The following is a 106284-nucleotide window of genomic DNA, read 5'->3' as shown; positions in this document are numbered from 1 at the left end:
AAATCCGATATGAAGTGCCATGGTGAACATAGGTTTAGTGTCCATGACTATTATGTTCAAAACGTTTTAAGCCAGCGATTCATGTGATGTTCCATGTGTCTTGAAGGCTTGTATATGCACTACTACACATGCCCCACACATTTACCACACTCATTTAACAGAAGGAACTTGCAACTGACCTCAATGTACATTGCAGATACAAAAATGTAGGCCTGAGTTCACAGACTATCAATATCCTGGACTCACGTGAATCAAGAGGGATGGAATGCAGTTCAAAAAACTAAAAGTGGTGGGAGATATTGTAAAAAAACACTCTATGCAGTAATATCCTCATTTTACCTGCGGCGGCCGTCATGGTCTTGGCTGCTCGACCCAGACACCCATGGTGTCGTCGGTGATGATCGTGTTGAGTAATCCGGCGCAATCCAATGGTCAGCGTAAAACGCAGAGATGTACTTTTTAGATTATACTGGGATCTTCTCTTGTCCGCACACCCCTGCAAACTATTAAATCTCCCTCTTCCAAACCATCCCGATGAAAACCCAACGACTCTACAAACCACGGCTCAAAAATTTCATTAATAAGACACCTTGAAGTGGAGAATTTGCATTTCTAGACCGAACGAGTCATCCCGTTAAGTGGGTTGCAGATCTCGGCAGAAAAAATATGCTTCAGGAGAAAGAGCATCAGCTGCATGGCAAGGTCATAAGATTACATGAAGTACTCTACCAAGTTACAAAAATACTAGTACGGTTCTTGGGGAGATGGTAGTGATCTCTGTCACGAGGAGTAGCGATGATTCACTAAAAGACAAGGCCTAGGTGTAAACACGAAAGATGCTGAGACACGAACGTTTCCGCGGCAGAAATAGTGCATATTCTGCGATTCCCTGGGCGAAGGGGGCTGTTAAGGGTTTTTGGGGGTGTGAAAGAAATCCCCTTTATTCTGATGATGACCACGAGGCAAAACGAAGAATCAGATGATAGTATCTCCCTTACACACACACACTCGAATGTAGGTCATAAAGAAGGTAAATCTTTCATAATTGCTGCGACTTACCGACATTCGGACGATTTCGAATCCGACTAGAATGGCGTAATGTATGACGCAGAATCCCAAAATGCCGCACAGAAACACAGACCACGAGTATCGCGTAAATAACCCTCATGCAACCATGTCATAGCTTACAAATACACTCCTACGTGCAGAGCCACTTGGTAAATCTTGAAGGAGAGTTTGAAACCGTCCGCCCTAAACCGACCTCTAAAATCTTGAAATCTCCAAAGAACTTGTGCTTATCAAGTGGGGGGTTTTTTTTGTCAAATCCAGCTCAAGTATCCATCCACGAAAATGAACCTTCGAAAAATGAAGAAACCATGGCATTACTGCTGTAGAGAACAAATCGAAGAACTTCTCATTCATTGTGCCTCTTCTCATGACATTCGTCCTGAGTGTCACATATACCTCTAAACCCCGATGCGTCTGATTCATCTTCAACCTCTAATTCTACCGCACGTATAGCACCAGACCTAAATGCTCTGACCACATGTTGCTTGCCCTGGCCAAAACTGCCAAGACGTCCACACTAGAGCAAAATTCAGAGGGGAACATTAAGAATTCTATGCGGCCCCTAAAATCTCAAAACCAATATGAGATCCTCTTATTTCAAGAAGTGTTTCTTCATAAGCGAGAAGAAAGAAATTTATCAGTGGCCTTCCTCTTCGATGTACTGCTTGTAACTCTCAGCAGTCAGCAACGACTGAACCTCAGCGGGATCCTTGAGCTTGAGTTTCATCATCCAACCTTCCTCAAACGGACCCTTGTTCACCAATCCAGGCGACTCCGTGAGCTCACTGTTGACCTCCACAACCTCCCCGGACACAGGGGAATACACATCGCTCACGGCCTTGACACTCTCCACGCTCCCGAACGAGTCCCCCTGCGAGATCGCCTTCCCGACCTCCGGCAGATCCACGAACACCACATCGCCTAACGCCTCCTGCGCGTGGTGCGTGATCCCCACCACGGCGGTGTCGCCTTCCAGCCTCGTCCACTCATGCGACTTCGAGTATCGGAGGTTGTCCACCACTGTGGCCGTGGAGAAGCGTTGGAAGAAGGGAGCCATCGTCTGCCGAAATGCAGACGCCGATCGCACTGCCCAGGGACGAAGCAGCTGTTGCGCCATAACTCCCCCACTGCTCCCTCCTCCTCCTCAAATAACAACTACTACTACAACGTCTCCCTCTCTCTCTCTCTCACTCCAATCACAACAACAACCACAACAACAACACACTCACACACACAAAAGGGAGCCAGGCAGAGGCGCAGACACAGACAAAACAAACAAATAACCAAAGAGAATGAGAGACCACAATGACGGAGGAAGCAAGCACAGACAGAGAATGAAAGGAAAGAATGAGAGAATGGATGGATGGATTAATGAATGATCGGGAGGGAGGGAGGAGGAAGAAGAATATTTGAAATATATTTAAAATAGATATGTTGTACAAAAACAACGACTTTGATTCTCAAATGTTATTATACAATAGCTTAGCAACTTAAGTAAAAATTCACTGCATTTGGGTTTTTTAAGGGTAATAACTTTGATTGAGGATAAGATGGCAATTTGGTAAAATAAATGCATGGAAGAGTGATAAAAGTGTGATTGAATGTAAAGCATGTTTTTATTTTTATTTATTTTATTTTGAAAAAAATGAATGAAAAAATAATATTAAAATATTTTAACCATGTCATATAGACAATGTATACAAGGCACAGGCACAAATCAATTTTAGAGTGGTTTTGGGTGCAACGGTTATACAAAGATTCTAACAAATTGCAAAGGCAAATTCCATTTGGTGGAAGTTTTTTTTTATAGCTACATTACAAAAATTAGTGGCCCTTATCTAATTTTTTCTTAACTTAGTAAAAGTTTCTTGAAAGTTTTTTCAAGAAGTGTAGTAGTTTTTCTCTTTAGAACAGATTATAAGGTTAATATTTTTGACAAGGAGGTAGTACAAAAAAAAAATAGAATGCTTAATTAGTTATGTTAATATTGCATGTTTTGTAGAAAAATAACTTCTTTTATTTTATTTATATTTGCATTTTCAATGGCTACTTCAATTAGATAAAAAAATATTTTGATGCATAACGTTTTATTGAGATTTTATATAAAAAATAATACTTCTATCTAAAATATAAATATAGATATAGGTTTTATACAAAACTTAAATAAGATTAGATACATTCCAATCATAAAATATAAAATTTAATACAAAAGTGACAAAGAATCAAAAATTAATAAAATAGCTCAATCACTTAAAATTCTAACATGGATTATCCTCAAAGATTTACCAATTTTTTTTTGAAAGTGTTTGTACAAGTAATAGCCCAGAGGGATCAAATTTTGGAAGAGAGTCAACATAATGACAATTCAATAAAACCAAGACTTTGTATTATTCTTCTATTTCTATTAGATATATATATATATATATATATTGAGGATTATATAATATGATGCAAAGATATATATATATATATATAGATGCATATTTCTATTAAATAAATGATAGAAAATAGAAATAGAGATTATTAATCTAATAACTAACAAAAAGAATTATGGTATAGATTGACTATTTTAATCTATTAATTAGACCCAAATCTTGCTTAAATATATTTTCTTAAATTAAAAGGTACTTAAAAGAATTACTAAAAATATTAGTAAGACAAGGATGTGCATTAGGGAAGAAGTGTTTACTATATAAATCTCACAACAAAAATCCTAACTTAATACAATATTATAAGCTTAAAAATAAATAAATAAATAAATAAATAAATAAAAATTACTTACAGCACAATGTGGATAATGACAGATTTATCAAAACACACTAATATATTTTGACAACATGCTTAGGCACAAGTCTAGACATAATCAATGACTATAAAACTTTGGTGTAAGAGTATGATAGTATAATTTAATTCTTGCATAAAAGTAGATAAAAATATAAAATAAAATAAAAAGCGCCTAAATATAAAAGAATTAAAATTTCAAAGAGTGAAAAATTATCATTTTAATAAAAAGATTAGTGAAGGTTTTAAATCTAATATTGTAGAAAGACAAAGCATTAAATCCTACATCAGTCTTTACATTTCAGCACCAAACCAAATTTTCTCAAAATAACGAAGACAGAATTCAATATCTACCAGTCAATAAACAATATAACCAATATTGATACATTTAACCACATAATTCAATTTTAGTATTTTTTCTACTACTCTAATTGAGGGAGAAAAAATAATTAATAATACAAATATAATTGATAAATAAATATAATTCATTGTAATTACAAAGAGCAACATGAGTCCATTATGTAAAAAGTATCCAACTAGCTTTAATAAATACAATTTTGTAAAACCACTAGAAAAATTTAAATTGAATTGGCTACTTTATCTTTTAATTGAAACAAATAAATATAACAAAATATCCATTTTGTAAGCCTTCTATACTATTACACACTCTATAATTAGATTCAAACAAGTTAATAAATGTAATTCAAACTAGATAAATACATCAAATATTACAATTACTCTCACAATCTTGGATCAAAGAAATATGTCAAGATGTCGTGGAGAATCCAATCAAACTAAAAAAAACATGAAGCTTTGAATATAATTTAATAAAATAATAAACCAATATTCTAAAGCAACCACAAAATTAGAATAGATAATTTTTAAAGGCAATCTCAATAAGATATGTCAATTTGCATTGATATTAATATAATGATTATAAATCCAAAAGAAATAAGCGAGGAGTGTCTATTTGTTTGTTACTTCTTTATAGTGGTATTAGAAGTTTTTAATATGCCTCTATAAACTACAATTTAAGAAGAATTTTTTTGAAATATTTAATCATCAAATAAAACTATCAAGAAATTATAAGAAAATATGCACACAAATCTGTTCTAACCATAAACAACATCTATATATATATATATATATGTATATATATCAAAAAAATTTGATATTTTTAAATAATTTAGTCTCAAATATGGACTAGAAATTAAAAATGATAAAATAGGTACAAATTAGCAAGATAGAAAGAATCCTTTGGTTTGTTTTGGTCAGGCATTGATAAACAAACAACATGTGAATCAAAATTTAGACATAACTTTAGTATGTTTTTTTTTTTTTTTTTTTTTATTTTTTAATTCTAAATCTCAACCAATTTTTAATTAGTTATAGATAATATAGTCTTAATGTGGCTAGACCATATATATACAACTATCTATAATCATATAAAATTTAGACATAATTTTAGTTTTTAGTTTTTTTTTTTTTTTTTTTTTTTCTTGCCACATTAAGTCTTAAGTATAAGTAATACTATTAAATAAAGAGGCTTGTAATCTTTACTTGGTTTTTAAGTAAGATAAATTTTTTATGGCTAAATTGGAAAATAAATCATTTGCATGATCAATATCTTATAATACTAATATATACATATATATATATATATATATATATATATATATAGTAAGGAGTAATGTAAAGTTTTAGGATAGTACAAAGACAAATCTAAATAGATAAATAGTTGCAATCTAGGAGTCACATATGCTTCACAACTTGTGGCAAAAATATTCCTAACATAATAAAAGTTATTTGTGTTAGCATTAGAATAATGAAAAAAATACAAAAAAAAAAAAAAAAAATACAAAATACAAAAACAAAAACAAATTTTAAATTTCTTTTTGGACCAACTTACAATCTTTAATCTTATTCTAATTCTTAAAAGTCATCTTTAGGAGCTCCTATAATATTAAATTACATTAAAATAGAAAAAAAAACTATTATAATCCATCTAAGAGCACAATATTTAACTTTGTTTACATAGAAAGATACATTTGATTTTAGATAATCCTTCAAATATCAAGAAATGTGCATTAAACAATATGCAAAGAGAGGAGAAACTTAAAATTAGACAGTTTCGTACCAAGATATTGAAATTAATGCATGGAGAGAAAAAATATATAAAAATATCATGCCAAACTATAATTTGTGTATAACCTTATTACTTGATTTAGTTTATGAAAATTTTAGAACTTCTTACAAATTAAGACTCATGTAGCACAAGACCATAAAACTTATAAATAAACTTGTAACAAAAAATTATTCATATATATATATATATATATATATATATTTTTTTTTTTCTAAGATTCAATATTTAAACAAATTTAGTTATTGTTGAGAGAATTTTTTTATTGAAAATTTGAATACAATAGTATGTCAATAGTATAATAATATTACAATAGTATAATAATTATATATATATATATATATATATATATATATATATATTAAAAAATAAACACTAACTAATTAACTAACCAAAAAAAACCAAAAGATTTTAAATGATCTAAATGAATTTGGAATTATTTTTGGAAATATATTAAAATAAGATAATATTTTTTTTTCTCGTAGAAAATAAAAAAACATTTAGAAGACAAAAAAAAGTAATAAAAAACTAAAAAAAATTTACTATTGAAAATAACACAATTGGATCAATTGTTTACACCACAAATGAAGAAAGTAGTATCAAGTAATAGAAATAGAATTACGTTTATATATGTATATATATACATTCATAACAAGACTATAGTAAAAATACTTCATCAATTGCCTATTATAAGTAATTTTTGAAAATTTAAATACTAAATGTACTCCAACTCAATCATCATTGCAACAAATATCCCATATGTGTCAACAAGAAAACGAAAACAACAACTTCCAATGCACCGAGATTTTAAAAAGTGAAAAGTTGCCAAAGCAAGTGGCACTTAATGCTAGCATTTGCTGCGACCCTCCACGTGTAATCTACTTTAAAGGCGACTAAAGCAGGCTCAAAAGCAAAAGGTTCGCACTGGAACGCTGCAAAGCATCGTCGTCGTCTCCTACGAGTTGCATACAACTGCCGAAGCTCTCTCTGGACTGACGCTCTTGGACACCTTTTCTCCAGAGAGAGACAGAGAGAGATTTCACCTTTTCTTCTTCTTCTTCGAGCCGAAGAATTGAGGATTTTTTTCGAGATCACATTGCTCCAAATTATATATATATATTTTTTAAAAAAGAAAAAGTTGGGGTGGCGGTCGGGTCACAAATGCGACGTCTGTTTCAGTCTCTTTGGCAGAGTTTTGGGGAAGAGACGCGATTCCGATGGAAATGGAGTTTGGAGCGATCCGTGAGGTGCACAGCTTTGAAATGAAGGAGGATGAGGAATATGTATTGTGATAAAGATTTGATATGGTGGAGCGTCTTCCGTTAGTAGGCCCCTCGTGGAATCTTTGTGTTCCAGTTGGAGCTATTGAGAAGTAAGACTAATGTTCGTGTGAATTGGACGCTTGTTCGATGTTGAGGAGGTTTTATGAGCGCTCTAAATGTAAATTAATAGTAGGAGCATTCTAGCTGCGAGTTGCTCTGCCGTTGCTGTGGGTGATCTTCACATTCTCTCCTGTAGGATTACGAGTGGAGAATGATTGTGAGCTAGACTGTTTTCCAAATATACAGCATGAGAAAGGTCGGGGCTCGAGTGTGCTCCGATATCACTGGAAAGTAAACTTCATAATCCATTGGTTGGATTTTGAGATCTACGTTATCGCTCCCGCCATTCAATATCTTAGATCTTAGCGTAGCGAGGACATTACTGTGCGAAGCACGGTCATGTGTGATACTTGCTGCCAAAATGCAGTTGATTTGTTTGGATTATTGGGAGGGATGTCGGAGTTCAGTCTCGGCAGTGGTGTTAACAGATTATAAATCTAATTTATGATGCAGCTTTAGGACACGCTGAATGAAAGCCGTAGTGACCGATTCATGAGCACGGAGATTAAACGTTCTAAGAAAAATTTCGGTCCGTTCCGTTGTGTTTGAGTTTCTAAATACCAAGTACAAGCTGGTAGAAAGATTTGACAATAGTCTTGGTATTCAGCATCTCAGCTTGGAGCGTCGTGTAAATTGTCATCCCAGTACCGGTAGTACGCTCCGATGTCTGAACATGATTTTATGTTACTTGTAGGTCATTACCTTCTCTTGTGTTTAGCAATCATGTGCAACTCACCGCGGAACTTTGTCTCTTGGATTTAATTGACATATGAACGTAAATTCTGAGGTCGAATTGGTATACATGGAGCTTTAGCATGTTCCGTGAAGCCTCAGCCCAGGATGTGAAGTCGGGGATACTTGTGAAGTTTTTGTTGCGTGAAACTCTACGCAGTATCGGTTCCTCAAAAACTTCGGGCGTAACTTATTTAAACCTGGCATCAAAACTATTAATTGTGACTTTGCGGGGATGGACGAGTAATCCAGCTAGTTATAATGAAATGCAAATACCTCTCAAGTATAAACAGTGTCGCTTGGTTGGAATTTGTAAATACAATGTCGTTTCTCTGCAGAAGTCTCCCCGTGAAAATTATGGCAGGGAAGTAGTGGAGTTCAGCCGTCAAATCAAATTTCAGGCATCTTGAAACTTTTGACTGCAGTTGAGTATGTTAGGCTTCTGACACGATGCAACGCGTCTGGGTGAGTGAGGGGATTTCTGAAATCTGAATTAAACCTCTGACATTGACGAAGGGTCAACGATAATTCTGTTGACCAGGGAGGGGAAAGAAGCACATTGAAGCAGTTGAGAAACTCGTTAATCTTGGACCGCACATGGTTCCATGAAGAGTATCTTAGTCCTAACTGAGAGCTCAGATTCTCCCTGATGGAAGGTTTGAGTTGAAACCATGCATGAGAACGTAGATTTAATTATCTAAACTAAGCACTACGACTAAGTGTTTTCTGTTTTTGTGTGGCAGACCTCAATTTCAGAATGACTTCTCAACTCTTTGTTGGTAGCGCTTGTAACGTAAGTGGAATGTTAAGCAGAGAAACAAAACTGACTTACAATTGCTTGATCATTAGATGAGAAGGACTCAGATTGGTTGAGTGAGCACTTGTGGAACAGGAACAGCGAAGGCATGAGGCTGACCATGAGTAAGAGTTGGACATAGGCTGGCGTTGAAACGTCGTCGCAAATCGCACCGCACCGCACCACATTTGCTTGGTTGGGGGGGGATGTGGGGGGGTTAGGTTGCTCACATCATCCTCTTCCTGAACTTACCACAATTCTCATGAAGTGTCGTTTAGCAGTCAAGGAAATTATTAGCATCGAATCGCCCGCACGAAGCCATGTAGCAGGGACAACACAGAACCTGCACTCAGATTGTGAAGGATGAATATCATTCATCTACAGCAGCTGGGTCCTACCCCCCTGCCCACCCCTTCCCATTTCCCTGCCCGGGACTTGGAACAAATAGTTTTATAAACTTATTTTAATAATAAATAAATTTAAATTCAATTAATAGAAATTTGGGGTTACTTATCCGTAAAATCATGTGTCCTTTTCATGTGCAATATTGAACTCGAATTATCGTTATTTATTAAAATGATCATGGTATCAATAATTGCACAAAAAAATTGACACTTAGAGCTACTTAATATATCTTCTAAAGTTTTTTTAAAAATACATTATTCCTTCTAATAATGATAATAAAAATAGTAACTACTTCGAAAAAGATTACTTGTAAAAGATTGAGTGATTATAAATAACCAAATTTATAGGTCCCAATACACATTTACCACATTTTATATTATCAAAAGCCCTTATAGCACACAGTTATTTCAATTAAAAAAATTCAAAAAAAATTCAAAATTTAAAGGTTATATAATTTATTACCTTTATATATATATATATATATATATATATATATATATATCATGGTAGGGTAGAAATACATTGATTGTGGTTCTTGTTTAGAAATTTTAGAGATTGAAGAATATAATCAAAAAGTTTACTTCCTTAATTGTTTTCTAATTTATATTTGTGAACTATTCATTTGAGAAGGTTTGCAAAATTTTCTGTTTATATATATATATATATATATTTTTTTTTTTCTTAAATCTTTGTCCACATGTTACTACATATTAGAATAAAAATAAAAATAAAACCTAAACTGGTATTGCTTATAAGATTGTCAACTATTTTTTTTATATCTCTTTTTGTTTTATTGTTAAGTGAGCTATTTTGGTATCTTGATATGGTTTGTTAGTTCAACAGAATTCATTTATATTTACCTTTTTAATTCTGTTTGGAACCAGTGTTTTGTTTTTATAGTTCTGTTGAAATATCAAGTTATAATTCTTGATTAGTTGTTGTACATTATTCACTGACTTCTACATTTTATGCCTACAATACTGAAGGAGGCAACAAACGAAGTAATTCACCGCAAAGCTTACCAAATTTTCGCTGTCAAATTAATTGGTTGCGTGGTGAAAACATTTGTAATAACAAAAGCCATGAAAAATAAAAATTAAACTAAATGAAGCTGATGAACACAGTGAAAGATTAGAAGAATCCGAAAGAAAACAAAGGGAAAAAAAGGAAAAAATTAATATGCATTGCACTTCATACAATAATAATAAAAAATAAAAAAATGATTGTGCTGTATTTTAATCATAAATGATTAGCAAATTAAATGAATGAATTTTTCTTCCATTTGTTTGTGTTTATATGTATATGGGGGTGTTTCTATTGTCACCATAATCTCTCATCCATCACATGTCACCAAATGTTTTGCTACTACCACCACAATCTGCCATCCACTCAACATATTCTTTTGGTAGTTTTTTTCTTTTCACTAAAAAATTTAATTAGTATTTTTAATAATAATATTTTTTATATGAAAATTAAATTCAACTTTAATAATAAAATAATTAAAAAATTATTAGATAAGTTGTAGTGGCAATAACATAAATTATGGTGGCATTAGCAACTCCCTATATATATATATATATATATATATATATATATTTTACATTGTTAGATTATAATACAAGGTTTATATTCAATGTTCAAGTTTTTTTTTATTTCTATATTATAGTTTTTTTTTGAGAAGACTTTGATTCATGTATGATTTAGATGTAATATTGTAATTTAAAGTTTTTATTTTTTTTGTTCATTTAGATTTTTCTTACCTATTCTTCTTATTAAACTTATTTTGACAATAAATAATGTTATGATCAACATTTAATGTGCCATACATGCATTATAGAGCCCATTTGGGAGCATAATAATATTTTATTCACTAATTTAGTTGTATAATGGTTGTTGCTTCATGCTCTAGGAATTATGCTTTTTGTGGAAGTTTTTGTATAATTTACAACTAGGACTTATGGAAAATAAATATAAGTAATTTAAGTATTTAGTTTGTATTTAACTATATCTAATTTAAAGTATCTAATTGGCACCAATATTCAATATGTACATTTGTAGTAGGTTCACCTAAAGGTATAATTATTTACAAAATATTATGTCAAAAATTGCTCAAAATAACCATTAATAGAATCAAGATATGAGTTAACATATTTAGACTTGTCAAAAGAATTGTTTATTATATAGAAACTTCTCATTTAAAACTTTTTTTAAAATCAAGATTTTCAAAAGAGAATTTGACTTCACCGAACAAGAACTTTTGTCAGACTTTTGCACAAGAAATTTTCAAAATTAAATTTCTACAGTAAATAACGGAATTAAGATTAAAAAATAAAAAATGAAAAAAATGAAAAACTTGCGAATTTTGAAGAATATTATTATTATCAACCAAACCCACGGTCGCAGGGCCGCTTGGGGCACTCTAGCCACGGGCAGCGCAACGACGGGCAGCGCGGACAACATCAGTTGTCTGGATTCATCCGACAGCTGGATGGATGGATGAACAGATAGATGAATGAATGTTTAGATGGATGGGTAGATGAACGCCACAGTGGAGTGAAGCGCTTCTGATTGTCCGAAGCTGCTTTTGTAATAAAAAGGCGAGATCATTGAAGCTTAGTTGCTGACTTGCACTGGTTAACGACTACTCCCCCCTCGTGGCTTCTTTGTCGAGCTCTGCTTGACCCACTGAACTAGAGGAGCTTCAAGGTTCAGCTTTCAATTTGGAGGGCTTGAATACTTGAAGGGAGAGAGAGAGAGAGAGATAGTTCTGGTGGGTGGGAGGGAGGGGAGCATGGATTTGTCGAAGGGTGCGGAGGTGTGTGTCACGGGAGGCACTGGGTACATTGCGTCGTGCTTAATTCAAGCTCTACTTCAGCGAGGTTACAAAGTCCGCACCACAGCCAGAAACCCCGGTTGGTTGTGATGCACTTGTTTTTTTCTTTTTTCGTTATTTTATGTTTTATGTTTTTTGCTCTATTAACAATAACTAACAGGTTTCTGCAAACCGAAGTGACACATGAGGCGTAGTGTGTAGACCGTTCCTTGGATTGTCTGAGGAATGTGTCGGCTGTTTTTTCCAAGGTTCGATTGATGCATTGTGTGTGTGATTCGTGAAACTGTGTCGTGAAATTGGGCAGATGATAGGGCCAAGACTGGGTTCTTGTGGGAGTTGCCAGGTGCTACAGAGCGGCTTGAAATCGTCGGGGCAGAGTTGCTGGAGGAGGGCACCTTCGATGAGGCTGTTCATGGAGTGCACACAGTGTTTCACACTGCGTGCCCTGTGGTATATGACCCCAACGGTGATCCAGAGGTACTCGACGTCTTTCTCTTGTTTCTCCTTGCTCTCTGTGTTTTTTTTCACTTACTGCGTTTCGCAAGGAATCCCAAATGTATTGTTCGCGCAAGCACTCTGTTAGGTGAAATGGATGAGACCTCCTGCAACCGGTAGAATTGAATAATTATGCAGAATTTGTTGGAAGAACATTCTGCTTCCTTGTGTATACGGTGTTTGACAAAGAAGTGCAACAAATGTTTAGGCACCAGAATTCATCTAAATCGTATTTATTTACCAACAAATGACACCGTATAGGTGTCAATGCTGAATCCTGCTCTGAAAGGAAACTTAAACGTTCTACGGGCTTGCACCAAGTCGCATTCCATACAGCGTGTGGTGATGACCAGTTCCTGTTCAGCCATCCGATATGACCACAATCGGAGGCCAGAGGATCCCCCTCTTTCTGAATCGGTGTGGAGCAGTCCAGAGTATTGTCGAGACCACAAGGTGCTGTTGTGAAATGCCCATTTCAATTCACATGCTAGTTTGTCATGTGATGGGATTCATGCTCTTGGGATACAGTTTCCTCATTTACCGACACTTTCCAGTTGTAACTCTTTGTGTTTATTCCTTTTTGAGTAAGTTGAAATTTGGTTTACTCCTGTGTATTTGCAGATGTGGTATGCGTTAGCGAAGACGCTGGCTGAGAAGGAAGCATTTGAGTTCGCTGCAAGAGAGGGGCTTAATTTGGTGGTTATATGTCCTTCCTTCGTTATTGGTCCTTCTCTCACACCCATTCCAACGAGCACCGTCTTCCTGATCCTTGATCTTCTGAGAGGTACGTTCCGAATCTTGCATTGGGGATGTCTGAAGAGGCACCTCGAGATGTTTCTGCAATTGTTGGCGCTTCAGCTTTTACCTGCCACCTAGTGGTCGTTCATGATGTTCACCTATGGTGACCCACTACTTTGTATCTAGACTTATTTGTTGTTTTAGGTTGTAACAACACAGAGTGAGCGATTGGAAAGAAGTCGGGAAATTTTTCAAGTGAAAAATGGTTATATAGCTCACAAACTTTGTAGGTGTAGGAAATGTTATTCAGTTTCTCGTAGTTAGTTCACAGGCATAAGTCAGACGCTTAAAAGATGGAGCAGGATTGGACGAACTGGGCTAAATGTTGCATGGATGTGGAGGCAATTAGCAGGAAGGGCACAAGAGTACCCAAATAAAAGGATCGGATTTGTGCACATTGATGACGTTGTCACGGCGCATGTGCTCGCAATGGAGGTACCTGAAGCACATGGTCGATACATATGTTCATCAGATGTTGCACATTTTGGGGACATTATGAGCATGCTTAAAACCAAGTATCCAAAACTGCAGACTCCTACCAGGTGACTTGGCACCTTCCTGACTCTCCCCATGCTTGCAGGAACTCAACAAAACTTGTCACATGCTCTGCATTGAACGAGGAGCTTTCATGTGTAGTCTGGTGGAAAAATAAATGGGTAACATTGTAGTGGAGGAATGTGAATGCTAAACAGTGGAATTGGGATTCTGCTGCAGGTGCTCGGACATGCCGCCGGGAGACGACATTCACCACAAAATGGACACCACAAAAATCAAAAAACTTGGACTAACTGAATTCAAAAGTATAGAGCAGATGTTTGATGACATGCTTAGGAGCCTTCACGAAAAACATCTGGAAAGCTTGTAGAAACAGAATCAGTGACAAAGTGGCATCTAAGGAAGTAAAACATTGGTCGCTTCTCCATTTTATTGGAGGCAACAATTTTGCTAGTTAATAGGTGTACATCAATTTCCATGAAGTTACTATCTCTTTGCCTAAATAAAAGTGACGCCCTTGTTGTCTTCTTGTATCAACTTGGTTTTAACTTGTGTTAACTTGGAATTTACTTGAAATAAAATCTTTTTAAACCTTTTACCGTAAGGCATGTCAATCGGATGATTTGTTCTAATACCCCTCCTTGCGCCTTATGCTGTCATGGTCTCATTGCAACATCTATTTTCATGATGGTTGATTTGACAAAATTTCAAGATGGTGGCCAGAGTGTGATCCTCTTTTTTTTTTTTTTTTTTTTTTTTTTTTTATCATGTCAACCGACTCTGCTTTATGAGTTATCAGTTTAGAAGGGATAGTTTGATTCCCTGTGCTTTTTCTTCAAGAAGGCAATCATCTCATTTACATCCAACGTCTTATAAATTGTTGATATGGTTGGTGTATTGTGCAGATTGAGGCGTTCCTTTTGTTGATGTGGCTTTCTTGTGCCTTCTTGAATCATTGCTGCAATGTAGTTCATCACTGGTTTAAAGACAAATGCAGTGATGTATTTGTGACTCATTCGGAGGAGGCAAGCGACATTGGCCAGGTGGTAGTGCCTCTTTCGAAAGTGGTCTTGGGTATTTTAATCCCGGCCCTTCTTGATCATCTTGTGCTGCGACACATATGGTCTCATTTGAAAATGTTCAAGAATCTTTTTCTTTTCTTTTGCTTGTAGCAAGTCTCTAGCACATGGGGCTTTATTGTTGAGAAGTCATTGGAATGGTAGGTCATTATCTTCTTTGAACTCAATTACAAAGGCTACTGTTGTAGTTGCAAGCTTTTTTTGATTTGTCCTCTTCTTTTAGTTTCTCAGTTTAGAGTAGAAATAGACAAGTCAGGTTCCTCTTGCATAAACATGTGAATCTACATGGGTATGATACTTCTTTATTTGATATTGGTATGCATAGAAAGAAAATATTTAGAAATAAGAGGAAGAATAGGGAGGAGATGACAAATTGTTGGTTGAGTATTACTATAGATTTTCTTGAAGAGAGTACTTACTGGTTGAATGTTTACTTTGAGAGCTCATTGAAATTGTGAACTCCCATATTGTATTGCATCTACTAAAAGAATACCCTTTCTAAGGATTTTGTGAAAATGTTTGCTTGTTATTCATTGGTATGAATGTATGATATATATATATATATATATGTAAGGATTTTGTGAAATATTTGCTTGTTATTCATTGGTGTGAATGTATGATATATATATATATATATATATATATATATTTCTTCCATTTATTTGTAAATGTAGTGGTATTGTAATTTTATATGCTTAATTTCCATACATAGCACTAGATTATTAACCAATTTAATAGAACTCTAATTCTCACTGTATAAAGTTGTTGCCTCTTTGATCTCATATCTCAATTTATTCATCTCTATTTTAGTCCACATTATTTCTTGTGCACCATTTGATAGCACTTGGTATTTTGCTTTAGTAGTGGAAAATGCAGCTATAGGTTACAATTTGCTACTCCAATGTATGATGTCATAAAGGTATCTCTCCCATTTTGAAAATCATTTATGCTATTGATTTCTTTTTATTTAAATTTCTATTCTAGTTTGAATTTATATAAGTTATAAATTTGTTGCTTGAATTTTTGGAAAAGTAAATACTACAACAAATTGTGCCTTTGATGTAACAAAGGACTTTCTTTGCTTCTTTAAGGTGTGGATATTGTGATGCAAATATGAATTTGCTCAAGCAGCTAACTATGTACAAAATATCATATCTCATATACATAAGATAAATGAAGCTTTCTACAAGGCTCTAACAGTTTGTTGCATCAACATATTTTGCATCCATGTTTAAGTTTAATTTGGTACCTTCTTCTATTCATATTATGATTACTATGCTATCCAACATACTAAATATTTTTATTAAGTTGTATGAATATCCTTCTTGAATAAATAATTTTCTTATTGTGATGCATATATATTTGATTCCTATATAAAATGTCAATATTTCAAGTTTTGACATTTCAAAATATTTTTCTAATTCTTGTTCTAATAAATCTACTTTGAGAGGGTAGTTTCTTATGAATGGTAAGTCATTGACATATATCAAAATTACTAATATTAATTTTTTTTATATAGAGATAAAGATTATAGTCAAATTTGCTCCTAATCATGCCGAAGTATATAAAAAATAAGTATATCTTAATGTATTATGCCTTACTTACTTTTTTTAATCCATATATTTTTCTTTTTCAAGAAACATACTTTGTTTTGATTTTTCTTTGGTATTACTAATCCTTGAGGTAGCACCATGTGAACAATTTCTTTGGAATCACTATTAAAAAATATAATTTTAATATCAAGATGCTTGATACTTTATCCTTTTTTAATTGCAATTGCTACTACAAAATTAATTATTGGCTATTTGACGATTGGAGCAAAAGTCGCCTTATAATTTGTTCCTTCTTTTTGCTTAAAACTTCTCACAATAAGTCAGGCTTTGAATTTTTTTATACAACCGTCAATAGTCATCTTGGTTTTGAAAATTTATTTTGAGGTTATCAAGATTCTTTCTTGTAGTAAGCTTATCAATTCTCATGTTCCATTTTTTTGTATTGAATCTAATTTATCATTAATTACCTTTGTCCATCATGTGTATTGTATGGCTTCTTAAAATGTTGTCAAATCTTTGGGCTCAATTGTATATATATAATCTTCTAATTAAGATATTACTTTTTGTATGTAAGGTGATCATTTGACTACTAATGTTTTTCTATTCTATTTTGTAGTTGTAGAATTAATATGTCTAACAAAGGTATGATAAACATTGGGGCCATTGAGTAAGTCCCGTAAGAAGCTATCATGTTCTATTGCATAGACATTAAAAATATTTGAAGATTGGAATGAGTTCTCTATGGTAGAATCGCCCCTTGAAGCCATATCGGAGGTACTCAAAGATATGACTTCTTTTCATGTTTTTATTTGTGTGAAGGAATCTAATTTTTGTAGTTTCATGATGTTTTTAGTCCTAATATTTTTTCATTGAATACCACATCATTTGAAATGATTATTTGTCTTTTCTAAGAATTAAATAATCTATATATTTTGATTACTAAATCATAATCTAAGAATAAATATCTAATCAATGTAGATTATAACTTATTTAGTTCATATTTGAAAATATGTATATGTGGTAAGCAACCAAAAATTTACAAGTGATCTATTATAGGTTTGATTCTAATGTAGACCTCTTTAGAGATTAATCTTTTATTTTTGCTAGTTAGATACCTCTTTATTATGTAAGTAGTTGTGTTAATGACTTCACTCCATAAATACATTGGAGCACTACATACTATTGACATATTATAAGCTTTGGTAAATAGTATTCTATTGATTTTTTCTACTATTCCATTCTGATAGGAAATATGTGCTTGAGTCTTATGATCTACTATGCCTTTGTCTATTAGAAAATTCTCAAAATCTCATGAAATATACTCACCTCCTCATTTAGATATAAAGGTTTTGATTTTTTCTCTTATTTCAATGTCGACTAAGGCTTTAAAACTTCTAAAAGTTTCAAAGGCTTATGACTTGTACTTAAGAAATAAGGTTTATATTTTCCATAAGAAATTATCTACAAATGTCATAAAGTATATAGATCCTTATAAAGATGCTAAAAGCAAAGTTCTTCAAAGGTCTAAGTGGACTCCTTCATTTCTTAATGTGACACTTGAATAACTAATCTTAAGAATATTTGCTTTTGTTTGCTTTCTTCAATACAATGTTCACATGGTTCATCCTATATTTTGAAGTAAGCTAATTCTTTGACATTGTGAAGCATGTTGTATAGTATTTGATAATTAAAATATCCTAATTAACCATGCCAAACATCAACTTGGAAGATTTTATCTATCTCATAGATTTCTATAGTTGTTGTAGTGGTTTACAATTTACATCGTCTATTGGTGGATTCTATTATTTCTTTTGCTATAATCATAGTGATATTTCATGAGCTAATGCTTTGACAAGTTTGCAATCCAAATAAAATAATGTAACTTTAATCAATTATATTTTTTTATTGAGAATAAAATTTTAGTGATTTCCAATATATAGAGAATATTATTGATTTTTTATTTTTATTTTTATTTTTATTTTTTTCCACTATATTTTAATAATATTTTTTCCTTACTTTTAATAAAATAATTTTTTCTACTAATAAAACATATGTTGTGATTTCAAACATATTCAATAAATCTCCAATAATATGTTTGGTTGCTCTTGAATCTAGATATCAATTAGGATCTTGGATTTGAATATTTAATGACATCATAGCAACTTCAAACACTTTTAATGCATTTATTGCTTGCTCTAATATCAGCTCATCATAAACTATGTTGATGTATGGTTTGTATTCTTGTCTTTTAAAACCTTGATGGTTGGATTTTTCTAAGAAGAGATAATAACATCCTTGAGAGAAGTGGCCTTATTCTCTACAGTTGTTATAATTGCCTCTTTACATTTTTTTTTATTCATTTTGGTATCCTCATATAATGATTTAATAGCAAGCCTCTTTATAAAATATCAAACTTTAGAAATGTAGTACTCAACATTCTTAAAGTTTTTAGAATGTGTTGTGATGTCTCTTGTGTTTGGTCATTGATAGTGCTTCATATTGGGTGTAATCGTCTTTCTTTTGAGATTCTTCAAAAAACAACTTATTATACAAGCATTCAAAACTATGAAGTTAGACTTAACACATCATAGCTTAGGTAAAAAGATCATAGCTCTTTTGCAATACTCTAAACATAATTTTTACTACTTTGGCATTTGATACTGGATCTCCTACTCTTGAAAGTTGAGTAATCAATTCCTCTATCTTTTTGATAAAATTTTCTATCATTTTTCTCTCTTTTTAATTAGTTCAAAACTTCTATAATCTTTTTTGTTTTACACATCTCTTTAAGATACATGTAATACCATAACATTCCCTCTCTTAAAATTGTTTTAATCTTAATCTTTGACATTCCATCTCATTTTGATGTTGATTAGCTTATTATTAACGTCATTCAAAAATCTATTGTTGCATCTTCTATTATGGCTATCAAGACACCTGCTTGTATAATACCATGGATGCATTTTCAAAGGAGTGTACAAATCATCCTTTAGCTTTATCTAGTTGTTTCTTTAGTAATTGGAATATCTAGTTGTCTAGTTATTTTGTTCTTGGTCTCAAACATTGTACTCTATGTCAAACTCATTTTGATACTATATAGAAATAAAATCAATGATAAATTGACATCTAAAGAAATAGAATATTTTATTATATTATACTATTCACTTTGCAATGTATTTATACATTCTAATATTGATCATTTATCTATTTTATTGGAAGCAATAATTTTGCAAGTTAATAGATATAGAACAATTTCTACTAAGTTACTATCTCTTTACATAAATAAAAGTGATGTCTTCATGGCTTTCTTATATCAACTTGGTTTTAACTTATGTCAATTTGGCATTTAATAAAAATAAAATTTCTTTTAACCTTTTATGATAAGATGTATCAGTTAGGTGATTTGTTCTAACAAAGCTACTTCTAGAACCGTGAAATGGCTACAATAATTATGGAAGAATTTACTACTATGCAAATGTCATAATTTCTAGAGCCTTAATTTGTCAACCAAAGTCCCATCTTTGAAGAAGTTTTACAAGCTTCATGTCTTCTAAGTAGAATTTATTATCTTCTCGCTATACTTTGTAAATCTAATAATGAGATCAGGAATTATAACACCTCAATGCCTTTTGAACAAGATGACAAAGTGCTTCTATACCTTTGAAAATGCTTCTACATGTTTTTTATTTGATTGATTGTTTATTTGTTTTTTTTGTTTTTTTTTTTTTTTTTCAATATATTTTGTTTCAATTATTTTTTAGAAAAGAAAAAGTAAGTCTCTAAAATTAATGTGAAGACATGAATAAATTAGTTTGTAGAAAAAATTAAGGCAATCCAATTGCAAATTGGTATAGCTATCTAAGATTAGTTAATAAATCAGGTTATTTTTTTCTTAAAAAATATAATAAATTTTTTGATACTTTAAAGATTTTTTTTTAATGTATATTATTTTTGAGATCTTTTTGCAAATAAATGAGCTTATGCCAATAGAAAAGATCACTTTCAAATAATGTATATATGTATATATTTATTTATGTTGAATAAGGATAGAAAAATTCTTTTTATACTTTGTACAATGATACCAAACATAAGTTCTAATCAAATAAAAGAAAAAGTTACTTAAGTTCAAATTTTATGTCATAAACCATATAAGATAAAACATACACATACATACAAAAAATCACATCTAGATTACTCAATTATAAATAATATTTTAAATTATTGATATGTATTTTACTTTGTTGATTTGAATTAGTGTAATCTCATTATATCCTAAGTAAATAAACATAGAATTAAGAACTAATGCTTTAATCAATAACTTGAGCATAATAAAGGTTGTAAAAAAACTAACATTTTAGAGCTATGACATTAGTGTATCAATTTATATTTACTAAGTTAGTTAGTCAATTAGTAGAATAATCCAAAAACAAATGATATTTTTTAGAGGTTCTTTTTGTTTCAAGAAAAAGTTGCACATTACTATAAAATCAAAAAGACAATAATGTCTTTAATAGTAACCACAATAGTTTTTTGCATTAAATAAAAAAATGTTACTTTTCTAGTAGTATATAATTTTATAGTTACCAAAAGTTAGTTACTATAAAATTATATACTAAAATTTCTTCAAAAAACATCTGATAAACAACGCGAGGATGACCCAAGCCCGTGCGCGCTTTTGGGTGTCCACATTTATGGTCCGCAGTTTTGGGTAACCGTGGAATCAGCAACAGAAAGATAAGCTCCAAGCAGAGGCAAGGTAATATTCCACTCGCCGAAGGGACCCGGTACCCGCGCATGGAACATTCCCTGCGCGGGTACGGGCCCCTCCGGTGGTACCGTGCGCCACTTGACACAGACTGGAAATATTCTCGTTCACACAGTGCTAGGGCTTCAGGGTGTGAGCCGTGGCGCATCTTGTGGACTTGCCGTGGCGAGCTACCTCCACGCTCCCGCTTCCGCAATTTTGTTGCAGTGCTTTGGATTCTCGTGGTTGCTCGTCTCAGGTGGTTCACTTCTTAACTTGCTTCGTTACGCGCCGCCTTCTCCTGCATTGTCTCTTCATATATATGTATATATTTTTTTTTCTTTTCACTTTTGTTGAGCTCGGTGAGGGTATCTAGTTTTGGTGAATAAATGTGCAGAGTGTAGAATTTGCTGTGGGTTATGGGCACAGTGCCTGTGATGCGGTTGTTGTTGTTGTTGTTGGAGAAGCCCTTTGTTTTGGGCTCGAGACTTGAATAAAATATGGGACGGTACTGGTTCCATTTTGTAGAATTATGATTATGATGATGGTCAATGTGGCAGCAAGTAGGAGGATTGGATTTGAATTGTGGGTTTTTGCGCTCGCTGTTTCTGAGTTAGTTACTGACGAAGCTCTGTAAATTGTGTGTGGACAGGAAGTGAAGATGTCGGCCTCCAAGGATGGCGACCCTCGGATCCAGTATATCTCGGACAGCATCCGTACCATTCCTGATTTTCCTCACAAAGGTACTATGCTCCACGCCATAGTCGTCACTCTCGGTTTTGTTTTGCAGTGTTCGTGACATGTGGTTTTTTTCTTTTTTCACCTTTAGCGAAGGTTTTGTATGGAATTCTCTTTCGTAGCGCGAGTTTACGTGATGAATTTGGTGCAGGCATTATGTTCCGAGATGTGACGACGTTGCTGTTGGATCATAAGGCTTTCAAAGACACGATCGACATCTTTGTTGAGCGTTACCGGGACCAGAAGGTGGACGTCATTGTGGGTGCGATGCCCTTGACTCCCTTGACGTACCATAACGGTTTTGTGTAATAATTTGAAGGCAACCGTTACGTTTATAAATTTGGGAAGATTGTCTGGCTGTTGTTGATTACTTTCGTGCTACTTTTTTCAGGAATTGAAGCTCGAGGTTTTATCTTTGGGCCACCCATTGCTCTTGCCATCGGTGCGAAGTTTGTGCCAATGCGCAAGCCTCGTAAACTTCCAGGTAAGGGTTGACAGGCACTTTTTCTCTTAATCTCGTGATTCATGAAAGATTAGGGCTCTCAATGGCTTTCGTCGTCCGTGGAATAGAGTTTTCAATGTGACCGAGACTTCATCCTCATGTAGCTTAAAGGTGTATTCGCTTTCTATTTCTCAAGCTGCGAAAGCATGTCAGCACTTATTATCTAGAGAAGCTAAATACATTATTTCAACATTTTTGTGATATCGATTGCTTTGTATGTGCTTTGCATACTAAGAATCAAAATCCTTGACAATTTTGTGCTGACGTCCGTGTTCACATGTCTTAGGCCCTGTGATTAGGGAAGAGTATAGTCTAGAGTATGGTACCGATTGCATTGAGATGCACGTTGGAGCCATCGAGAAGAACGAGCGCGTAGTTATTGTTGATGACTTAATTGCCACCGGAGGCACTCTTGGAGCTGCCATCAAATTGCTAGGTTTGCTTTCTTTCTTCCTCTCTTACTTAAATGAGAACTGTTTTCGAACATTTAAGCAGGAAACTTTGTCTTCAACAACCTGTGAAGCATGGCGTTTTGTTTAGACGTTGGATCCAACTACAGGAAGAAACCTAAATGTGTGTTTTCATGTTAGCACTAGTTTTGTCGAATCTTTGAGATGTTTGACCTTGAAAGTTGACACCACCTTGTTTAACAGACAAAGTTGAAGCGGAGATTGTGGAATGCGCGTGCTTGGTTGAGCTGGTAGACCTGAAGGTATTTTTCTCCCACTGCATAATCTGTAGGGTTGCTTTCTCTGAGGCAATTGTAAGAGTTCAATGCCGTCTGGAGCTTACAGTTTTATCGTTTATCCTATGATGACGTAGAATAACCGAAAATCGTAATTATCTCCAGCAAGACTCCTCTTTTTGTGTGTTGTTAACACATCTTCATTCTTAGCTACAAAGAGTTTAATGCCGTCTAGTATCTGCTATGTTGATGAACTTGGAACATATTTGCAGGGTCGTGAGAAGTTGTCGGGCAAGCCGCTGTACATCTTGGTGGAATATGAGGGCGAGTAAGCTTCACCATCCCCGAACTGTCGCCGTGGTCATTGGTTCTATGAAGTGCCAATCCTATATATATGGAAACACGATCTGCAAACATTATGGCAAAAGCAGATCGTACTGCAATTAATTTTGAGCTACTATCGATTCTTTGATTTTCGGTTTTCCAAGGTGTATGACTTTGGGTCAGAATTATTTAGACAACCTGGTTGTCTGAACATTCATATATACTTATCTCAGAGGATTATGCTTTACTGGGACCTTTTCTTCTAACCTCGGAAACGTAATTGTAGCATCACCTACTCCTGCATTGCAACAGTGTAAACAATCACTAGAAAGTCCATGTTTCAGTCCTTCGTTTGAATTGTGTTTTAAACAACACTCGTCACATGCCTCCTGATGTTTCTCTTACCTGTCTTTCTATCCTTTTCAGTACAAAACTTGCGGCATGCCATAATTATAAGTAAATTACTTTTGAGATGTGTCTGACCGTATTGATTTTTTCAAAAAGATTTGCAATTTATAGGTCACCTGTACTCACTGTGATACCTACCAATGCTAATTTTAATTCACCATTCTCTCGGAACGGCGAGCCTCGTGTATTGTCGTCACCCCATGCAATATTTTTTTCACATTATCCAGATCCGAACACATTGAAATCCTCTGAAAACGATGAGAAAGGAACTGCGCTTAGCATACAGCGCTCAGCAGGCAATGTGAAACGAGATCAAGGCGGAGTCTCTCACACACCGTGAATATCCTCACGTCGGAAAGCACCGAAAACTAGTGGTCCACAAGGACCCAGTTACCTTAGACGAGCTGCGACTGAACAATTCCTGCCACAGGAATTTGTAATTCCGCGATTGACTCCGTCGAATCTGAACCGCGACTCTGCATGCTGCAGGATGGCCCAGCGATCGCCTGGATGGAGAGCCTGGATATGGCCACACAATCCACATCCAGCCAATGGGAGCACGAGCCTCGTTCCTACCAAATTGCTGCCGTAGAACTCATCCACTCCAACGGCCGTGTCGATATGGCTATGGCCTTTCGCACACACAGAGCTAGTTATTTCTCACCGTAGCAACCCACCCGGGCCTCTGGAACTGGGTGCGATGGCCACCACCGCTGCTTCTCTCCCTGCTGCCACCTCCAGCGCCGTTTCGTCCAGCTCTTGCAGAGTTTTTGGGAATTCGCGTCCGTTGAAGACGTCATGGACTGGCGCCAAGGTTTTGGCCGTGAAGCCCAGGACTAAGTGCGTTGCGCAGGCTGTTGCTGCTGGTGTGTATGGCTGCCTTGCCCACGTAGCGTGTTCTGGTGTCGTTCATGGGTTTTCTTTTCCTTGGTCACTGTGACTCGTAACATACTTCATGGAGAATGTTGAACACAATGTAGGCTGCCTGGTTGAATTTTGAGTTATGGGGTGAAGCATGTACAGGTTTTGATTGAGGCAGGAAGTGGTGGAGTAAGTTTTTAGGTTCTTGGACGATGGTTGGATGGAATGTGAGTGGAGGAAGTGACTGATTCTAGGAACTAAAATTCAATTGTTATATCAGTTTGTTTATCTGTGTCGTGGCGGAAGTTCATTCCCTCTCGGTCTTTCTCTGCGTTTAATCTCCGGGTTGATATTAACATACTGTGGTTTTTAATTTCAAGCATCTGTCAGTTCGGAAATGGGAGGTTTAAAACAGTGCGAGGGTTTTGTGTCTCAGAAATTAAGGAAGCTGGGGCGAATGTGGACACATCCTCAGATCCTCTGCTCCTGAGGGCGGTGCGCGGTGAGGAAGTCGATAGGCCGCCGGTGTGGATGATGAGGCAAGCTGGCCGATACATGAAGGTACCCATTTTGAATCTCAGTCTGTCGCCCAAATTCGCATTCTCTAGCTCATTTAAGACAGGTCCTTAACTCTCCCTTTGTCAGAACCCTCCTGGTAGAGTGTTAGTTTTTGTTTTTCGATAGTATAAGCAGTTGAGCCTGTAGGGGACCAGTAAAATTTTAATCTCGTTTTCTCTAAGCTCCCCTTTAGGATCACGACTCATCATCGAAACGCAGCCAACGAACCTTTCTATTGAAGTCTACAACCTCCATGTACTCTTTATCATCTAGAAGTCAGACAGGATGAGTTTTTATTTTAGAAGTGGCGTCTGCATAACCCGCATATAATAACCAGTACAAGGTCTGAAGCCAGGGCCTGAGGTTGTGGCTCTTGTGAAGTTGAACATATTGAGGAGTCTAAATTCTAATGACCGAAAGCTAGGGGCAGGAGCATTGACTTTTCAATAAATGTAACGTATGCGTTGGGCACTGACTCGAAGTAGTATTCCATGGTTCATTATCGAGAATAGACTCGTTGTAGAGAGGTCATGGTCGATTGCAATGAGACCATGTTCCAGGGTTTTTAATGTTATCAGTAAGGCACAGAGGTCTTGATCTGTGGACTTGCCCGGGAGATAGGATTAATTCTAAGTGACTTGCTGCGATGGTTCTGTTGTACATTACCAATAGGTGTATCAAGATCTATGTCAGAAACACCCTACTTTCAGGGAGCGCTCTGAGAATGTGGATTTGGCAGTCGAGATTTCATTGCAGCCATGGCGAGCATTCAAACCCGACGGAGTACGTCGACCCTTCTGCACTAAAATTTTGATCCTTGTTTCTGCTTGACTACACCTAGCAGCCACAGACTTCGGATCTCAAAATGCTCAGTGAAAGTAATTGCAGCTCTTTGAATTGCTGAAGGAGTTCGCTTTGGAAGGCATTCTTGAACTTCTCGTTCTAATTTGCGAGCTCCGTGTGCAGGTTATTCTATTCTCAGACATCTTGACCCCATTTACCGGCATGAACATCCCCTTCGATATCCTGAAGACCAAGGGCCCTATCATTCATAATCCTATTCGGACCGCTGCCGACGTCGCCAAAGTGCGAGAGTTGGTACCTGCTGAAGCGGTGCCGTATGTCGGCCAGGCTCTTACTGCCTTGCGTGAGGAGGTAAGACGTCACCTGCATCATTTTAACAGCCGTAATGGGAAGTTGTTTTGAAGTGAAGTTCAACTCTTTGGTAGTCAGACAGCAAGATTACAACTTCATTTCAAACTTAGCTTGGTAGAATAAATGCATTGAGACGTTTTGCCTATTTTGGTATCTTCCACAGGTCGGTAATGCTTCCACAGTTCTTGGATTTGTTGGAGCACCCTTCACGTTGGCATCCTACATAGTCGAGGGCGGATCATCTAAACATTTCACCGTAATCAAGAGGATGGCTTTCGAGACTCCTGAGGTTCTGCACTCTCTACTTCAGAAACTTGCGGAATCGGTTATCATATACGTACGCTATCAAGCTGATTGTGGTGCGCAAGCTGTCCAAATCTTTGACTCATGGGCAACCCACTTGAGTCCAGTAGATTTCGAGGTGTTCAGCCTGCCCTACATCAAGCAGATTGTCAGTGCAGTGAAGTCCACCCACCCCGATCTCCCATTGATCTTGTATGCAAGTGGAAGTGGTGGCCTCTTGGAGCGGATGGCTTCTACAGGGGTTGACGTAGTCAGTGTTGATTGGACTGTTGACATGGCTGAGGCCAGGCAGCGTATTGGTACTCAACTAGCTGTTCAGGTAACCATTCGTACTGCATCTAAGAGTTAACCACTGTTCATTCTAGTTGTCAAAGCTTATCTAAGTCTCACTCTGATTGTGGATACTTTCAGTAATTGACTTGCGAGCCACTTTTATTTTTATTTTTTTGTTTTTTTGTTTTTTGTTTTTTCTTTGTCATATGCTTCATTCAACTACCTGGAACCTCTAGTCATTTTTTGTTTCTCTTTTCCATGGATAAGACAACCTTTTTCTTTTTTCCTTTTTCTTTAATTTATTTTGTATCTTTGTAGGTGTTGTGCCGAACTGTCGTCTGATCTCCGATATCTGTGGATGCCACTTGAAGTGATAGAATTTGATAATCTAACATACAATGCTATTTTATGAGCAGGGTAATATGGATCCTGCTGCTCTGTTTGGAACCAAGGAATTCATCGAAAGGAGAATACATGACACTGTTGCTAAGGCCGGGCGGCACAAACATATTCTAAACCTTGGACATGGTGTGTTGGTGGGTACACCTGAAGAGAATGTGGCGCACTTTTTTGAAACGGGTAAAAGCGTACGATATTGAGATAGGGTCCTGAGAAAGGAGGTAGTTGTGAAGGTTTAGTTGTCGAGGAATGGAGATTTGATTCCTGGAATTTTAGTGAGAATCCTGGTTCCCATTTCCAGTTAGGTACTGAGGAGAAAATGCAACAGTATACACTATCTGTCTGGGCCTTCTTTTAGAGGTACTTGAAATCCGCAGCAAGGTTATCTCCATATTGCATTTTGAAGAGGCGCTTCCAAGCTGGCATCGAAACAGCCGCAGAAAATGTTTTTATTCTAGATCTCCACGCTGGAAAACTCCCCTACGTCGGCGGTCTCACCTTTCTAAATGAAGTTTTCATCAAGACAATTCAACTGGGTAATGCTATTTCTCTGATAAAGTAATATTAGAAAGCATCTTTTTGTCTGAAAATGAAAAACAACAAAGATTTTTGAACCGTACAACGGATACAAAACTGAATTTTTCAAACTAACATGCAAGATCAGGTTGACAATCAAAATACAATATAAAACTAGCAGGGAATGTGAAGCCACACATAAATATGCATGTACATTTCTGTTAGATATAATCAATATACAGTTTAGCAAATACTTCAACACACAGGTCACTGAGCTGTACTATTGTACTTATTTCTGCTGATTCGTAAGAAACCTTCCATGAATCTCAGTTTGAAAGATTGTAGTCAATATCCTTGGTATATACGTAAATGCACACAACTTGTATTGAACTCCTCTGCACAGAAGCTAAAAACCCAGCAATGAATTCTTGAAATTAGCCAATAATTATCAATGGAATTCAAGATTGACTTCTAGAAGCACACTTTCATGATATCGACACTGTAAGTGTATGGATCGTTCTAAGGATTACTGTCATTACTAAAATTCTGACTCTCAACAATTTTAAAAATGTGCATGTCATGGATATGATGTACTGTATCATTACTCATGAGTGATGAACTTACAAGTAAACACACACAAGCATTTACACAGTTATTAACACAAATTTCATTCATCCTTCTCTTCCTTTGAATGTCTTCCATATATTTTTCAATAATTCATACAATAATGATATTAAATATGAAAAATAAATGATATATTATCTCTTTTGTCTCAAAACTTATTTTAAAAGAAGAAGAAAAAAAAAAGAAGAAAGAACTCAGTGAAATAAAATACACATCCAAGAAGCAATTAAAAAGAAAGAATAAAAAAATAAAAATAAATTAATTAAACTTATAATGTTAGAGTGAAATACAATCATATAAAAATAATTTTTAAGTATGTATTACCATAACTTTGCTATAAGTATGTATGCAAAAAATTCATTTACTTGTATTTCTAGAAATGTTTACGACATCAAATGGATTAACATAATACTAACATTCTAATAAAATGTAAAGACTACTCTTTGTAATATGGTGTTATGATTTGCAAAGTCGTGTGATTTCATACTTGAATTAACTAGCTGAAACCATCATGTTGTCATGGAAAGTTTGACTTGAAAGAAGCATTTTTTTGAAGATATGTTTGTAAGCCAAAAAATATTTTTAACAATTTTCCAAAAAACAAAGAAATAAAATATACAATAGAACTTTTAGCTACAAAGTGAGCTAACTAAACTCATGCATTGTAATGGATAATATGCAAATAAATTAATTAATTTTGTTCAAGGAACTACTTGTTAAAGCATAACTATAAAAAAGTAAAAAATGTATTAATGCATTCAAGGATGTACTAAAGTCAAATTTTGAAACAATAGATAAATAAATAAATAAATAAATAAATAAAAATACTAATACTAATAACTAATTAATCAAAAAAAATTAAAAATATTATTTTAAGTCGAATTTGAATTCTTGTTATGAAGATGTATCTTAATAGATAGGAAGAAGTGAATTAAGAAAGTGCTATATAAAGTTGACTATGGGAAAAAAACAGATTCTTGTCGATCCAAACTAACAATGTTGTATTCCATGAAGTTTGCTTAAGAATGCACCATATACTTGGCTATGGAAGGTAAAATAGAAATTGCAACAAAAATGTACTAACAACTCTAATAGAATCCTAAAAAAAATCCAAATAAAACTTAATAATGCTAATAAAACTTTAATCAAACCCAAAAAAAGTCTTCAAGAAATTACAAAAGAAACATAAAGAAATCATAAATTAAATTTAAAAAATATATATATAATAAAAAAAACTTAAAGAAATAATAAAATAAAAATCTTAAAAAATATCAAAGAAATAAAAGAAATATTAGAAATAAAAATTCTAAATAAATATTAACTAAATCCTAAGCAAGTCTTAAACTCTAAAATAAATCTTAATTGAATCCTAACTAAATCCTAAGCAAGTCTTAAATTCTAAAATAAATCCTAATTGAATCCTAATCAAATCCTAAATCTTAAACCAAATCTAAATAAAATCCTAATCAAACCTTAAACTTTAAACAAACTCTTAATCAATATTATAGTAGATTGAGTCATCAATAACTAATAATCTAAACATTGATTTCAACTCAAAATATATGCACCTTTGAATTACTAAGTTGAAAACAAGTACAATAAATCTAAAGAAGATCAAATCTACCAAATAGAAGATAAATCCAAAAATTTGTTTAGATGTTGATCAGCCTCATTCTTCAACCTTGGTACCAATCTCCTAGTGCCAATATCTCTACATTCTATTATTTTATTGCTTTCAAACTTTATAAAGTTATTGAAAATTAAGTTGAATACTATTGTGAAAAAATTTAACTCAATCAAATTAGTAGATTGTTGTATATCTTAGAAACTCTTTTTTATTCTTTAAACTCCAATTCTTGAGACCTTAGTATGTTTGAATTCTAACAACCTTTAAACAAAAAATTAGATTAAGCTCAAAATGTATGACACAAAATTAATACAACACCAATATTACTCTTGTAAAATTTTATCTATAGATCATTTACTAATCTCATACAATTCTTTAAAATATGAACTCTTTATATTTCTTATTTCAAAAACAACCTTGACTTTGCAAAGTCTTTACATAGTCAATGCAAATTCAAATCACTTGAAATTAATATCATAAGAACCTCTCTCAAGAATTCTTTTAAACTTTGCTCTTTAATCAACCAAAGAACCCTATAATTGCTATAAGTACACAATTTTGTGCCTCAAGGTTTGATTTCGACCTAGATTCATAATTGGTCCTCTTTGGATATCAATTCTTAGTTTCATAAGGTAAGTTTTAATAAAAAATACTCTTAACTCCTTAAGAATGTCCATATTAATTATTTTTCTTATGCACTTATATTTTTCTCATTTATGGCTAGTTAAAGTAAGTAGAGGTTTGTTTTACAAAAAGGTAGTATTAACATTTATCAATTTTTACTATCTCTTTGTCTATTATGTATATTTCTAAATTAATTTGCTAGAATATTTTTATTTAATCTTCTTTATAATATAATCTTTTGGTCTTTCACTTAATGGCCATGTTACAATATGACAATGTACTTCACCAATGGTCCTTATGACTTCTTTATTATTATTGCAAATGTAAGACATATTAAAAATTGATTTCTTTTTAAAATAAACAGAAGTTATTTTTTTGAAGAAGTTAATGTAACCACAAAATGAATATTAAGTTTCAACAAATTGGCCTAGAAAAATTCTTAATTCAAGAACTCAATCCATTAATTATGTAATTACCAATTGAGTTCCATTGCAAAGTCCTCAGTGAGGGGCAATATTTCTTAGTAGCATCACTTGAGATCTCATCTTGAGACAAAGCCTTGATCTAGCCATTCTAAATGGATTAAGCAATTAGATAAACATTATTGTTGTTGTCACCATCTTTAACAATAACTTCACCAATGCTTAGATATTCATGTTTTTTTCTTAAAAAGATGGCTAGAGCCTTTTAACTAATTTCCTCCACATTATCTTTTTATCTTGATAAAATAATTTTATTTCTTAAAAAGCCATCATTCACTACACTGTCTTTTGTTAGCCTTGAATAAACATCATCAACTAATAATATTATTTGTCAATGAATAACCATGTAATTAGGAAGTATAACTACATTATTAAGCAAAAAGCTTGTATTTATTTCAAATTGATAAGCAAAAAATAGAAATATTAATCAACTATAATGCAACCATAAAGAATAAAAATGTACCACCATTGTATACAACCTCTATGTGCATTCTATACTTGAAGAAGCCAATTAATAAACTTGATATTTGCTTTGAGTGATTTTTAATTCAATCTCATGTTTTCTTTTAATATAAGAATATTTATTTTTATAGAGAATATGGTTGTATTAGTCAAAAATAGAGAAATAATATTAAAAAATATATTTATAAAAAGTGTGAGTTGCTAATCATAAAATAATGGATTAATAAAAAAATTCCATGTTTTTAAAATTATGTTGCAATATCTATTATGATAAAAAAATTGGTGCAATTATTTTTGAACATAAAAGATGGAGGCTAAAATTCTATTTTTACTAGCAATGCCAATTTGTATCAAACTTTATTTTTTGTTATTATTAATAGGTATGCTTAATGTCATATTTTTTTACTATTAATCATGATATTAGGCAATCTTGTGGAATACTTTAATTATTATAAATAGAATAGAAAATTTGACAATTATACTATATATTGAAAAATATAAAATATTTTATATGGAATTGTGTATCACAACCCACATTACACCTATAATTATTTTGTATTGGTTGTTGAATATAGTAATGTAGTTAGTACAATAAGTTTTTACAAGTTATAATTATAGATTAGATAAACATTACATAAATTTTGATTAAGATAAAAAAAAAAAATATATATATATATATATATATATAAGATAATATTGTTGTAATATATTGTTGGTATTTGAATTGCTAAGTATTGTAGATGCCATATTCATAGTGCTTTTTAGGAAGAATTATCAAGAATGAATAATAAGTCATGTTGGTTGTGATTGATTTCTATAAAGATTTTTTTTGACATTTTGTAGAAGAATACAAAGCCATTTCGTGTTAATATATCATGCCAATGTTAAATACAATCTAAAAAGAAGTATCACTCAAAAAAGAATAATGTATATAGTGTCTATGACTAGGTAAGCAAAAGTATTGTTGAATCAAATTTCAATCAATGTAATTGCTACTTGTGAGAGATATATGATGCATCTCAATATTGTGACTTTTGATATTGGAGTAACAAGATTTGGCAAGACAAAATTTGTGTATAATAACAAAATTGGTATATTTTCATGTAAAGTATTAGAGAAGAGCATTTTAAATCAAAATACTATCATTAATGTAGACTTATTTCTTTAAGATAAAAATAAGTTTAAAAGATGTTAATATAATCCTCATTCCATAAATTATCAAATTAAGGATTTAAAAAAATTATGATGGCCGTTAAATTTTTAAATTTTTTTATAATTACTAATTTTTAATACTATCAATTTATAATTAATACAGATTCTAAATAAAGTATTGTCAAAAATTTCTATGTACTCTTAACATTAAAGCAACCTTAACCATGGTGGATAAAACTTCTCATTATAACAAAAGACCTAAAAACAAATTTAGAAATAATATACATAAGAGGTTATCTTGTTATTTATCTTTTGCAACCATAGTCCAAATCATATCAATCCATTCACTTTCTACTAAATATGCAAAAATAAATATTTGAAATCCACTACATTGAATCTAAAAGTTAAAGATGGTAAAAATCTTATACAACACAAATAACACAAACTTATTATTACTTTAATTATACCTCAATATTGATAATGTATTGTATATTAAAATAAATAATTAATTAAATAAAATCACCCATTTTTTATGAAATGCTTTTATAAAACGTTGTCTCTTTTAAACAATAGGAATTGAACAATAAAGTAATAAAGTAAGCACCATAGTAGCCAAACCACTCTTATTAAGATACCTTACTAAATAGAAAAGGATGTGGAGTGGATGTGTCTTCTATCCACACACATGATGCAAACTTATAGTTTTTTTATAGTAATTAAGTTCTTTACAAGTCGCATTCTCATGTGCACTGTTCAACGACTCCCTCTCATTATCTACTCCATTCTCGTAACTCTTTTTCTTTTTTATAAACATATTTCATGATGTGCGATGAGATGGTCCTGTTAAACCATTTTCAGTTCAGTACAGGAGTTCCTATCGAGGACGTTTCAGCCTTAGAAGGTTTCTCCTACATGCTGGTATCAAACTCAGAGCATGATCAGAAGACCCCATCTTACACATGCAGAATATATTTCTAGAAAATCAAAATAACTAGCAACGTCAAACTAGCTATAACAACTGGAGCATTTCAGCAGGAAAAGCATCGAGAGTCCAGAGTCGACGCTGACATGAGCACTCCTTTTTTTGCTTCGTAAACGACATTGATCGATCGGTTCAATGAAACCAGGAAACTGAACGTTGTCGTCTTCAGATTTCGAGGTCAGTACCGATTTCAACACTTTTTCATGTGAAGCACAAAACGGAATATAGTTGGAGTCTATTGGAGCATTGCGATCCGAGAAAACCCTCCAGAAACATCTACACAATGGATTAGCTTGATTTCTGTAGATATGTTTTTTCGCGTTTCAGATGTTCAAATTCCTGCTAGATTCAGACTTGAGATCTATGTATATGATGCAGATTTGAGAACATTTGACTTGGAGTGTCAGCATCACATATGCCAGTAACTAGAGGTATTCTTGAGCTAATTGTGTCTTAGACATTCAAGCACGAACTTAATGCAAGAGATATAGCCCTAATATACCTTGGACAAGTATGATCAGAGATCATGGTCTTGGAGAGGATGATCCTACCAAGCCGTTCCTTGGGTTCCATGCCACGGACAACCACATACTTGCTTTGTAGGTTTTTCAGAGCTTCTTCACCTGCCTCCGACATCCCAGTAGGAGAAGTAGGAAGCGACATCTTCCCATGCTTATGTTTAAGTCTTTTGATGTGATAGAGGATGCCAGGAACAAAAAGACGGCGTCTCTCAAGCTCCTCCATAGTCATTGAGGTCCTTGTCGCCACAGTCATTACAACTGGAGCAGCAATTTTAATGTCAGATTCTTCAGCATTCTCCTTCATTTTGGGGATGTTCGTACTAAGCTGAACATCAACCGACGTAATACGGGGTTCTTCGATATCGAGGCTCACTGTCCCGGTGTTTAGAACAGTTGTTGCAACGATTGCAGTGCCAGATGCTTCAGCGTCATAATTCCTTGTGGATATATCTATCTTCTCCAACGCTGGACTATCACAAAACAGTCAAATAAGTCACGTTCTTCGATAACACGAGTCAGTCGGTACACCAGTAAATGCATGCTTGAGGGAATGTGATTCGTATCTGCGAATTCCAGATAGCATAAACTTACACTTCTCCACCAAGATACTACTTGTTGAACTAGACGCAGAAGCAGTGTGGAGGTTGCCAAATTTCTGAAATAAAGCTGCTCCTGCTTGTGCGCCGACGGTGGATATTAGGCTGCCACCTGTAGCAAATAAGGTGCCAAAGTTGCTGTGGACATGTCCTAATGCGTCCAACAGTTTCTTCGTTGTTTCGTCCTGAACAACTTCACTCCTAGTAGAGTTTGACAACAATTCTATAAGTAAATCAAACTGCACAAACTCAATAGTGATGGGTGAAAGTAGTAACTGAACACAGCGGAAATATCAAATACTAGGATCGTACGTCAGCAATATCTGACTGGGGATTATACTGGATATGAAAAGACAGACCAGCTTGTTGCTAGAATTTCATTACGCAGAGCCTCAACTGCCGCCGGGGTGATACGCGGTACAATATCATCCTGTTTCAGAATTCCATGATGTAAAGAAGAACGACTGTGAAGCAGGTGTAGAGTGGTTACTCCGCACTAAAAACTTCTTAATTCCTTCTGAAATCTAATCAAGACTCATCAGCTCTCACCGGGTATTTAATAAAATAAGGAAAGATGAGCAAGTCCAAATAAGCACAGATTGTTACTAGCTGGAACGCGTTAGATCTTAATTGGTAGGCTCGTCTTAACCATAGTTCAGGTGTTCATGAGTCGTTAATACTAGTTCCAAGGAATAAGAAAACAAAACCTGGAGGACAATATTGTGGATAAAATTGGATGACTCTGCCAATTTGCGGTCTACACAAGGGGCACATCCATAACCCCAACAGAGAATTTTGGAGGTATTCACTCCAGACTTCTCTTTCGGTATGAACCATCCATCTGTAGCGTGAATTATCATCGCCAAAAGACCACCTGTTGCGGCTCCCAAGGAGTGCCCTGTTACAACCAATTTGTAACCCTGCATCATGTGCAGAAAAATGTTCAGGGAATCTGTGAGAACTCAGTAGCATCACTCGCAAACTTCTGCAAACTGATTCATCACATTTTAAAAAAGAATGATATATATAAAATATTTTAAGTGTTATAAGTTCACATACGAGTTTGCGGAGGAGTTAACACAAAAAACATACAACATGCGAGAGATCCAAACCAGATGCTCTGTAAGAAGACTTTGCAGTATATGGCCCTCATTCTCGAAAAGCCATCTTGCTGCTCTGAGCATGCCTGAGTGTGCAGATCTGGATCAGGGACACACTCGTGTTCACATAACCTCCTGGGAAACACCAGTGAGTAAAGAAATACCTTGACTGAAACTTACACCCCAAGGGGCACAAAGCACAAAACGTAAGCAACATTTTAAAATCTTAGTCAATGAAATTTGAAACACGAGCAATGATATGTATTACTGAGTAGAATTGACTCACCCTTCAAGAAAATTTTCGATATTAGGATTGACGTCTGTGAACATATCTTGTTTCTGATATGTCCCGCGGATTGAGATGACAACGCACCTCCGGTTATGGTGAATCCCGATAAAAAATGCAGGTTTGTTAATGCCAGCGTTTGCTGTCATCTTCACGAGATCCTTAACATTTAGCTGGAAAGTTACAACCCATCCACACAATTATTTTAAGATTCTACACTGCGAAATTATAAAATATTGTGATAAGTAAGCCGATGCAGCAACAGAGTCACTGTTACAGCAAACATTCACCCGATTATCCAAAATCACAGTTACTTGAATCAAAGAGTAAGTCAACGGTCAAGCTTGCGGCAGCAAGTTTGGAAGGACAATGTATGATCAATGCATAACAACAAAACAGTATCATAGAAATTCATTTTAGACATAATGCTAGCAAGATCATGTCAACAGTGATATTACGTCCAATTTGGTTGCAATTGCTTCTTTATCATTTTCATATGCAGCATGAGACCATCGCATCCATTCCAGCATCTCTGCTAATTCATTGCTGCATTTAAAATTATACCGCATACAAACCTGTTGGTTTCTCTACCAAGAAACGACATCCAAAATCCTCCATGAATTTTGTATAATTTAGCCAAGAGAAAACCAAGCAGCTAAACACCTAGACGTCCAACGAGGTAGACTCCACAAAGAAGGTGAATGACGGTCGAATTACCTATCATTAACTTCAATACCATGGGTGATGGTGTCAATGGCACCATTAAAAGCGTGAAGATGGAAGACCTTGAACAGACCTGCAGTCGTGTCAGATACATTCCATCTACTTGTCCCCTGCAAGCTGTCTCTCAAATTTGTAGACAACGTTGTCAATGCGCTGGCAAGTGTACAGGAACCCAAATGCTCCCCTGCACAGAGGTCGCCTGAATCACAAGAATTCGAAACGAAGATCAAAATTCTCTGTTCAAGATTATGCCTTTTCTCTAGAAAGAGCTAAAGAAGGAAGCAGTACATTTTATTTCTGCGTGTTGACAACTGCACATTATTAGTTCTGCTCAAATGAAGAAACTGAGTCTCACAAGTTTGAATCCTTTCAACAAAAGATTCTACGTACTGCTCACATCATGACGTGTATTTCAAATGGCTCGTAACCAGAAGATAAGGATAGTATTAGTATAATAAACTTACAAACTTTCTGCTCTTCCATCGAATATTATTCTTTCGGAAATATATCATAATAGTCTTATCAGAAGCATCAGATCATCTCCAACACTCACAATTGTTGCTTTTGATAGGTGCCATTCTTGGATAGATTCGATTCGGGCATGTCACGTTCTTGAAGCAGACTAGTATTGATCATACGAGAAGATTGCAAGAGAGCAGCTGCAGTAGTGCGAGAGTTGTGCTACATCTGACGATTGGACTCCGCATCGCTTAGTAACTACTTTTCACCGCGTCTGAACGTCCCAAAAGACTTGGCATGATCATGGATCTAGAAGGCTTCAGAAGGATCCAAAAACCCATCTGACGATCTACCTCCTCACCAACTCAAAAAGTGGAGGCAAATCCATCAACTGAGGGTCGCAGTTTCACATCTAAAACAGCATTATCTACACTTTTTCTTTATGTTCTCTGTCATCTGACCTACGAGACTGCAGAGGACATCTCTCTCACATTCAAAGGTGTCAGCATCGTGGCTAAAATCACAACCTCTGATTGCCACAACTCGCTTAACTTGAGAATTTCCCCCTAAAAAGCCCGAAATTTATCCCAAAGTCCATGTACCGTTGAATCGAGATCTCCAATTGAAAGCTTCAAGAGCAACTCTTCAGGGAATGAGAAATCTCCGTTTCATTTTCTTCCCATTTGAAACACCACAGACACGACGGGAAGACAGACTGTAAAACCGTATTGGAGAATGGCCGGAAAGCTTCCTTGTGCTGAAGAAGAACCAGAGATGTCCGTAAGGTCACGATCGAATTCCCGCCAGAGTATAAACACTTCAAAAACTCACAGAAGAACTAAATACTTCATGGGTGCTACGCAGTGAACGTGGATGATCGCTCAAGGTGTCTCCTCATCGCACAAGTCCAACATGACAAGCGTCTATTCCCATCGATTACTTCCACGTTTGTTCACACTCTCGTTCCCTTCAAACGATCATGCGCGTATTCCATCCAATGGTGCAAAAACCTAAAACGTCTTAAAAGCTCGCAACCAGTAAACAAGGAACGTCACATAAGATTAGCCAACCCTCATCGAACGGTTCCATCCTAACTAAGCGAAATAAAAAAAACAAAACAATAATCCACAAATTCTCACGAGCTGCTTCCATGACATTACTATAGACCTGGAATCTCTGTGCTGGTCACGATCAATTCGAACTTTAAATGTTTGCATGCCTGATTTCAGCAAGATCTGTATAGTATTGCAACTCATGGCGTTCCCTCGGTAATTCAACTTCTTAGTCTGCGCAATCACTGCGATCGAAGGAGGAGGAGGAGGTCCGTGTGCCAAAATGCAGAGACTCGACGGCTCGTGCAATCTGTGGACATCTCGCAAGCTTCTCATTTCCAACAATTTATCAAAACTTCCAGAAAAATCTCAAGCTCTGGCAAGTCGCGTCAGGGGTGTTTTCCGCGATGTAGAAGACGACGGATTCAGTCCTAGAATGTGTGCGTTCATGACGCGGATTCTAAACCAAAACTGGCGTGTGAGGGGAAGAAGAAGCTGCCACTTCTCCCTTTGTCTAGTCAGTAGTAAAGTTGATTTAGTGGTATTAGATCAATGATAGTAGGTAGAAAAGTAGATAAAATAAGGTCTAAAGGTTAATTAGAATATAAAACTATTTTATTTAATTGTAATGATTAAAAGACTTATCAACAATAAAATAAAATAAAACATTAAGATGGAAGTATTAAGTGTTGTTTGTAGGGAATTTGAATCTAATTGAAATAACTTGTTGTTTCAAACTTAGGCACTTGATTTATACACGGTTGTGGTAGGCTATAACAAATAAAGTATGTGCTTATAAGGTCATGTGTATCTTTGTGTAAATAATGCAATTTGCATGTAATTTTTTTGAGATTAATTCATCAATTTATTTAATTGGTGTTATTCTTTACATAAATGTTTTCTACATTATTTTACAAAATCATGGTTTAAAAGATCACAGCGATTATAAGATAAAACTTTCCAACATTAAATAGAATCCTTAGATCTTATTTATACAAACTAGTTTTATGTCTTGTTAAAAACATATATTATTTATTTTAAACTACTATAATGTTTACAATAAGTATAGACTTTAAGTTTTAACATTTTGAAGTGATTTAAGAAGTTTTTTTCACTTAATTAAAAGTGTTGATTTCAATTTCAAAACACTGTAATTCTTATATATATATATATATATATATATATATATATTCTTAAGTACTTTAATTTTATTTTACACTACATTAAAGTAATAACTTTCATATGTCACATTTAAACATTCTATTTCTTTTTTTAAATATTGACAAAGATAATCTTAAGTTATTAATTTCTACCAAAAAAATTAATTTGGAGAATAGATTTGAAAATAATAATACAAAAAAAATATTTTTTGAAATATATCATTTTTAATAATAACTAGCTATGTCTGTATAGGCAAAATGTTTAATATAATATATTATAAAATTTTCACATTGATAAATAAATAAATATATATATATATATACATATATATTCAAAATATTTAACGTAATCTAACATAAAATTAAAAATACATATATATATAATAGAATCTATCATGAAAACATAAAAAAGTGATTTTCTATATATATATATATATATATATATATATGTATACACTTTAAAATAAACAAAAAATTAAAATTTTACAAATATGTTTGTTCCACGGATATTATAGTTTTTAATTTTTATTTATAACTGTAAAGTCAATTTAATTTTGTACACTCTGAGATTTTGTATGCAACAAAGTACAATGAAACAGTTATTCACGAAAAATACTAGTGTGGGATTCCCAAGAAAATCTATTAAACTTTGCCACAACCGCTTTCTAATTGCACTACAAAATTACTTGTTTACAAGAAAAAATAAAAAAAAGTTAAATAAAAATCCTTCTTTTGTGCGCCATGCCATTCAAAAAGTGGTGAATTAAAATAATTAAATAAATAAAATGTTTAATGACGTGTCATTTGACAGTTTGTGGAATAGACCCACTACCGCGTGTTCGAAAAGTGGGCACCGGCGCCCGCGCAGTCGCCCGCTTCCTTGGAAGGATTGCGCCTTGCTTCGATGGAGCAGAAATGAGGTTGCCGGGGAAATTGTGGCGCCGCCCAATCGAGAAGAGGAGGAGTGTTTCGATGCTGCTTCCAAGTGCCGTGCAGGTTGCGAGCCTGGTCGAATAGATGACAGTAGAGTGCTCAATTCAGCAGGTTCAAGGTTTCAATACTTTTGCAGGAGCTGAATCAGCAATTTGGCGCTCCAGATTTGCTCTGCTTTTTTCTTCTTTTAGTACTTTGAAAACACGTGTAATTGTTTTGTTTCCACAGCCAAAGAATTTCTTATCCTTTTTGTTTTGTCGTTATTTTCTCTTGTTTTTTTTCCCCTCCCTTTCGAGTGCATCCAGGCAATGATCAGCCGTGGGCCTTTTAGAATGTTTCCTGTACACCGAATTGCCGCTCGATAGGGAATCGCAGGAGCACTCAGCAATTGATTGTGTGGATGAACCGAAGTGGGAGTTGGAGTGGAGTTGGTAGTGCAGTGGCAGATCTTAATTAGTCTTGCGCAGATTCCTCGCCCGTGAGAGGTTTAGGGTTGATCTAGCGAAGGCGCTTTGGTCGAAATCCGACCAAAAGTAAGTGTGCGGGTACATTCACCAGCTGAGTGTGCAGGGAAATCCCCGCAGTACGCTCTGTACCGAATTTCTTAGCATGTGCACCGTACTCGCTATAAATAACATATTGCAATCGTTCATCTCTTGCCTTCAATTCCCTCCCCAATGTGGAGTTATTGCCAAATTTAGCAGGATCAGTGGGACCGGGCGAGCCAGATCCCTGGTCGGGGGCTTTACTGGAACTGGGTTTTCCGAGGTTTGTCAAAAGCATCCCTCTCCCATCGAGGGTTTCTCTACTCTGCGGTGATGGCGATGAAACTTATAGTTGTCATTTCTGCTTGCTAACGATCCGATTTTCTCTATTTGATATGCTTGATCTGTACTTACTCTATGTGGTTTCAGGGTAATCAGTTTTAGTTTCTGAGTCGTCAACACCATGACAACGCCACTGCATATAACGTGCTACTACGATTTCAAGTAAGTGTGATTGATGCTTCTGTTGTTTTGGAATTTGAATGAGTAGTGATAACAGACAGATAATATATATATATATATATATATATATACATATACATCAATGAATTTCGGAAATTTTGGAATTTTGTGGTTTAGTTGAATGCAGAAGTGTAGGTGGATCCAGTTGTTGCCTTGAGGGTGACTTTGCGTGAGGTTGGCTTTGGTGTACCTTAGTCAGAGTCAGTGATCATGTTGTGATTGTGGTTGGATTTTTTTCCCGGTCGCACTGAGCTCCTGCGACACGTAATCGAATAGGGATTTAGCGGACGTTTGGGAGGTGGGCTCTGAGTTGTGGCTCAGAGCGGTTCTTTCCTAAGAATGCTTCTCCGGAAATTTTGGCTGAGTTACTTGCTGGTCAAAAAATCTTGCGGGGTCTTTGCTACTCAAGTTTCGACGTACTCCACGAATTTAGGGCTTAATTCTTTGGTAGAGTCTGGAGTTTGTGGCTGCTGTGTGTTGAATCTGTCGGCTTGTTTGTCGTTGCTTGCGGCTATCCAATATGGCAGCTCTGCGCGCACTTTTTTATGATCAGCTTCCTTCAAATTTCAGGTGCTTCAGGAATTTTTATGAAATTATTGTTCCTTGTACATGAGCTCAAATTCCTGTAGGGGTTGTAGATTTTACTAATGGCACGTGTTATCTCTAAATGCCTATGTACACGAGGATTTTTTTCTTTTTTTTTCTTTTTCTTTTTCTTTTTCTTTCTCTGCAATGCACTTAAGTACTTGTCCGAACTCTACGAAAACTCGAGATTGACATAAACACTTAGATCGCATGAGCGTTTATAAACTCTATCAGGTTGTAACCTCCACTCTTTCGCAAAAGGAATCATCTTGGCTGCAAATAGAGTTCTTCCAAAACGCTATCGGCGTATTCGTGCCTTTACTGATCGAATACCCATGCACTTTCCTGTAACGAGAAATCACTGTAACATTTTGCAATCCTCTAGTTTGGTCTGACTTGCTCTACATTTGTGCATGGCGTCCTTAGGGCATGGGTCAAGAAACACCAGCGATCGCTGCTGGTTGCAGCTGGGCTGGTGGGAGGAGGATCGGCAGTTTATTACGGTCTCCATTACCTAGGATTGACTTCACAAGCACGAAAAGAAAGAGATGCTGCACGAGCTGCATTGTTGCATAGGGAAGCTGAAGAACGTGCTGAAGCTCAGTATGCTCACTACAACTCTAAGCGTCATCTGCATACGTTTACTTGGAAAAATTGACACATGTTGGCAATTAACGATTAGATCGAAACGATTCTTTTGTTAATAATTTTTCAATTCTCCAGCGTTCGCAGCGTTGAAGAATGGCTGCTTAATACAACTATGACTGTTTTTACTCTTTGCAAAATCATTAAGCTCGGAAATGGTTTCAGGTTGCAGAGCCACTTTGAAAGCATTCAGAGGATATCAGACACTACAACATTACCGTCAGTATTACCGCAGTTAAAAGCTAGCCTATTCTCTAAGGTTGACCTTTCAGGATTGACTGAGAAGCTGATTCTAGGCAAAGATGACCCTCAAGCATTGAGTCAGAGGGATAAGATGCAGCTATGGCAAGAACTGAAGACTCTAAGTGAGTTGCAACTATTTCCAGTCAATTCTTTTACCATTGAGTTGTAACTGCTGTGAGTCTATCAACGATTGTGTATGCTTTGGTGGGTATTCAAAATTGTGAACATAATGCATTGAATATGATGCTTTGCTCTCCGATTTGCCTCATCGGTTTTTTTACTCTCTTCCAGCAATATATTAAGTTTTTTTAGTTCATAAGGTCGTTTAGTATTTTACTTGAATATGACATACTTTAGATATTCTACTGTTCTGCATTCTATTGACGTGTACCTTTTCCTTTCTCAAACGCGTTTATGTAGGTTTCACTCGCACAGTGTGTGCAATGTCAGCACTCAGTTTGCTGGACCTTTTCATTCGAATTCAACTTAACATCTTGGGGAGACGTGTATATTTTGACACCGCTAGGGATTTTATGAACCCTGAGGTGCAGAATTTTGGATATTGCTCATGCATGTGCTATATTACGCGTGGCAGGAGACTTATTTTTTGCAGCTCTCAGATATCTCTATAGAATGATTGATGTTCATTCCCTCATTTTAGATTTTTAGTAGCTTCTTTCTATCATAAGCATTTTCAACAGAAACAGAATCCAGTGTCATCAAAGAGAGGCTTCATACTGATGTTTCACGTTAGGCGCCTTTGCAGGATTTGCATGCGCCGTTGTCCATGAGCGTCCAACACAAGTTTATTGCTTTCGCTGGATATTTGCATCACAAGGGTCTAGCTGCTCTCGTTGGAGACATTTACAAGGCTGCAGAAATTGAACTAAGAGGGTATACTTTTCTCGGCTTAGCGTAACTATGCTAATTTTTGAAGTAGCTCTATGTGGAAACCCCACTATTTTTTCAAATTGTCCGTCGTTTGAAAGCTTCACAGACGTAACAAGGAATAAGCTCTCAAATCACTAAGGTATTCTTAGTCAGTTGTTAGTTTAGTACCCTGCGATGGATGGAACCATCGACTGTGAATGCTTCAATTGGATTGACTGTTATTTCTTGTGGTATTTTTCAGCAAACAATTGAAGGAGTCTTTCACATTATACGATCTTAAGAATGTCTTCGTGAGAATTCTAGCAACCTTGGATAGCAAGAGACCAGCATGGGTTCAATATGTTCTCCCGCCAGATAATGTTTTGCCAGAAGACTTGGCAGGTGCCTCTTCAGCTGCAGATGCATCAAATCAATTTGCTGATGTGGCGACTAGCGACAATGAGGTACTTGATCAGCTCATGAATGAAACCAGGGCAGTTCTAGCAAGGTAATCACTCACAGGCATGCTTGATCAGCAATTGGTAGTTGGAATTGAGCCCCTTGTAATCAATCTATATCAGCACTATTTGAGACAACGGCGCATGTATTATACAATTTTTGTTGTTTGACAATGTGACTGTTGAATTTGCTAAACAGCAACGAGTTTCACGAAGTGCAAGCTGTCTGTCTGGAAGTTATGTTGGATGGAGTCATGGAAGAGCTTTATACAATTTACAGAGGATCTTCGGATAGTGGTATCCCTCTAGCGAAACTCCTTCCTCCTGTAGCAGGAGCTGGGTCTACTCTTTTGGAGCATCCTGATGAAAATCGCTTTATACGCATATTGGCGAGCTTACCACAAGTGCATGCTTTTTGTGCCCTGGTGTATACTAATTCAAGCGAGGAGGCTGCGGCATGAATTGAGTTGTGCACTATCAATCGTGGTTTGTATACAAACTGGTTCTAGGATGTCACGCAATTGTTAACATCACATGTTTTCACAACTTGCTCTGTTGTGAGTTATTAAAGGGTTATGTGAGATGTTCAGAGTAAGTGTGTGTATGTGTGTGTGGGCGCGCGCGCACACGCACGCACGATCGCAAACATATATTAACCTAATGTAACCAAACTCAATATTAACGTACATCTCCCTTCCGGAGAGCAGAGGTACGTGATCATATTATGTGATTGTGACATTATGGATTTTTTAATGACATGGTTTTTGATCAACAGCCAATAAGTTAAGGTGGAATAAACTCGTTCAAGATGAATTACTAAAGGTTGGAGAAAGTTATAATGGACTTACTACATTCTTTTAAGGGTCTTTCTGCCTGCAGTACACATGTTGGACTTGCTCTGTTCAGCAGACATCTCAAGGTAGTTTTTCAACGCTTAAGTTCACTTCTAAATGCTCATTTCAATCATCAAAGTAAGCGTTCCAACGTTGTGTAATATGTTTTGTCTTGATTTTTTGGCTTCTTGTTAATTTCTTGTTTTGAAACCTTTCTTCACACTGATTCTGTATCTTCAATCCATCTTTTTGTTGCAGTATTGCCAGAATTCGGAGCTGAAGATATGAAGTGAGACACCGAAGCACTCTTTAGCTGAGGCATAGCTCCCTGGCCGATTCAACAGAGGCAGTTCTGAATTTTTTTGAAAAGCTTCAAATAAGGTGTAGAATATAGCATGGAAATAATAACCAAATTTTATTTTATTTATTTTTAAAAAAAAAAAACATTATTTGCACTTTATGAGCAGAGTGCTACGTTGGGCATGACAATACCCAAGGTTCCCGTATCCGACGCAATCACAGACTCTTTATTTGAGATTCATTGAGTAAAGCGAAGGGCTGTAAAAATAGAAACACAATCTGAAGTACACTGACAACTTTGAATATTACACACACCAGCGACTGGATAAGGATTGGATGGTCATCTATTTATGGTGTCAGCCTTAAAAGTTGCTTTGGCAAGTCCTTTTTTTTCTTTCTGAATGGGAGATTACTATTGGTGATGGTGGACAATCCCTTTACAACACCTTTACAAATTGAATTTATAATGTGGGTTTTTATTTTATTTTTTAAATTTAAATTTTTTTTTTTTTTTTGAAACGCACTTGGGTCCCACGGTGCCACTCAATTGCTTCACAGTGGAGTTTCTAATGGAGGTCTCGGACAAAGTAAACCTTCAGTCATGGATTAGGTCAACTCACTCACTGATGTAGGAAGGACAAATTTGCATGATCAGAAGCAGCTCACAGGCAGGTGAATAGATGGTGGTTGTGGGTCATCACCATTGGGCTTCCTGAGCGGAGTGCCCAACAAAATATATATTACACAAAATTAGGGCACCTTTTTTATGGTCAATAGGGAAGGCAACAAAATTGCAATATATGCAGCTTGTGATTGGCTGAAGTTGAAAAGTATTTTTTGATTGAGTTTGTGCTGGGGATAATCAACTGGAAAATTGTGAGAAAAGATTGGGGGTAGAATGCGTTTTTTTCTCACATAGCTTGAATAATGTTCTTTCTCAAAAGACCATGTTTAACTTAGTCACTACCAAGTTACCTGGTTACTGGGATGGGCCAAGCTAGCAGCAGCAGCGCTAATGAACTTGACCCACACATGGCTGCTGTGGTGCCGTTTTTTGCTGTTTTTTTAATTGCACTGATTGGTATATTATGTGTGCTTTTTTAATTTTAATTTTAATTTTTATTACTTGATTGGCTGCTAAAACATACTTGATATTGGCAAAGCCACTGGTTTAACCACTAGTACTTATATAGCAAGATGAAAGATCACAACTTTAAAATTCTTACACTTGCCTTCAGCCATGTATGTGTGTACGTGTGTGTAACAATGAATGATAGGCTTTGACTGTTCACCACCAAAGTAGACATATATATATATATATATATATATATATATTGTTTTGACCGAAGCGAGAACCTGGCCGAGCGCTGCGCCGGATCCCACGTCAGCATAGGCGGCGCTTACGTGGATAGAGGGAGATTTGATGATTGGTGCCAGGTCACCGAAGTCCGTTGACCTTTCTAATCTATGTGAGGGGAGTTGATCTGTGGACGTTGACCTACTCGGCCCCATTTTCAAGGGGGGGCTGCCAGTGCTTCAGTGAATACATATATATATATATATATATATTTATATTTTCACGCATATGTCCTTGTAACATAGTGTATGAGATTGTTTTTAAGCCTTCTTTAAGAATCGGTAATCAAGTGAATTATTGTTGAGTTATTCTGGATGCAAAAATTACTGTGGATTTTATCATTACTCATTTGTGTTTGTGAAATGTATGTATGCAAGAATGTATGTATGTATGTATATGATGTTAGATGTAAACATATAAAAATATAAGAATTTTTCCATGATTCATTTAGTTGAAAAAATAAAATAAAAAGATAAATAAAAATTCATCAATTCTTCATGACAAACATTGGTCAAATTTACAAAATAATTTATTCAAAACTTACCTGAAGCTTCTATTTGATTTTTAAATTGCGAGATATATATATATATATATATATATATATATAGTTATATTCTTAGTAATCTTTCATAAGTCATATATTTTGAAAATTGACAGAATTTTTGTTTTATGGCTTGAATACACACATTTAGGATATTTAATACATTAGAAGGGATACCACAGTAGCAAGTAAATGTAGAGATACCCAACCAATGACTTAATTAAGGCTTGTGAGATTCCACTGATATTATCTATACATACCAAGATTAATTTATCTACAGACTGTGAAAAGAATTATGTAATGGAAATGATGGCAATAAAATAATTGCCAATTACCTATGATTAAATCCACTTGTAAAAATACATTTCATAATCACTTGGTTTTTAACAGGTGGGATCTAATTACTCTCTGATAAAAAGCCACACAGATATTTACAAATTAAAAAAATATTCATACAATATACTTTTTTTTAATAATAGAAGTTTAATATATCATTTTCTTCTGATGTTATTAAATTCTTGGTAAACCAACTTATTCCTTAAATAATAAGTCAAAGTCAAAGCAGTATCCAACAATTACTACTCTATGTGTGGGTGAATTATAATTCTTATAACACAATGTTAAAGCAAGATGTAGAAGTTTATAACCATGCTATCTATTAGAATATTTGATTTAACTTCTTGAATTTCTCAGTATATAAAAATCCATATACATATAATCCATTATTTAATAAATTTTGGATTTAATACGTCCTTGATTTCGGATCACGGATCTTACTATATTTTTTATTTAACTAACTAACTAACTAAATAAATAAATAAACAAATAAATATATATACTTTGTGTTTTACTTTAAATATCAGTTTAATTCTTTAATTATGAATTGGCAATAAAAATGTTAATAAGTATGTGTTTTTTTAGCCTTTTGGCTCTACTTGCAACGCGGGTTGCAGCTCAAAGGACAAAAGGCAACTAAGGCAGGGAATAATGAGATTGCGAAACGGGAAGGGGAGAACCTCGACGACGATGACGAAGGCCTAGTGGAAGTGGAGGAGGAGACAAATCGCGGAATGAATGGCGGGGCATTGGGAGGAGCGGCGGCGACGAGGATGATGCTCTGAGTGAAGGCAAGCACATGCGTGCTCGTTGCTCGCCGTGTCCGCTCTAGGCAATCACGCCAGGTCGGTGTTGCGGAAGCTGGTGGTGTCAGGGAATGAGTTGACGACAATAACTCTATTCTCGGACTGGTCAAGAATAGGAAATCCTCTCGGCATTGCCCATTGTCTGACACTCCTCAATTTCGGCGTGTGGACCTCGTTTCCTCAGCGGTTTCTCTGCTAGCCATGACCTTCTTGCCCATCCTGCCTCCTCTGCCAGCTAAGTTCTCGCACTGGGCCTGAGTTGTCTTGGCATTGTCTTCTGGAGCTGTGCGAGGGTGGTTGGCGCGCCATGGTTTGAGTCGTCGTTCGCTGATTGAGGTATGGATTTTTCTGATTTCGTGCCGGGTATTTTATTTTATTTTATTTTATTTTTGAAGAAACGGCGCTCAGGCTTGGGCCGTGAGTTTTTGGAGGATGCGTAGTTGGAGTGGAATGCGTGTGGACGTACTTGGGATGCAGCTGTAGGGAGGGCGTCGGAGAGGTAGTGGAGATGACATGGTAGAGTGTTGAGCTTGGCCGTGTAATCTCATGTTTTCGCTGAGACGAGGGTGCGTTTCATCGAAGTTGGACCATTCTGAGAATTTTTCTTTCTTTCTCGCGCTTCCTATTCCTGACCTTCGTACTCTGAAGTCTGCCTGTTGCACGGGAGAAGTTTTCAATTGTTGCAAAGACTATGCAAGGTCAGAGGTTCCACTGAATTTCGGGGATGCTTTGTGGTGAGTTTTAAGAAAGCAGTGTGTCTTTCAGGACATCGCCTGCAGAAACGAATGGCCTTTGTCTCTATGTGCAAGCTCTTATGGAGTTCATTGGTTTTCACAGATTGGATTCCATCTGTTCTGTGTTGAGTTGCTCTTGTGCGTTCACCTTTTTTTCGTGACCGTAAGCCTACGCACTTTCTTTTCGGAAAGCTGTGCTGTCGAGAGGCATCAGAAAGCTGCACCGTACCCCTCGAAGTGCGACATTTTTGATGAACGAGTTATTTTGAAAAATTTGCAGGCAGTTGTCACACCATTTATATAACAACCAGTTCCGGCGTAATCATAGTCACATCAATGCGCTCTAAGATTCTTAGGGTCCAGGTCCCGCTAGGATCACCCCAAGAACATCGTTCAGAGTGGGATTCGTTTGAAAAGTGGCGGGAGTCCGATAGAATCTCGACATTGCCCTAAGAATTGTAGGTTGTGTGTATTAAATTAAAAATGTGTTCATCTTCCAGCTTAGGGTTGCATACTTTTCTCCTTTATTTTAAAATTTAATAAATCATAATATTAGCGGCTCTCAGCCTTATGTGCAAGCTTCCCCGTGAATGTTGTTAGCTGATCTTTTTTTTTGTCTCAAATTATTTAGTTGCTGTCTCGGATTCCAGGGGGGTTTGACATTACACTTATGAATGAGCCCCAAATTCCTCCAAAGAATATACCGTAGGGTTTGAAATTGGCACGTTGCTCTACACCTGGATTTAACTTCCGCAAAGCGTGCAGTTTGACTTCTTATCCTCCGTGTGGCTTGACCCAATTGAGTCTGGAAAGCAGGCAGTAGAAGTTATTTAGATTCACTTGAGAATAAACAATAGTCGGACCGTTGTGAACAATTTGGATCAAGTTTCAGGATTGGAACTGACATAATTTTAAAACGCCTGGCCTTCAAATGTCTTTGTTCTGATTGGGGAGCGTTTCGAGGCTATGTTAGTTCATGTATGTGTGTGATATGGGCACTAACTGAACTATTGTAATGTGCTGTTGCAGTTGCCTCACTCTAGAGGATTGTCAAGATGTGCACAGGACCGGGCTGTCGAGTTAATGCGGTAGTCCTGCTATTAGTGCCATGCCTTGTCATCACAGCAACAGCTTACCCACTTTGTGCAAAAAATCTCGGTATGCAACCGCTCTTTCAAATCTTGTGCGTAATATTCATACTCATTCGGTTTAATTTGCCACTTAGCTGGTTAATATCAGTCGAAATGTTCACAGGTCTGCACTTCGCAGTATCTCCGACAGGGGCTGTAGTGCTTGATTCTTTGTCAATTTCAATGTACAACTATGTTTTAGGGTAAAGAGACGAGTTGATGTTGGTAATAACTTTTGGAGCAAATCTCAGTTCCAGTAATCAATAGTTTTCTGCAAATTTTCTACGGCATGCATGTTAATTTGTGAACCAGTCAGTTGATGCATGGTCTTTACGTTGCAGAACCGCCTGGTCGAGCAAACCTGACGTTCTGCACAGCGCCGGAGTATGCAGCAAATGGATGCTGCAACTCTCGTGATGATACCCAAATCAAAACCACCTTCGACGCTATGAACATCTCAAATGCAAAATGTGCAGCTGTAATGAAGGCGATTTTGTGCTCAGTAAGTCCTGCATTTCACTACTTTGACTTGGGTCGGATTTTTAGTGCCTGGATTTCATAGTCATCAGTGGTTTATGGTGTTGCTTTATTTACGAGGATCAGATGCATTACTCGCACATGATCTTCAGGATCTTTTGATTTTGTTCCTGTGGACATGTTAGAGTTCTTATCACCAAGATACATGATGTTACTGTTTGCTTACAGAAATGTGACCAATACTCGGCAGATTTATATGATGTTACTTCAGCGCTTTCTAAGCCGAGACCAGTCCCATTCTTATGCACCAGCGGCGCCAACAACTACTGCAATCAAGTTTGGACTGCCTGTGAAAATGTAACTATACCAAATTCGCCTTTTGAGCCAGGCCTTCAGGAGCGTGGGAACAGCACTTCTAAGGCATCAGCTTCATTGGCATCATTCTATAAAAACAATGATACATCTTTTTGTATAAGTTCAGCTGCTCCTCTTGCGGCTGAAAATGTTTGCTTTGCTGGCACACCCATGAAGGTTGCAGAGCCTGTATCTTATACTCCCCCAGCTGGGATTTGCCTTGAAAGACTGGACAATGCCACCGAACCAACCGGCAAAGGATACTACCTAAATCTTATTCCACACCCTGATGGATCAGATCGCGTGTTTGTGAACACCCAGAGTGGGCTGATGTACATGGCAAACGTATCACAACCAGGCTCCGGAGGACCTTTCATCATCGACTACTCGGCGCCCTTCCTGAATATTTCGCATCGAACCACTAGTAACGGCGAGCTCGGGTTCATGGGCATAGCCTTCCATCCAGACTACCTAAATAACGGTAGGTTCTTCATCTCCTACGACTGCGACAGCAGGAAATGGCCAGATTGCCTTGCTCCATGTGGCTGTAGCAGCGTGAATCGTTGCAATATCTCTGCATTAGGGGCCAACGCATGTCAATATTCAGCCATTGTGGCTGAATACACAGTCAATGCTTCAGGGACAACACCAGCTACGGTACTTTTTTTTTCATACTGCAAAATCCTCTGCATACACCACACACACACACACCACTTCTCCTTCTCCTTCTCCTTCCTTCTAATTTTTTTAAGTGAATTTATTTAGTCAATGATTGATACTGAATAGATCCATTTCTAGGCGAACTTCCAGCCACTAATTTTTACCGTCATTTGTGTTAGTTCGAAATTGGATGTATTGTGATGCCATGTCAATAAGAAGAATTGTCCGATGCAGGCACTGCAAGCGAATCCAGAGGAAGTGAAGAGGATATTTGCATTTGGTCTTCCATACGAGAATCACCATGCTGGAGGTCTCTGGTTTGGTCCTACAGACAAGTATTTGTACTACCCACTAGGAGATGGAGGTTCATACGATGATCCATGGAACAATGGCCAGAATATAAACATTCCGCTGGGGAAGATGATGCGCTTAGATATTGACACTCCTCCCAGTAAGCTTGAGTGAATCCTAAAACCTTGTGTGAGTTTGGATAATCGACACTTTTGTTATTTTGGATGCTTAGTTGTAAATAATAACTGGGCGATCAATGTGTTGCTTGCACAGGTAGTACAACGGGTTTGTATGGGAACTACACCGTCCCGAAGGACAACCCATTTGTTGGAAGGAACAACTCGCGAGGAGAGATTTGGGCCTACGGATTGCGAAATCCTTGGCGCTGCAGCTTTGACAGGAATCGTCCGTCATACTTTTATTGCGCTGATGTTGGCCAGGTCATCACTCTCTCCTTACTTCCTTTCTCTGAGCTTCTTCAGGTCTTCTATTTGTGCAGAATGCCCGAGTCCAATTCAAAAAGCCTTAAAATCAGAGTAAGCAAAGTGCTTTTCAGACCTGCAGTCAAAGTGAATTGCCTCTCACGAGCTGTCACTTCCTGCAGAACTTGGTTGAAGAAGTCGACTTGATATCGAAGGGTGGAAACTATGGGTGGCGGATTTACGAAGGGACGATGACCTTTCAACCAAGCCAGTCGCCGGGGGGCGTTACAGCTAAAAACAGCATTAATGCAGTAATGCCTATTATCGAATACAACCACAGTGCTGGAATTTCTATCTGTGGTGGCTACGTTTCGTATTCCAGACAAGATGCTTGTGCTTATGGAAAGTAAGGACGATACTTCATCTCCTAAGCTTCCTTTTGTTAGAAAATCTCATTTTCTAGAAGGATTCCAGTGGTGTCTAGCATTAAACAGGAAAGGTCTCTAATGAATTTATACATTATGTGACAGGTACCTTTATGGCGATCTAAATGGGGTAATGTGGTCCGCATATGAAAACCCACCTCTGAGTGGCAAATACTCTGTTAGCAACTTGCCCTACAATTGCTCGTCAAAAACGCCAGTGCCTTGCAATCCTGGTGCTTCTTTAGACGGAATCATATCTTATGGTGAGGATAGCAGAGGAGACATTTATGTTCTCGCTGTGAATGGACTATACAGAATGGTGAGCCCAGATTTGTGTAACATTGAGTGTACTGCAGTGTTGCCGCCTGCTCCAGCTCCAGGTCCCGGAAGCTCCCCGCCTGGGCGCTCCAGTGCGTCATCCATCTTCGTCCTTTTACGAAACAGTGCCTTTTGTGTGGTACTTGCATTATGTGCTCTTGTTTGGCTTTGAAGTCATACAAGTATTTCCACAAAATGGGCAGAGTCGGTACATACAGTAGATCAATCAAATAAACCTCAGTCAAGCCTCCCTCAAGTGTACAATATGTTATTGGAAAGAATACCAATTGATCATGATATAGATCCAAGTTCAAGTGAGTCTGTATCTTGATCGCCCTATGAGGACAATCTGAACATGACATGCATCCGTGGCAATACAGTTTGCGGATTCCCAAGTAGGGCACTTTGCCAGCTAAAAGCAAGTCTACAATCAAGTGCCAATTATTAGCGCCTCAAGTTACATACATTGATCGGTGCTCCGTGGTCAGGCAGTGGATCTTCACATCAGAAAAACCATGGACAGGACACGGAAGTGATGAGTGAACGTCCCCTTGCACACAATCAAGCAGCAAGCAGGATTGGGATTGAACCTACTCAGTCGTGGGGGGTTTATTTTTTCACAGTATATCATGCACAATATTGCAGTTGAATGCTGGAAACTCACTGTAGACTAAATTTCTCACTGGTAACAATTCATGATAGTAAAATATTGACGCCAAATCCAGTCTTCACTTGGCGTTGACATCCATTCCTGTCACTCACGCTCTGGAATCTATGCCACAAACGAGTTCACCGTAAACGACGATGCATACTGATGTATGAGATAGTGAAAGAGGGGCCTTCACTGGAGTTTTAGTTCTGACCTCATGTCTACGAGAAAACTGCTGCAATGTTGGGGTAACAGGTAGTGATTCCTCGAAAACCTAATTGCTGCAGCTCAGCCTACACAATGCACGCCTCCTGTCTTAGTCAGCGGAATATCAAGAAACAATGTGTTTCCATCCAGTAAACTATGTATAATACACTCAAATTCATATCCTGTTTACCGGCCGTGCCAGGGGGCATACCCTATTTCTGTGCAATCTACAAATTGAATTTTCCATGTCGTGATCGAGGCGTCGTTGACGTCACTAGAAGTCGAATCGAGAAGCCATGCTTGATACGTACAATCAATCAAAGTCGTGTGCGGCTTGCCACGTGTTCTCGCCGCGGAAAACAGAGTGAAAACGAATGCAGCAGGTCAGATCCCTACTAGTCGCATGCCTGTTAGGCGAAGGATTCCGTACATTCTAAGTGCTTCCAGTTGAGAGGCATACAATGGACCATGTCTAACTTCCCATTTCATATCGTCTTCTGCAATCTTTGCCTCAACTCGTAAGTGCCGATAGCAGGTAGACCTGCTGACCAGTCTTTGCCCTTTGCACGACCTGCACGTGCAAAATACTTTTTGATTGCTTCCACTTGGATTATCTCTGGCAATCACAACTCCGCGGGCTTTCAGGTTGTAAGACCTCCTCCGCGAGCTCTGCGCAGAAGGTGATGACCTTCGAGGGGGTTTAGATGTTGCCTCTCGGGCAGAATGAACGTAGCCTCGTCGAGCACCACTGCTGCAATAGCGGCTGTCTGCGGAGCTAGTGGTGTCACTAGCCGCGGTGGTCAGTAGAGAAGATTCCGACATGTTGAAGTGTATGGTCGCTAAAAATTCGCTGATTTCTAAAGAACTAACAACCTGGGAAAGAAGTACGTCGTTCTTCCAGATTCCTTCGAGAGCCTCAATTTAGATTGAACATGAGTCTTCCATGCCAGTTTGGAAAAACATGCCCTCTGAAGCTAGGAACACACAAGGGCAAGACCAATATGAGGAAAAGGGCTGCGTGCGCAGGCGTGCAAATTCCGCGTACTATACTTCAATACCGCGAGTTGCAGAAGAAAGACGCAACAGAATAATGCTTATGATTACCACTTCATCCCAGAAACGATTGATCACGATGCTGACGAGTTACATTCCACAAACCTCCCAAAAACAACCAGACACCTTCTAAGCTACAAACTACAAATTCCTCTGACTCCTCTCCCCTGCTTCCACCCACAGCCCAAACACACTCCTCAATCTCACTTATCTTTCAACCACTTGAAAGCCCTCGACACAATCACCCCGCAACTGCAAGAAACTCTACCTTCCTCAAGTCTTCAATTCTAATTCAAAAAAAAACCTCGAATCGGCCGAAACGGAGAGAACGAATCCAACCCTGAGAAAACACCTTCACTACTAAACCCACAAACACTCCCCAAATATACAAAAAACACATACGCACACAACAAGTCGCACAAGACGTCAACAACTCAACTGAAAATCTCTACAACTTATGCATGATATGTATGCAGCCCGTTTGAATAATTGTCTTCGTGGGAGAAAGGGGAGTAGGCCGCAAATTGACGTGAGTTTCGTTACACAAAGGCTGACAACATCGAAAGTGGAGGTGAGGCGGATCTGCGCGAGTGGGCACCACAACAATGATCGAGTCGAGTTGCTAGAAGCAGAGCAATATTATTAAATCCATGAGGGTTGCAGCGGCAAGTTGTTGACGTGTCCGCCACGTCGCCAAGAAGAGGGGGGTCGGTAATCAGGTTGTATCCCACTTTGTATGTCTCCGTATTCCAGATGGTATAGCGGGATGCCAGTCTGATGGTATTACCGTGGTAAGCGGGGCCTGGAATATGTATGCGTGTATGTTCATGTGTATTGCTTGTCCACATCTATATATATGTATATAAACATACACAACAGTGGAGTCAGCATGCTGCCCCATATACAAATCATCTTGCCTCTTTGTTAACACTGTTATCCCATGGCTTTCTTTTCAGCTCTACATAAATATGTATACTTTCTTGTATACGTATATGTGTACCACAGTGGTGGAGTGCTGGTAATAGTCCCCTTCTGCAATGAATCCAACATCATTAGGTTTGTGCCAAGCAAGAAAATTCAGAAACTGGGACAAATTTTCTGTGCTTGTGTCAAAAAAGCATGCAAAAGACTGATTCTCTCTTGTATTCAAATTTAGTCTGTCTTGACACCAAGACCCCAACATTTGACAACCTTTTCAAGAGGTCTGTAGAAGAGACCTGGAAAGTATCCCCACCCTTCAAAGAGGCCATGACTCCAAGACTGACTTGGGGAGGTGCCTGGGCATGTACAATTAGCACTCCCACACACATACACTTGATTGCAACAAACTAAACCCTAAAAAGTCCTCTGAGTCAAAAAGATACTGCCTTTGATTACACAGTGTTTGCCATGCTGCACTGGACATCAATTACTACCCTTGCCAAATCACAACAATTCCCATTAGGAATAGAGAAATAATCATGTGAAAAACAAAATGGAGACATGTGTGTAGAAAAAACAGAACCTTGTCCTGTGAATTATTTTGTTCCCATGAAGAATGTCCCACCCAATCTGGGGTAAAAATTTGCAAAGGCTTCAATAATAGAATACAAGGGTTTTTTATATTTTGTTCTGTTGCCCACTCTCTCGCGCGTCCTGGTGCTCTCTGTGTTCTGTCAGGAATGGTACTGACACCTGCATGGAATTTTAGTCGCTTTGGTGCACAATTTCTCGACCTGGGATGGAGACTCTGCTTCTAAAGGTTGACCACGAGACCGAAGCTTGAATTTAGGCTGACTTAACCACTCACCGCTGTCAATGCTTGAATTTGGCTAAGCGCGGGGATGCTGCGTGGGACCCGGCTGACACCCACGAGAGCCTCTCTTTGTCCCCAGCAATTCCGGTGTTCCGTTGTGAGTCAGTTTTACAATGTGCTGTTTCCGTTGTCAGAAAATTAGAATCTTCCTCACTTGCCTGACTCACAGCTGTGTTGGTTCCTCTGCATCCCCTGAACCCATAAAATTAAAGTAATAAAAAAAACGACGCGTTAAACTAAAAACACCTACTAGCCTACAAGTGTAAAAAAAAAAAAAAAAAATTGTATTCTATTATTGAGGGTGACAATGGGATCGTCTCGGCGACGCACAAATGGTGCCTGCGTCAGTGAGTGAACAAAAGATGCGGATTCCACCCGATTCTAGTCCCAGGAATTATCCCATATTTACGAATTTTCGTTGCTTTATTCAACGAAAAAACACGAGGTAAACGGATGACTTATGCAAAGCTGACAAAAAAGGATGAAGAAGAAGAGGAGACAGACAAGACAGTCCATTGCATGCAGGAATTAGTACGAAGAAGAAGAAGAAGAAGAAGAATAAGAAGACCCAGCATGGATTTCATGGTAGCAACAACAATGAATTTCACTGATTGTCAAGCTTTGCTCATGAATTATCAATCCCTCTAAACCCCCACTGCTACTAATTCTTGGCAAACCCTAAACCTCTCACAGCGACTGGACTAGACTAGACTGGACGGGGCTGGGCCGGGCCTGGGCGGTGCTGACTGGACTGCCTTAGGCTGACTGGACTGGGCTGACTGGACCCCGCAATTCTTGGAGTGAACTCACTCCAAGAATTCATACTTGGTGGTTGGCTTTGGGGGTCTAGAACCAAACAAACCCTAATATCACGAAAATGGTTCAATGAATCCCATTTTCTTATTTGTGAAAGTGTTGTTGTTGTTGTTGTTGTTTGTTGTTGTTTTTTTTTTTTTTTTTTTTTTTTTTTTTGTATCCTCATTTAGATACATTAATAAATGAAACCTTTTGGCCAACAGAATTTAGTTGTGTGCGTAGAAGTGTGGATTTAGGCAACAGAAAGTCCAAATTCAATGTAGCCATTTCACTTTTTTCTTTTTGGCCTTGTGTAAGTAGTGAGTTTTAAGATTTTTAATCGTTGATTATTTATAATACTACTTTATTTATTAAATTTTATGTTAGTTATTATAATGTTTTTTTTTTTTTTTTTTTTTTTTTTTTTTTTTAATATAATTGACTCTAAAATACTATGATATTTTCAAAAAGTATAAATTATCTACTTTTAAATTATTATTTTAATCAATTTGATTATACTATGACAAATCTAAGTATAAGTGGTGGTTTATGAACCTTAGTGGATAATGATAGAAATTGCAATAGCAATAAATTGTAAAAAATAAAAAAATAAAAAAATAAAATGAAAGTATAACATAATGCTTCAATTATCTTCTTTATTCATTGAGTTTATTTATTTAATTATTTCTTTCTTAATAATTTTTAAATATTATAAAGACTTATAGAAGCAATACTTCTTCATTGTCATAATAACAAATGAACTCTATTTTTGTACATTTGAAAAAGGCTTTTCTATACATATGGTTGTGAAATTGCTTGAAATTTCTTAATTTTACATTACACAAATCAAGTGTCACATGGAGAGAGAGTTGGTAAAATAAAAAGAAGAATGTCAATAAAGTCTTATGACAAAGAAGCATAAAGATGATGCAACATTAATTACCACTAATAGATGTCACATGGCAAGAGAGACAACAATGAGGCTTTGAGAAGATATTGATAAAAAAACCATTAAATCAAACCTTGAGGCATGCATTTATAAAGAAAAAGTTGTGAATATGTATATAATAAATAGAAGGTTTTGGTATTGGATATTTAATAGATAGATTAATAAATCACCACACCAAGTTTTTCAAACTATAAATCATTGTAGTAGTTTAATTATTTTTTAATTTGAATTTTTAATAAATCTATTTTTATCCATAAAATAAAAAGGAAACATGGACCAATATAACTACAAGTATATTTTAGAAGATCATTTGAAATTATTTCAACAATAATAGAATTTAGACCCTCTGAGTTTAACATTTTAAAAAAAATAAGAAATGTTGTAAGTCATTAAGTCAAATCTACAAATGAGTAGTTTAAGTTATACTCTTTTAAAATTCTCATATTACAAGTTCAATCACTAGTTTTAAATCCAATTGATCACTCATAGATGCTTCTAAAATAGTGCTTGAATCATTTTAATAGATCTCTAACATAAGAGTTATAATTATAAGAATGTATAATTAAATTATTCTATACATCTACTTGACAAGAATATGGCGTTTTACAAAATGATTCTATAGCCATTTGAATTAATTTTAAAAGTTGAAGTATGGTGGAATAAATTTAAAATTTAGTCTTTTTTGTATAAAATTGAGCTTTTGGATTAGCTTTGCTTCAACATCTACATACTCACAAACTACTTACTATCAAAGAAGATGAAGCTATTGAAGCAAATCTAATCCAATAGCTATATACTCTTTACTTATTAGTGTTATTTCTTCATTCTTTAACAAAGATATGTAAGATAATGTATGAAAGTTTTATTTTATTTTTAGATTTTAGTTATAACCTCATGATTTCTAAACATTATTTCTTCAATTTGATGATGCAAGCTGCAAACTTGATGTTGTAATTTAATATATATGATCATAGAAATTGTTACAATAATACAAATATATATTATAACATATATATTTTTATATTTTTTACCATAAAAATAATAATATTATAGTTTTTTCAAATTTATAAATTTTATTTACAAGTTTCTAAATAATATCTATTATTTTTGTAAATATCTTTTTATAAAATTTTGCAACCTATTAACAAAGAAGATATTTTATTGCTTATTTTAAAATTTTATATATAATTACATACATAAAAATATTATTTTTATAAAAAATTATCTAATTACTTAAATAAGATTAATTTATAATATATATTTTTTTATCTTACTATTAAAATATATTAAATTCTCTTAATTAAATCAAATTATTGATAAATCTTGCTTATTAATATAAAGTTGAAATATACATTAAAGCAAAATTATATGGTTTATAAAATATAAAATATAAATTTAATCAATAATTACATAAATATTACTTTTAAGAAATAAATTCAAGTAAAGAATAAATTTATTAATTAGAATTTTTTTCTTTGTTTTTTTATTTTGGATACCATTTTATGTACTTTATAAAAGACCACTGTAAAAATAAAATAGAAAATGGAAGTATTTTATAGTAATTTTAATATATAATCTATTAGAATATTTGAATACATACAAGAAAATGATATTTTAAAATTTTTATAATAATAAAATTACATTTTATGTATGTATAAATATTTATTCATATATAAAATAATTGAATTTTTTTTTTTGATAAAAATTTTCCTTTCAATTGAGATGCTAAATGAAAGAAGCTGTTTTAAAAAATTTACAATTTTTTACGATGAAGTAACAAATAAATAAGGAATTTTTTCAAAATTATGAATACATAATAATAATAATAATAATAAAATTTCTTACTGAAATTATAAAATTCATGAAGCCACATATTATATATAAATACATACATATTTATATTTCTTGCATCTTTATAATTATACATGTTTAAATTTTCATTTATGTATGTGTTTTTTTTTTTGGTTTTGAATAAGCTTGAATTTTTCTATTCATTTAAGTTAATATTTTTGTATTTGAATTTATTTTCTACCAAATATATTTAAATTATCAGGATTCCTCAAAAATATTTATAAAGAGGAAAAGAAATGAAATAGATATGATAAGTCTTGTGTTGTAGTATACAAGAATACATTAAAAGATAGCCCCTCATATATTTTGTAATGTACAAGAATAAGTTAAAAAACCAAGCCTACAATTAATTTTTGAATTTTGAATATAAATGGATTATTTCAGTATTAATTGAAATAATTATACTCTTGACCATTAAAATTAACTTTAACATTTTAGTTATACATATTCAGGAAACTTAATTATTTAGAAGCGGGAACTTAGTTTTTGATTGAAAAATATTACCAAATTACATGTAAACTTATAAATCCCACATCCATATATTAAAAACGTGAAACCATTCATTAAACCTACATACGTAGGCAGGACAAATGAAACACTACTGCATCATTTGAAGGCACCAACCATGCAAAATTATCCCCATTGCTCAGTAAAAATTGAATATTATATCGAAACCTTTTTCCCATCAATATGTCACTTTATAATGCAAAACACATATACACAAAAGATGGTATCAGCTAAAGAAAATATATTTAAACATCATGCATTCTAAAGATGACCTGTTCAATCCATCGTCTCCTTTGTTGTTTTCTTTTGTATTAAAGTCCTTGTCCTGCCATGCTCTTTTTTTACATGTCCATTGTGCCAATTAAAAGCAATCTTCATTGTCTTTGTTTTTTTTTCTTGTCTTGTTCTAATGGTCTTTCACCATCCATCCTTCTTTGTCTTTGCACCTTTCTCTCCATTTTTTGTTTATTATTATTCATATACATTTTCCTTCTTCTTTAGTACGAACCCATATGCACAGTTTTTATTTTTTTCTTTTCTTTTTTGTAATGTAAAAAACACTATCCCAAACAGGTGTTAAGATGTATTTACATAGAACAGGTTTGTAATTCAAAAGCCAATTGTTTTCAGGATAATGTGTTACTTCATAGGTTATCCATTGAAATGATAATTTTGATGACATGCATATCATCTAAATAAAGAAATAATTAGTAAAATACAAAAGTTATTCCTCATATGCAAGAAATTCCTTATCTTCCCTTGAATTATGATGTTGCAATCTTTTGACATTCTTCATTTCTTTAAATGTGTCAAAGAATGTGCACGTCAATAATTGTACATAGGATTGAGTCAAAAGAAGAAAAAATTGGCTGAAAACCACTTCACATGATTGTAACAAGAAATATCCTCCTTCTAAATAACTCCAAATCCTGCACATAACCTTTCTACATATCTTTTAGCTTTCAGGATAGATTTTTGCTTCTCCTCTTGTACAACTAATATTATTATTGTTATTATTTCTTTTCTTTTCTTTTTGTGTATATATTTCAATTCATGTGTTAAATTTCATATCCATGCTAGAGGAGACTAAGCTCTCTGTTTAGTTTGTTCAAAAGACCATGTTTCAAGTCTTCTAATGAGGTGCTAATACAATGTTTTCAAATTAAGTTTATCAAATTATATGGTCAGCTGGTGCTTTCAAGAGAACCTACTGAAACAAATAAGTCTCAAGGCATTTCTTTGCTGATTTTAATGGATTCACTTCCTATACTTTGAAAAAAAAAAGTTTTTTATTTTTATTTTTATAAATAAATAAATAGGGTACTGCTAAAGCTACCACAGTTTTTGCTACTGCCATTTTTACTTCCACTCACTCAACATATATTGTTGGACAAATATCACACATACTCTTGAACTTTCTCAAAATGTGAAGAATATCCCTCAAGTTTTGATAATATCACACATGCCCCTCAACTTTGTGATAATTGCAAATTTGTCCTTTGGGCTGATAACCTATCTGTTCAATTTTTTCGTTTTTATTTTTATTTTTTTAATAGCTTTAATTGGGGCCCAAAGCCTTTGTTTTTTTTTTGCAATGTTTGGGTCTCATGCAAATCTCCTACCCTCGCTCAGTTTCAGCAAGAAATACTCCTCTTGCAACTCCTCCATCTGTTGTTGCACTCTTCGCAACACTCGATGCTTTCAACTCACTTGCTCTGATAGCCAATTCTCTTGAACAAAGTATTGCATTTGAGGCTCTCAATTAAACCACAAATTTGACATTATGGAAATAAAATAGAATCACTGCTTGAAGAATTTGAATACAAGGAAGCTATAATATCAAATCCTACTTTTAGACTTTACAAATGGTATTCTTTGCTCGACTTTTCAAGTTTGTACCCTTTTGTTATAATAAGTCATAACATATGTTATTCAATGTTTATCAAGAGAAACTCTAATCACCCTTGTTTCACTGTACAAGTATTTGACAAGAAGTCTTACATGTTTATAAAAGAGCCTCTAGGATTGATACCATCCATACTAAAGACATTAATATTAAAGAGAAAAGAAGTTCAGATAAAGTCTAATATTGCTACAAGAATAGAAAAGATAGTTCTTGAAAGAAGATAATTTCTTCTAAATATATCTTCTAATTCTATATATAGATAATATAGAACTCATGATTCTTCATACTTATAATTTATAGAAGGTGTAGAGTCCACAACAACAATAGACACATCTATGCTTATGCATGCATCAAGCATCATATCTTTTAGATATCCTGTACATTTGGTATATGGTAATATTGATTCTTGTATATTTACTTCTCATACTACTTCGGATTATTAATTGTGTAAAACATTAGTTGTACATATATCCAATGAGGTATCAAAAGAATTTTGTGCTTTGGTAAAGCTTTAATTTGAAAGTGTATTTGAAACATTTTTTTTGATAACAAAGAAGAGACATATAGGACTTATAGCTAGTGAACATAAGATGATATAAAAGGGAGTGATTGTATTCAAAAGAGATAGTTGCATATTCCTAAACAATATGTATTCATTGTTTGTAGATGTGTTTATGAATTCAACATCATATGAATATATAATGGAATATATCAAGAGTGAACTATTATTACTAATAAGAGACCATATTCTTTTAGAAAGCTTAAAATGTCTAAATTAGAAAAATGATACTTTAGTTCATATAATTAGTTCATATAATTATATGATACTTTAGTTCTAATATAATTTTATTAGTATATAGTGATAGACTAAAGGATCTAAAGATAGAAGCTAGATTTGGTGACAAACTTGACTTTGTATTCGTTAAGACCAAAAAAAGATTTAAATTATAGAGATACAAAATATATCTACCTCATTTAATATTACTTCACAATCTTGAAATAGACTATTTATATTATATTGAAACTAATATTTCTAATTTTATTGATCAACTCTTATAATTATTAAGATAATATTCTTTAATAACGGAATTTATTGGTACTATTAAAGGCTTAGCTATGGCCAAAATTAGCTCTTTAGAAAAAAAGTTTTTATTTATTTATTTATTTATTTATTTATTTTTATAGATCATAAATCTTAATTGAGTCTTCTAAAATATTAAGCTCTTCATCAGCTTTAATCAAGAACCACCTTATTTTTTGTTTTGAGTATGTACAATTGTATATTTGTCTTAGTTTATTAATGTTGAATTCTTCTTCATTGAAGTACTTAGTATTTTCTAGCTTTTCATGACTTTGTATCTCAACAAGAGCTGTCTTAGGTCCTACTTTATTAATTTTCTTATTATAATTTGTACCCATTAAAATACATATATCTATTGCTTGAGAATGGGTACATCATTCACAATCCATTGTAATTTGAGATTAGGTATAGTAAAGATGGATGATGTGGAATTTGAAAAGAATAAAATAAAAATTATACAAAAGATATGTCTTAAGGATATCAATAAGAGCTATGATGATATAGTCACATATTCCTATGTTCTTATATGACTACTTTATATAATACATATACTACTATTATTTGATTTTTTTGTATAGCAGTTTAATATCATGGCTTTTAAGTTCTTTAATTCATTTCAAATTGAAGTAGATGCTTTGAAGAAGAGTGCAACAAGATGGATAAATGATGTAAATGAGGGCAACCATTCTTTGTCATAAGGTTATGTACATAACATTACCCAATTGAATAAATGTGATATAAATTTAGATAAAGATGATGTGGAATTATCAAAGATAAGGTTTGATATAAGCTTATTTAAACCAAGTATTAATAGAAATTCATAAAATTCATCATTTGTATTTATTAATAGACTTATAGGTACTCTCTTATGATCTAATAATTAAAAAGAGATGCAGGCTTCTATATTCAAGCATGATATTTTCAATATTAGATCTAAGGCACCTAAACAATAGCCATCTTTTTAGAACATATCAGCAATCTTTGTAAAGCTGTCTTTGATAGAAATCAAGGTGACATGTTTTACTATAAATATTTATGGTATGTAAAAATTAACTAAAATATATAATACAGTTATAAATATTGATGTATATTAGAGTGGTAAGTAGATTAATTTAAAGAGAGTTGATGTAAAAAAAATTATTTTGAAATTTACATATTTTGATTAAAATATTTAAATTATATAGAATTTAGATATTTAGTATAAAATTTAAAGAAAATATTAGGGCTCAAAGATAAAGATCCAAACCTCTAAGAAGCTTATTTGGAGGGATGAAAACAAGGTATGAATGGATGAAGGCAAGGAATCAAGGTTTTTATTACTATTAGTCAAAAACCATGTCCAATAAGCTCTTAAGAGGGTGTTTACAACTATAGCAATGATTTTGGCAACTTCAAAAGGAATATTTGAAAATCCAAACTAAAGATTGTAAGATTTAGGATTTGGACTATAATTTGTATATAATTTTTAGAGGATTTAGAATTAAGATGATAAAAGTATAGCTATTTGAAGTTAAGATGTCTTTTTAAGATATGTTATTGTTCTTTTGAAGATGTAAGAAGTTATAAGATAGCTTTTGAAGATTGAAATATATAACCATAAGGATGATTTTAAGACCTACATCTTTTATAAAAGAATTACTATATTTAAAAAAATTATAAAGAAGTCATAGAGCGTTGAAAAAAATACATGCAATTTGAAGGCAATAAAAGAATCATTTTGTTAATAGTAATGGTTGGAGCCATATCTTAAGTTTTGAGACGAATTTTTGGCTCAAAATTTTTTAAGATGTGTGTTATTAGATTAAAAAAACTATATATCAAAATTTTATAGTATTTGAGTACTTAATTTGTGATATATGAAGAAAATTACAAAGAAGTATATGTAAGTAAGGATTTAAAGCTATTATTAGGGTTTTAGCAATATCTCAAGATTTGTAATGAATTTGAGGTTGAAATTTGTTTTGATAGTTGTTTAAATTACATTAGTACTTCATGTAATATTTCAAAATGTTTGGATGGTCCGAACATGAGATATAATCTATTAAATTTTGGAAAAAATTTAGCTTAAGAATATATAAGGATTTAGAATATTTCTATTACATTTTGGATATTTTTTGGTACTTAAGACTTATGTATTGATATAATTATCCCTATAGAGACAAATTTTTACATGTAAACTTAGTGATTTTCTATCTTAAGACTTCATTGAGCAATAAGTAACAACTAGAAGTCTAGGACTTTCTGAAGGCAAATTCTCTCTACCTCAACAATGTCTCTTATAGAAAACAAAATATCATCTTTGAAAAGGAAGATGGTTACATTTGAGAGGCATGATGTTGCCACAATAAAAGCTATAGAAAATATTGATATAATTATTGAGAACTATATTGCAAATGGTCTTAAAGTATCTCATGATGATTCAAAATATATTATGAGCCTCATCAATAACTCTATAGAGCAAAGTGATAGCTTCTTATCCACTCAAATAGAAAAAGTAAGAAGATTATTAACATAGACAAGTATATAATATCCAATAATATTGATGAAAGTATATAGATTGGTAGCAATAAAGTCGCTATAATTATAGCTAATAATCTTTATGATACTATATATAAAGCAAATACTAAGAAATTGATGTCTATAATAGGATATATTATATACTTATGTTCATTACTTGATGAGCTCAAACATGATATGAATATGGTGCGTTGATGTATTACATGAAGCCTTGCTTGAAAATGCACTGAGCACCTTACTGTAGAAGATAGAAGGAATATTGCAACAACAAGATTTTAATTTTAATTGAATCCTAAATAACTCCAATTAAATGTTAAAAATTCTAATCAAGCTTTAATCAATCCAAAAAAACCTCAAAGTAATTACAAAAGAAGCATGAAGAAATCGTAAAGAAATTCAAAAGATGTATTAAAATAAATTCTAAAATATACCTTAAATAAATTTTAATCAAATCTTATTTTAATTCTAATTGAAATCCTAATAGTCCTCACTTAAATCTTAATTCAAATCTTAACTAAATCCTAATTGAAATCCTAATAGTCCTTACTTAAATCTTAATTCAAATCTTAACTAAATCCTAAAAAAATCCTAAATTCTAACCAATTCTTAAATCTTAAACCAAATCCTAATCAAATTAACTTAATCCTAGGACAATTTAGAACCTCAATATCTATCAATTATACTATTGATCTTGCTTAAGATTTTACTCATCTTTTAAAAATTAAGTTGGCAACAATCACACAAAATTTGAACAGAATCAAACTTACAAAATTATAGATCAATCCTAAATTTTGCTTGAGTGTTGGCCGATCTCCTACTCTAATCTAAATGTTGAAATTCTAGTGCCAATATCTCCTTTATGAATTGTTGAATTGCCTCTTATATATACTTAAAGTGTGAAAAATAAAATCTAGTTTCCATACAAAAAAAATTCACTTCAATTCAAATAATAAATTGCTAAAAATCTTAAAAATACTCACTGATCCTCAAATTCTAATTTTTGAGACGTCAATCCATAAAAACTTTTACAGACTTCAATCTAACTATTTGATTGACTTTAAAATCTTCACACATAATAACAACTAAAACACCAACATATTGCCTAAAATTCACCCATATACACACCATAGAACTCAAGAAATCTTCAATTTTGTGAACATAATTTTATTTTTTAAAATCTAATCCAACTGAGAATATCACTAACTTTGAAAATCTTTCAAAATCTAAATATTAACTTGATTGATATAAAACCAATTCTCAAAAATCTCTTTCCTAGTTTTCTCTTAAATCTCACTCTCTAATCTACCATAGAACCTTGGAGTTGCCATTGGTATACAATTTTGTGCCTTGGGGTTTGATTTTGACCCAGGTTGACAACTAGTCATCTATGGATATCAATATTTGATAATTTGAGGTAATTTTTGCTTGAATTTATTGATAATTTTCTTCTAAATATGTTCATATCAATTGCTTATCTTATTTACTTTGATTACAGGCATTTATGTCTCTATAAATCAAATAGAAGCCCCTTCTCTAAAGGGCAATATTAAGACTAAACTTTTTATTACCTTCTTATCATTTACACTTATTTTTCTACCACATCTTCCTACTAGGCTCTTCTATAACAACACCCATGTTTTCATTTTTCACCATATACTTGTACTACTACACAATAGCATGAAATAGACCTTATAGAGAAATAAGATACTTCAACTGAGGATACATAAATACTTTAGTACCTTAGAGAAGTTGAAGCTTATATATATATGATTGACAAAAAATAATATATATTTTTCTATAAACTATTGTGAATAATTCAAATAATATTTTTACAAGTAATATATTGCTAAATATATATGTAATACTTACAACTTATTATAATTAGTGTAGATGTTATAAATGTCATAAGTATCATAGATTATATAGGGCAATGGAGCCATATTGGACTTTAAAGCAATTAAAGATGCACTAATGTAAGAGCTTTAAGATGTCTTATAGAAATCCTACTTCACATCAAGCAACAAATTTTTGATGAATTGGTTGAATATTTTAGTGGGATTAGCAAGAATATTCAAAGAATTACAGTTTAAGTAGTACCTCCGCTTGATTTTAAATGTGAAGCAACACTTTTTATAAGACCAAACAAAGGATTAAAGTGTCCAAACAAAACAAAAGACAATACTTCCTTTTGTGGCCAAGACAAGAAATCAATGGTAGTTGGCAAAGAAGGTATTGTACAACAACTAAGACATTATAAAGCAATAATTTACAACTATATACTATACAGAAAGCAATGTGAACATCTTACTAAGCTGAACTTATTATTTTGCAGTATTCACAGAAACTATTGTGGTGTAAATGTAGTTCTTGAAGTATTTGCTACTTTACACAATAGAGATGAATGTATAAGAAAGATTTGTGAAGCACAACTTAACCTTAACAGACTGAAAGAGAGAGGAGTGAGGATACCTAGACTTGATGATTGTGCAGTAGTACTATCAATTCATGCAGACATGTTTAAAAGTGTTAAAGAAAATCTGGCTAGAGAAATAAAAGAGGATGTTATAGAGCTGAGAGTAGTTGTAAAGATGAAGGAGGAAGAAGAAAAGAAAACACAGGCACTCTTTGATCAACTTCCTATTAAAAGACAGATAAGAAAAATTGAAGAATCAAGAATGATTCCTTGATTGTATTAGAAGTAGGATATATAGTGTAGAATGGTCAATGAGAGAATATATTCCATACTACCAAGTAGCTATATTAAAGAATTATGGAATACCATAGAAGCTATGACATCACAAGAAGAATATAATTCACTTAAGGAGTATCAAATTAAGCATCTTTGTATTCATGAATAGAAGGCTATAGTTGCTATTGGTCATTATTGTGGGAAAAAAAAGACTGTAGAGCCACACCTACCCATGAAAAGAATAAAAGATACAAATTGACTATAAATAGAAAATTATCATTAATAAACAAGCAAAAGATGGATCTTATTGGACTTAAGATGAAGGCACATGAAGAGAACCTAAAAAAACAAGGTCTTCCATGTGTACCATCGGATATTGCAGCTAAGATGCCTAATAAAATATTAGAACAAAACATGAGAAAAAGCAGAAGAAAATGTGAAGACTTCTTTGATCCATCAGATCATCCTTATTATGAAACAAACATAGTAAATATATATATATATATATATATATATATGGACACAATAAACAGAATTTTCATAATGATAAGATACTTGAAAAGCTTTGAGATGGACACAGAATCAAGAGGTCTTTATTTAGAATCAATCTAATAATAAAGAATAAAGATAGTTTATATGAAGGTGAAGCTGAAGGTGAAGCTGAAGGAGAAGGTTGTAACTCTGATTGTTCTAAAGGATTTGTTGTTGGAGATTATTTTTCAAGATTCATTAAATGTCTTACACCTAGATGTAAGAAATATGAGATATGGAATAGTAGACAAAGATATTGCTAGTTAGTGCAGTATGTGTCCCATATAAATGTTTACTATGAAAAATAATATTATTTGCAATGGCACCAAAATCAAAGCGTTTTAGAACTCAAGCTTATGACATAGGGAACTTTAAACAATATGCATCTTACTTTAGAATATATGAAGATGAAGCAGTAAAGATAAACATTTGTAAGACAAACAACGTATTAAATATATTTCTTAAATATTTTGATGTTCAAATAGATCCTAATTTTGAACATTTAAAGTTGGAAGGATTTGAGTATGACCAGGTACTAATATTTGTACTGAGCAGGTACAAGAATCTAAGTGATAGTCAAAGAAGGTTTCTAATGAAGTTGAAGCATATACTAAGAAATAGCATATCTGAAAGTCCAGATTTCAAGTTTTAACCATATATTTAAGCTTTAGTAGACACCTTGCTTCAAGAATGTAAGTTTGATGTTTCTTTGCATTTAAAAATAGTACCATCAAGACTTAAGATGACAATTATACATAAAGTATTTACTACTTTCAGTGATAGAGAAGGAAAAAAAGATAAACAATCAGTGTAGATTTTGCAAGAAAGTAAACACAAGCATGATAAAAGATATAAGAATGGAAAAATACAACTTGTGAGTGCTCTTATTGCAGCATGTCAGTAGAATTATAGCACTTTTTAAAATGATATACTTCCTTAAGTAATGTATGGTATTAATGTCAAAGATGATGAAGTGTTTATTATACGTATTGTATTTACTAGAGAATATATATTGTCTTTGTTTGGAGGACTTCCTGAACAAAAATTTGAAGTAAAGAAATATCTAAAGAAAATGGGATTGAAATTATCATCTTTTAAGTCAAGAGGTGAAATACTTTCTTTGATGACCAAGCTGAGAACACATGCTTTATCTATTGATACTAACATATGACATTCAACATAGCTGATACTTCAAACATGTCTTTGGTGATTTAGCTTAAGAGTTGTGTGTAAGATCTACTAAAGGTGTACTATTTGATATAAAAGGGCATATATGTTACTATAAGTATATTTTCTTGTGAAGATTTGATATTGAACTCAGAATGTATTGCTTAATAGTTAATTTAGGAATATGTGACATCTTGCTTGCTTACCCTTCTAAGCTTTGTATTCTATGTAGTGCTATTGTATTGGAGGTAGAAAAACGACTGCTTTTGCAATACTTTAGTTACATATGAATACTGGTAGTACCCATCTGTACTAGACGTTAATATATTATTCATTTCACCTTTTGCTCAATGAGACCAGTGATACAATCTATTTTACACTTTGAATTAGGGTGTGACAATAAGTATTGAAGTGTAAGCAAGTGTAGTGAACACTCTATCTCTCAGATTAGTCTTTCTGTATGTATTAACTTTGAACAGGACTATACATATGGAGTTTTACTCTACCACTATCACGAGTCTTGTATTCTGAAGAGAAAAATATTTTTGTATACATAACATCATAAGAATATTTTTTCTTATCATTTGTACTGGAGACGTTCTCAAAATCTGATTGATAATGTTTGTGATTTGTTATTTTTACTAGTAAATCATATTGAGATTTGTACGCATCGTTACGTTTACGATACTATACAGGCTCGGCACTGTTACTCACAGAAAAAACTATCTCCTTCAATGAGATGCTTTATAGGAACATTACACTTTCAACTTTGGTTTGATTGTTGTAATGGGATTGTGCTCTTCGACTGTGACACAGTTCCATAGTTGTGGAGATCACTTTTTATCAGGAAGATGAGCACATTCTTATCTATTTAGATTTTTGTTTGGGTAACCTGGTTTGGTCGATGTGATCGTGAATTGTTGACTATTCCTTCAGAAAAATGCCATTGCCTTGCACTGAACAATATATTGCACAAAAATTCCTGTTGGCTTCCCTGCTAGAGACTGCCCTCTCCACAGTCCTCCCTTGGAATCGAAGAATACCTTCATTGATGCTGACATTGTTCCATATCGAGTTGGAATTCCGAACAAAAATGCATCAGCTTCTGGTAACTGTGCAGCTGTGATGACAAGGATCGATTCATCCTTGGGTGGAGCATTCACATTTGTCAAAACATCAGCTGGAAGCGTGCTAAGCTGGAGTGGTACAAGCCCAGCCATCGCTCTACCTACGACGACTTCAAGCTTAATCTAGTGAGCAAGTTCTGGTTATCCAATTTAATGTACTCTACCACAGTTGCCTCCGAATCACCTCGCATTAATGTGTCCAGACACGCAAAATAGTGCTTCAAACTACGAGGCAGTCTCAGAAGGCCATCTGGTCGTGCTTCATGTAGTTGGCATTGTACAAGGGAATTTGAAGACCATAAGCCTTGTGGTAATCGGGATAGAGAGGCGTGTGAGATTGGCTCAGTCTGTACTAAAGAGGGGAAATCCATGGCAGTTCCATACGTGGAGTAAGGCGAGGGATTCTTCCTTCTTCTCCTCTCTCTTCTCCTCCACTTCCACCTTCTTCTCCGTCGCGTCTTCCTTCTTTTCCTCTGCCTTGACCTTTTTCTTCTTTTCTTCAGCTTTAGGGTCTTCCTTTTTCTCGTCTTCCCTCAGCAAAGATGATATGCATGACCATCTTATGAGCAGACCACGAATGTAGCACGTGAACAACTTAATCAATGAACACCTGAAATTGAAGCCTTTACAGAATGTTCGTCACTTGCATTCTTAGTGAAAGTTTACACAAATTTAGTGTAATAATTGCAACTTTGTAATAATTGCAAACTTCGTAATAATTTGCATTCTCACTGAAAGCTAGTGAAAGGGCAAATTTGCAATTGTTACAAAGTTGAGCCGCATGTGTGATATTATCAAAACTTGAGGGGTATTCTTCATATTTTGAGAAAGTTCAGGGACATGTGTGATATTTGCCCTATATTTTTTAGTGTTTTTTTATTCCATTCAAAAATAAATTCAATATTTAGAGAGAGAACCATGATGAAATGGTTGTGGTGGAAGTAAGAAAAAGATGTTTTTGACTAAATGTTTTATGGAGTTGTGATGGCTACAACAAAAAATCTGGTGCATATCCTCTATTTATATATGTATATAGCAATATCTTATATATATATATATATATATATATATATTCTTTGTTTGGTTGTTTGTTTGTGGTGCTTTTTTTGTTTTTGATGTTTTTCCTTCACTAGAAATGATGTTTATGCCTGGCTTCAAATAAATCCACTCTTGCCTTTGGTGCTTTGCTCTAACTTCTTTATTGCAAGAATATAAATTGTGTTCTTACACTTTAGTGGCACTAACAAGCACTAGAGCATAAGCAACACACTATTGCTTGTTAATGGCATAACTGTCATTGAACCCAGAGTCCACAATTTTCAACCTAAACATATTAATCTTGATTAGTTTAAATTGTTCAATTATTTATTTATTTTGTCACATTTAATCTAAAATTTGAATTAATCAACCTGGAGAAAAAGATAATTATATATATATATATATATATATGTATTCTTCAGTTTAATAGAATAAATCTTTTACTGGAAATTATGCAATGCCATTGCTTTAATCTTAATTTGCATACATCAAAATTATTTTTTTAAGGGTTTAAAAAATGTAACTAGAAGTTAAAGATAATTAATACAATTTGTTTCAAGGTACTTCCAAAAATACATTTTACTTTATTATACATAAAATAAACAATACCCATAAATTTATAAAATGATGTTGAAGATGTTAAGCTTATATAGTTAGTATTGTAGTTTTTGCCCCAAATTCTTTAAAACTTGAGCAAAGTTCATCTGGTACCCATCTATACCAAAACCAACATGATTTTTGTCATGCATATTAAACCGATTAATAACTCTGACTATCTTATTTATATCGGAGAATTGTTTTTATATTTTTGAAGCCTCTTAAGTGGCTCTGTTGTATTCTGGAGTTAATTGTCTTCTTGTGGTATTTTTATGTTGGACTATACCAAGATGTAGTCACTATTCTCACATGATTCTTTTTAAAACTCCCCGTTTTTTTTTTTTTTTTTTTTTTTTTTTTAAATATTACTGTAAAATAAAAATTTTATATATATATTTTGTTTTGTTTTGTTTTGTTTTGTTTTTGTTTTTGTTTTTCTTTTTCATGTAGTCTTAGAAAAAAAAAAACACCTTTAGATCACTAACAAGGTAGAGGATAATATATATATATATATATATATATATGTATTTCCATTTTAATTTTTAAAAATTAATTAAAGAAATATTATAATGATATATTTATTAGTTAAAACATTATTAATATTTTTTACATGTTTATTTTTATAGTGATAAAATTAAACTTATATTTATATTTATGCACACAGACTTTCAAAGAAATGTTTTTTACCATTAGATATTGTAAAACAATTACTTGTAATTTTTTACGCTTTTTCTACAAATAAATTATTCTTTGGCATTGTTAAATGAAAGATGTATATGCTAACATAACTTGCATAATACAATATCAATATCTAAAAGTATTAATTATTATTTTTCAATTTTTAGGTTTTTTTCAAAGTATATTTAAACAACCTATTAAAAAAAGTGCACAAAAGTTGATTTTTATATATTTATAAGCCAATAAAATAAATGTATATACACAAGAAATTCCCTCTTAAATAGACATCTCATAGGACATTTATCTATTAGAACCTTTGAGATTCCATTATTTCTTGAAGTCTATTTTTTTATTTATTTTGTATTCATTCCATATCCAACTAGAATATAGGGGTTGGAATTTATAGATTATAATTAGAATTTACGAATGAAGAACTACGAATCATAAATAAGCTTTAAGATTAGATTTTAAAATTAGGATTATATAATCAATGAATTAAGATTTAGAATATAATTAATTGCATGCACAACTAGTGAAGCTGCTACCCTATAGAAACATCTGTAGACTCTAGGAACATTTCATTCATTCATTCATTCATTCACATCCATCCATCAGAATTGTGGATGAAACCCTACTTTCGTGTTTTCCATCGACGCTTTGTGCGAACTCCTACCGAGTATCGATCAGATTTGAAATTTGATTTAAGGCGCTGTAATAAAATCAGGAGCGGTTGTGTGAGCTTCTGAAATATCGGAGCCCGATGAAATGGCGCCGTGATCCGTGAGCTTGGAGATTTCAAAGCGGTTGCGGCGATGGTCGAGGTCGTTTACACTTGTTGGAGCCTTTGTTCAGTTGAATTGCTCTTTTTCCTCTTCTTGGCTGCTGGGGTCCATGATGGAGAATATTGGAAATTGTTCCCCGCTTTGTAATTGAGGATATGAAACTAATAAAAGGCTCATGCGAGGTAAGGTGGGGCTTTGTCGTTGCATCATTGCATGATTCACTTCGATTCTCCTACAGTGAGGTTTCATATTCTTAATAATGAACAGTCGATTGAATGATGTAGTTGTGATTAGGGGAAATAATTGCGGTGTAATGGATCGATGAGAGGTTTCCAAGTGTGCTTAATCCTCCCACTAGAAGTGGAATTATGGAGTCCGATGCCAAGAAGTTACCTCTTTATATATCTGGTATTCCAAGTGCTTGGAGTGTTTTCCTGGAGAAAGGATTCCGACATGACGACAGGAGAGCAACGTTCATCAAGGGTGTTTTTCTGGACATTTTTCAAACAAGTGCTGTCAACCCGATACTTTCGCCGATGGGACAGCTGTCTGAATCTTGTGATTGTGAGGCCTTAGAAACCAATGTTTTGAACAAAAGATTGACAGGAGACAAAGTCGTACTTCTGCTCAAGAACTTCGTGTAATGAGCTCATTTGAGGAGGAGAATAGTAACCAAATTTTCAGGTGTTGATTGTGATATAAAAGCCGCTTTCAAAGCTGTTCTTCTAAAGATTGGCATCGTATGTTAACCTGGCTCTGACAAATTCTGCTCTTCTTAAGCAAAGCTCTTCTATGGATTGACATCGCATGTTAACCTGGCTCTTTGGTGCTAATCTTTGCTTAAGAAGAGAAGAATATTTAGTTAGAAACTCAAGGCCGCGCCAGGCACACAAAGGCAAATCAGATGTGAGCACGTATAATTCTAAACCAGTGTATGCGTGGATCCGCACCTAGTGTCCTTGTGCTTACTCGAGTTTTTTAACCGTCAAGATTAGAGGTAATTAGAACTAGTATCAGGCACAGTTGAGTGCTAAGGTTGTGTTCGGAAGTTGCCTAGTCAAAAACGACGCTTGGGATTGCTCTGAAAGCTTAGAAGTACAAGGTAACGGAAACTTCATTAATTTAGACTGTACATCAGAAATTATTCTGACTGCTATTCAACGAAGCTTATATATATATATATTTTTTTTTCTCTCATTAGCCAGCGGCATTGGTATTGTATCGTTTATGTTATCCTGCTTAGACAAGTAGATGATAGGTTTCGAGGAGCTCATCGTTGAACTGCAGCCATTTGGAGCCTTTTCATCAACTAAAACTCTTGAAAGAATCATGTATAAGGAATGTGTTTCACATGTGAATGCATTGTGATTTGAAATTACCAAATTTGCATGGTCTTCACTGAAAACGGGGATTGCTGTGACAACTTTAGATTTATTCTGACGTGTAAGTTTTTTCATGTTCTCTAAAGTCATCTCAAGGATGAATTATGATGTATGTCCTTCGAAGTAGTGCAGCGTAAGTTAATTCTTGCTAATGGTGCAATAAAAACTTTGAGTGGCCGTTATTGTGTCTCTTGAGAATCAAGTTTCTCCTTCATTTCAACACAAGATCTCAGTGACAGGGAGGCTAATATCAAAGCGAGGAACTTTACCAATGTCAAGCGTTCAGCGGCCGCTCCTCAGAGAATGTCCCAAGTGTTAGTAAGTTATTCCTCGTCAAGTTGAAGATGGAAAGTATTCGCCACTCACTGGCCTTGGTAGCAGTTGCTTTAGACCTTCACTCCTGGACGATCTTTTTATGATGCTGCATGTTCTTTGCATCCTATTTAAATAACTTTATTTTAAAAATCTGTTTCATTACGGACCTTGGCGTGAAGGTTCAGTCTTCCGAATAGAAATACAGAATTTGAAACTGGCACTGAGAAGTCAGTAAGCTTGATTTAACGATTACACTTCAGATTTCGTGAAAGGCTGTTCTTAGGCCATGAGCTTAGTGGCACTGACACCTGCAGGCAACAGTAGCTCAAAAAATGGATAAGGTAGCATTGATGTGATAACACGACGTTTGCTTTGATAGACTCTCCAATGACTTAGACAGACTCTCCGTGTCGAACATTTCCGCCGCTGACGTTCAGGTTGCAACATCCCTTGGCGTGGTTTCGTTTCTCAGCGACTCGCCTTAAAGTCGGTGAAAGATGAGGTGAATTCACCACATTGCATGATGTGTTGGACGATTTGGTGCTTTCAATTTAATCGTAGGCTTCCACCGTAGCAGTCTGGCTCAGTCCGCTGACAAGGAGGCAGAGCTTCCTCCGGGAATCCTACAATTCGATCAATATCGCATTAATGTCGTTGGCTCTTATTTGGTCCCCAATCGATTCTCTCGACCACTTGGCAAAAAGGATACAAAAATATTTCACCGTGAGTGGCATCTAATGGATTATTCTTAGTATTGCATCAATAGCCTGAGCAGCCAGACTTGTCTTTGCTTTTTCCAACAAAATTTCCCCATTTTTCCCCGATGATTTGTCTCTCCATCTTCCGAGGTTGTGGCAGAGAATAGCAAGGGGTTTGTTTAGAGGACGATTAGCTTACCAGAATTATTGGTATCTTACCTCTATTTATTTATTTATTTATTTGGAGGGAGGGGGGTAGTTTGGTTTTATTCAATTCGACTACTCCCGCTTGCCTGTCCTCAGAATGCAACAAGTGTAAACAAATAGTGCATGCATCATATAGATATATTAAAAAGATATAAAGATTGGACATATTTTTTCCAAAAGAACTTGATTGCCAAACATGGTTTGATTGCCAAACATACTGGGCCAAAAACAATGAGTTTTTTACAATTTATTTTAACATTTATTGCTGATGAGAAAAATAAAACTGTTATGTAAGATGGATCACAAAACCTCAAGTAAAATAAAAAAATAATTATATAGAATATTTGATAATATTATAAAAGATTATATTATTTAAAAATTTCATTTTTTTTCATTTAAAATATTCAAAATAAGATTATAAAAGAAACATATAGAAAACATGTTGCTCTTAGAAGTTCTTCTACATGACCAAGTTGCCATGGTGTAAATAGAAGATAAAGAGAAGGAATAATATGGTCTTATTAATATAAATTTTGGAGCAACACAATTTCAAAGATATAAATCATAAATCAACCAAAGAATCAATATATTCTTGTGTTGCTTAAAAAGAATAAATATTTACTTAAAAATAATACTAGTATTGAAACTAATATAGCTATTGCCAAAGACAAGAAGACTAAAAACTCTTGAAACAATGCCAAGAACAAAAAATATATTGAAGAGAGTGAAGAAGACCTCACCTTTGCCTCCATGTGCACTATTTGGTTAGTGAACTACATGCGATGTTTTATAAATCATTTGATATGTGTCTAATTTGTGGGAGACATGTCTAACTTGTAAGACAAGTTTTTAATATGTATACTACATGGCTAATTTGTACCACATGGCCAACTTGTACTACAAATGGCCAATATGCACATCATGTGACCAACTTATAAAATAAGTTGTGAATATGTATGACACATGACTAACTTGTTGGCTAAGTTTTCAACCTATTAATCATCTACAAACTCTTTTAAAATCAAATTTGTATCTACAAAGATTTTAAAAAGCTTCTTTATAAGATATCATCAAATTTATATATTTTTACTTACTTTAATTAATTAATTAATTTTTTATCTTAGTAGTTACTAGTGTTAATATATATGTCCATGATATTACTTCTTTTTTTAAGTATAAGTTCTACAAAGAGAAGTAGTGACATATTGATAAAGTTTGAAATGCAACAAATTATATTTTTAACATATTCTAATCTTTATTCTCATTAAAGATATTTGATAGGTCTTCTCAACTATCAATAGTACTACATATCAATGTAAGAAGTCCACCTTATTATTTAATCATTGTTTAGGTCTTCATAACTTCTCTAAATAAAATATTAAAAATACCATAAAGAGTGACTTCTACCTTTAATAATATTCACAAATATTAAAAGTCTCTTCTAAGGTAGTAATATCAAAATTATTATATCTCTTTATCTATTCAAAAAAAATATCTTATTTGTTAAGATCTTCATTTCTATTACATTCTCTTGAAAGTTGTGACAATTTTAAAGGCTTTGCTTGTAACTTAACAAACAATAGTTTTTGAGTTGAATTTTTTAGTTAGTAATCCTCTATCCTCAAAATGCTACAAATATAAAAAAAACCACAAATAAATATAGAAGATAGAATATGATTTTTATTGAGGTTACTTTGCTTTATAGTAAAGAATTTTTTAACTCTTCATATTGGTTTTTATAGTTGTTATTGATGAAAAATATCAATCTTTTTTGTTGTACTTGTAAGATTTTTAGATGGATTCTATATGCGTTTATCAATATCATATTTGCACCAAAATATAAGATATTCCAACCTATTTTGATATTACTTAAAAATTTAAAATTTCTTCTATCTCAAATTTTTGATGATTGTTTACTTCTTTAGAAAGATGTGGCATTTGTCTTCTTCTTTATATACATTGTCTTATATAATTTAAAAAGAAATACATAAAAAAAAAGATGGATCTTGTTAGATTCTAATAGAAGTAATTGATATGCAATTAAATTGATTTATTTACAAATAAAAAAATCTAAATCTATAGTAATCCAACTTATTATAATAGCAAATAATCTTTATATTATGGTAGAATAACCATACCTTGTCGCCAATATGAAATTGAGGTTGCTTATTACAATAAACAACTACATTGATTTTTTGTTGTTTTTGAGGTTCTTTTAATTGTGCCTTCATTGTCGTATATAGCTTTAATAAATAACTTGTCAAATCTTTTGCTACAAGATTATCAACTTTTGAAAAGTTAAAAATATTAAATGATGGATGATAATCATAATTAACATAAAAAAATGATTTTTGAGTAGAAGAATGTATTGTATTATTATAAAAAACTTTGCCAATAACAAAATAATTATCCTATTTTTTTTGATGATAATTGATGGTATATTTTAAATATTGCTTCAATACTTAATTTATATGATATATTTGTCCATTAGTTTAAAGATAGAAGATTAAAGATAGTTTATGTCTATTCTTAATATCTTAAAAAATATTCTCCAAAATCTAAAAACAAATAAAGTCTCTCTATTTAATGTAATATTTTTTTAATAATCAATGATAATAATAAATTTTATCAAAAAAGAATTTAGTTGTTTCTTCACTTGTAATAGTTTTTTTATATACTACAATATTTACCATCTTAATGAAATAATCTATAATTACAAATATAGAAGCCTAAGAGCTTGAAATTAGAAGATTTGTGATAAAGTCTATAGAAACAAATGATCATGTTTCTTCTAATATAAGTAGTGGTTAGAAAAATCTATAAAATTAATGATGAAGAATTTTAAATGTTAAATAAGTATTACATGATTATACAAAGTATTTAATTACTTTGAATATTTGAAGCCACTAAAAATTTCTTGATATTAACTTCAAAGTCATCTTATATCTAAAATTTCTTGTAGTTGAAAAATTGTCACAAGCTTGCAAAGCTTGTAATTTTGCTTTATCTTTTGAAACATAAAATTACTTTCAAAATAGAAAAGATTATCTTTCAATTCAAACATAGAAGTATAATAAGATTTAAAAGAATTATTCTTAATATCATGAAAAAAAAGATTTGAGGATATTCCTAATTATATTTGATAATTGTTTTTTGAATCAATAGTTAATATTGATTATATTGCTAGAAGATGAAATTACTTTGGCTTTAAAAGAATTTTTTTTTTTGATTGAAAATTAAATTTCTTTCTTTTGATACAAGATAAAAATATTTAAAAAGGATGTTTGATAAATCTTATTATTTTTTTTATTAATAAATAATATTAAATATAAATTTTTATAAATTCTTAATTTAATAAATTTAATAATAAGTATTTTAGTAATAAAATTTTAATATATTTTATTAATAAATTATATTTTAGTAATAAATTTAGTAATAAAATTTTAATATATTTTAGTAATAAATTATATTTTAGTGATAAATTTAGTAATAATTTATTAAATATTTGAAATTCTAATGATTTATATAAATAGCCACTTAATTAGAAGAATTTCTTAAATCATATCACCATTTTTAAATGAATCTACTATTACAAAAAATTCTTTGTTGTAGATCTTATAATTGATCTTAATTGCTAAAAAATTTCTTCAATTATAAGCTACAATTATCTTAGCATAAACTTACTTAGGATCTATCATAAGTAGATCATTTGAAATAATATATTTTAAAAAATTAACTTAAATTCTATAAAATATAAACTTTTACATCTTATTATATAGTTTTATATCTCTAAATTTTTGTAATACACAACAAACTTAAAATTCATATTCTATTGTATTTGAAGAATAAATTAAAATTTTATTTAGATATTAAATAAAAAAATCATCTAAAAACTCTTAAAAAATAGCATTCATTAGATGTTAAAAAGCAATTGACATATTTGCAAGTTTAGATAAAGACTTTGTGATATTTAAGTCTTTGACAAGCATCTATTTTGAAATAAGGTAATTATTTTGAAGAAAGAATAGAATCTTTACTAGGTGTTGTATAATATTCTAGCTACATAGTTCTAGTTATAGCAAGACAAACTTGTTTTCTAATACATTATCTTTTTTGACAACTATGCTCTTTATTTTGTAGTTGCATTTTTACATTGGACAATGTTTAAAAATATGTTTAAATTCTTGATAATATAAATATAATTTTTTTAATGAAATTAAATATTTTCTTAGTTAGTAATATATTTAAAATATATTACATTAATTTATATAGATTTGAACATTAATAAATAAGTTTCTAAAAACTTAAGAATTATTGTCACAACTTGATTTGTTTTCCTTCTATCAATCTTTATTTTTGATACCTTTTAAAGAATTAATTAAAATGCAATGGCTTAAGTAATAAATTATTTCAAAGATTTTTTTTTTGCATTTTTGATAATAAAACTTCAATATTATCTTTTAATCCATGTCAAAATTTATTGATAAAAACTTTATCATTTTAATCCATGTTGCAAGCAAGGTTTTTAAATTTGACAATATAGATGGTAGTTGATTCTAATTCTTATATTATAAATAGATATATTAATACTAATATTCACTTAGATAAGCAAAGACAGATAGAAGTAGATAAATTTGATAATATTTTATAAACAAGCTTCTTAGAAGATTCATAGACTTAGATTTGATTTTATAAGTATTTGTAGGTGATTAATAGATTGAAAACTTAATTAAGTGGACCTAGTGTTGCATATGTTGATTAATTGCTTTATAAATAGGCTTTTTGTTATACAAATTGGTCATATGGTGCACATATTAGAAACTTATATTACAAATTAGTCACATGTTGCATAAATTAGACACATATCAAATAACCTATAAAATTTTACTTTATAATTTTTTAATTAAATAGTATATTTTGAAGAATAAGCAATGAGATAATTTATTCACTTTTGAAAAAATAAGTATAAAAAATTAAGATTCTTGTCAAATTTAGAAGAATATAAATCAAAAAATATTTAAAGAATCAATATATTCTTATATTATTTGAAAATAATAAATATTCACTCAAAAATACTACTAATATCAAAACCAAAATGACTATTGCTAAAGACAAGAAGACTAGAAACTCTTGAAATAAAACTAATAACAAGAAAGGTATTAAGAAGAATAAAGAAAACTTCATTCTTATTTATACATATACTATCTAACTAATGAACTATTTGACAACATTCTATAGATAATTTGATACGTATCCAATTTGTAAATGACAAGTCTAACTTGCAAGACAAATTTCTAATATATGTGCTACATGACCAACTTGTATCACAAGTGGCTAATATGTATAGCATGTCACCAACTTATAAAACAAGTTGTCAATATGTGTGATACATGACCAACTTGTTAGCTAAATTTTCAACCTATCAATCATCAACAAATACTTTTAAAGTCAAATCCATATCTATGAAGGTTCTAATAAATTTTTCTATAAGATATTATTAAATTTATTTATTATTATTTATTTATATCAAAAATATTTTATTTTAGTAGTTACTAGTGTCAATATGAATGTTTGTGCCATTCAAATACAAAAATATTATACATAAATATATATTTAATATTTTAATATTTTTTTAATATTTTAATTCTTTGTTTTTATTTTATTCACATGTATATATATGTATGAATGAATAAAGATTATTTGAATGGTTTAATTTCTATAAAATATATAAATTTTTAATTTTAAAATAAAAAATTATCAAAAAATTAAATAGCTATCATATGATTTAAATAATATTTTGTAAATTTTTAAGTGTCTTATTTTAAAATCTTGTTGTCAAGGGCATGAATTAAAAACAATAAAAACTTCAATACTCTTGCATCATTCAAAAAGAGTAGATATTTATTCAAAGATAGTACAATATTGAAATTAGTATGGCTATTGCTAAAGACAAGAAGACTAGAGACTCTTGAAATAAGACTACAAACAAGGAATGCATTGATAAGACTGAAAAAGGATGCACTCTTGCTTCCACATATACTATCTAATAGAGAGCTATATGACAACATTCTATAGGGCCTTTGATACATGTCCAACTTGCAAGACATATGTCTAATTTACAAGACAAGTTTCTTACATATGTGCTACATAGTCAATTTGTACCAAAAGTTTCCTATATTTCTAAAACGTGGCCAACTTATTGGCCAAATATTCAACCTATTAATTACCTATAAATATGTATAAAATCAAATCCACATTTATAAAGCTTCTAAGAAGCTTTTCCATAAGATATTATCAAATCTACTTATATTTATCTTCTACCTAACACTTCTTATCTAGATAATTATATACATTCTTAACACTTATACCACTTCTTTATAAAGAGTATTAAGGATTTTAATAATATTAATGTCATCTCTAATCTTCTTGTAGAAACTACCTAAACTACAAATCTACAAGTACCACAAATATTAGTTTTAACTTATGTTTATTTATTTATTTTTTATTTATATAATTAAAATAATTAAATTTAAATTTAAAAATAATAAAGAAAATTTTATATCATATAAAATAAATAAAAATAGAAAATTATTAATATATTATTAATATATTATTTATAAAATATAAAAATATGAAAATAAAAATATATAAAAAATAATTATTATAATTTTTTTAATACATATAAATTATATTAAATATTATACATATATATTTCTTTTTTTAAAATATTCATAAAAATTAATCTATGAAGATTATAAATTCCAAAAAATTAATAAACTAATATATAAATTCTCTAGATTTAAATTTGATCATGTATTACTAAAAAAATATAATTAAAAATAATTAAATTTTGTCATTATAATTTAAATTATAAAATATTTAAAGTTTTTAATAGTAGAAAGAATTAATCAAAGAAATGCATATAAATTAATAAATACTAAAAAGTATTAAATAATATATATATATATATATATATAATAATTTATTTAAAAATTAAAAATTAAATTTATTATTTTTTATAAATAAATAAAAAATTAAAAAATTAAAATTAATAAAAATAAATTTAAAAATAATATGACTATATTTAGTAGTAAAAAATGAATATTTTTTATAATACTTAGATTCTTATGAAAAATATAATTAAAAAAATAATATAATATTTTAATATTTTATAAATACTATTATATATATATATATATATATATATATATTTATTTTTATAATACTTATATTTTTAAATATTTAAATTATAATTTATGAACTTTATATATTTTGGTCATTTGCATATATAAATTTATAAGTAGTTAAATCCATTGATTTGGCTAATGTTAAATACATTTTTGGTTTAAATAAATTATGTCCATTGAATACACAAAAAACACATAAATATAAAAATTTTATAATATTTTATAATCTATAAGCTTATCAAGAGTTACTCAAAATCTCAAAAGTTTGCATAACATGCTCATGTTTGAGCTCTCATGCAAATCAAAAAATGGTAAACAATAAATTCAATGTTGAAAAATAGCCAACATAAGATGTAGAAGACTAAGGAGTTTTATTCATTCATTCACTCATTCTTCCGTCTTCTAGAATACAGTCTAAATATTTCACAAATATAATGTATTATGGCACAAAATATTAATTTTTTTAAAATATGTGAATTATGAAATTATATAATATTTTATACAATATTTGATTACTCAAATATTTTTAAGTTTATCAAATGTTGTTAATTCATTGGCTACAGTACTATCAAGTATATTTTATTCAAACAAATTATATCCACAGGATACATAAATAATATACAAATATAAAAATTTTATTACATAAATAACTTGATATATTAGAAAAAACCATTTAAAAAATAAATAAAATGTATGCACAATTTTTATCTTTGTTGATTGCTTTGATTTAAATAACCACCAACATGTAAAGATAACAATCTTAGTAGCTATTTTAAGCTTAGTAGTAAAGATTTTCAACCTTTCAAATCATCTTATTATATATATATATATATATATATATGCATTAAGAAGCAAATTAAGTTGCAATAAAATTGCAATGAAGAGTCTTTTGTAAAAATGACAATTGTAATGAAGGCAAATTAAGTTGCGATAAAGAGCCCTTTGCAAAAAGTGATAATTTTATAAAGGCAATTAAAGTTGCAATGAAGAATCATTTTTAAAGATTTTTTGATACCAAGTGGTTAATTTGTAATCCAATATTTAAAAAGTAATATATATCAATATTCAATATATCTTAGCAATAAATTAATGCTCCTTATTGCATTTTTTTTTTTTTTTTTTTTCTATGAATTGTATTATGTAAAAGAATAATTTTTTTATATATAATTGAGATGACATTATCATAGCAAGAATATTAATTTAAGATTTTTTTTAGAAATAATACAATTTGTGTAACTTTTTTTTGTCTAAGATTAAATCCATTAGCTTTGTCTTTGCAATCAAACATTTAAACTTTTAAACAATTTTTTTATAAAAGATAAAAGATAAAATAAAAAAATTAAAAAAATAAAAATAGCAACAAAACAGAAATCAACAAAACAAAAAAATACTTAAAGAACAAAATGTAAATCAACAAAAAAAAGCAATACAATCTTTGTTAATTGCTATGTTTGTTTTGCCACATAATGTTTTTTGATTGCTTTGGTTTAAACAACAACTATCACATAAAGATAACAACCATAGAAGCTATTTTAGGCTTAGCACCAATTATTTTCAATCTTTTAAACCATCACAAGTCCTCATATATTAACCAATGTTATCTCAGCAATTCATTATATACTATATTTTTTATTTATTATTCAATCAGACAACTGAAAAATATTTTATTTGAATTGCTTGAACATAATAATCTCACATACAATTTTCTATGAGTGAACATAGATTGTTGTAGATAAAGACCAATAGAGCTCATAGTTTGTCCTTACGTTGTCGTGATGTAATACGGATAACAAGTGAAAGGATGAAAAAAAAAAAATATCATGTTTGAGGATCTCACTTCAAAAATATTGTAGCAAATTATCTTGGAAAAATAGATATTAGTCAAAGGGTAGAAAAATTAAAGGTGCTAATGCTGCCTTTTTGCAAATTATGTTTCTATTTACTTTGTAAGGCCATAAATAAGACAAAACAAGGTAGATTAGAAAAATAAAGGATATAGGCATATGTAGGAAGGAGTTAACAGTGCAAATTAGTAAAAATTACCTCAAGAAGACGAAAGTTGATACCCGAAGAGGACCGGTTATGAACCTGGATCGAAATCAGACCCCGAGGCACAAAACCACGCTCTGATGGCGATTCAAGGACTCTTTGGCAGATCGGAGAGTGGGGTTTGATAGAAGATTGGATAAGGTTTCTATGGGTGTTGGTTTTGGGTGATTTGGATCTGTATTGACTTTGTAATAGCTTTGCAAAGTCAAGGTTTGTTTTGGATGACTTGGGTTTTATGAAATAAAATAGGGTTTATGTTTTGGGTGATTTCAAGAGTTTTGTAATAGATCTATGGGTAAATTTTTTAGGTTTGTGGTTATAGTTGTGTTTAATATGTATCGTGAATTTGAGCTTGATCTAACGGTTGAATTGAGGGATATTGAGGTTTAAGTTGGTCAAGGTCTCAGAAAGTAGAATTTTAGGTCCAGTGAGGGTTTTTGAGATTTCTTGCAATATACTAGTTGGATTGGAGTGAAACTTGCATGAGAGAATATTAGACTTGTTTTTCTATGCGTATGAAAATTTTGAGATCAATCGAAAGGTTTAAAGAAGAGATATTGGCTCTAGAAGATTGATATTAAGATTGGAGAAGGAGGCCTGCCAATATCCGAGCACATTTTTGAGGATATCGTCAATTTGGTAACTTCGATCCTTATTAAATTTTTTATGCTTGTTTTTAACTTATGTTTTTATAAGTGTGCAAAATTTTAGTTAAGATCAACGGTTTATTCATTAGTTATTGAGGTTTAAATCTATTATAGGAATTATTAGGGTTTGGTTTAGGGTTTGGTTAGGATTTGGTTTGGGATTTAGGATTTGGATTAGGGTTTGATTTAGGGTTTAGGATTTGGTTTAGGATTTGGTTAGGGATTAATGTTTGATTAGGATTTGGTTTAGGATTTAGGGTTTGTCTAGGGTTTGATTAAGGTTAGATTAGGATTAGGATTTGGTTAGAATTTAAGGTTCTATTAGATTTTTGTTAGGGTTTGACTAAGTTTTCTTTAATATTATTTCATATTTCTTTAGGATTTCCTTGTGTTTCTTTTATAACTTCAATAAAATTTAATTGAGCTTGTTTAATGTTTGATTATGATTGTTAACGTTTAATTGTAAATTTTCTATAATCCTATTGGATTGTTAGGACCTTTTGTTGCAATTTTCTTTTACCTTCCATAGCCAAGTGCTCAGTGCATTCTCAAGCAAGACTTCACATAATACGACAACGCTTTATTTATAATTATTGCAAATGCAAGTTGAAGAGCAAATTACATACACATAAGTATAAATAGCCAATGTGTGATATTTATTTTGGTTGTGATTCTAAGTATGGCTACTAAGTTTTTAACATGAGTGTTTATACTAATTTATATAATAATAAGTCAATAAACAAGTTATTAGATAATTCTGTGCATTTCATTACAAAGACCACCTATTTGATCTAAATTGTACAATAATACTATAGAAATCTTAATTTCAATATCAAAAAATAAGATGGAATATTAATAATTGTAATTATTAAAGAAAAAAAACTTTAAAATTACCAATACATAGCATCAACAAGATTGCTTAAAATGAGAGTATTGAATAAGATATCTCTCACTTCTAATATCTATTTTTTATAGGTGGTAGTTGTTGTCTTAATAGATAATTTTTATCTTTTGATGAATATATCTATCAAACATTCTACTGAGACTATCCATAACTATGTTATTTACTATAAAAATATGCTTTTAGTATATCTTTTATATCCTTAAGATCTTTTGTTTATTCATCTATTTTATCTCTTGGCCTTCTTAATTACCAAGAATCAATCCTTTAATCAATAGCAACTTATTTAAGATAATATCTTCTACTAGGTAACTTATTCTACTTACATTTTTACTTATTTATTTTAACACTTTCACTTTGTTATTGGTCAAAGGATTTTAATGCTAATACTTTTATTAAGATATGATATCTATCCTTTACCAATGCTTTTGTCAACAAATCAATAAGTATGTCTTACATTGCACAATACTTCATATCAATCACTCATATTTCAATCTTCATTTTGACGTTGAATGTCAATGTGCTTGGTCCTTAAAAGATGTTTTGGATTCTTTGAAAAAGCAAGATATCCTTGATTACCACACTTTATTGAAGTTGCTTCTATTTGTACTACTTTAATATCTTTGAAAATTTGTCTTAACCATATTGCTTCTATTAGACCATGGCTTATAGCTATATACTCTTCCTCCATTGTTGACCTTATAATTATTGGTTGTCTCTTGTAATTTAATGAAATTACTCCCATTTTAACAAAGAATATATATCTCATTGTTGACCTTCTATCATTTGTATTTCCAATCCAATCCCGATCACATAAAATATAAAAATAATGTTATCACCTCCAAAATAAAATTTAAAATATATAGTATCTTTTAAGTAATTCATAATTCTTTTGATGGTTTTTTAATAGATTGATCCAGCCTTTGATATGTGTTAGCTCACAATACTCACCATATATACAAGATCCACCCTTGTGCCAACTATTATATACAAAAGTGTATATACTACTATCTTATATAGAACACCTTACATTTGATCTTTAACTTAAGCAAATTCTTCATCCTTAAGCTTCATTAACTTCAAATTGGCTTCCAAAGATGTACCTATAGACTTACATTCTTCCATATTGAATTTTTTTAACAACTCTTCAATGTACTTGCTTTGATTCATTATAATAGTCTTCTTAGTACAATCTCTTACAAACTCCATTCTTAAAAATTAGTGAAGCTCTTTCAAATCACTCATCTCATACTTCTTTTCAAACTTTGCCTTCAACCAATCTATTATCTTTAAAATATTGATTAAAATAATTTAATCATCAACATATAAAATGACAATTAATATGAATTCAGTTGATTTCATTATATACATGGAATGATCAACCTTACTTCTTTCAAAACCTTCATTCATAAAGAATGTGTCAATACATTGGTACCTTGTCCTTGATAATTGTTTGAGCCCATAGAAATATTTCTTTAACTTACAAACAAGATGTTATTTGCCTTCTTCAACAAATCCTTGAAGTTGATCCATATAGATGTTTTTTTCTAACCCTCTATTTAAGAAAGCCATCTTCAAATCCATTTGATGCATTTCCAAGTCCATTGCTACTCCAATTGCCATAATATTTCTAATGGTATTGAATTTGGCCACAGTATTGTATTACGTAAAATCTTGCTTGAGAATGCACTAGACACTTGGCTATAGAAGATAGAAGGAAAATTACAAAAATAAGATCCTAACAACTCTAATAGAATTTTAAATAAATTCCAATTAAACCTTAATAATGCTAATCAAGCTTTAATCAAATTCAAAAGAAATCTTAAAAAAATTACAAAAGAAACATGAAGAAATCTTTAAAAACTTCTACAAAAATTATAAAGAAATCATAAAAAAATAATAAATAGACCTTAAAGAAATCTTAAAGAAATCCAAAAGAAATCCACAAGAAATATTAGAAAAATATTAAATAAATCTTAAATAAATTTTAATCAATTCCTACTTTAATCCTAATTAAAACTATAATGGATCTTAATTAAATCCTATGTCAAATCCTAACTAAAATCTAAATCTTATATCAAATCTTAGATAAATCTTAAATCCTAAATCCTAAATCAAACCTTAGATAAATCCTAAGCCTTAAACAAATCCTAGATTGTAAACCAAATCTTAGACAAATTTTAAATCTTAAACCAAATTCCAAAAAAAATTCTAAACCTTAAACCAAACCTTAGACAAATCCTAAGTTTTAAACAAATCCTAAATCCTAAATCAAATCCTAAAAAAATCCTAAATTCTAAATTAAATCCTAAACAAAATCTAAATCCTAAATCAAACCTTAGATAAATCCTAAGTCCAAAATAAATCCTGAAACCTTAATAAAATCTTAGAATAATCCTAAAACCTAAATCAAATCCTAATCAAAACCTAATCAACTCAAACCAATCATGAAGAAGATTAAAACCTCAATATCTATTAATTAAAACATTGATTTTGATTAAAAATTTACACACCTTCTAACATCTTTGTTAAAAATAAGTACATTTTTTTTTTGAAAATAATTGCACTTATCAAATGAGAGAAAAATCCTAAAAATTGCTCATGTGTTTGCCGGCCTCCTACTCCAATTTGAATGTTGAACTTCTAGTAGCTAATTTTTTCTTTTTGAAATATTGAATTTCTTCCAATATTTACTTAAACTATTAAAAGTTAAGTCTAGTCTCTACATAAAAATGTTTCACTTCAATCCAATCAACAAATCGCTAAAGATCTTAAAAATATTCATTGACCTTCAAATTCCAATTTTTGAGACGTTAATCCATAAAAACTTTTATACACTTTGATCTAATTGTTTTATTGACCTCAAAATTTTTACACACATTTTTAACTAATATACCAATATTCTATCCAAAATTTATTAGTACACATACCACTAAACTCATGAAACCTTCAAATGTATAAAGATAGTTTTATTTCTTAAATCTTTATCAACTAAGAACATTGCTAACTTTAAAAATTCTTTCAAAACTAAACATTTACTTAATTGATATAAAACCAATGCCCAAAAATATTTTTACAAGTTTGTTCTTAAATTCTACTCTATAATCTTCTAAAGAATCCTAAAGTCACCATAGGTACATGGTTTTGTCCCTCAAGATCTGATTTTGATCCAGATTGACAATCGATCCTCTCCAAGTATCCATTTTTAACTTCTTGAAGTAAATTTTGCCAAAATCTACTCTTCACTTGTTTCTATACATGCTTATATCATTTTATTTTCCAATCTATTTTATTTTGCCTTATTTATGGTCCTACAAAGTAAATAAAAGCCTATTTCATAAAAAAATAAAAATAATATATTTTTATTTTACTATATTTTTAACTATTATCTATTTTTAAAGATAATTTTCTATAATATTTTAAAATAAGATCTTCTACAATATAATGTTTTCTTCTTTCTTTCACTCATTAACTATGTTACATCATAACATCTAGAGCAAATGTCTCATTGAAAATAATATCAACAACTTGTGAGTAGTTTTTGGCAATTAATCTAGCCTTCTATCTTACTATATTACTCTTTGTATCCTTTTTGGTTCTAAACACCCACTTAAAACTAATTAAAGATTGATTTGGTAGAAGTTGAGTCATTTTTTATATTCCATTGTCTATGAGTGATTTATACTCTTCTTCAATGGCATTCTCCCACTTCATAGCATCCATAGACTTTATTACATCACACAAATTTAATAAATCAGCAAAAAGTGCAAAATTGGCATATTTTTACTTACTTGAAGATAGATGTGGTTCTTCTATCATTCACTAAGTTTTTTCTATTTCTCAAAGAATATCTCTTTTTACTTGATGAAGATTTACCTTCTTATAGTCCAAAGTCTCTTACAATCTTTTTCTTTCATGAAGCTTGTCTCTTCACAATTAATAGTTGACACTCATCATCATCATCATTTTCAATATCTTGATTGTCTTTATTGTTGGTTCTAGCAATTATAGATGCACTTTGATTTATCTTCTTTGGCTCTTTATTTTCACTCATACTTCCATTATCTTCATTGTTATCATTTTTTTTTCTTTGCTAGAATAAGAAATGTATCCATAAACACACCATTACTCTCACTTGGATACATTTCTATGTACTCATAAGTACTCTTATGCTCTAAAAATTCTATATTATAACTCTTGATGATATTTTTGGTTTTTAAATGCATAAGCTTATATGCCTTAATATCTTCATAATATCCAACAAATCCATATTTTTTACCTTTTGCATCAATTGTGGACCTCATATTCCTTGCTATCTCTACAATTTGATATCTTTGCATAAGAAATACATCCAAAAATCCTTATGTGTGAAACATAAAGTTTTTTGCTATTCTAAGCTTCTTGTAGAATCATTAATATGAATTTACTTATAAAGCACCTATTCTTTATATATACTATTGTAATCATAACTTCTACTAAATTTTCATGCTAAAGATTTTGTGCTTAAAGCATATTCTTTGCTATCTCTACAATAGTGTAATTTGTTCTTTAAACAATTTCATTTTCTTGCAGAGTGTAAAGAATCAAGGTTTATCTTGCAATGCCTTGAATCTTCAAAAATTCCTCAAAATACTTAGACATATATTTATTTCTATTTTTTGTATACAATACTTTGATCTTACACTCATATTAATTTTCTATAAGTACCTTAAATTCTTTAAATCTTAAAAAACACTCACTCTTGGCTTTAAGGATATAAATCCTCATCTTTCTTGAAAAATTATCAATAAATATAAAAAAGTAACTTACTCCTCTAATTGATGGTAACTTCATTGGTCAACAAACATCAAAATACATAATTTTCAATAATTTGCTAGCATATGTTGTAATTCATCTTTGAAATAAAGTCCTTTGTTGTTTACTTTGGATACAATCATTATAAGCAAGTGTCATAGCATTATACTTGAATTGACCAAGATCTAAGTCACTTACTATGGATTGGATCTTTTTCATGCTTTTGGCATTCAAATGACCAAATTGATGATGCTGAATTTCAAACTTATCTTGATTTTGTAGAAATTCAATCAATGTTGCTACTTCAATTCTATTTATCTTGATGAAGTAGAGATTACCATCTTTTAGGCCTTTCGCAATATGTTGTCTATCCAATATCTTCATAAAATATCCATTTATATCAAATTGAATCTTATAACCATGTAATATAAGTTTATGCACCAAAAAGAGGTTCTTCTTCATCTTTGGCACATGTAAGACTTCCTTCAATTTAATCTTCTTTTTATGGTCCTTTATTCTAATCTCTACAACAATGAAGCCAATTCCAATGGCTTATACCATGCCATTGTCTCCCAACCAAACATTTATTGCTGAAATTTTATCATAAGTACCAAATAAATAATTATATAGTGTCATGTATTTAGTAGTATCTAAATCTGTAATCCACTTGGACATAGCAACTATAGACAATCCTTTACTGGCTGTGAAATCGTAATCATCTCTACCAAATTATCACTAAAATTTTTTGTATTCTTTCTATCTCCTTTCTTGACCTTTTTAGGATTCTTTGCAAAGTGACATGATTTTTTTATAAATATAGTAATTTTTTATATTATTTTTAATTTATATTATTGATAAAAATAGCTATTTTTGCCTTGTCTTAAGAATAGAGCTAAATCATCACTTTGAAGTTCTTTTTTTTTTCCTCTTAATCACTTCATAGGCTAATCTTAATACTATATAATTCATGATAAGTTCTTTCATACTCATAGACTCCAATGCTACAATGACGTACTTATAGGACTCCAAAAGACTCAAGAACAATGTTAATATAATGTCCTTATCATCAACTAGCTTATCAACAATTGCTAGTATTAAGGACATAAAGCTCGAAGATAGAAACCCTTAATTCACTCTTATATCACTCAAAAGAATTACAAAGTCATTCAAAAATGATATAATATTAAATTAAAATGACTATTATTAAAGACAAGAAGACTAAAAGGTCTTAAAACAAGAATAAAGATTAAAAAGGCATTAATAAGAGTAAAGAAGGCTTCATTTTTGCCTTCATATATACTCTTAATTAGGAGCTATGTGGTGATGTCCTATAGGACCTTTAAAATGTGTTGACTTTGTAAGATACATATCTTAACTTGTAAAGTAAGTTTTTTATATGTATGCCTTATAATTAGCTTATTTTGTAAGCTACCAATATGTTGTCATATTATATGAATCTTTGCTTGAGAATGCACAAGGTACTTGATAGTAGAAGATAAAGTTATATTTTGTAAATATCCAAGAAGCTTAATAGGTTTCAACTATCTAAATACAAAGTAATTTAGATTTCAATTCAAAAGTGCTTAAAATCAATATAAATAATCAAAAATATTCTTTTTAGTAACCTCAATTATATACAAATTCGAATTACCTTATTACTTTTATAATTAGATAATTTCAATTTCTCTTTGCAAATCCTAATTTTGATCGGTGAATTTTAGCAAGTTATAACTTCTAATCTGACTATCCATTTAGTGCAAAAAATTTCACAAAAATGCCACTGTAAGTCTTTAATATACTTAAATTTTTTTAAACCAATCCAACTTATAATTATAAAAAAAGCCCAAAAATTGTAGTAATATCACTTAACCACCAACTTTAAAGTTGATATAGATGTTTTAATATCAATTTCTCCTTTTTAAATTGATAATTTTAACTCAAAATTGGTGTGTAGCTTAATCTTAAAATCTTCTACTATCATGCCAAATTTCCCCTTCATTTGATTAATAGAGCTTTAGATATCATAAAAATCCTATCCAATTCTAAATTGCCAACGTCTAATATCCTCTTGTACCAAAATCTATGTATCTCCATATTGCATTATTAGATTAATATAAAATTTTATGCATATTTAGCACATCTAATCAACCAAACACTATCAAATTTTGAACTATAGATGTGATACCAATTGTACGAACTAACTAAGAGTGCTAGTCTCAATTATATTGTATAAATCCCAAATCATCGATACAAATCCCAACTTTGAACAATAATTGCAAAATCATTCCAAATCTTCTAAAAACAAGTCTTATACCTTTGAAATTAGCTTGAAGCTAGCTCACAAATTCTAATTATTTATCTTCAAATGCCTCTTTATTTTGTCACAAGCAATTATTTTAGTAGTTGGAAGTTTGATTTCAATCCACTTCTTCAAATGGTCGACCCTCAAGTATCAATCTAACCTATCTTAGGGATTTTTTTAGCCCAATATTATCCTCAACTTAATCTTAGTATCAACCATGCTAATTATTTATCTCTTTTAATCTGATTTTATTAACTTATAACCTTTTTAAGATAGTTAAAGAATTTTTACATCCTAAAAGGTAAAATTACTAACCAATCCTTAATCTAGTGGCTATTAAGATAAAAAAATAATCTAAAAGACTTTTATAAAAGCCATATTTAAATATCTTATATTATTATTGAACTAAGATAATTAAATATTAATTAGAAATTTATTTTTGATTATATTTTTATCATATAATTGTATTATAATACATCATGATAACTTATTGATCAATTTTCTAACCTATCAATCAACTATAAATACACGTAAAATCAAAGCAGCATCTATAAAGCTATTAAGAAGCTTTTCTAGAAAATATTATAAAATAAATCTATTTCTATGTACTTCTATTTAATCATATAGATAAATATTAAAGTAAATATTTATATTTGTGACATTACTTCTCCTTTTAGAAACGGTCATCATATGTTGAAAAAATCGAAGATACAATGAATTGTATTTGTCACATCCTATAAACTTTGTTTTGTTTGAAGGTGGTTGATAGGTCTTCTCAGCCATTGACAGTATTACTAGCTAGAATAAAAAGACCACCCTATTATTTGATTGTTATTAAGGCTTTCATAACTTCCTTCAAATAAAACATTTGAAACATTGTCAAGAGTCATTCCAACTTCTAATAAAATCATCAAATATCGAGAGTCTCTTTTAAAGTTGTGATACCAAATACATATAACTTGCCATCTATTTGAAGAAAGATGTGTCATTCTTGAAGATTTTTTATCTTGATTACATCATCTTGAAGGTTGTGACAATCATAATATTTTATTCTATAAGTTAATAAGTGATAGCTCTTAAGTTGAATGTGTTGGTTGTTGGTTCTTCATTTTCTTAGCATTAAAAATGTACAAAAGTATCAAACAAGAGTAGAAGGTAGAATGCTATTTCTCTTACATCTTATTTCTTTTGTAGCAAAGTTTTAGTATTCTTTATCTTCATTTTGATTGATGTCATTGATGAAAAACCTCAATCTTCTTTTTTGCATTTATAAGACTCTTTCTTGGCTTCCTTGTGCATTCTCTAATATTATATTTGTGCCAATGAATAAGTTATTTTAACCTATTTTGGCACTGCCTTGAATCTAAGACTTCTTCTACCTTGAATTCTTGATTATTATGTACTTCTATAGGAAGAAGTGGCATTTGTTTTCTTCTTGAGATATTTATTGTCTTATGTGGTTCAAAAAGAAATACATGGATTATGAAATAGATCTTTATAGACTTTGGTGTTATATTATGTGAAGCCTTGCTTGAAAATATACTAGATACTTGATTGTGGAAGGTAGAAGAAGTATTGTAACAACAAGATTTTAATTCTAATAGAATCCTAAATAATTCCAATTAAATCTTAATAATACCAATGAAAATTTAATCAAATCCAAAAAAACCTTCAGACACTTTGATCTAACTATTTGATTGACTTTAAAATCTTCACACACATTAACAACTAGAACACCAACATATTGCTTAAAATTCATCTATACATACACCAAAGAACTCAAGAAATCCTCAATTTTGTAAACATAATTTTATTTTTCAAGATCTAATCCAATCAAGAACATCACTAACTTTGAAAATCTTCCAAAAATTGAATATTAATTTGATTGACAACAAAAAAATGCTTAAAAATTGTTTTGCAAGTCTATCGCAAATCTTGCTCTTTGATCTACCAAAGAATCCTAAAGTCACTATTGGTATATAGTTTTGTGACTTGGGATCTAATTTTAACCTAGGTTGACAACCAGTCTTCTTTGCATATCAATATTTGATAATTTGAGGTAATTTTTGCTTGAACCTATTAGTAAATTTCTTCTAAATATGTCTATATTAATTAATTATTTTATTTATTTTGATTTGAGGTATTTATACTCCTACAAAGCAAATAGAAGATCCTTTTCTAAAAAGCAGTATTAAGATTAAATTTTTTATTACCTTCTTATTATTTATCCTTGTCTTTCTACCACTTCTTCCTACTAAGCTCTTCTATAATAAAATCCATATTTTTATTTTTTTCTATATAGTTATGTTATTAAATAATACTAATAGATTGAATTAATAAGCAACAAAATTGACTTGTTCACTAATAGAAAAAAGTGGAAGCCTATAATAATCGAACTTATCATAAGAATGAGTAGTCTTGATATTGCGACAAAGTAGCTATACCTTATTACCCACATTAAATTGTGGTTATTTCTTGTGATAGGTATCTATATTGATCTTTTGTTGTTCTTGAGCTTCTTTGAACTATGCCTTTATTATTTCATATAGTTTTGATAAATAATTTATCAAATCTTTTGCTACAAAATTTTTAACTATTAAAAAGTCAAAAGTATCAAATTATATATGATAATCATAATTGATAAAAAAAATTATTTGTTAAATAGAAGAATGTACCAAATTATTATATGTAAACTCTACCAATGGCAAAAGAGTTATTCAATCATCTTAATGATAATTGATAGTATACTTTAAATACTACTCTAAAACTTAATTCACCTATTTCATTTACCTATTAGTTTGAGGATGAAAAGACAAAGAAAGCTTTATATGTATCTTTAATATTTTGAAAAGAGTTTTTCAAAAACTTTATATAAATTGATTTTTTCTATCTAATATAATATCTTTGGACTATCCAAAATAGCAATAGATCTTATTAAGAAAAAACTTAGCCATTTCTTTATGTGTAATAGATTTTATACATGATACAAAATATGCCATTTTGGTAAAATAATCTACTATCACAAATATAGAATTATACAAACTTAAGATTAAAATATCTATGATAAAATCCATAGAAATAAAAGACCAAGTTGTTTTGGAATAGGTAATGGCTGAAGAAGTCTATAAGGTTGATAATGAGGAATTTTGAATCTTGAATAAATATCACATGATTGTACAAATCTTTGACTGCATTTCACATTTGAAGCCATCAAAAAACTTTGGATATTAGTTCTAAAGTCTTGTTGTATCTAAAATGTCTAATTATTAGAAAGTCACGATGAGCTTGAAAAACATGTAATTATTCTTTACCTTCTAAAATATATAATTATTCCTTAAAATAGAGTATATTATTTTTAAATTAAAACTTAAAAGTATCATGAGACTTAGAAGAGTTATTCTTGATATCATGGATAAGAAGATCTAAGGAAATACTTGATTGAATTTGCTTGATAAAATTTGAATCAATAGTCAATATTTATTTTATTCCTTCAAGATAAAAATATTTTAATTTCAAGAGAATCATTTTTTGTTAATCAAAAGCTACATTTCCTTCTTTTGGTGTAAGATAAAAATATTATCATATTATAATTGCTTGTAATATATAAAAGTTAATTAGAACATATAATGTGTTTATAAGTCTTGGTGTATGTTAAAATGGTTAATAGATTAATTTAAAAAAATTGAATATAAGAAACTTTATTTTGATTTTTAACTATTTTGATTATGGCATTTAAAAAATTATATGACCTAAATGTTTAGTATGAAGCCTTGAGAGGAGATTAGAGCCTAAAGATGAAAATCTAAACTAGTAGGAGGCTTATTGGGCGGGGTGAAAGGAAGGCATGGTTGGATGAAGGCAATGAATGGAAATCTTCATCTCTATTGGTTGAAGGCCATGCCTAATGGACTTCAAGGAGGCTCTTAAGGTCTTATTAGAGATTGGTGTTTTTTTTTCAAATGCATTTAATCTTTGAAGACTAGAATCAGCAAGTTTAGGTTTTTGGATACGGATTGGATATAAATTTTGTGTAATTTGAAGTTTTTATGAAGGAGTTATTGGAGCTCAAAGTTAAGGTGTTAATTTCATACCTATTGTCACTCTTTGGGGCATAATATATGCTTATAAAAAGAAACAAAGAGTTAGAGACTAGAATTAAAGAAAACACTTTCTTGACTATATTTTTCATATATTCTTTGATGAATTTAGAGTTTGAATAAAGAAGTCGTAGAAAGTTGAAATTAGCACATTCAAATCAAAGGCAATAAGTGAGTGATTTTGTTCATAGTAATGGTTGGAGCCATATCTTAAGTTTCTAGATGAATTTTTGGCTCAAATTTTTTAAAAAAGGTAAATTATTATATTAAGAAGATATAAATATAAATTTTATAGCATTTAAGTGCTTAGTTTGTGAGATATAAAGAAAATTATACTTGAGTGTATAAAAACTAAGGTTTGAAACTATTGTTAGAATTTTGGCAATATCTTGAGATTTGCAACAAATTTGTTCTTGAAATTTGTTGTAGTAATTGTTAGAAGTACGTCAACACTGCATGTAAAATTTTAGTGTATTCGAATAGTCCAATTGAGAGATAGGAGTTGTTGAAGTTTAGAAATAATATCTCATAAGGATATAGAAAGATTTTGAGTTTTTTTTAATCATATTTTGGATATTTTTGAAAACTTAAAATTTATATATTTAATATAATTTCTTCTAAAAGTGACATATATATATATAAACTTGGAATTTCTTATCTCAAGTCTTCATTGAGCAATTAGTGACATCCAAGAGCCTAATGCTTTCTTGAAGCAAATTCTCTCTATCTTGACAATGTCTAGAAAAGATAATTGATAAAACTTGTTATTTTTTAAGTTATAGGTGATCTTGAAATCAAATATTGATAAATACATACTCCAATAAGCTTAGAGACGATTTAAAATACATGCCAATAGGAAGTACTTGAAGTTCTTGTAATATTTTTATATAATAATTGGATTAAAAACACCTTCTAGATAATGACACCATTCTTAAAATGAATCTATAATTACAAGAAGATATTTGTCATAGATCTTATAGTTAATTTTAATTACTAAAAATTTTTTAGAATAAAAAGCAATCAGATGAAGCTTATTATTTACTTCTATTTGTGATAAAACAACGTCTATAGCAAAGTTTGATGTATCTTTTTTTGTAAAGAATGCTATAGAAAAATTAACATAATATAAAATTGATGTAGAAAGAAATATTATTTTTAAGGCTTCAAAAGATGTTTTTATTTTTTTACTTCAATAAATTATTTTTTATATGATAGACATACAAGAAGAGTTGCAACTTGAGAAAAGATCTTGATAAAAATTTGATAATAATTGGAAAATTCAAAAAAATATTGTACATCTCTAATTATTTTTGAAATCTTCCAATTAATAATAGTTTGGACCTTTTTAGGATCCATCATTAATCATTTATTGAAAATGATGTATTTTAAAAAATCAACTTGAGTAATGTGAATTACATACTTTTTCATCTTTGCATATAATCTTGTATCTTTAAGTTTTTATAAGACATGAAAAACATGAAGTTTATGTTTTTTTATGTGCTTAGAGTAAATTAAAATATTTTTTAAATAACAAACAATAAAATCAATAAGAAACTCACAAAAGACATCATTCATGATATGTTGAAAAGCAGCTAATGCATTTTTGAGTCCAAAAAGCATGACATTATATTTGAAATATCCATACCTAGTTTGAAAAGCAGCCCTCTATTCATTTTCTTCTTTAATGTGGACCATGTTATATATTCTTTATAGACATATTTTTATATAAAACTTTGCTTGATTGAATTGGTCAAGAAGTTTTAAAATCAAAAGTAGAAGATACCTATTCTTGATGGTGATCTTATTAAATCTTTGATAATCTACTTATATCAGTAAAGATCTACCTTTTTTCTTCACAAATATAATAGGAGTTCTTGCTCAAGATTTCAAGTGGTATTTGAAGTTCTTAACAAAGTTTTGGTTAATGTATTCTTTTAATACAACCAACTCATTTTGTGATAAGCTGTAGATTGGTCCAAATGGTGGTTGAGCTCTTCTTTGTAGATCAATTGAACAATCATAGAATCTATGCTCTAGAAGAATATCTACATATTTTTTTTCAAAAATGTCTTAAAAATCTTGATATTAGTTAGGAATATTACTTGACATCTTTCCACTATTAGAAATAGATGTAGCATGTATAGCAAAAGATGGCATTTTTTTGTTACATGTATGAAAGCTCTTGCATCTACTAATACAAATTTAGATGTACTTGACTTATCTATTTCTACTTCACTATTAAAATTTTGGATTAAACTACAAGAAAAGTTAAGATTATAAGAAATCTAATCTATCTAGGATTATATTTTTCTAACCACAAAATCCTAAAATCACATTAAATATTACTACAATATTATGATTTTTCATTGTTACATTTAAGGAAACAGTTTCATGAATAATGTCTCTGAAAGATAACAAAAAACCATCTATGACTTCTATATGTAAGAATTTAGTTTTTTTGATTAAAGATATTTCTTATTTTTTAATAAAGTCTTCATCTACAAAACATGTTCAGGCTCTCAAATCTAATAATGTAAAGACTTTGTAATTTTTAAGTCCTAAACATACATCTATTGTAAAACAAAATGAAAGATTTGAGGAGAGAATAAGACATTTATTAGGTGTTGTACATGATTCTAATTGCATGGTTCCCATTGTAGTTAGAAAAACTTATTTTTTAATACATTGACTTCTTTAGCAATTGTGCTGATCATTTTGTGATTACATTACTTCTTTAGATAATATTGAGCAATGTGTTTAGCTTTTCTATAATATAAGTACAAATCTTATCAATAGCGTCAACTCTTTTTTTTTCTCAGTGAAGGATTTAAAACATATCAGTTTATATTGATTTCAGCCTTAATAAATAAGTTTCTAAAAACTTAAGAGCTGCCATCATTACTTAATTTGTTCCTCTCCAACCAAGTCTTTATTCTTGATGCCTTATAAATAATTGATTATTACATGCAATGGCTTGAGCAATAAATTATTCTAAAGATTTTACTTTTAGCATTTTTAATAATAAATATTTGATATTATCTTTCAACTTAGATCAAAATTGATTGATGAAGGCTTTATCATTCCAATTTATATTGTAAGGAAGGTTTTGGAATTCAGTAGTATATATGGTGGTTCATTGTGATTCTTATTGTAAAGATAAGAGCTTAATTTTTGCTAAACTTTTTCAATCACATTCTCTAAATGTAGGCATAAACACTTTTAAGAATGAATTCAAATCATAAGAGAGTTGTGAATCTCTTTTTATAAAATATACAAACCAAAAGAGAGCACTTATAGATAGAAATTTACCTATGAATCCAACTTGAATAAATACATCAAAATATTAGAAAGAATGTAATCTTAAATAGAACTTAATTTATTGTAAAAATCCTTAAAATTTTGATCTTGTTCCATCAAACTTGTCAAGCATACTAATCCTTGTCCTTATTTTACTTATAAAAGTAAAACTTCTTGAATTTAGTTTTGGAGTTGATTTACTTTCTCCTTTTAATTGTACAACTTTTTAATGTAGACTCTGAACTTCTTCTATAGGCAAAAAAATTATTATTTCTATGATTGGCGCTTGTATTGTATGAAATTTCTATCTTGAGAGTATTAACAAGTTCTTAAAAATTAGCAATAGTTACAAATCTATTCTTATTTTTGTCAAGTGTGGCATCCATGATGTTTCCTTCCTTTTCAAAAAACTTAATAAATCCACAAGTTAAATTAGAGGAAGATAATCTATAACCTCTAATATCAAATGGAAATTTTTACAAAGACAGATAATTTTCTTTTTTAAAGAAAGATATTAGTATTAAAAAACTAAATAATTTTTTTGAAGGTGGGTAATCTACAATCTTTAAAATACAATAATAGAAGTGGAATAATCCACTCACTTCTAAAACAAGACAAGAAAAATTAATTAGCGCTCTTATCAAACTATCAAGGACATAAAGCTTAAAAAAAGAAATCCTTAATATACTCTTATGTCACTCAAAAGAACTACAAAATGATTTAAAGATGGTATATTATTAAACTAGAATAACTATTGCCAATGACAAGAAGATTAAAAAGTCTTAAAACAAGACCAAAGGCGAAAAAGACATTGACAAGAGTGAAGAAGGCTTCACTATTGCCTTCATATATACTCTTAATTAGGAGCTACGTGGTGGTGTCCTATAGGACTTCCAAAACATATTAACTATATAAGATATGTATCTTAACTTGCAAAATAAGTTTTTTATATATGCATCATATAATTAGCTTATTTCGTAAGCTATCAATATATGGTAAATTTGTTCACTAAGTTTCTAATCTATCAATCAACTATTAATACATATAAAGTCAAAGCAACATCTATGAAGCTTCTAGAAAGCTTTTTTAAAAAATATTATGAAATAAATTTATTTTTACCTACTTCTATTTAATTATATAGATAAATATTAGAGTAAATATATATGTCTGTGATAACTAGTTGGTTTGCAAGTGATTTTATCTTGTTGGGATGAGCCATGAGATCATCTCTTTCTTCTATCTTTATTGTTAAGAACTTTTTCTTTATCTATAGAATGTTGGTAAGGTTTCTACTGTTATAGATGTTATAAAGAATTTTCTATGCTTCCATTGGTCTATTAAAAGCAATTATATATAAAAAGTTTTTATCACCCAAATTTATTGCAATCATGTCAAAAGCCTTCTTTTGACGATATTTATATTCTTTCTTCACCTTGATATTAACATTGTCGTTTGGAAGCTCTTCACTTTCATCAACAATGTTCCAAAGATCCAATGAAGCCAACAAAAGCTCATTTTTTTGCTTCTAGTGGTAGAAATTATCACTTTTAAACTTTTCAATGACTTTCAAGCCCCCACCTTCACTTAAAGCCATGTCTAATGAAGAGGTGTATTAAAGAAAATAAAATAAAATAAAAAGATAAAGCTCTTTAAATAAAAAAGAAGGTCTTGTTGCCTTAAAATTCAAAATTCCTTCTTTGTGAATAAACTAATGATTCCAGTCTTTAATTACTCTCAACTCTCGGAAAAATACTATTAATTTTATAAATATCTTCTTATCACTGTAGGAAAATCTCTTAAAAAATCAAGCACACAAAAGTATAATATTTGTGCAATAATAATATAACTTAGCAAAAAAATACAACACAAGTATTTTAAAAAATTATTTTAAGGTGATTGATATCTTTTAAAATAATAAATGCATTTAATAACAAGTAAGAGTAAAATTATATCAATAATTAAATGCAAAAAGAAATTTAGAAGATATCAAATCCTAATATTAGTAACAATCATAAAATCTACTCCTTACAATAAGAAAAACTTCAAAGTACATCAAAACTTATAATTAAAGATGAGTGGGCCTATAATCTATTGAAGAAAAAAAACTTTAAAGTCACCAATACATAGCATCAATAAGATTTTTCACAAAGAGAGTATGGAATAAGATATTTCTTACTTCCAACATCTGTTACTTATAAGTGGTGGTTGTTGTCCTAATAGACAATTTTCATTCTTTGATGAATACATCCATCCAACATTCTACTAAGATTATATATAGCTATCTTATCTATTATAAGAATATTCTTTTAGGATATCTTTTATATTCTTAAAATCATTTGTTTCTTCATCTACCTTACCTCTTCGCCTTCTTACATAGCAAGAGCCAATTCTTTTATCAATAGCAACTTATCTAAGATAATATCTTCTATAATATAATTTATTTTACTTTTAATTTTATTTATTTATTTTAATAATAATAATATTCAAAAAATTAGATCCATATTTTATTATTTGGTCATCTTAAAGAGTAACAATATTTACTAATAAAAACATGTATTCATGGTCTAAAATATAATTTTTAATAATAGCATTGATTTTATTGATCAAGATATTTTTTAGCATCAAAATAAACCTTCTTCTCTTCTTTCTTCTTTCTCCTCCGTTCTCCTCCGTCTCTCATCTATATATCCATGTCTTATATAATGGATAACCAAAGAAGAAAAAACGTCATCAATAAGTATTTTTAACATATCAGAGTACTTAATCTTTGTAAATAATTTAATTACTCTATCAATTATTGGTGCCACATTTTCGTCCACAATGCCAGATACTCTATAGACATCAATTTTAAGACCATCCCTTATAAATACTGGCCATTTAGCAAATAG

At 31.9% G+C, this 106284-nt stretch overlaps 8 protein-coding genes and 2 long non-coding RNA genes across 26 annotated transcripts; 7 read left to right on the top strand and 3 right to left on the bottom strand.

Moving 5' to 3' along the window:
* Positions 1-1361: 1361 nt before the first annotated feature.
* LOC112285444 (uncharacterized) lies at positions 1362-2379 on the bottom strand. The gene has a single exon (XM_024526283.3). It carries the CDS (start codon positions 2183-2185, stop codon positions 1706-1708), a length of 480 nt encoding a protein of 159 aa, XP_024382051.1. The 5' UTR covers positions 2186-2379; the 3' UTR covers positions 1362-1705.
* A 4171-nt stretch (positions 2380-6550) lies between these two features.
* Positions 6551-9424, top strand: LOC141045687 (uncharacterized). 2 transcript variants are annotated; one of them, XR_012218023.2, is made up of 3 exons: positions 6554-7364; positions 8850-8899; positions 8999-9424. It is a non-coding gene; the product is annotated as an uncharacterized LOC141045687 (long non-coding RNA). The 2 variants fall into 2 exon arrangements; XR_016504506.1 differs by having other exon boundaries at positions 6551-8899.
* Positions 9425-11923: 2499 nt separating this feature from the next.
* LOC112285547 (tetraketide alpha-pyrone reductase 2) lies at positions 11924-14532 on the top strand. Of its 3 annotated transcripts, none has more exons than XM_024526455.3 (6): positions 11924-12219; positions 12445-12617; positions 12897-13088; positions 13257-13419; positions 13786-13975; positions 14148-14532. In XM_024526455.3, the coding sequence occupies exons 1-6, from the start codon at positions 12099-12101 to the stop codon at positions 14296-14298; spliced, it is 990 nt and encodes a 329-aa protein (XP_024382223.1). In that variant the 5' UTR covers positions 11924-12098; the 3' UTR covers positions 14299-14532. The 3 variants fall into 3 exon arrangements, with proteins under 3 accessions (XP_024382223.1, XP_024382222.1, XP_024382221.1); XM_024526454.3 differs by having other exon boundaries at positions 13783-13975; XM_024526453.3 differs by having other exon boundaries at positions 13705-13975.
* Positions 14533-21454: 6922 nt separating this feature from the next.
* LOC112285734 (adenine phosphoribosyltransferase 4) lies at positions 21455-23819 on the top strand. Of its 2 annotated transcripts, none has more exons than XM_024526813.3 (7): positions 21455-21563; positions 21957-22047; positions 22194-22304; positions 22434-22526; positions 22831-22980; positions 23198-23256; positions 23502-23819. In XM_024526813.3, the coding sequence occupies exons 2-7, from the start codon at positions 21966-21968 to the stop codon at positions 23559-23561; spliced, it is 555 nt and encodes a 184-aa protein (XP_024382581.1). In that variant the 5' UTR covers positions 21455-21563; positions 21957-21965; the 3' UTR covers positions 23562-23819. The 2 variants fall into 2 exon arrangements, with proteins under 2 accessions (XP_024382581.1, XP_024382582.1); XM_024526814.3 differs by having other exon boundaries at positions 21455-21628.
* An 806-nt stretch (positions 23820-24625) lies between these two features.
* On the top strand, positions 24626-28050 carry LOC112285733 (uroporphyrinogen decarboxylase). The gene is made up of 6 exons (XM_024526812.3): positions 24626-24827; positions 25259-25383; positions 26053-26163; positions 26347-26535; positions 26699-27157; positions 27528-28050. Exons 1-6 carry the CDS (start codon positions 24662-24664, stop codon positions 27708-27710), a joined length of 1233 nt encoding a protein of 410 aa, XP_024382580.1. The 5' UTR covers positions 24626-24661; the 3' UTR covers positions 27711-28050.
* A 5635-nt stretch (positions 28051-33685) lies between these two features.
* Positions 33686-39161, bottom strand: LOC112285481 (uncharacterized). Of its 4 annotated transcripts, none has more exons than XM_024526348.3 (9): positions 37759-39161; positions 37200-37404; positions 36941-37028; positions 36483-36655; positions 36209-36296; positions 35804-36016; positions 35456-35526; positions 35092-35297; positions 33686-34970 (listed from the first exon to the last, which is right to left on the bottom strand). In XM_024526348.3, the coding sequence occupies exons 1-9, from the start codon at positions 37781-37783 to the stop codon at positions 34951-34953; spliced, it is 1089 nt and encodes a 362-aa protein (XP_024382116.1). In that variant the 5' UTR covers positions 37784-39161; the 3' UTR covers positions 33686-34950. The 4 variants fall into 4 exon arrangements, with proteins under 4 accessions (XP_024382116.1, XP_024382112.1, XP_024382113.1 ...); XM_024526344.3 differs by having other exon boundaries at positions 33686-34965; positions 37759-39154; XM_024526345.3 differs by having other exon boundaries at positions 33686-34965; positions 37670-39153.
* Positions 39162-40799: 1638 nt separating this feature from the next.
* LOC112286103 (peroxisome biogenesis protein 3-2) lies at positions 40800-46064 on the top strand. Of its 7 annotated transcripts, none has more exons than XM_024527687.3 (9): positions 40800-41577; positions 41724-41798; positions 42828-43004; positions 43212-43411; positions 43710-43834; positions 44056-44183; positions 44422-44667; positions 44817-45536; positions 45709-46064. In XM_024527687.3, exons 2-8 carry the CDS (start codon positions 41758-41760, stop codon positions 45076-45078), a joined length of 1179 nt encoding a protein of 392 aa, XP_024383455.1. In that variant the 5' UTR covers positions 40800-41577; positions 41724-41757; the 3' UTR covers positions 45079-45536; positions 45709-46064. The 7 variants fall into 7 exon arrangements, with proteins under 7 accessions (XP_024383455.1, XP_090108677.1, XP_090108675.1 ...); XM_090252551.1 differs by having other exon boundaries at positions 40811-41577; positions 41733-41798; positions 44422-44623; XM_090252549.1 differs by having other exon boundaries at positions 41073-41577; positions 44422-44623.
* A 2586-nt stretch (positions 46065-48650) lies between these two features.
* Positions 48651-53902, top strand: LOC112285924 (HIPL1 protein). Of its 3 annotated transcripts, none has more exons than XM_024527311.3 (8): positions 48651-49126; positions 50554-50682; positions 50996-51156; positions 51360-52142; positions 52380-52596; positions 52710-52876; positions 53041-53264; positions 53389-53902. In XM_024527311.3, the coding sequence occupies exons 2-8, from the start codon at positions 50580-50582 to the stop codon at positions 53771-53773; spliced, it is 2040 nt and encodes a 679-aa protein (XP_024383079.1). In that variant the 5' UTR covers positions 48651-49126; positions 50554-50579; the 3' UTR covers positions 53774-53902. The 3 variants fall into 3 exon arrangements, with proteins under 3 accessions (XP_024383079.1, XP_024383083.1, XP_024383080.1); XM_024527315.3 differs by having other exon boundaries at positions 49069-49126; positions 51382-52142; XM_024527312.3 differs by lacking the exon at positions 48651-49126 and adding an exon at positions 49279-49524.
* Positions 53903-54251: 349 nt separating this feature from the next.
* On the bottom strand, positions 54252-55944 carry LOC141045707 (uncharacterized). The gene is made up of 2 exons (XM_073535895.2): positions 54669-55944; positions 54252-54543 (listed from the first exon to the last, which is right to left on the bottom strand). Exon 1 carries the CDS (start codon positions 55277-55279, stop codon positions 54842-54844), a length of 438 nt encoding a protein of 145 aa, XP_073391996.1. The 5' UTR covers positions 55280-55944; the 3' UTR covers positions 54252-54543; positions 54669-54841.
* A 19442-nt stretch (positions 55945-75386) lies between these two features.
* LOC149988469 (uncharacterized) lies at positions 75387-76717 on the top strand. 2 transcript variants are annotated; one of them, XR_016504505.1, is made up of 2 exons: positions 75387-75702; positions 75815-76717. It is a non-coding gene; the product is annotated as an uncharacterized LOC149988469 (long non-coding RNA). The 2 variants fall into 2 exon arrangements; XR_016504504.1 differs by having other exon boundaries at positions 75805-76717.
* The last annotated feature ends 29567 nt before the right edge of the window (positions 76718-106284 follow it).

This window comes from Physcomitrium patens, chromosome 8 (genome assembly GCF_059467195.1).
Source record: "Physcomitrium patens ecotype Gransden chromosome 8, ASM5946719v1, whole genome shotgun sequence".
In the NCBI taxonomy this organism is placed as follows: Eukaryota; Viridiplantae; Streptophyta; class Bryopsida; order Funariales; family Funariaceae; genus Physcomitrium; species Physcomitrium patens.
Note: the sequence above shows the minus strand (reverse complement) of the source record. Positions and strands in the feature narration are given on the sequence as shown.

Bases quoted from the DNA above. Each gene is read 5' to 3' on its own strand.
- LOC141045707 (XM_073535895.2), bottom strand. From the start codon at position 55,279: ATGTCGGAATCTTCTCTACTGACCACCGCGGCTAGTGACACCACTAGC.
- LOC112285734 (XM_024526813.3), top strand. From the start codon at position 21,966: ATGTCGGCCTCCAAGGATGGCGACCCTCGGATCCAGTATATCTCGGAC. The intron at 22,527-22,830 runs GTAAGGGTTGAC...CACATGTCTTAG, and splicing joins CAAGCCTCGTAAACTTCCAG to GCCCTGTGATTAGGGAAGAG. The intron at 22,981-23,197 runs GTTTGCTTTCTT...CTTGTTTAACAG, and splicing joins AGCTGCCATCAAATTGCTAG to ACAAAGTTGAAGCGGAGATT.
- LOC112285481 (XM_024526344.3), bottom strand. From the start codon at position 37,783: ATGGCACCTATCAAAAGCAACAATT. The intron at 36,656-36,940 runs GTAATATCACTG...GTAACTTTCCAG, and splicing joins CAATTGCAACCAAATTGGAC to CTAAATGTTAAGGATCTCGT. The intron at 35,527-35,803 runs GTTTTGTTTTCT...ATTCTGAAACAG, and splicing joins TCCACAATATTGTCCTCCAG to GATGATATTGTACCGCGTAT.
- LOC112285444 (XM_024526283.3), bottom strand. From the start codon at position 2,185: ATGGCGCAACAGCTGCTTCGTCCCTGGGCAGTGCGATCGGCGTCTGCA.
- LOC112285547 (XM_024526453.3), top strand. From the start codon at position 12,099: ATGGATTTGTCGAAGGGTGCGGAGGTGTGTGTCACGGGAGGCACTGGG. The intron at 12,220-12,444 runs GTTGGTTGTGAT...GAAATTGGGCAG, and splicing joins CACCACAGCCAGAAACCCCG to ATGATAGGGCCAAGACTGGG. The intron at 13,976-14,147 runs GTGACTTGGCAC...ATTCTGCTGCAG, and splicing joins AAACTGCAGACTCCTACCAG to GTGCTCGGACATGCCGCCGG.
- LOC112286103 (XM_024527687.3), top strand. From the start codon at position 41,758: ATGACAACGCCACTGCATATAACGTGCTACTACGATTTCAA. The intron at 44,184-44,421 runs GTATACTTTTCT...GGTATTTTTCAG, and splicing joins GCAGAAATTGAACTAAGAGG to CAAACAATTGAAGGAGTCTT. The intron at 44,668-44,816 runs GTAATCACTCAC...TTTGCTAAACAG, and splicing joins ACCAGGGCAGTTCTAGCAAG to CAACGAGTTTCACGAAGTGC.
- LOC112285733 (XM_024526812.3), top strand. From the start codon at position 24,662: ATGGCCACCACCGCTGCTTCTCTCCCTGCTGCCACCTCCAGCGCCGTT. The intron at 26,536-26,698 runs GTAAGACGTCAC...TATCTTCCACAG, and splicing joins TTACTGCCTTGCGTGAGGAG to GTCGGTAATGCTTCCACAGT. The intron at 27,158-27,527 runs GTAACCATTCGT...TTTTATGAGCAG, and splicing joins GTACTCAACTAGCTGTTCAG to GGTAATATGGATCCTGCTGC.
- LOC112285924 (XM_024527311.3), top strand. From the start codon at position 50,580: ATGTGCACAGGACCGGGCTGTCGAGTTAATGCGGTAGTCCTGCTATTA. The intron at 51,157-51,359 runs GTAAGTCCTGCA...GTTTGCTTACAG, and splicing joins TGAAGGCGATTTTGTGCTCA to AAATGTGACCAATACTCGGC. The intron at 53,265-53,388 runs GTAAGGACGATA...ATTATGTGACAG, and splicing joins GATGCTTGTGCTTATGGAAA to GTACCTTTATGGCGATCTAA.